Source organism: Rhinolophus ferrumequinum, chromosome 24 (genome assembly GCF_004115265.2).
Source record: "Rhinolophus ferrumequinum isolate MPI-CBG mRhiFer1 chromosome 24, mRhiFer1_v1.p, whole genome shotgun sequence".
Lineage (NCBI taxonomy): Eukaryota > Metazoa > Chordata > Mammalia > Chiroptera > Rhinolophidae > Rhinolophus > Rhinolophus ferrumequinum.
Window position 1 is genome coordinate 3443401 of NC_046307.1, and position 136453 is coordinate 3579853.

The 136453-nt window shown below is 43.0% G+C and overlaps 3 protein-coding genes, 1 long non-coding RNA gene and 1 pseudogene across 8 annotated transcripts; 3 read left to right on the top strand and 2 right to left on the bottom strand.

Moving 5' to 3' along the window:
- The first annotated feature begins 5880 nt into the window (after nucleotides 1-5880).
- On the top strand, nucleotides 5881-6753 carry LOC117017028 (40S ribosomal protein S6-like). Its single transcript, XM_033096924.1, has one exon. It carries the CDS (start codon nucleotides 5881-5883, stop codon nucleotides 6712-6714), a length of 834 nt encoding a protein of 277 aa, XP_032952815.1. The 3' UTR covers nucleotides 6715-6753.
- A 35456-nt stretch (nucleotides 6754-42209) lies between these two features.
- On the top strand, nucleotides 42210-43373 carry LOC117016838 (heterogeneous nuclear ribonucleoprotein A3-like; annotated as a pseudogene).
- Nucleotides 43374-54648: 11275 nt separating this feature from the next.
- Nucleotides 54649-58322, bottom strand: LOC117016875 (uncharacterized). Its single transcript, XR_004421983.1, has 4 exons — nucleotides 57660-58322; nucleotides 56761-56921; nucleotides 55303-55492; nucleotides 54649-54859 (listed from the first exon to the last, which is right to left on the bottom strand). It is a non-coding gene; the product is annotated as an uncharacterized LOC117016875 (long non-coding RNA).
- A 461-nt stretch (nucleotides 58323-58783) lies between these two features.
- Nucleotides 58784-113380, top strand: CNOT6 (CCR4-NOT transcription complex subunit 6). 5 transcript variants are annotated; one of them, XM_033096224.1, is made up of 13 exons: nucleotides 58784-58948; nucleotides 59854-59963; nucleotides 77304-77417; nucleotides 88907-89093; nucleotides 91149-91234; nucleotides 101242-101331; nucleotides 101428-101496; nucleotides 102493-102650; nucleotides 103452-103606; nucleotides 104207-104361; nucleotides 105284-105514; nucleotides 107204-107406; nucleotides 109426-113380. In XM_033096224.1, exons 2-13 carry the CDS (start codon nucleotides 59957-59959, stop codon nucleotides 109636-109638), a joined length of 1668 nt encoding a protein of 555 aa, XP_032952115.1. In that variant the 5' UTR covers nucleotides 58784-58948; nucleotides 59854-59956; the 3' UTR covers nucleotides 109639-113380. The 5 variants fall into 5 exon arrangements, with proteins under 5 accessions (XP_032952115.1, XP_032952116.1, XP_032952112.1 ...); XM_033096221.1 differs by having other exon boundaries at nucleotides 58787-58948; nucleotides 101242-101346; XM_033096223.1 differs by having other exon boundaries at nucleotides 58788-58948; nucleotides 59854-59959; nucleotides 101242-101346.
- Nucleotides 113381-125710: 12330 nt separating this feature from the next.
- SCGB3A1 (secretoglobin family 3A member 1) lies at nucleotides 125711-127240 on the bottom strand. The gene is made up of 3 exons (XM_033096479.1): nucleotides 127087-127240; nucleotides 126233-126531; nucleotides 125711-125837 (listed from the first exon to the last, which is right to left on the bottom strand). Exons 1-3 carry the CDS (start codon nucleotides 127139-127141, stop codon nucleotides 125814-125816), a joined length of 378 nt encoding a protein of 125 aa, XP_032952370.1. The 5' UTR covers nucleotides 127142-127240; the 3' UTR covers nucleotides 125711-125813.
- Between the last annotated feature and the right edge of the window lie 9213 nt (nucleotides 127241-136453).

Below are 136453 nucleotides of genomic sequence, written 5' to 3' on the forward strand. Positions count from 1 at the left end.
TGCCTCTGGATCCCTGCATTCTGCCTTCCAGTAGGACCCCAGGAGCCACACAGATTCAGTGCAGCTGAGCCCTCCTGGCTTCCTGCCCCTTAATCCCGAGAGCAAGGAGGACACGTGGGGATGACAGGAGACTACCCTCCGTCCCAGGCAGGCCTCTGAGGCCCAACGGTCCTGACAGTTAGAAAGTCCTGCCTACCCCAGCGTCCCCATCTGTGTGAGCTCTGGCATAGACCACCCAGACCCCCAAAGCCACAGAGCTCCTGCAGCTAGCCATGTCCCACATCTACGATTTCCAAGTGCTTTTACCTTGGCTAAGCCCTGGCCAGGTGGCAGGCACCCAACATCTTTCAGTCGCCTGGGGTCAGGTCCTGATGTGACTTCAGCTTCCCCACCTGAGTGTGAAGGAGAGAGGTGAGTGCCTGGCAGTGGCCCCCACTCTGTGCCTCTGCCGTCACCTCACTCCAATCATCCCGCTCATGTCCACAGCTGGTTGCCCAGGAGAATGACTCCCCCATGCAGGACTGGGCACAACACCTGCTCGGAGCCACAGCTGGGACCCAGAGGAGCTGAGGCTGGAGGCCTTGGTCTGGCTGGGCCTGCATGGCACTCTCGGGGAGCATTGCCCCACGTCTTGTGCTGTGAAGTCAGCAGGTCCAAACACAGCTGCCTGCCAGAGGGGCAAGTAGCTGGGCCTATGGCCGGCCGGGGAGGGCACGGAGCGAGCTAGGGAGGCTGTTGTGTGAAGGGGTGGCTACCGCCCGGCTCCAGCCACTTGTGTCTTTTTGGAGCTGCAGGTCACATGTGGCCAAAGGGTAGCTGCCTCCCATCTCTAAAGAGAAGCTAGAAATTCAGATTTTAGGCAAACATCTTCTGATGTTAAATGGCTGGCAACCAGTTTGAAATGTTCAGATGCTCTGTGAAGACCAGATAACACAAATGTGTGGGCCGGCATGGCCCCCAGTGGCCATCACACCCTCTGAATCATGAGGCCTTTCACTAAAACGTTGCACCCAATTTACAAAGGAGGCTACTGAAGCCCAGAGACCTGCAGTGACTGCCCACAGGAGCCAAGCCAGGCGGGGGTCGGTGCGTTCTCCACCTTCTGGCCCCACCCCCGGCTGGCTGCCTCCCTGAAGGTTGGATGGTGGCCGTGACCATGATGGTCAACACTGCTGCTGCCCCTCCTTGGTTCATGGTGCAGAGGACCTCACCAGAGACATGTGGGAGGGGCTTCCACAGCCCAAGCCTGGGCCTCAGAACAGTCTACAGGTCTGGGGACTGACTCCTGCACAGAGAACACACTGCCAGGGGCCGGGCCTCCCTGGGTGCAGACACCACACATGTACAGGCTGAGCCCCAGAGACACATCAGAGGCTGGCATGCCACCCACAGGACCCACAGCTGGGAACTGTCTCTAGGAAGCTGCCACAAATGCCTTTCCAGGACCTTCCCATCTGCTGCTCCCAACACCGTGGAGAGGGTCCTAGGGGCTTGAAGGCAAGCGTGGCACAAGCTGAGCGACGGCAGTCCCCTTAGAATGAAGGTACGCCTCTTGTCACTCCCCCCAGAGCGATTTCTGTGCTACTGTTGGACCCAGGCGAGCCGTTCCACCTCCTCCTCATCACATCGTCACCGAAATCCCCAGAGCCCATATTTACGCACCATTCATGGCGCCATGAACCGCGCTAAGCACCGCCGCCGTGCTACTTCACGCATTCTTAGCAACAGTTTTCTGAGAGAGATATTATTTTTATTTTTGTTAACAGATTGGGCTGAAATTGCTTGTGGCGATACTGGCGAAACCAACACTGGGACCCAGATCTGTCGAGCCTCAGAGTCCTTGCTTTCAATTATTATGCGCCTTCCCTCCCCCCAGTCCTGGGTTCAAGTCCCTGCCCCACTGTCACTTTGTATCCCTGAGCCTTGGTTTCCTTTTCTGTCAATATGCTAGCAACCCCATGTGCACACTTTTTATGAGGCTGTGAGGAAAGAATTAACATAGTAGGTCTGGTTACTCAATCTTTGTGTCTCTAGAGGAGCCTGGAACCAAGATTGACCCTTTGCCCATCCCTGCGAACGCGGCCCTCTGAATCTGCTTTTCGCTACTGATGGATGATGTTGTTGTGTTCGTCCGGATCAATGGGACATTGCTGAGAAGTACCACCCAGGACCGTTTTGTGCAGACATCAGGATTGCTGATGTATCTTCTTTCCCCTTTGGGATCCTGAGTTTCGGTTGCCACAATGGGATGTGCCCATGTGACCAGCCCTCTAGGAAAGCCTGGGATCCTGAGACTTGTGTGGGCTCCCCCGGACAGAGACATTTCACACGTGTCCCAGTAGTTCTCTGCTACAGAGAACAGTATGTCTTGTGTGACCTCAATGAGGAAAGGACTTGGAGGCCTGTGCCCAACCTTCCTGGACCTCACCCAATGTATATGTTTTTCTTGTTGCTTTTACTTTGTCTTCTTTTCTTAGCCACAGACATAACCTGGTATTGAGTCTTGTGAGTTCTGGCGAATCATCAAATTCAAGGGTCTCAAGACCCTCAAAACCAAACTTAAAGGGAAGTGGTGTAAAGCATCTGCCTGTGGCTGGCACATGGTGAGGACCTCAGCAGTAATGGCCAGAATGTCCGCCTCTAAGACATCAGCCTGTTCCTGGTTTTCTCCACTGACCTCATCCTCTCCTCTGACCAGTGGTGGGATTTGACATTGACCCTGGGTTCTGCTCTTTGCTTCCCTACCAGGATTTATCACTCATTTCCCCCCTGGCTTCTTCAGAGCTGACGTTCTGCCAGAGCATCCCCAGCTGAGGACACAAACCAAAGAGGCGGTTCCACGACCTGAGGTGAATCCCAGCCCCTCTGAGAGGTGATTAGCTATGTTTCCCAGGCAGGAGAGCAGACCTGCCGGGAAGGGAAGGGATCAGAAGGCTGCCAGGTTTGCGAGGAGCCCCTCCCCTCGGCGGCGCTGAGGCCATGTCGTCACATGGTCTTCTCTGACCAATGCTAAGATGGTGCTTCCCTGTAACTGGTCAGAGTGCTGCAAACGGAGTCAGGCCCTTGGAGGCTGGGGCAGGTCTGAAACCTCGGGGAGAAGAGAAGGAACGTAGGGGCTGACAGTAAATATTGTTGAACGATGAATGAGTGAATAGTGCCAAAGCCCAACAACCAAAGGCCACAAGGAACATACAGTCAAAATAGGTCTGTAGCAAGGGAGGCCGCACATTCCAGGACTGTGGGAGTTGGGTGGGGCTTGTGCTGGGTGGTGCCAACGAGCATTTGGGGGGCACCGTTCAGTCCTGGAATGGGTGCTGTCAGGAAGCAGGAGCAATTTAGCGATCCTTGATAATGTTTACCCAGGAGCTGGGAGGGACGGAGGGGGTCAGAGTTTTCACTGGTGAAGAAGCAGTAGTCACTCGGGACCCCAGCACAGGGGCTGCTTAGTATTTGTGTGCTTGTGTGCTATCTTTGTCTAGTTCCAGCGTGCTCAGGGGTGGCCTTGCCTGGTGATTGTTGTATTTGGCGGAAGTTGTTCACGTTCAGCTAGGCACATTATAGCTGCTGTGGCCATAGGCCATTTTTCATGTTCTTGATGTGTAATCCAAGTGGTTCCATGTTTTCCAGTCTCGGGGGTCACCTTTCCCCACCTCCTTTAATTTCTAAGTGAAATACCCAGGATGGCCCTTGCTGCCATATTTCTGAGAACTCTTGGGTATGGACATGACTTGAAAGGTTGGTGGCCCCCTGTGAATCACACCTCTCCAGCATGCATACCCTGGGCAGTCCCTTCCCTCCGCGTGTGAGCTGAGCCTGTGGCTTATTTTAACCAATAGAATGAGTCAGCAGTGACCCTGGGCCAGTTACAGTCTTGAGCCTAGGAAGGCCTGGCAGTTTCTGAGTTTGTACTCTTGAGAGTTGTCATGGAGAAGTTCGGCTTTCCTGCTGGAGAGACTGTTTGGAGAGACCATATGGAGAGAGAAAGGCCCTGAGATGAGAAGGAGGAAGCAAGGAACTGACCCAACAGTGAGAATGGAGGCTCCAGAAGTCTGACTGCAGCCGATCCAGACCAGTCAGTCCGTGGCAGTCAGAGCTATCCTAACTGAGCACCATCAGATGAAGGAGGAAGCCACCCTGGATATCCAGCCTCAGCAGACATCACGTGGAGCACATATGAGATATGCACTGTGCTCTGTCTCAACTCCTGACCCTCTTGGCCTTTCCTTTCCTTTCATGAAGATGTAGGAACGATATTTTGCTGTATCTTTCCATTCTCTTAAGTTTATCTTATTCTACCACAAGAAATGGTGGAAACACAGCGATAAATTACAGCCAAGAGTTGGCCTCAGAAATGGGGACAGTAAGGAGTATGACATAGAGGATGCAGTCTACGACAAACAGGCGAACACATGGCCCCACTCAGCACAGTGCTGCTTGGCCTCAGCTCCCAGTTGCCAGGTGGGAATGAGCACTCAGGCTGCCCAGCTCCCCATTTTCTCAGAGAGGTCAGTGAGCTCAGTGTGTCTGTGAAATCTCCCAAGTCTTAAATGCTGACTCAAAATGTTTTTTAAACTCTGTGTAGATAGCCCCCTCCAAAGGAAAAATAAAGACAACCCTATCTGCAATCTGATTTTTGGCTTGCGGTTTATCATTTTGTAACCTCTGATCTAGAGCAGTGGTTTGCATCACTTTTACTATGAGAAAGTATTCTCATTAAAAAAAAAAAAAACAGGATGGCCACGGGGTTTGAAAATTAATCTGGGGAACGTAATTTGGTGGTTACCAGAGCGTAAGGGTGTTGGGGGGTGGGGGATGAGGGTGAGGGGGATCAAATGTATGGTGATGGAAGGGGAGCTGACTCTGGGTGGTGAACACACAGTGTGATTTATGGATGATGTGATACAGAATTGCACAACTGAAATCTATGTAATTCTACTAACAATTGTCACCCCAATAAATTAAAAAAAAAAAATCAAGCATTTCATACTCTTCTTAGTTGCTATGTAAAAAGTGAGCTCAAAGCTTAGTGGCTTAAAAATCGCACACACGTCTTATCTCACAGTTACTGTGGGTCAGGAATCAGGTGTGGCTTAGTAGGTGTCTCTGGCTCAGGGTTACCTACAAAAATGCAAGGTATCTGAAAGCCTGACTGGGGAAGGAGGCACTTCCAAGCTCACAAACATGGTTGTGGGCAGAATGTGTGGACTGTTGGGCTGAGGGCCTTGGTTCCTCACTGGCACTTGGCCTGAGACTACCCTCAAGTCCTTACCACATCAGCCTCTGCACAGGGCACCTCACTACATGGCAGCTTTCTTCACCAAAGTGATCAGGCGAGAATGTGCCAGCCGGAGTGTGCGGGCAAGATGGAGTCCTGTCTTTTGCAGCCACCTCAGAAGTGACATCCATCACTTCTGTTTTGATTTGTTCTTTTAGGAGCAAATCACTATGCCCAGCCCTCCCATGGGGTGAGCTGCAGGGCTGTGCTCACACCCCGATTCACCAGGAAGACACAAGAATCAAAGGTGGCAGCAACCAGTAGCCACTACATGTCCAGGGAAGGGAGGCTGGGCTAGAGCTGGTTCCCACAGCAGCATAGCGGGGTAGAGGCTGATGCGGTGCCAAAACACCCTGCCGCCTGGGGGCTGGTCTGCCATCTAGACACAATGTCTACTTGGGATGTCAACGGTATCAAGCCAAAGTCTCTTCTGGCAAGACAGAAGCAAGGGGCAATCACCACACAATGACTCTAGTGGGGTGGGGACACACTCACGCATTGCCAGAGGAGGTCACATTAACATGACATTTTGAGACCACATATCGAGAGGCTTAAACACGATCATACCCATTGTCCTGTTAATTCCCCCTCTATGAGTCTCAAGCATGAGGACACATCAGAAAAATCACACACAAGCGGAAGTCGGGCCTCTTTTTCGTGGCGCCTCGGAGGCCGTCGGCTGCTTCAGGAGGAAGCTGAACATCTCTTTCCCAGCCACTGGCTGCCAGAAACTCATTGAAGTGGACGATGAACGCAAACTTCGTACGTTTTATGAGAAGCGTATGGCCACAGAAGTTGCTGCTGATGCTCTGGGCGAAGAATGGAAGGGTTATGTGGTTCGAATCAGTGGTGGGAACGACAAACAAGGTTTCCCCATGAAGCAGGGTGTCTTGACCCATGGCCGTGTCCGCCTGCTCCTGAGTAAGGGGCATTCCTGTTATAGACCAAGGAGGACTGGAGAAAGAAAGCGCAAATCGGTTCGGGATTGCATTGTGGATGCCAATCTGAGTGTTCTCAACTTGGTCATTGTAAAAGAAGGAGAGAAAGATATTCCTGGTCTCACTGATACTACTGTGCCTCGTCGCCTGGGGCCCAAAAGAGCTAGCAGAATTCGCAAACTTTTCAATCTCTCTAAAGAAGATGATGTCCGCCAGTATGTTGTGAGAAAGCCCCTAAACAAAGAAGGTAAGAAACCTAGAACCAAAGCACCCAAGATTCAGTGTCTTGTTACTCCACGAGTCCTGCAACACAAACGTCGGCGTATTGCTCTGAAGAAACAGCGTACTAAGAAAAATAAGGAAGAGGCTGCAGAATATGCTAAACTTTTGGCCAAGAGAATGAAGGAGGCCAAAGAAAAACGCCAGGAACAGATTGCCAAGAGACGCAGGCTGTCTTCTCTGAGAGCTTCTACCTCTAAGTCTGAGTCCAGTCAAAAATGAGATTTTCTAAGAGTAACAAATAAATAAGATCAGACATCAAAAAAAAAAAAAAGAAAGAAAAATCACACAATATACATTTTTAAATGATCCCACTTTTGTTTATAAGTAAATGTATATATTTAAATATATCCGTACGATTATCTCTAGGAGGTAGAATTACAGGCAAATTTAATTTTTTCCTTATCTGCATATTCCATGATGAAAATGAGTTACTTTTGTATTAAGAATTTATTTTACAAACACATATGTAGATCAGAGCAGTTATTATTTAAAAACCACAAATTAGAAGCATTTAAAATGCTCAAGACTTTGGTTAAGTGAATATAATATAGCCATACAATAAAGCATTATGTGGTCATTGAAATTATGCTTGTAAAGTTTTTAGCAAAACAGAAAAATCCTTATAAAATAAGTTTAAAATAAAAATTGGATATCACTTAGAAAAAACGTACACTTATATATAAAGTCAGATGTTGGACTCAATTTACATAATCAGATCAACACAATTACATCAACAAAACCAATATCTGGCGTATAGTAGGCACTCCACCAGTGTCATGCCAATTACTCTGTTTCACCAGCCAAATCAATTAATGGGTCTGAATAATTGGGATTGGCCGGAGGAGACTGACTGGATCATCTGACTGGGGTTTGACATGTCACTTGGTTTGATTACCTGGATTTGATTGCCTTCGTTTGAGTATTTTGCGTGACTCTTGCCAATTGTGATTAGACAAAAATGTTAGCTTCTACATCCCTGGAAATGCACTGAAAGGGATCCACTGAGAGGGTAACGGTGGTGACCTCAGGATGATGGCTTGGTGATAATTATATTGAATTTGCTATACTTGTCGTAGATGCTATTTTGTTTTGACTTTTTTTGCTTTCCCCTTTCCTGTGAGAGGTCCTCACGCAGTGCTGTGACCCTGCAGTGGCCCCTCTGGGAAGAGCATACTACCCTGTCCCACTGACTTTGGACCTGACCATTGACTTTCTCAGCCAATGGAACGTGAGCAGAGTGACCTGTACGATGTTGGAGCAGAAGCTGTAAAAGCTGTTGTGTGGCTCGGCCGGTTCTGTTTTTCTTGCTATGAGAACAGCCCATCCCGATGGGACTGAACCTTCAGCCTGCGTCCTGGAGTGAGATACATGAAGCAGGGCCTGGCTGACTACTGCCAACATAAAACACGGGTGGGAGATAAGCCTTTGTTGCCGTAAGCCTCAGAGACGGGGGACAGCATTTGTTACTGTAGCATGTCTCAATGCAAGCTAACACTTTCCTGTATTTTCCAAGTTTTCTACAAATAATATAAAAGAGTTTCATAATTAGCATCTAAAGGTTATTAAAATACATAATGCTATATACATATTTAACATGTTACCCCAAATATTTTTATCTGTCCAGGGTCTGTGTTATAAAAACAAGCTTGGAATATTCTCATTGAATTAGATTTTGATGGACCACAGGGGTCTGAAAGTTAGTTGAGCATAATTTAAATACAGTCGAGTTGTTCTGGGCCTTTTGCCAGCATGACCCTGCTGGCCCTGTGTGGGGCTGTGTGGGGCTGAGGAGGGTCCAGAAGCAACACCATGGAGAGGAGGTCGGTGTTCCTTCTGCTGGCCCAATGCCTGCCCCACTTCTGGTCATGGCGTGCTGGTTTCTTGCAGCCCTCCTCCACAGCCAGCCCAGGAGGTTTGATGGGCTGACCCATTCCCCGACTTCACGGGTGAGCGTGGAACCCAGGGCTGGCCAGTCAGAGCAGTGAGACCTCCTAGCCTCCATTATTGGCTCAGGGGGTCAGATGGCTGCAGTAAACTATGATACTACGGGTTTACAAACCATTTCATCCTCCTCCTGCACCAGCTCTGGCCATTGGAATACAGGCAGAGTGATGAATGCCACTTTCAAGCCCACCCCTTAACGCGTCCCCCACGTGAGGCATTCTCTCTTGTGGTCACATCATAATCTTGAAGCTTTGCATTGAAGATGGTAGGGACTTAAACTGGGAGGAGCCTGGACACCTTAGTGACTACTTAGTTCAAAACCCTCGTCCCTCAAACATATTGGACTGTGATGTGAGTAAGTAGTAAGAGATTTTACGATCTACATGTTACCATGGCAAATACATATTACCATGGCAAAGTCTAGTCTACTCTGACAAATATATGACCCAAACCCACGCCAGACTAATTAGAGTCAGCCCTGAGGACTTTGGTTTGGAAAGAGTTACTCTCGTTTTCTTGGAATTGCTAAGTTGATAGGATGTAAACCTGGAGTGCTGAGCCCATCATTCATTCATTCATTCATTCACTCCACAAGCATTTATTTACTTATTTATATTATATTTAAATTTTATTGGAGAATACTGGGGAACAGTGTGTTTCTCCAGGGCCCATCAGCACTGGGTTGTTGTCCTTCAATCTAGTTGTGGAGGGCGCAACTCAGCTCCAAGTCCAGTCACCGTTTTCAATCTTAGTTGCAGAGGGCACAGCCCTCCATCCCATGCCGGAATTGAACTGGCAACCTTGTGTTGAGAGCTTGCACTCTAACCAGCTGAGCCATCTGGCCGCCCTCCACAAGTATTTATTGGACCCCTGATACACTTTTGGCACCGGCCTAAGGTTACAGGCCAGGGCTGCACAGTAGGGAAGAGCCAGTCTGAGAAGGAGGCTAACCAAGAGGAATGTGAAGCTGAGAAGCAGAGCATGGGTTTAGAGCTGGATCCAAACATACCTGAAACATTGCACTCCTTCTTGTAAACCATTCTGACACTTGCACACAAGCCATAACTGATTCAAAGTCAAGACTGAAATGAAAGCAAGTGCACAGGTCTGAGTTGTCATCTAGATGGACTGATTAGAGGCAGGGTGTGGATACCAGCCTAGAGAGAGCTTGCCAGGGTGGAGCAAATGCGCACAAATGATATAGTGTGAAGGACCGGGCATGCCCTGGGTCACTGGAACACAGCCCCAAGGACAGGGGAGGGAAGAGCAGCGCTGGTACTGAACCGAGCCCTGAGGTTTGCTCCGACACCCAGCCTGTGTTTTGACTGCTCAGGCAGGCCTGTCCTGGGCTATGCCTGGCTGTAGGCTTGGATTTGTCAAAAGGCTGTAAGTCAAAAGTAGAAGGGACAAAAATGAAAACCAATTCAACTGCACCCAGCACATGTTTATAGTGCTCTTATCATGGTTCATTTTCAGTGATGGTTTGGAAAAACCAGTCCTGAACACTTTCTACATGCCAGGAACTTTATCCTCCCTCCCTCCCTCGCTCCCTCCCTTCCTTCCTTTAAAGTTTCCCAGGGTTGCTGTAATAAATTGCCACAAACTTGGCGTTTAAAACAGTAGAAATTTATTCTCTCTCAGTTCTGGAGGCCAGAAGTCCAAGATCAAGGAATCAGCAGGGCCACACTCCCCCTTGAGTTCTAGAGGAGAATCCATTCTTTGCCTCTTCTAATTTATGGTGGTTGCTGTTGGAAATGACCAAAAAGTGAATAAGTAACCTCCCCAAGTTCTACCACTCAGAAATAACTGGTAAGATTTTGTTAAATATCCTCTTGGTATTTTCTGCAACCATATATTAATTGCATTTTATTGCAAAAAACACACTGAGGACATAGGTTCTGGTGAAGATGGAATGATCACACTACCATATCTTTCCCACTAAATGCCATCCAAACTCTTGGGCAGAATGTGTGAGGCAGCTATCTGAGGACTCTGAAAAATAAATGAGACATCCAGTTTCCAGTCTGGCAAGTAAGGAGCTTGCAAGTCATGACTCCATCCTAACAACAAGTTAAAAGATGAACAAACTGAAAAATCAACAACTCTTAGCTCTGTCAGGGAAGTGAGGTCATAGGTCATAGGACAAAATACTGTCCTCGAAATTGGACAGAGAAGTGGATACAAACGATCACAACTTCCCCAACTAGAAGCTCTACAGCAGAAACCAGAGCAGGAACATCTGATACAACTGATGAATTGAAAGCTCAGTGTAGACAAGTCTGAGAGTTAAAACTCCAGAGGGACCCAGTCTTAGGGGGGTGCCCACGTTTTTGTAAGTTTTACATGCAGAGCTCTACCAGGTTCTCCCAGTGAATATCAGGAAAATCCCCTTGTGCTTCCTGCAGGGAGAAGAAAAAGTCACCACTCTGAAATATGCCAGAGCACCCAGTACTTCTTTTTTTTAAAAGATTTTATTTTGGAATTAGAGTTCAATTTGTTTGGTTTGGGGTTCAGATATACAATAGGTAGTACCCTTTATTAGTGAATTTCTCTATTTTTTTAAATTTTATTGGGGATTATTGGGGCATAGTGTGTTTCTCCAGAGCCCATCAGCTCCTAGTAGTTGTCCTTCAATCTAGTTGTGGAGGGCACAGCTCACTGGCCCACGTGGGAATCAAACTGACAACCCTGTTGTTCAGAGCTCGCACTCTAACCAACTGAGCCATGCAGCCGCCCCACACCCAGTTCTTCTTAACAAAAGCCTGTCCTCAAGAAGAATTGTTTTACCAGAACTAAACCTTTACCATTTTAGCAGAGTCTGACTGACCTGGGGGAAGGAGAATACCTATTACCAGCTCCCACTAGCCTTCTACGTGGGGGAAAGAAATACCCAAACACAGCCCTTCTATCCATCCTGTCCCACCTAAGGGGATAAAAAATGAGAAGCACTTATGAAATTCACAGTTGAGGGCCACAGGGTTGCTAAAAGACTAGGACCTAATCTTAGGGCTACAGAGTGCTTCTCCTCCCCTCACACCTTACCACAAAATCACCAAAGACCTATTTACTGGAGGTCCTTTTACATAATGCATGTCTGCTTTCAACAAAAAATTACATGGCATACAAAAAGGCAAAAAGAACACAATGTGGAAAGACAGAGCAAGCATCAGACCCAGACTTAGATATGGCAGGGATCCTGGAATTTTCAAATTGGGAATTCAAAACAACCATGATTAGTATGCTAAGGGCTCTAGTGGAAAAAGTACACAACATGCAAGAACAGATGGGCAATGTAAGCAGAGAGAGGGAAATTCTAAGAAAGAATTTAAAAAATTGCTACAGGTGAAAATCACTGTAACATAGATGAAGAACACCTTTGATGGGCTCCTTAGTAGACTGGACTGGACTGAGGAAAGAATCTCTAAGCTCGAGGCTATGTCAATAGAAACTTCCAAAAGAGAAAAGCCATGAGAAAAAAGACTGAAGAAAAGTAACATAAAATCCAAGAACTGTGAGACAACTACAAAAGGTATAACTTATGTGAAATGATAATACCAGAAAAAGAAGAAAGAGTGAAAAAAAAGCAGAAGAAATATTTGAAGCAATACTGACTCATAATATCCCCAAATTAATGTTGGAACCAACCACAGATCCAGGAAGTTCAGAAACACCAAGCAGGATAAATGCCAAACAAAAAAAAAAACTATACCTAGGCATATAATATTCAAAGTGCAGAAAATGAAAAATGGAGAAAAAACCTTGACACAAATTGGAAAATCTGGAAGAAGTGGATGAATTCCTAGAAATATACAATCTTCCAAGACTGAATCAAGAAGAAATAGAAAATCTGAGCAGACTGATTACTACTAACAAAATCAAATCAGTAATAATAATAATAATAATAATAATAATAATAATGAAAACTCCCAACAAACAAAAGTTCTGGACCAGATGGCTTCTTAGGTAAATTTTACCAAACATTTAAAAAAAAAGTTAACACCTATCCTTCTCAACCTATTCCAAAAAATTCAAGAAGATGAAAGGTTCCCAACTTCATTTTACAAGGCCACCATTACCGATTCCAAAGCCAGACAAAGACGTTACAATTAATTAATTAATTAATTAATTAATTAATTAATTAATTATAGGCTGATATCCCTGATGAACATAGATGCAAAAATCTTCAATAAAATATTAGCAAACAAATTCAGCAATACGTTAAAAAGATCATACACCACAATCAAATGGGATTTATTCCTGGGATGCAAGGTTGGTTCAATATCTCAAATCAATTAACATGATACACCACATAAACAAAATGAAGGATAAAAATTATATAATGATATCAATAGATGCAGAAAAAGTATTTGACAAAATCCAGCATCCATTTATAATAAAAACTCTCAACACAGTGAGAATGGGGGAACACACCTTAACATAATAAAAAGGCTATATATGACAAACCCACAGCTAATATCACACTCAACAATGAAAAGCTAAAAGCATATAAGTGGAAGCATATACCACGCTCATGAGTAGGAAATATTAATACTATTAAAATGTCCATACTACCCAAAGTAATGTATAGATTCAATGCAACCCCTATCAAAATACCAACAGCATTTTTCACAGAACCAGAACAAATAATCCTAAAATCTATATGGAACCACAAAAAGCCACAACTAACCATAGCGATCTCAAGAAAGAGGAACTAAGTTGGAGGTACCATGATACCTGATATTGAACTATCTTACAAGGCTATAGTAATCAAAACAGTATGGCATAAAAATGGACATGTAGATTAATGGAATAGAATAGAGAGACTAGAAACAAACCCACGCCTATATGGTCATTTAATCTATGAAAAAGGAGGCAAGAATATATAATACAATGGGGTAAAGACTGTCTATTCAATAAATGGTGTTGGGAAAACTGGACAAATACATTAAAAAAAAACTAGACCACCTTCTTATACCATATATAAGAATAAACTCAAAATGAATTAAAGACTTAAATGTAAGACCCAAAACCATAAAACTTCTAGAAGAAAATATAGGCAGTAAACTCTCTGACATTATTCTTAGTAATATTTTTTTCCGATATATCTCCTCAGGCAAGGGGAACAAAGGAAAAATAAGCAAGTGGGATTACATCAAATTAAAAAGTTTTTGCACAGCAAAGGAAACCATTAAAGAAAATGAAAAGACAACCTACTGAATGGGAGAACATGTTCACTAATAATATATCCAATAAGGGGTTAATATCCAAAATTCATAAAGAACTTATGCAACTCAACAACCAAAAAACTAACGATCCAATTGAAAAATGGGCAGAGGACCTGAACAGACATTTCTCCAAGGAGGACACACAGATGGTCACTAGACATATGAAAAGATGTTCAACATCACTAATCACTAGAGAAATGCAAATTAAAACTGTGATGAGATATCACCTCACACCTGTCAGAATGGCCATCATCAATAAATTAACAAACAAGTGTTGGCAAGAATGGGGAAAAAAGGGAATCCTTATGCACTATTGGTGGGATTGCAAACTGGTGCAGCCACTATAGAAAACAGTATGGAGAGTTCTCAAAAAATGAAAAATAGAACTACATTATGACCCAGCAATTCCACTTCTGGGAAGAAATCCAAAACATTAATCTGAAAAGATTTATGTACCCCTGTCATGCAGGGTGTCATGCGGAGTCTCTAGTCCTGCTCCCTGCATTAGGATGCAGGATATGGCGAGGCCAAAAAGTAGCACCAACGGAACCATAGATAGGGGAGTCATACCACTGTAGTCTCGCTGGCGGCTGGGTTAGAGACACAGGAAGCAGGAGCCACAAGATCTGCAACCCGTCGTCCACTTGTCTCTGCCAACCAACCTCACTTGCTACTGCAATCAGCCTCTCTGCAATCCGCAATCCACACTACGCCATGCCACACCATGCCACGCCATGCCACATCATGTGTCATCAGGGAATTGCAAATTAAAACAATGAGATACCACTACACACCTATTAGAAAGGCTCAAAATCCAGAACACTGACCAGAATGCTGGAGAGCATGTGGAGCAAGAGGAACTCTCACTCAATGCTGGTGGGAACAAAAAATGGTGCAGCCACTTTGGAAGACAGTTTGACAATTTCTTACAAAACTAAATAAAGTCTTACCATATAATCCAGTAATCATGCTCCTTGGTATTTACCCAAAAGAGTTGAAAATGTATGTTCACATGAAAACTTGCACATGGATATTTATATCAGCTTTTTTCATAATTTACAAATTTGGTAGCAACCAAGATGTCCTTTAGTAAGTGAATGGCTAATGAACTGTGGTACTACCAGACAATGGAATATTATTTAGTGCTAAAAAGAAATGGACTGTTAAGTCATGCAAAGACATGGAAAAACCTTAAATTCGTATTACTAAATGAAAAATGCCAACCTGAAAAGACTAAATATTATATGATTCCAACTATGTGACATCCTGGAAAAGGCAAAACTAAGGAGACGATATAAAGATCTGTGGTTGTCAGGAGTTTGGTGGGTGGGGATGAGGAAGGTGGATCACGGCAGATTTTTAGGGCAGTGAGCGATACTGTGATGGTGGATACATGTCATTACACATTTGTCTAAACCCCTAGAATGCACAACACCAAGAGTGAATTCTAATGTAAACTACAGACTCTGGGTGATAATGAAATGTCAGTGTAGTTTCGTTGATTGTAACAAATGTACCACTCTGGTGTGAGCTGTTAAGAATGGGGAGGCTGTGCATTTGGGTGGGGGAGTAAATGGAAACTCTCTGTACTTTCCCCTCAATTTTGCTGTGATCCTAAATCTGCTCTAAAAAGTAAAGTGCAGCTTTTTTTAAAAGACAGCATATGGATTGGGAAGGAAAACAGATCTCTAAATACTACTGAACCACCAATTGTTCTCCATTTTTATTTCCTTTGAAACCTATGTAACTTTACTAATAGTTGTCACCCCAATAAACTTTAATTAAAAAAAAAAAAACAAGACTCAGAGTCCTATAATGTAATATTCAAAATGTCCAGGAGACAAAACAAAATTGCTTGGCATACGAAGTACTAGGAAAATACTGACATCAACTACAAGGGAAAAGACAATTACCAGATGCCAACCCAGAGGTGACACAGATGCTGTTCTAAGAAGACTATAAAGCAACTATTATGTATATTCCACGCTCTAGGAAATAAGGGCAAACAACTTTTGAAATGGATAGAAAGATAGAAAGTCTCAGTGGTTAAATAGTAGATACTGAAAAAATACTGAGTGGAAATTTTAGATATGGAAAATACAATAAGCAAAATAAAGAAATTTTCTGACTAAAAAAGGAGTCTCTGAACCTAATGACAGATTAATAGAATTTATCGAAAATGAACAACAGAGAGAAAGAAATGTAGAATAAAAATGAACAGAGCTTCTGGAACTTGTGGGGCAATACCAAAAGGTCTAATAGTCATGTTATCAGAGTCCTAAAAGGAGAGGAGAAAGAATATAAACAATTTTGAAAAATAATGGCTGAAAAGTCAAGTTTGGCAAAAACAAATAAACAAGCAAACAAACAACCCAAATCTACAACTTCAAGAAGCTAAACGAATTCCAAATACAATAAACTCAAAGATATCTACACCCAGACACATCATAATCACACTGGTGAAAACTAAAGATAAAGAAATATGTCTTAAAGACAGCCAGATAAAAATGACACAGTGTATGTAGGGAAATAGCAATTCAAATGACTGCAGAGATTACATCAGAAACCATGGAACCCAGAAGATCAGGGAAGAATATTTTTGAACTGTTGAAAGAACTGTCAACACAGAATTTCAGATCCAGCAAAAATATTCTTTAGGAATAAGTTGAAATAAAGACATTCTTAGAGAAAGGAAAACTAAGATAATTTGTTGCCAGCACTAAAATAATTGCTAAAAGAATTTCTTCAGACAGAGGGAAACAATATGAAAAGGAAGTTTGGAAAATCAGGAATAAAGGAAGAGCAACAGAAATTGTAAATATCTGGGTAAATATAAAAAGCTATTCTCCTCTTAGTTTCTTTAAAACATGTTTGATATTAAAGTAGAAACTATTGCAGTGTCTGATGGGTTTTCTAACATATGTATATGTAATACATAAGACAACTACAATGTAAAGAGAGAGGGTATGGTAAAGGTTTCTATATTTTACTTGAAGTTAAAATATTGATTCTGAGTAGACTGTGAAAAACTAATTATGCATATTATAATTCCTACAGTGACCACCAAAAATCTATACAAAGACATATAGATAAATTAGATAAATAAATTGAAATGGAATAGTAAAAAAAATTTCACGTAGTCCAAAAATGGCATCTTTGGGCCAACATCACATTATCGTAGCTTTAGAATAAATCCTGAAGTCAGGTAGGGTTAGCCTTTCAACTTTCTTCTTTTCCAAAGTTGTTTTGACTATTGTAGGTGCTTTGCATTCCCTATGAATTTTAGAGTCTGCTTGTCAATTTCCACAAAAAAATCTCCTAGAATTGTGACTGAAATTGCACTGAATCTTCAGACCAACATTAGAACTGACATGTTAACAATATGGAGTTTTCTAACCCATGAACAAAGTATAACTCTCCATTAGCTTTATGTAGTTATTCTTCAATTTCTCAGGAATGTTTTGTAGTGTCAGTATATGGGCTTTTTACATCTTTTTTCAGATGTCATGTTTTAATGCTATTTTAAATGCTATTTGTTCTTAATTTCAATATCTGATTTTTTGATCCTAATACCATGTGTATCAATATAATTGATGTTTGTATGTTGACTTTAAATTCTTCAACCTTGCGAAACTCAAAAGTTCTAGTAGCTGTTTTATAGATTTCATGAAGTTTTCTCCATAGGGCATCATGTCATCTGTGAATAAAATCAGCTTTCTTCTTCTTTCTCAATTTGGATGGCTTTTATTTCATTTCACTAGAACCTCCAGTAGAATCTTGAATGAAAGTGAGAGTGAACATCCTTGTCCTGTTCCTGACTGGGGGGTGGGGGCAGTGTTCAATCTTTCACTGTTAGTATATTAGCTGGGGGTTTTCCATCACACTTTTTGTGGGGTTGAGGAAATTCCCTTCTATTCCTAGATTGCTGAGATAGTTCTTATTGGGAATGAACGTTGGATTTTGTCAAATACTTTTTCTCCATTTATTGAGATGATCATATGGGTTTTGTTTCGTTTTTCAGTTTCTTAATATGGTTCACTTTTTTTCCTAGGGTTTCTGTAACAAATTACCACAAACTTGGTGGCTTAAAAACACAGAAATGTATTCTCTCACAGTTATGGAGTTTAGAAGTCTGAAATCAGGGTATTGGCAGGGCCATGTTCCCTCTGCTCTAGGGAAGAATCCTACCTTGCTCTTCCAGCTTCTGGTGGACCCAGACATTCCCTGAGTAGTTGCTAGATCTCTCCAATCTCTGCCTACTCCACCTTCACATAGCCTCATCTCCACGTGTGTCCCTGTGATCTCTCCTCTCCTCTCCTTATAAGGACACCAGTCATTGGATTTATGGCTTACCCTGAAAGCAGGATGACTTTATCCACCTCTCACCCCCACCCCGCCGCTGCCCAAGCACTCTGGCTGGCTGCCCACACACATCCCTAGAGGCCTCGCTCAGGCCCAGAGCCCTTGCTGCCCTCTGGCCTGCAGTGCTAGACCGGGCCTTCTTGGAGGACTCCCAGGGCCCAGGCTCACCTGGGAAGCAAGGCCAGGTGCCCTCTGTTCTGTGCCCTTTGAGCCCCGCTGGGTTCTGGTTCTGCTTCCTGGGAGGTAGGGGGAGTTGAAAGCAGGGTCCTTTCTAAGAGCCTCATACCAGCTGGTGTCAGCGATACTTGCCTGCAGCCCCACGGAGGCTCTATACCTGCACGGGGGGCCTGGCTCTCTCAGCATCATGCCAAACAAAGGTTCACACTCTCTGCTTTGAAAGGCAACATATTTTGCACCCAAAGGCCTTGCTCTAAGAGCCATGGATAATCCAAGCCATGGATTTTAAGTCCCCTAGTAAACACCTGGCTGAGCCCTGTGCCTCCCTCTAGGGCATTTCCCCAAGAGCTGTGCTCCTCAGAGGGCCCTGAGGGTAGACAGCTGCCAACACTGCCTAAACAAGAAATAGGCTGGGAGCAGGAAATACAGAGAAAATAATCCCCGTTATTCTGCCAAAGTGACTGGAGATAATCAGAGATGGGTTTGCAAAATACCTTACCTACTTCCTGACTGTGAGACCCCAGCAATTTCCTAACCCTAAGCCACAGTTCCCCCAGCCATGGACTGAGAATGTAGGCTGCTGAGAGGAATCAGGGATAATGTGAGTGACAGACTAGCACAGGAGTGACAGAGCAGGGGTGTAGTCACAGTGGCAATCATGGTGGCCCCTCAATGGGGGGCACACAGCAGGGGTCTCAGACAGTCAGCAAACACCAGGGAAGTGGGGCCCATCACCAGTTCCCACCCAAGCAGTGATCCTGAGCCCAGTCCTGAGTGGGCCTGTTTCCTGTTCTAACCCAGGAGCAGACAGCGTGGCCGGAATCCTAGCTGCCACCACCACCACTGGTGGAGAGCATGGCTTTTCCCTCTGAAGCTGGCAGAGGTGGTCAGAGCTGGACACTGCCAGGGCACCTGCACCTGCGTCCTCTTGCCCAAACCCACTTCTCCTGTCTTGTGATCTTAGAAAGCCAGCATATTAACAGCTGGATACCATCCGAGCCAGTCTGCAGTGAAAAGCAATGTCTTGTGATCATGTGGCATCCAGGTCACAGCAGAGAAGGACTGCCCAGGTCTACACACCATGGAGTCAGTCTCTGCCGTAAAGCCACATGACTTTGGAAAAGGCCCCATTCCTCGTGTGAGCCCCGACTTCCTAATCTGTGATTCAGAAAAACACTACACACTACACAGCTCCCAGGGCCACCGGACAGATCGGAACAGATGAGCTGAGCAGAGCACGCCTGGCAGCATCCTCGGCATCCTCCCCCCTGCCCTGGTCATGCGGCGTTGATGGCAATGACGATGACGGCGATGATGACGATGACGACGATGATGTGATGACGGCAATAGCGATGACGACGGTGGCAATGACGACAATGATGATGATGTGATCACAATGGTGAAGGCGACGCAATGATCGTGAAGACGTGAGGATGACAACAGTGACTACGGCGAAGATGATGACAATGATGATGGGACGATGATGATGGTGAAGATGACAATTTTGATGATGATGATGATGCCGCTGACCACGACAACAATGGTGAAGGTGACAGTGATGGTGACGATCACCAAAAGGGTCTGATGGGCCAGGGGAGGGGGCTGCTGAAACCTAAGACGCTGAGCAGTGAGGCCTAGCCTGTCCCGAGTGAGGCCCCGAGCACAGCCTTGGGGGTCTCTGGGGAAAGGAGGTAAATGGTCCCCACTGGTTCTTGGAACTGAGATGTGTGACTGGCTATGGTCCCACGACCAGGGTGCCCTGGGCTCCCCACTTGGGTCTGTCTGGAATGTGATCAGTGCTGCGTCTGCCCAGTGGGCACAGCCTGGCTGAGCCCTGCTGTAGGGAGGAGGACCCAGGCAGGTCTCAGGGGCCAGTGGGAGGACTTCTAACTCTGGACGGAGCAGTCTGGATCAGACCCCCAATGTGCCAGGGAACTACTGCAAGTACTTTTGTATGATGTGTTTTTTATGCATTAGAGAAAAATTCTATACAGTAGTTCTAACTACCCACTTGTAGGTATAAACAGATAGAATGGACACACATGTGTCCTGGATCTGTCTGGATACCTCCTCCCTCACCTGTCCAGCCCAGGAGGGGACCTGAAGCAGCTCCTCACCTTAGCCCACGGGGCCCTTAGCATGTGACAGGACCCCCTGCACAGTTCTGGGGACTTGCTGAGCTATCAGCATCCTGCTAAGGACTTGTTCCGGATGCCCTTTCTTCCCTCTCCTGCCTCCCTCCACCAGCAGTTTCCGTTTCTAACCACATGATGTATATATAATCTTCCATGCCTTTCTCTCCACATTCATATATCAGACACACACCCAGGGGGGTTTGCGGTTTATTTTTGTTTTGTTCACTTTACAAAAATGGGATGTTGCATTTAGTTCTCTGCATCCTGCTTTTCTCACTGAACAGTTGACTGTAGAAATCCCTCCAAGTGAATTGAATTTAATTAATGTTTCTAGGCTGCTTAAACTTCCACGAAATAGTTATGCCACAAATTATCTCTTCCCTATTGACAGGCAGTCTCTTCTTGAGAGCTTCTTTGGAGGTTCCAGCAGAGGAGCGCAGCTACTCGTATACCCTTGACCGAAGAACGGCCTCCTCTCTCAGGGAAGGTCTTCCTCCTCAACCCAGCGGACCCAGCACACAGCTTGGGGAGGGACACACATGGAGCGATGATCGAGAAAGGGGACACCTGCCTCGCCAGCCAGTTCAGCCAAATCAACTCTGGCAATCAATGGGGTGACAGATGTCGCAGCCAGATCATCCTCACATCCAAGACAGTCTCTTCATCCACTGCTTGTGTTGCACTAATTGGCGGATGATGAGAGGGCCCCTCATGATGGTGGAAGATGCTAGAGACAGAAGGTAGAGTCAGTGGAGACGGAGCAGTTGATAGTGACCATGTTTCTGTGTGCCAAGCACTGGTCAGTGGTACATCTGGTGAGTCATCTAGAATGAGCCCAAACTCTGATATGGCTGCCAGCCAAATTGCTGGCCAATGGCTTCGTGTACTTACTTGCATGGGTTGCTGTCTTATTTGCCTTTTTCATACTTGCTAGGATTGCAGAGGCTTGGAGTGGGAGCAGGCAGAGATGAAGGCAGTGGAGGATGCAGGGTGTCCCACTGAGGATTGGTTTCTGCGCCCCTGTGGGGAGAGGCAGAGGCCCAGTCTTCAAGAGGCATTTTGTGAGAACTAAAGTGTATGCTTTTCAGGCTACAGGTGCCCCAGCAGGCAGGACAGGAATTGAAATAGGGGGTCACAAACACCGCAGTGACAGAAGACAGAGTCCCACAGTACCGGTGGGGACTGCTAGCCAGAGCTTGAGAGGGAGTCGCTCAGAAGGCAGAGTCCAGCTCAGGCATGGAAGATGCTCCATCAGACGCCTCAGGGTTGACTCCATACCTGGAGCCTGGCTCGCTTGGAGAGGTGACGGGAAGGCGAAGGGCCAGCCTACAGAGTTGTTGGCGGACCAAACATGTAGTGTTTTGTGTAAGGTGTCTAATGACCAGCAGCCTCTCTATTTGTCTATTGTATAAGAATATTTTCACAAGCAATTTTTATTTCTAAAACTAGAAGAATAAAGCTATATGCAAAATTTCTGAAAAGTCAATGACAAGAATCAAATCCTAGTAGCACTGTAGTGAAATCAGAACATTCATTTATTGATAGTGAGAGTATACACTCACTGGGAACATAATTTGGCGATTAGCAGCAAGAACCACAAAATGTTCTTATTCTCTAGCCCAAGAAACTCACTGCTGGGAATTTACTCTGATGAAATAATCCAAAAGGTGGCGGGGGACCTCCGGCTGCAAGGGCGCGGCTCTTTGACTTATATACTTTGGCGCTGGGAAGCAAAGTGCTGAGAGCTGTGTCGCAACTTGGAGGCCTGAGCAGCACACTGGGAAGTGCAGTGATTACAGCGACGGGAAGGCATGTGTGACTGGGCCTGGGCCAACAGAGGGCCTGGAGAGGTGAGCAGCCACCAAAGCTGGGGGAGGCACAGCTCCAGGAGCAGGAAGGGCATTTCAACCCCAGCATGGTATCCCATTCAAGCTGGTACCATGCTGTCTTGGCTGTAAGTACAACTTCCTTGGAAATGAATTGTGAGCCTGGAGTGGCCTGTGATCATTCACTTGGTGAGAACCCACGACAGTGGCTTCCCACAGGTCAAAGCTGGGCTTTCAGGGGGTCCTGGGAAGGCCCTAACCTCACACTGTTTCTCCCATATGAATGAAAAAGGGGCTGCATAGCAAACCTGACAAGCTCAAGGCGCTACATGGCATGTCTGACAAGATCAGTGACCAAAAGTAACTACACGGAGTTGTCTGATCACAAATTCCTAACTGAGCAGGATGTGGCCAGTGGTCACGCCCCAGGCCTATAGCTTCCTTAGCAAAGGTCTACAGCTCACTCTACCTGGAGTGAGCCTTGTCCGTTGTTCTTGTGCATCTAAGATAACATACCCTTGAAATGTGAGAGTGATTTTCTTTTCTAGAGGCACAACCACTGACACCAGATCAGGAGACTACCAAACTTCTCATTGTTACCTGTTCCCCGAATACCATCTCTATGTACTGTAAATGTCACGTGTTAATGTCGTGCAGGGTGTGATACGGGGTCTCTGGTCCCGCTCCCCACACAAGAACACAGGATATGGTGAGGCCCAAAAGGAACACCCACGGAGCCATAGGTAGGGGAGTCGTACCACTATAGTCTCACTGGAGGCTGCGTTCACACGACGTGTGACCTGCTGTCTGCTTTTCTGCCAACCGACCAACTCCCCATTTGCTAGTTGCAATCCACCTCTCTGCAATCCGCAATCCACACTCTGCCACTTGCTAGCTCCAACACCATCTTCTTGCTAGCCCCCGTTTTCTGCTAGCGTAGTCACAGCAGTTATATTAGTGGCCAATGGCTCACTGGTTACAGCTGACGGCCAACTAGTCACAGCTAATGGCCATTTACTACCTGAGCCAGCACCTTTCCACGTGAGGCCGAGAGCCTGGAGACTGCACTGCTGGCTCTGTCCCCACAGTTAACTATCCTATAACAACGTTGGTGCTGTACCAATGTAAAAAAAAAAAAATATGTACCTCTCCATTTTACTTTTTATCCAATTCTAGAGATTTACCCGCTTTGCTTTCTCTTACCTCCTTAATATACCAGCAATGGATTTTATGTAACCTTCCTTATATTCTCTCCTTTGATTCCAAATGCTTAAAAAGAACTGCAAAACTATGATTCTCTGGAGCATTTTCTCAATTTGTTGAGATCTTGTTTCCAGGCATGTCCTCAGATTTGGCTTAAATAAACTCATATAAAAATTTTCTAAACATCTGGATGTTCCTTTGTCAACACCCAAGAGCCCCTCTCAGCCAGCCTTGAGACTCTGTTCACACACAGACAGGCTTTTGACATACGGGCGGGACTGTCAGACCCTTTCCTAAAACCTTAGGGGGAGAAGGGGTGACATCCTGAAGGCAGAGCGTCCAGGAAGGAGTGTGGCCTGACGAGAGGAGAGGGAACAGAGTGAAGAAGCCTTGCCTGTCCCGGTCCTTCGCGCACATTACCTCGCTGCCTCGAGGCCTTTTCAGAATGAAGCGCAGTGTAAGTATCTCTTCCTGGTTTCTTTACCATAGTCTGTGGAAGATATTTTTATCCCCATTTCACAGGTGAGGAATCTGAGGCCATGGGACTAGTGATTTCAATAAGGTTACTGGCTTCAGGTGTAAAGCGGAGACACTAACCCAGACCTGTGTCTCTGGGGTCCGGCTCTCAGGAGCAGGCACTGAAGATAAACAGGTGTGAAGATCCAGCCCTCGCCCTGTTGTCTCTCTATGTATGTCCCCTGTGACTTCTCTGGCAGGAGATCAAGGAGGCCAAGCATGGTCACAGGATCTGATTTCAAACCCTGTCCCCTGGGGGCTGCACCCTCATGCCTGTCAGCTTGCCATTCCCACCGGACCCCTCTGAGGGCCTCAGAGAGGAGACTCAGAGAAGGGAAGTGGCAGCGTCTCCCACCGGAAAGTGGAGGAACCAGGATTTGAAGCCAGATTGTTGAGTGTGGAATGCCTGCATTTACAATGTTGTTTGCCCATCACCACTATCTAGTTCCAGAACTTTTTCATCATCTTAATGGGAACCCCATACCCATTAGTTGTCCCTCCCCATTTCTCCTTGTCCCCAGCCCCTGGCAACCACTAATCTCTGCCAATTTTTGCCAAATTGTTTTCAGTGTTTCGGAGGAGGGATGGGCCTGAGAGTTCCCTACTCCATTATTTTCAGTGACATCACCCATATTTTACTTTTTAAGGAACCACTATTGTTTTGCAAAATTATTGTGCCATTTTACATTCCTACCAACGTTAGGAGTTCCAGTGTCTACATATCTCCACCAACACTTGGTATGGTCAGTCTTTTTAATTCTAGCCATTGGTTCTGATTGCCTTCTATTCACTCTATTGGTGAGGGAGGGATCCCCATGCTAAGTAGTATGAGATGTCTGAACACATGACTCCTGACACTGGACAAGTGAGATAGACAGCAGTGTATTAGTCACATACACTCACAGTCCAGGGGAAGGGGACACCATATGCCCAGCAGGGCCGCGTGGGGGTTGTACTAAGGAGCAGAGTGAACCAGCAGGCGCTTTGGGAGGCAGGCTTTGCAGTGACAAGAGGATGGAATGAGCCTTGGTTCCTGTGGGAGGATGTGATTAGCTTGTTTGAATAATTCTGTGGGCTATCAAGATGAAATCCATTAGATTGAGGACTGGGTGGGCTGTACCTGGCCCAGTGGATAGGGGCGCTCGCTGGGTGGTGGCCTTTCCCTCTGGATGGGGGCACATTTGGCAAGAGCAGGGGAACGGATGGCTAGGTCTTTGGGGCCCTGTGAGGGCAGCACATGGAATCTAAGTCCTTACAATACACCATTCTAATACGTGAGTAGTGCCATCTCATCGTGCTTATAATTTGCATTTCCCTAATAACTAACGATGTTGAGTTCACATGCTTATTTCACACATTTATTTTCTTTGGTTTAATGACTGATTGAATAGATGAAGTTGGGGAAAATTGACACCTTAACAATACAGAATCTTCCTGCCTGTGAACAAGGTGTATCTCTCCGTTTAGTCAGGCATCTCCATTCAGCTTAGTTTCCCAGTCATTGATCTCTGATCGGCCTCACAGACTCTCACCCTGAGCGTCCCAGCTTAGTATTTGGCCAAAGACTCGAGGGAACCACTGTGAAGCTTTCTAGGTTTCCTCCTCTACACAGCTGCCTCGCCTCTGTGTCTGCCCACAAATTCTAGCTGCTGCAACAGTTTTAAACTCCAGTCTCCATTTCCTCCACCCAATACAGCCTGTCCCCTACTTTACCAATACTGGTTTGGAAAGCACCCCAGGCAGGAACCTGGGGTAAATGTTTCCTTCTCCCAAAGACCACATTGCTACAGAGCGCTTCATATATTTTCACAGTTTAGTAATTGTCTGAGGGAGGAAGGTAAGTCTAACAACTGTTTCTCCGTCATGGCTGGAACTGAAAATCCTCCATTTTCCCTGTTTTTAAATATGAATGGAGAGTCAAGGATGGCCAAACATATGAAGAAAGCTTCTTATATCAACTCAAGAGACCAAAATGGACAAGCAAACAACTGGAAAAAGGTAGAAGCCATGCATGGAAGGAAAAATTTTTTTTGAAAAATTTTAAAAAGAAACCTATTATTAATATCCCCAGAAAGATACTGCATCCGTGATCCAAGGACAGAATTTTATATTTTAAAATGGTGGGAAGCCATTCAGAGAACAAAATGCGTTTGGTACATAAAAATATGATCCAGAAATGTAAAGCTCAACAAAGAGATGGAAAATATAAGAAAACAATTTAATTTATAATCCAGCCCAAGAAGTCTAACTTAGTCTGAATAATAGGAATGTCAGGAAGAGCAAACAGCAGATTAGAGACCAAACAAATAATTCAAAACACCTCCCAGAAACACAAGTCTCCAGAGAAAGAACAGCCCCCTCAACAAGTGCTCTGCGCAGCTGATGACAATACTCAAACCAGAGTTCATCACTGACATTTTAGCACACTGAATAAAAGTACCTATTTTATAAGCTCCCAGATAGAAAGAAAAAATAGACAGATTCCATTAAAACAAGATGATTAATGACAACGCTTCATATATCTCAAAAGCAGCTCTGGAAGGAAGCAGACACCTTCAGAACGGAGGTGGGTGGAGGTAGTACTTCTCCAAGTTAGAGATCTGTGTCAACAAAGCCACCACTCACGTGTAAGAGTAAATCAAAGACATTTTCAGACATGCAAGGCCTCAAAATAATTACCTCCTATGATCCTGATTTCTAGAAGCTGTTATAGAATATGCTTATACTACAAGGAAAAAAATCAGGAAAGAGGAAGACATAGGATCCAAGAAAGAGCGTTTCCAACCCAGGAGCAAGGAGAAGGAGAGCCCCAGGATAGGGGTGAAGGGAGGTCCCTGGATGAAAGCCATGCGCCAGGCACAGGACCACCTGTCCCGGCTGGAGTGGCCAGGAGGCTCTGGGAGAGAGTTCCTCAAGAAGTTTAAGCTCCAAAGCCATCTGACGTATTTTTACACAATCAGAAGGAGATGCGCGTAACTGGAGAGAAGTTTGGGAATAACGTTAGTGACATAGAGGAACAGGTAACAGTCATTACCTCTAGTGCAAACAAAAAGCTGTTCTAGGAAAGGAAAAGTAATTGGTGTACTGCATTGTTCAGCTGTAGGTTGCATTTACATGGAGATAATGATATGTCTAGAATAGCAATCGACCAAAGTGGCAATAAAACTGCCTAGAGTGGGAAGATGAGGGATTAAAAGAGGGTGTGGGGACTAGATTCAGAGAGGGAAGGAAAGAGCTAAATTTCCACCTTGCATTATCGAAACACAGTAAATGAAGTTTGAAATGAAACAATCAAGAAGCAGCAATACAAGCATGGTCTTTAGAGATATAAAGTTAATGCTTAAAGAATCCACTAGAAGAACTGGATGGGAAGTAAAGGGACTGCTATTCTTGGTGTAATTCTTGCACATTTCTGCTGTTTTTGTATCGTATGCACGTAGAAATTTGATGACCAATAGTAAATCCAAAACAGATCACACTGTGATGAGCACTGCCAGGCAGAAATTTTTTTTAATTTTTATTTTTTAAGGATTACCTCCTAGAAATGAAAGTGTTGGGGCAATGGTGTACCCTTCTCACAGTGTTTGCCACAGTTGACATAGTCTTCTCTAAAGGGTTGTGTCAGCTCCATTCCGTGAGCCAGCTGGTGGGACTTGCATGGAGCTCCTTCCATGTTGCTCCAGAATCCAGCTGACTCCAGGCGTGGAGCTTCTCTGCCCCAAAGGCTTGAAGTTTGACTACTTGGCTGCCGGTTGCAGGACCCCAGCGGATAGGGGGAGCCCTCTCAGACACCAGTGGGGAAGCCTTCTTGGAGAAGCTGACATTTACGCTGGATCTTAATGAGTAAGGAAGCGTTTGACATGTGGGGAAGGGCTTCCGGTAGGAAGTGAGAGAAAGCTGTTTTGTGTCCATTTGTGTGATGGTCACTCAGGTGGGTGACCTGAGTCAGGGACTCAGGAAAACAAAGTTTATTATTCTCACAGGTCCTAGAGACAGAAGGCAAGGCCACACGGGAAAGACACCAGAGTGGTCAGGAGGCAGAGACGGGGCAGGAGGAAAGTCCGGAGCGAGAGTCCGGAGCGAGAGTCCGGAGACAAGGCAGGAGAGCCCGGAGCACCAGGGGGGCAGACCACGAAGGGGCTGGAGGGCAGGTGGGACCAAACGTACACGCATGATGTTGCTCCCAGCCTCTGTCCTATTGAGTCCTGGCAGGGAGGTGGCTCTTATCCCTGCTGCTCCCATGCAGCTCCCTTCCAACAGACCCACCCCTGGAAGGCTAGCTCCATGGGGCCAGAGACTCATCTCTTCTGGCATGGGATGGGCCCTTCATCCATATTTGTGGGCCCAGGGGGAGTGTTTACCACTCGCTAAGCAACCAACATAAAGGGAGAGCTGAGTCTCCTGTGGGGTGTCCCCAAGGTCATAATGTGGCCAAGTTTCGTCTTCACAGGAGGCCATGTAGAAGCAGCAGGCTGCCGGGGAGTGGAAAGGGCCTCCTCTCTCCATGCTGACCCCGAGGGCGGCTCAGGTCCCACTGGGCTCCTGTACTCACTGCCTCCCAGGGATGGCTTGGGCCTGAGTGTTTGGAACAAGCAGTCCTCAGACCTAGGAAAGCTGCTGTATTCAGGAGCGCACCAGGGCCATGTCCCGGTCTCATTCCCCAGTCTGCCTCTGCTCCTGCAGCCCCTTCTGCCACCTCCAGCCACAGATCTGGGCACCAGCATGTGGTGGAGACCCCGGAGCTCTGACTCGGTGAGGACTCCCTGGACCCCCAAACACCCTCCGTAGTGTTCCGGGTCCCATCAGCAACTCTCCTTATTTCTTGGCTCTGGCCCTTGGCGTCCCCTGCCCTCCACATGCTCGAACCCCACCCCCACCCCTGTACACACACTCTGAGGCCACCTTTCTGCCACCAGACCTCACCTGGAACCTCTCCTGTGGGTTCCCACAGCCATGCTCCATGTACTTGTCAGGGCATCCAAGCTCTGGCCTCAGCCCTCTGGGCTCAGAGCCTTACTGGGCTCCTCTAGGCAGGGGTGAAAATCCAGTGCAGACTGGATCCAAGGACACGCTTGGCTTGAGTTAGCTGAAATCCCGTGGGTGAAATGCAGGCATCGAGGGCCAGGGGCTGGCCCCATGCCCAGGCCTATGCATCTCCCACCACCCACTTTCTGCTGGCTTCACTCTCAAACAGGCCCCAACAAATCAGACTTCATGTGTCCAGCTTTACAAACCCACAGGAAACAGTCCCTACCGAAGTCCCCGAAAGGTGTCCTCTCATCCTGGGTTGAACTCCTGCCTTCCCCAGAAGCAATAACTTTGGCAGGGGATGGAATTCTCTGAGTCAGCCTGTGGGCATCGGTCCCATGCCCACAGTGAAGGTGCTATGACAGGTGATCTCGCTGGAGCCCCATCTCCTGAGAGGGTAGCAGGGGCATCCTCCAAGGGAAACCCACTAAGACAGTGGATGCTGGATGGGCAGAAAGGGCAGATGCTGCACCAAAAGATGCCACATCTGCTGTGTGCTCTTGTGGCAGCCCTGTCGGGCACTCCCCATGTCCCCACTGCCAACAGGATGCCCAGACCTGGGGATGGAATTGTGCCCGGCCACTGGGTGCCATTTGGGCTGCAGGGCCTCACTGTGCCTGCCAGCGCCTGCTCCAGCCGCAGCCCTTTGTAGAAGCCAGACTGAGCCAGTCAAGCCCTACCATAGGACCTTCCTCACCGTCCCCAGATGAAAGGCATTGAGGGGCAGCAGGACGGGGAGACATGTCTGCCATTTAACACCCTAGAGAATTGTCTCCCACTCTCTGATCTCAAAACAGGGAGGGAGTAATTTCTGCTTACCAGCTTGAGCAAGGTGAGGATAGCTTTGCAAGCTAAAGGCACTGTCAGATGTGAGCTGGCCATCAGGTCTCCCGGGAAGTCCCCTAAACTGGCACTGAGTGTGGAGAATGTGCCTTGGACCAGGCTGTGATCCCCAGATCAGCAGCTCCAAACTGCATTGGTCCACGCAAACCAGATACATGTTGGTCCACTAAAGGTCACTGGCAAAGGGCTCGCTGGAGCCTTGCCTCCTGCCCCTGGTAGAGCTGGGAGGGGCAGTGTTTGCTTTGGGTGCCTAAGCTGACCAACACCCCGTTCAAGCTTCAACATTTTAAATTTCAGGCCTAGTCCCCTCCCAGGAAAACAGGACTGGAGGGTCGAGAGTTCCCCAACGGTCCCCTCAGCCACATAGGCCAGCCTGTGCTTCTGCCTGTTACTGATTCTATCCCAACAGCAGAAGGGCCTGGAGCCCGCTCAGAGCACAAGGCTTCATGGAGGGTGCGGGGGAAGAAGGGCTCTTGGCAGTCCCCAAGCACCAAGCACTTGGCCAGGCACCAAAGGGAGACCCTGTACCCCACAGAGCATAAGGCCCGATGTTTTCCACTTCAAGTGCTGTCTTAAGTGGCACAGGTAACTAGAGCGCAGTCCTCAGAGGGGGAGGGGGCACTGGTGCTTGGAGTCATCAGGGAGGCTCCCCCCAATCCCTCAGGAGGAAGCTGGGCCTGGGCAGAGGGGATGGGGAGCAGCAGAGGGTGCTTGTGGGTAAGGCTGCGGCAAGACTGGGGAGGCAGGGCGTGGTGGCTCTGGCTGGGGCCAGTGATGATCTTGGAATTCCCCCAGGTTTCCCAGAAGCCAGAGAGCCAGGGTGGAGTGGATTGTCCCTCCTGTCTTGTTCTTCCTCCATTGGCCACAGCTGGGAAGCCCTGGGCGGTGCCCATGGGCAGCTGATATTCTACGCTTTTGGCAGAGATTGGAGGTGGGCTGGAAAGACTAACGGGAGGGAGGAGAGGCCCTGCCCTGCACTCAAGATAAGAACGGGGAAAGCTAAGGGGAGAGGTGACCAGGCCCCTATCCAGTCCAGCCATGCACGGGAAGAAAAATGAATTTCAGGGCCAGTGGGGTCTGTTTTCTGGTCCTGGGGCAGCCCCAGCAGGTTCCCAACCCACTGGCCCAGAAGATCTGAAGTGGGGAAGACAGAGGGAGCATTTCACACTCACTGACAGAAAGGAGATGTCCTTACCCCAGTTTACAAACAAGAAAACTGGGGCTCAGTGAGAGGACAGCACACACGCAGGGCCGGGCAGGCGGGAGCAGCCTGGGAAGGGCCCAGGGTTGCTGACGGCTGACTTCAACTGGGCAGGGGAGGGTTCAGTGGGCCTGGGGTAGGAAAGGGCAAACCTGGGGCAGGTGTCATCACTGACCTGGAGGATGAAAGGTCTGAGAGTCAGGAAGGCAGACAGGCGTCAGGGCAGAGAAGCTGAGGAGGGGAGGTCAGGCGTGGGGGGTGTGCAGGCTGGCAGGCAGAGCCAGGCTGCGGACTGGCCCAGAGGGCGGGGTCAGGTTGGGAAGCGGGGCATTAGGGCTGGAGCAGGGCCCCTGCCCCACCCCACAGAGGTCTCTGGAGCTTCCTAGGCCTGGCCTAGTTGCCCTGGTGTTTGAAGCCCTGTGTTCAGATTCCTGAGCCCCGTCCCGTCCCCACTGTCCCCCGTTAGACTGGCCAGTGTCTTCCCTGTCCATAAGCACATTTTAGTCTCATCTCCCAGCTGACTCCTCCTGAGTTGACATTTATAAACTAGAGCTTACAGAAACCCTGAGCTCCTGTCCCTCCCTCCAGCTCCACCTCAGGAAGGCCCTCCAGGATGCACTTCCCGGGCCCTCCAGCACAGGGACCTGGAATTTCTCTAGATCCTGGGACATGTTGGCCAGTCACTCAACCCGGCAGAAATACACGTGTGTCTGGTCACCCACAGTCCTTGCCTCGCAGAGCTGACAGTCGTGGGAGAGACAGACGAACCCCAGGGGCAGGTGCAAACACAGTGTGGTGACCTGGGCATCTGTGATGAAGGGGGAGCTCAGTGTACTGAGGATGCAGACGAGGGCCAGGCCTCTGAGCGGCGAGGCAGGAAGGAGCCACTAGGAGACCTGTGGGCACCCCCAAGCAGGTCTGGGAGGCAGAAGGAAGGGGGAGGCTGGCGCAGGGATGCTCAGGCGCTGAGGACCAGCTGGAGACGCTTACGTGGAAGTGCGTAGCAACCAGTTTGCGTCTGCAACGCTTCCACTGCTGCTGTGGGCAGAGTGGGTTGTGGAGGACAAGCCTGGATCCTGGGCCACCACTCTGAGGCCATGGCAGTCGTCCGGTTTAAGGTGATGGACCAGGGTGACGGTGATGGGAATAAGTAGATGGACTTGGGGAGCAGAATCAACAAGACTTGGGTGGTGAGGAAGGGGAAGAAGGCCCAGATGTAGCCTGCACCCACTGAGGGGAAGCTCAGGCAGCAGCAGACTCGGGGGCAGTAGGGAGCATGCCGTCAGCTCTGTCGGGGACCGCAGGTGTGACATGCCAGTCAAGAAATGGGTGGAGATGGCAGGTGTGCAGTTATCACAAGGGTCTGCAACTCCGAGGAGGGGTTCCAGGCAGATGACACAAACCTGAGAATCCTTATGGCACTGAGAGTTCTTGTCTGAACCACAGGCACATCCTGGCTCTCATCACAGAATCAGAATAGCTGAATTAAAGTCCACTCCACCACATAGCAGCCGGGGGCCACCAGGATACCGTCACTGCCACCCACCCACGCAGAGGGATTTTATCTGCACTCAAGACTTCAGCCACCACAGGTGTGCTCCCAGCCCCCACACCTGCACCTCCCGCCAGCCAGCCAGATCCCACCCGCCGCGCTCCCCGCCCCTCCAGCTCCACGCACATGCCTAGCTCCTTCTAGACACTGCACCTGGGTGTCCTCAGGATTCCCCAAATCCTGCCACCTGAATGGAACTCACGTATTCTCCCCCACTCCTTCCTTGCCCGCTCCTGCTCCTCCTCCTGCGTCCTTTATCAGGGGTGACGTCACAACAGCCAGAAACCTAGTTGGCATCTAGAACAGGGCTTTTCAGACTTGAAGGCACACAAAAATCACCTGGGGTCTTGCCAAAACATAGATTCTGATCCAGCAGTCTGGGAGGCCCGAGACTCCGCCTGTCCGACAAGCCGCTAGGTGCTGTGCTGGTCCTTGGAGCACAGCCGGAGGAGCGTGGCTTTTCTAGACCCTTCTCTCTCTCTCACCTCCCCCTCCACAGCCTGAACACTTCCTGAATCTGCCCTACTACCCTCCTCCCACCAGGTTCCAATGTCTCTAACCTGAATTGTTGCAGCCACCTCCTCACCCATCCTTCCCCTGGTTCATGTTGCAGAGTGGTATTCCCGCGAGACATGGAATGATTCGTGATACGTATTACGTACTTCTCCAGTCAGCTTCCAACACGGGAAGGGAGGTCCAGGCTTCCACCCTAGGGCCAAGGGCACGCCTCAGGGTCCAAGATGCTCCTCAGCACAGACCCTGTACATGGGACTGGGGGGTGGGGTGCGGGGACAGGCACAGAGCCTCCCCCTGGACGGAGTATGAAGATCAAAGTTGGGAAATGGGGTCATCCCATCAACCCAGGGGGCTTGTCCCACAGTGGGCTTACAGGTCCTGGACCAAAGCAATGGAGAGCCAAGGCTCGTGAGGCCCCATTCCCGAAATGAGGGAGGGAAGTTTAGACCCTGCATCGGGTGCTGTAAACCAGTGGGTCTCAAATTGTCATAGTGTGGACTAAAATCACTTGTTAAAATACAGACTCCCTAGCCCCAACCCCAGAGACTCTGATTCTGTCTCCCTGGGGAGCCATTGGTTTAAAACAAAAACCTCCGGAGATGCAGATGCCCACGTAGTTTGAATGAGGCGGCTCGTGGTCACGCCAATGGCTCCATCTAGCGGCCTTCCGGGGAGTTACATGCACGCCCTTCCTGGACATGGGACAGGCTCTCTCAGCACAGTATCTAATTTTCCCAGCAAGCCCTCGCAGGCGAGATCCTCATCCTCATTTCACTGATCAGGAAATTGAGACTCAGAGAGTGGAGGCGTGTCTCCAAAATCACAGATCCGGGAATCGGAGGCGTCAGGATCAGGCTCCTGATGTATCTGAACCCCAGCCCTGCCATCAGTGCTGATGGTTTGTAAATATGTCTGGTAATCAGTCACCCAGGGAGCCTCTTCAACCTAGAGATGAGGCTTCAGGATCAGCTTCATGCGTGTGGTTCCTTGCCCTCCCAAGTAAGAATGACACTCAGGATACTGAAAGGCAGGAAGACCGTGGCCACCCAGGGCAGAGGCTGGCCTGGAGCAGGGGGCGTCTGGAAGCTCCTCTCTGCTAAACCACCTCTTACCCCATGAGTTGCTGAATTGGGGGTTGCTGGAGGTCTCAGGGAAGGAACTATGGGAGACACTTGGGGACTCAGGGTAGTGTCTATTTACCAACCAAAGCGGAAATATTTCAGCATTTTAACAACTAATATATACAACAGCAATACAATTTTGGAAGCTGGAAAGCAGACCCTTGAGTGGCTACTGACCTAGCCGCGTGCAATGGCTCGGTGTTTTCCCAAGAACCTGTTAAAATGAGAGCAAAGGAATAAAAGCCCTATAAGCCCCTCACACAAAGAAAACGGGATATCCATCAATAGATAAATGGATAAAGAAAATGTAATACACACACACACACACACACACACACAGAAGGTGCCAAAAACATGTATACACATTTAAAGAAAGGGAAAAAATGTATTAAAATTGTAATACTTATTATATACCAATAACAAAAATGAATACAAGTCATGTGTATACATTATTTTGGTACCCCCGGATATATATATACATACACACACATATATATATATATAATTCAGCCACAAAAAAAAGGAAATCTTGCCACTTGCAACAATATGGATGGACACTGAAGGTATTCTAAGTGAAATAAGTTGGACAGAGAAAAATACTGTATGATCTCACATATATGTGGAATCTAAAAAACAAACAAACAAACTTGAACTCATAGATACAGAAGACAGATTAGTGGTTGCCAGAGGACTGGATGGAAGTAGGCAAAATGGGTGAAGGGAGGTCAAAAGGTACAAACTTCTAGTTATAAAATAAATAAGTCCAGCGGGTGTAATGTACAAAATGATGACTATAGTTAGTAATACTGTATTGCATATTTGAAAGTTGCTAAGAGAATAGGTCTTAAAAGTCCTTATCAAAAGAAAAAAAAACGTGACTGTATATGGTGACAGATGTTAACTATACATACTGTGGTGATCATTTCATAATATATACAAATATCAAATCATGTTGTATACCTGAAACCAATGTCAATGACACCTCAATAAAAAGGGGGTGTTGACACAGTTAAAGGTTTCCACAGAGGAATAGAGAGGGTATGAATTGCGCTGGGGCAGCACCTCAAGGCCACTCAACCCAGCAGATGTTTGGATGCTCTTCCCAGCTGTCTGGTGGGGCCTGATGGTGCCAGGCTGGCCAAGGCCAGGTACATCTCCTTCTGCAACCTTGGTCTTGAGGGACAAAGTCAGGCCTGTGGTGATGGCTGCCAGCCAGCAAGGCCTGTCCTCAGTATCCCAGTGGTTTCTTCCCTACACATTTGAACAGAAAATCAAGAGCCACCAGACACTTAGGAAAGCCAGCTTCCTGAGGGACCTGAACCGGGACTCCCACAGACACAGGGACAATTCTAGGACTGGGAAAGGAATCTCAAAGGAACACTCTAATTAGACTCCTCAGAGAGGTTACAGACAATATTGCATATTTTATCCTCACCTAAAAGATGTCTGCAGCTTGCTCTATTCTCTCAGTGTTGCTACTGAGATTTATTCATCATAAATAAATCAAGAGGTTAATTTTTTTCAAAATTCCTTTCTATGCATTTCTTTCTTTTTGCAATTACAAATAACATGCTGCGACTTTGGGAAGCTACTTTGAACTTCTCTGGGCTTCTGTTTACAGACACTTATTTGATTTACAAATACTTATCTGTAAAATGGGTAACAGTAGACCCTACCACAAAGGTTTCTTATGAAGATTAAATGAATTCCTAAATGTACAACAGCAGTGGGTCTCACTCAAGGGCAATTTTGTACCCAGAGGACATTTTGCAATATCTGAAGACATTTTGGGTTGTCACAACTTGGGGAAGGAGGTCGCAACTGTTATTGGTATCTAGTGGGTAGAGGCCAAAGGATGCCGCTAAACATTCTACAATGCTCAGGACAGCCCCCCCTGTCCCCCCCACCACACACAAGGAATTACCCCGTCCAAAATGCCAGTAGTGCCAAAGTTGAGAAACCCTAGAATAGTGCATAGCACAAAATAATCACTCATTAAGTATTAGTTATTTTTAAGAGCTGCAAAGAAAATTCTTTTTCTTGTCTTCTATATATAACCATGAGACTCTCACGGAAATTATCACTGCCTTCAAATACTCATGGAACAGTCACCAAAATTGTTTTACTCAGCCACAAAGGATATCTCAGTAAATTCTAAAATGTAGAAATTGTACAGAGTATTTTCTTACCATGAAGCAATAATTGAGAAATTACTATCAACCAATGGTCATTGGCGTCAATTCAATAGGAATCCCCAATCTGGGGTGTGGTGAAGAAGGAAACTTTATTCAGTGCAAACAGCTCAATTGTGATACAGCAGTTGTGAAAGCAGCACAGCTGTGAGAACAGCTCAATAGTGTTACAGCTCAATTAAGAGATAGCACGATAGGACCTCAATTAAGAGGTCCAAGATGGCGGATTAGGTAAATGCTATGCCTTCTGCATCCCAGGACCACACCAAAATTACAGATAAATTATAGAACAATCAACCTCAGGAGTCATCCTGAAACTGGAGGCCAGCTGAATCCAGCAACAGACCGACACAGGAGTTGAGTCACAGAATATGCATTTTCAGTGGTCTGAGAAGGCAGCGGGTTAACACCTCCAAAAAGTGCCTTAACATTCTCAGACCAGCATGGGGTATTTAAGGGAAAATCTGGGCGTTCCTCCAGAGGTTACGTGATGGTTCCAGGGGTCTGCATGGAACCTTCCCTCTGGCAACGTGGTTCTCTGGTGGAGTCTGCAACCCAGGAACAATGATGGGGGTAGCCTGGAAAGAATGCTAGACCACAGAGATTGTGATCAATAAGCCTAAGGGTACTAATCATAAATTTCAGGGTAATTTTCTAAAGCAGGGAACTAGGTGGGATAGGGGACATTTCAAGCTCAAGCTGCAAGGGAATGATCTATTGTTAAGCTATAGGTCAAGGAAAGGTGAGGCTGGAGCTGTTGCAAGGCCTCCATTATGGGGGTCCCAACTGTGCCCTGCTTTAATTTGAACACTAGCTGAATAGAACCCCTATAACTAAGGATATAAGGAGACCACATGGACTGGTAGGAGCAGCAGAGACATGAAATGGGCTTTCCCCAAACCCACAGATAGAGGTTGAATGCCAAAAGGGACACCTCGGGGGCAGAAGTCTCCCCCTGAAGAGGGAACGGACCCCATCCCCATGCCAGGCTCCCCAGCCCAGGGGTCCTGTGCCGGGTAAAGGAGTTATCACAGCACCTGGCAGTGAAAATCAGCGAGGACTCTGTCTGCCCTTCCTGGTGGGGCAGAAGGTCGCTGGAAACCCAAACTCCCTCTTGTGGAGCCGGCAGATGGACTCACTCATTGGCGGGCACTCGCCTGGTGTCTGGCAGAGTGGCGGCAGCTTGGGAGTCCCAGAGATGTGCAGGGACAGACTGAATTGAGTGTCTTCAGTGAGGGAGCTGAAGGGACAGGAGCCATTGTTGTCCCTGTGTGGAGCCGGCACACGTGTGGCTTACAGGAGGGCGCCATCTTTTCAGTGTTAAGCCCTCCTGCAAAGGGCCAGTCTGGGCCTGCACTGGCCTGGTGGTGAAGCCTCCTCTAAGGGCTCAGCCCCAACACAGCAGCTCATACACTGTGGGTGTAGCCAATCCCTCATAGCTAGTCAGCTTGGCAGTCAATCCCCACTGATGTGCCAAAAGTAATCAGAGCTCAACTACAACAGAAGAACACACACAACACCCAAGGGACATTCCTGGAAAACACACACTGGAGATTAGGGAGACTGTAATTGGACTACATAGGCACCTTCCACATAAGGCCACCCAGCAAAGAATGAGGACATAGGAGATCTACCTAATACCTAGAAGCAAACACAGAGCAGCAGCCAGAATGAGGAAACAAAGAAACATGTCCCAAATAAAATAACAGAAGAAGCCTCCAGAAATGGAACTAAATGAAGTGGAGGCAATCATCCTACCAGAGACAGAGTTTAAAACACTGATTACAAGAATCCTTAAGGAACTTAGCAAGAATTTCAACAGAGAGATAGCAAGCATAAAGAAGGATATAGAAACCTTTAAAAACAACCAGTCAGAAATAAAAAATACAATAACTGAAATGATGAATACACTAGAAGAAATCACCAGCAGATTAGATGAAGCAGAGGATCGAATCAGCAATTTAGAAGACAAGGTAGCAGAATACATCTAATCGAAACAAGAAGAAAAAAGAATTAAAAACAATAAAGATAGTTAAGGGACCTGTGGGACAACATCAAGTGTAACAACGTTCGCATCATAGGAGTACCAGAAGGAGAAAAGAGGGAGCAAGGGATTGAGAAATTATTTGAAGAAATAATGACCAAAAACCTCCCCAACTTGGTGAAGGAAACAGACATACAAGCCCAGGAAGCGCTGAGAGTCCCAGACAAGATAAATCCAAACAGGCCCACACCAAGACACATCCTAATTAAAATGCCAAAGGTTAAAGACAAAGAGAGAATCCTAAAAGCAGCAAGTGAAAGACAACTAGTTACTCACAAGGGAGCTCCTATATCAGCTGACTTTTCTACAGAAATGTTGCAGGCCAGAAGGGAGCGGCAGGAAACATTCAGTGATGAAAAGCAAGGATCTACAACCAAGATTGCTCTACCCAGCAAAGCTATCACTTAAAATTGAAGGACAGATAAAGAGCTTCCCAGATAAGAAAAAGCTAAAGGAATTCATTACCACCAAGCATGTATTACAAGAAATGCTAAGAGGACTTTAAGCAGAAGAAAGGAGAAAACAAACTAACTAATGAAGATCAAAAATATGAATAATAAAATGGCAATAACTATGTACCTATCAATAATCACTTTAAATGTAAATGAATTAAATGCTCCAATCAAAAGACATAGGGTGGCTGAGTGGCTAAGAAAACAAGATCCATATATATGCTGTCTACAAGAGACCCACGTCAGATCGAAAGATACACACAGACTAGAAGTAAAGGGATGGAAAAAGATTTCACGCAAATGGAAAGAAGAAAAAAGCTGGGTAGCAATACTTATATGGAACAAAGTAGACTTTAAAACAAAGACTGTAATAAAATACAAAGAAGGACGTTACATAATAATAAAGCGGTCAATCCAACAAGAGGACATAACCCTAGTAAACATCTATGCACCCAACATAGGAGCACCTAAATATATAAAACAGATATTGACTGACATAAAGACCGAGATCAACAGTAAGTAACACAATCATAGTAGGGGACTTCAATTCCCCAATGACACCAATGGGCAGATCCTCCAGACAGAAAACAGTGGCCTTAAATGACACACTAGACCAGGTAAATTTAATTGATATTTTTAGAGCATTTCACCCCAAAATTGCAGAATATTCATTCTATCAACTGCACATGGAATATTTTCCAAGACAGACCACGTGTTAGGCCACAAAACAAGTCTCAATAAATTTAAGAATGACTACAGTGCTATGAAACTAGAAATCAATTATAAGGAAAAAAACTGGAAAACACACAAACACATGGTGACTAAATAACATGCTACTAAATAATTAATGGGTCAACAATGAAATCAAGGAAGAAATCAAAAGATACCTTGAGACAAACAAAAATGGAAACACAATGACCCAAAATCTATGGGACACAGCAAAAACAGTCCTAAGAGGGAAATTCATAGCAATACAGGCCTACCTAAAGAAACAAGAAAAATCTCAAATCAACAGTCTATCTTTAAACCTAAAGGAACTGGAAAGGAACAGCAAAAGAAGCCCAAAAGGAGTACAAGGAAGGAAATAATAAAGATCAGAGCAGAAGCAAATGAAATAGAGACAAAAAAAAAAAAAAATCTATGAAACCAAGAGCTGATTTTTTGAAAAGATAAATAAAATTGACAAACCTTTAACTAGACACAAAAAAAAAAAAAAAAAGAGAGAGGACTCAAATAAATAAAATCAGAAATGAAAGAGGAGAAGTGACAACCAACATGGCAGAAATAAAAAAATTAAGAAAATACCACAAGCAACTACACACCAAAAAATGTGACAATTTGGAAGAAATGGATAAATTCCTAGAAGCATACAATCTTCCAAGGCTGAATCAAGAAGAAAAAGAAAATCTGAACAGATCAATCACTACAAACGAAATTGAATCAGTAATCAACAAGCTCCCAACAAATAAAAGTCCTGGGCCAGATGGCTTCAGAGGTGAATTTTACCATTCAAAAAAGAATTAACACCTATTCTCAAACTATTCCAAAACTCTAGGAGGAGGACAGGATACCAAGCTCATTTAATGAGGCCACCATTACCCTAATCCCAAAACCAGACAATGACATTACAAAAAAAGAAAACTATAGGCCAATATTCCTAATAAACATAGGGGCAAAATCCTCAACAAAATATTAGCAAACCCAATTCAGCAATACATTAAAAAGATCATACACCACAATCAAGTTGGATTCATTCCTGGTATATAAGGTTGGTTCAATATCTGCAAATCAGTTAACATGACACACCACATAAACAAAGTGAAAAATAAAAATTATATGGTCACATGAATAGATACAGAAAAAGCATTTGACAAAATCCAGCATCCATTTACGATAAAAACTCTCAGCAAAGTTGGAATAGAGGGAACATATCTCAACAAAATAAAGGCCATATATGACAAACCCACAGCTAACATCATACTCAATAGGGAAAAGCTAAAAGCATTCCCCTTAAGGAACACAACAAGGATGCCCACTTTCACCTCTTTTATTCAACATAGTACTGGAAGTCCTAGCCACAGTAATCAGATAAGAAAAAGAAGTAAAAGGCATCCAAATTGGAAAGCTGGAAGTAAAATTGTCATTATTTGCAGATGACATGGTATTATATAGAGAACCCCAAAGATTTCACCAAAATACTATTAGAACTGATAAATGAGTTTAGTAAAGTAGCAGGATACAAAATTAATATTCAGAAATCAGTTGCATTTGTATACCCCAATAACAAACTATCAGAAGGAGAAATTAAGAAAACAATCCCACTTACAATTGCTTCAAAAACAATAAAATACTTAGGAATACTTTAAGGAAATAAAAGACTTGTACTCAGAAAATTATAAGACATTGAAGAGAGAAACTAAGGAAGATACAAATAAATGGAAACATATACCATATTCATGGATAGAAAGAATTAAAATAATTAAAATGTCCATACTACCCAAAGCAATATATAGATTCAATGCAATCCCTACCAAAATACCAATGACATTTTTCACACAACTAGAACAAATCCTAACATTTATATAGAACCATAAAAGACCCCAAATAGCCATGGCAGTCCTGAGAAATAAGAACAAAGTGGGAGGTATCATGATACGTGATATCAAATTATACTACAAGACTATAGGAATCAAAACAGGACCGTATTGGCATAAAAACAGACACATAGATCAATGGAACAGAATAGACACCTCAGAAATAAGTCCATGCCAATATGGTCATTTACTCTATGACAGACGAAGCAAGCATTTACATTGGGGTAAAGAAAGTCTATTTAATAAATGGTGCTGGGAAAACTGGAGAGATACGTGCAAAAAAATGAAAATGGATTACCTTCTAATGCCATATATAAAAATAAACTCAAAAAGGATCAAAGACTTCAATGTAAGACCTGAAACCATAAAACTCCTAGAAGAAAATATAGGAAGTAAACTCTCAGACATTACCCTCAGTATAATAATATTTTTTCTGATATATCTTCTCAGGCAAGGGAAACAAAATAAAAAATAAACAAATGGGACTACATCATACTAAAAAGTTTTTTTTCACACAAAGGAAACCATCAACAAAACAAAAAGACATCCTACTGAATGGGAGAAAATAATTGCCAATGATACATCTGATAAGAGGTTAATATCCAAAATTTATTTTAAAAACTCATACAACTCAATACCAAAATACAAATAATCCAATTAAAAAATGGGCTGAGGACATGAAGAGACATTTCTCCAAAGAGGACATGTGGATGGCCAATATGAAAAGATGCTCAATGTCACTAATCATTAAAGAAAAACAAATAAAAACCACAATGAATTGAACTCGAGTTGGAAGAGGCGAGTCCGGTCTCAAAATGGAGGGCCATGATCCAAAGGAACCAGAGCAGTTGAGAAAACTGTTAATGGTGGTCTGAGCTTTGAAACTACACATGATAGTTTAAGAGAACGTTTTGAGAAATGGGGCACACTCACAGATTGTGTGGTGATGAGAGATCCTCAAACAAAACGTTCCAGGGGCTTCGGTTTTGTTACTCTTGTGTTGAAGAGGTGGATGCAGCGATGTGTGCTCGACCACACAAGGTTGATGGGCGTGTAGTGGAACCAAAGAGAGCTGTTTCTAGAGAGGATTCTGTAAAGCCTGGTGCCCATCTAACAGTGAAGAAAATTTTTGTTGGTGGTATGAAGGAAGATACAGAAGAATATAATTTGAGAGACTACTTTGAAAAGTATGGCAAGATTGAAACCATAGAAGTTATGGAAGACAGGCAGAGTGGGGAAAAAAAGAGCATTTGCTTTTGTAACTTTTGATGATCATGATACAGTTGATAAAATTGTTGTTCAGAAATACCACATTATTAATAGGCATAATTGTGAAGTGAAAAAGGCCCTATCTAAACAAGAAATGCAGTCTGCTGGATCACAAAGAGGTCGTGGAGGTGGATCTGGCAACTTTATGGGTCGCGGAGGAAACTTTGGAGGTGGTGGGGGTAACTTTGGCCAGTGGAAACTTTGGTGGAAGAGGAGGCTATGGTGGTGGAGGTGGCAGCAGAGGTAGTTATGGAGGAGGTGATGGTGGATATAATGGATGTGGAGGTGATGGTGGCAACTATGGTGGTGGTCCTGGCTATAGCAGTAGAGGAGGCTATGGTGGTGGTGGAGGGCCAGGATATGGAAACCAAGGAGGCCTCGGTGGATATGGCAGCGGTGGTGGTGGAGGAGGATATGATGGTTACAATGAAGGGAATTTTGGCGGTAACTATTGTGGAGGTGGGAACTACAATGATTTTGGAAATTACAGTGGACAACAACAATCAAATTATGGACCCATGAAGGGGGGCAGTTTTGGTGGAAGAAGCTCGGGCAGTCCCTGTGGTGGTGGTTATGGATCTGGTGGTGGAAGTGGTGGACATGGTAGCAGAAGGTTCTAAAAACTCAGCAGAAAAGGGCTACAGTTCTTAGCAGGAGAGAGAGCGAGGAGTTGTCAGGAACGCTGCAGGTTACTTTGAGAATGTCGTCGCAAATGCATTAGAGGAACTGTCAAAATCTGCCACAGAAGGAACGATGATCCATAGTCAGAAAAGTTACTGCAGCTTAAACAGGAAACCCTTCTTCTTCAGGGCTGTCATAGCCACAGTTTGCAAAAAGTGCAGCTATTGATTAATGCAATGTAGTGTTAATTAGATGTACATTCCTGAGGTCTTTTATCTGTTGTAGCTTTGTCTTTTTCTTTTCCTTTTCATTACATCAGGTATATTGCCCTGTAAATTGTGGTAGTGGTACCAGGAATAAAAAATTAAGGAATTTTTAACTTTTCAAAAAAAAAAAAACCACAATGAGATACTACCTCACTCCTGTCAGAATAGCTATCAACTATAAATCAACAAACGACAAGTGTTGGCGAGGATGTGGAGAAAAGGGAATCCTTGTGCATTGTTGGAGTGCAAATTGGTGCAGCCACCAATTTGGAGGTTCCTCAAAATATTAAAACTAGAACTACTTTATGGCCCAGCAATTTCACTCCTGGGTATTTATCCAAAGAAATCCAAAACATTAATTATAAAAAATATATACACCCCTATGTTTACTGCAGTTCTATTCACAATAGCTAAGATATGGAAAGAACAGAAATGCCCATCAGTAGATGATTGAATAAAGAAATTGTGGTACATTTATACAATGAGTGTTGCTCTGCCATAAAGATGATGAAATCTTATCATTTGGAACAACATGGGTGGACCTAGAGAATATTATGCTAAGTGAAAGCAGACTGAGAAAGACAAATGCCATATGATCTGACTTACAAGTGGAATCTAAAAAACAGAATAAACTAGCAAACAAAACAGAAATAGACTGATACAGAGAAAAAAATTGATGGTGGCTAGATGGGAGGGGGGTTGGGGAGAATGTGAAGGGATTAGGAAGTACAAATTGGGAGTCACAAAATAGTCACAGGGATGTGAAATACAGTGTGGGGAATATAGTCAGTAATATTGTAAAGACTATGTAGTGTGTCAGATGGGGACTAGACTTACGGGGGGATCACTTCATAGATTATATAAATGCCTAACTACTGCACTTTATACCTGAAACTAATATAATATTGAATGTCTAGTTATATGTATATACATAATCTCCACAGGATGTGAAGTACAGCATAGGGAATATAGTCAATGGTACCGTAATAGCTATATATGATGTCAGAGGGGGAGGAGACTTGGGGGGGATTATCACTTTGTGAGGGGTGTAAATGTCTAATTATTATGTTATTTTGTACATCTGAAACTAATAAAAAATTATTCAAGAAAAACCTGAATTTTAAATAAAAGTAACATAATTTCACTTACCAAAAAACAAAAAAGAGAGCAAAAGACAGCACAGTTGTGGGACAGACAGCTGTGAGATGGCCCTGAGGTGAAGGTACTCTTCAGCTAGACAGCTCTGCTCTGACTGCTCTGAGTCATCCAGTCTGCTTCACTTCACCCTGCTCTGCTCCGCCTGCTCTGCTCTGCTCTGGTCCAGCAAGACGTCTTCACTGTTTTGTCTTCAGTGTTTCAACTCCAGCTAGGAAACTCAAGTCTTCATTCTTTGGTGAAAAGGGAAGGTGCACTCTCCAAGCCAAAGTGGAGCTGACTTATATAGACAGATGTCCTCATCCCTGGTCCCTGATTGGTCCATCCTTGTGCCAATGAGGACTCCAAATCCTTGAAGTTTGATTGGTCCAAAAAGCACTGTCCTGATTTGCCAAAATGGAGCTGCTCTGATTGGTCAATGAAGATGCTGATGAGGACAAAGCTGTGCAGCTTGGACTGGACAGGGAAAGCCTCAGTCCCGTTGGTTGAAATACAATTCCAGGAACTGCTTTAGAAGGGCTGGCTCAGATGGCAGGCACACAGCGCAGGCAGTTCAGTGCAGGCTTCTCTCTGAAGTGCAGCTTGCATGAGAGACTCCTGTGCAGAAATGGCTGCTAGGCTCTGTCTTGTTGTTGTTTTAATTTGATGCCAGTTAGCCACTAATCCATTTCATTGACATTTGAAAAACAGTTATTTATTAGGGTTACTTTTGTTTCTTATTTCATTGACTTATTTTTTTATTTTTATGAATTTCCTCCTCCTAGTCTCTTGGTATTTAGAGACTTCTCTATGGTTATCTTCTTTCTCAGGGTCCACACTACAAATGGAGAGCCTTCTTCTTGCCCCACATGTACCCTCCCACACCTACCAGGATTCCAGGGCCATCCAGAATTTTTAAAATTTCACAAGTAACTATTTTTGAAGAAGAAACATAAAGTAAAATATTAATTTATAAAGTAATATCAGTGATAATATTATATATTAAAAGCCACTGAATATAGCCAAAGGAGAACTCAGGGAAAAAACCAGTCTTGTGAAAGTTTAGAAAATAAAGAAAATTTTTAAAAATGAGGTAAGCATTCACTTCTAGAAAGAACATGAATAATAAAATAAATACCAAGAGCCTAGGAGGAGGAAATTTATAAAAATAAAAAAATAAGTCAATGAAATAAGAAACAAAAGTAACCCTAATAAATAACTGCTTTTCAAATGTCAGTGAAATGGTCTCTGACAAGGATGTCTTTTGGCAGAGGAAGCCGGAAACAGAAATAAGCTATATTAGGAATGAGGATCAAAATATAGGAGATTAAAATTGTAAGAATTTTGTTTAAGATAGAGTACTGACTACACCCATCTGATTACATTTTCATGAAACCCCATGAGAATTACAATAAAGGGATGAGGAGAGGTAAATAGCCCACAAAACAAAAATGGGGAGAACAGAGAAGGGGGGAGGAGCAATAAAGCTTGGAAACTGGAAAGCAGGTGTTTGAGTCATAACTGACTTAAACTCCAGACATCAGAAACTAAATCAGGAGTGGGGAAAGCTGAGAAACTGGATTAAAGCCTCAAAATCTAGCCCCTGTACCACAACATGGGCCATATGATCCACCAGCAGTAGAGCAGCGAAGTCCCCAAACACCCCAGCTCCCAATGCACAACCCAGGCACTATCGATGACACTATTTGCCCGCAGCAGCAGCAGTGAAGTATTGGAGTGTCCCGGACCCCACTCTAAAACCAGACAAAGGACTAGCAAAACAGCAATGTCTTTATGACCTCCGCCCAGTGGCATAAGGAGACTCAAGCCCAGTGGCTTCTCCTCACCCACACCCTTGCAAACAGGTCACCCCAAAAGAGCCGTGAAACCCAGGAAATGCCTCCTGTCCCCAAAGATGGTACCATGCAGCCCTGAGCAGGAGTCCTGCAGCACCAGGAGAAAAAAGCTGACCAGAAGAGCACAGCAAGGACTCAGAAAACTCAACTGTGGTCAGGACTAAAGTCCACAAAAGCAGACAGAACCTACATGCTAACTGAGTGACTGCCTGACATAGATGATTTCAGTGGGATTAAGAGTCCCTTCACATAATAACCGAAATGGAAGGGTGCTATAGTAAATCACTTGTAGTACCAAGAACCAGGGAAACCACAATCTGAATGAGAGAAGACAATCAATTGAGATGAATCAGATATCGGAATTGTTGGAATTATCTGACAAGGATTTTAAACCAGCTGTATAAAAATGCTTCGACAATCAATTACAAATTCTCTAGAAACAAATAATAGAAAATCTCAGCCAAGAAAAAGAAGTTATAAAAAAGAATCAAATGAAAATTATAGCACTGAAAAATACAATATCCAAAATTTAACAACTCACTGGATAGACTCAATAGCAGACTGGGAATGACAGAGGATAAAATGAGTGTACTTGAAGACAGATGAATAGACTTTACTCAATCTGAACATTAGAGAAAAAATAGACTGAATAAAGAGTGTACGGAGACTCAGGGACCTGTGGGTCTATCATAAAGGATTTGTATCACTGGAGTCCCAGGGGGAGGGAAAGGAGAAAGAGTGTGGGACTGAAAAATGTATTCACAGAAATAATGGCTGAAAATTTAGCAAATTTGATGAAAGACATAAACCTACATATTCACAAATTGGAGAGAAACCCAAAGAAATCCACACCAAGATATATCATAATTAAACTTTTGAAAACTTAAAACAAAGAAAAAAATCTTAAAAACAGCTAAAGAGAAAAAAATGCACTTTCTACAAATGAACAAGTCAGATTACAATGGATATGTCACTTGAAACCCATGGAGGGGGCAGATAGAAGTGGCACGTTTTCCCAAGTGCTAAAAGAAAAACTGTCAACTCTAAAGCCTAAATCTGGTGAAATTGCCCTTTAGAAATGAAGAGGAAATAAAGACATTCTCAGATAGGAATAACTAAAACAATGTGTTGCTAGCGACGACCCCTAAAGAACAGCTAAAGGAAGCTCTCCAGGAGGAAAGAAAATAACAGAAGGAGACTGGGGCCCTCAGAAATGTAAACACAATAGATTATCCTTTACCTCATGAGTTTCCTTAATCATATTTTAAGGTTGAAGCAAAAGTTATAGCACCATGTGATGTGGTGCTCAAAGCATATAGAACAAATACTTAAGACAAGTATATTTTTAAAGGGGGAGGGTAAAAGAACCTAAATGTAGGTAAGTTTTCTATACTTTATTCAAAATAGTGAAACGTCCACACCAGTAGGCTATGACTAAGTTACTTACATAAGATGATAATACCTAGAGCAAAGAAATAAGAATACTATTAAAAGTGATACATTCCAAAACTTTATCAATGAAAATGAAACTCAAAAAAAATGTTCACATAAATGGCAGAAAAGGCAAGAAATGAGAGGAAACAAGTAGAAAACAAATAATAAAGTGACAGACTTAGCCCCAATATGTCAATAATTGCTTTAAATACAAATAGTCTATACACACCAACTGAAAGACAGATTTGGAAGAGTGGATTAAAAAATAATAACCCAACTATATATTGTCTACAAGAAATTCACTTCAAACATAATGACATCAGTAGATTCAAAGTAAAAGAATGGAAAAAATAGTATCTCCAAGCCCAGACAATTTCACTGGAGTATTTTACCCAACATTCAAAGAATTAACACCAATTTCTACTTCAGAAAATAGGAGAGGAAGGAGACATCCCAACTCACATCATTAGCCAGTGTCACTCTGATATTGAAACCAGACAGACAGCACAATGAAGAAATCTACAGACCAATATTCCTCATGAACTTCGATGCAAAAATCCTCAAGAAAATATTAGCAAATCAAATCCAAGAATGCGTAAAAAGAATAATAAACCACGACCACATGGGATTGATTCCAGGTACGTAAAGTTGGTTCAATATTTTAAAAGCAAGAAAGGTTATATGATTATATCAATTTATGGAGGAAAAGTATTTGACTAAATTTAACAACCAAACCATTCATGATAAAATTTCTCAGTACACCTGGAATAAAGAGGAACTTCCTTGCCCTCATAAAGACCATCCACAAAGCCTACAGCTAACATATTTAATGGTGAAGACTGGATGCTTTCCTTCTAAGACTGAGAACAAGGCAAGGATGTCTGTTCTCACCACTCTTACTCAACATACGACTGGAAATTCTAACCACTGTGAAAAGGCAGGAAAAAAAAAAAGCATGTAGATTGGAAAGGAAGAAATAAATCTACTTGCAGATGACATGATTGTCTACATAAGAAATTCCAAGGAATGTACACAAAAAATCATCTAGAACTAATAAGTGAGTTCAGGAAGGTGGCAGGATACACAATTACCATGCAAAAATTAATTGTATTTCTATATACAAGTGGAAATCAAAATCAAACTTGCCATTTAAAATTGCTTCAAAGAAATGAAATACTTAGGTAAAAATCTAACAAAACATGCATGAAATTTATATGATGAAGTTTATAAAATGGTGATGAAAGGAATCCGTAAAGACCTAAATAATTGGAGAGACATACCATGTTCAAGATTTAAAAGACTCAACATAGTAAAGATGTTAATTCTCCCCAAACAGATCTACAACACGATTCCTATAAAAATCTCAGCAAGGTTTATTTTATAGATATAGCTCATTCAAAAATGTAGATGGAAAAAGAAAGACCCTACAATAGCCAACACAATTTTTAAATAGAAAAAAAAAGAAGGTGTAATCACTCTTTCAGATGTTAAGGTATTACTATTAGCTACAGGAATCAAGAGTGTGATATCAGCAAAGGAAAAGTCACATAGATCAATGAAACAGATAAAGAATGAAGAAACTATTTCTACACAAATATGCTTAATTAATTTTTGATGAAGGAACAAAGCAATTCAATGAGGGAGGGGTAGCCTTTTCATTAAATGATGCTGGAATAATTAGGTACCTATAGCAAAAACAAAAACCAAAAAACTGTGAAGTAAACCTCCAATTTCTACAAATTTTAACTCAAAGTGGACCATGAACATAAATGTAAAACTATAAAACTTCTAGAGGAAGGTAGGAGAGAATCTTCAGAAGCTAAGATTAGGCAAAGAGTTCTCAAAAAAACCAAAAGCACGATTCATAAAAGAAAATATCAATTAATTGGACTTCATCAAATTTAAAAATGTTTACTCAACAATAGATCCTGTTAAGAATATAAAAGCGCAAATTACAGACTGGCAGAGAATACTTGAAAATCACACATCTAACAAAGGACCTGTACCTGTATCGTATAAAGAACCCTCAAAACCCAACACTTAAAAAGAAAACAAATAATCCAATTAGAAAATGGCCAAAAGACATGCACAAACATTTCATCAAAGAAGATATACAAATTGCAAATAAACACATGAAAAGATGTTCAACATCATTAGCCTTTAGAAAAAGGCCAATTAAAACCACAGAGACATCACTACATGCCTATCAGAATGACCAAAACAAAAACTGGTGATAACACAAATGCTGGTGAGGATGTGGAGAAACTGGATCGTTCATACATCACTGGTGGGAATGTAAAATAATACCGTGGTATAATTTTTTTAATGCTGTCTTGACCCAGTTTTGAAGCCCTGCTTAGAAGCTGGTCAGTTCCCCTTCTTGAGCAGCCAATTAAACCCACACCCCCAACCACCTTTCTTATTGGGCTCTCACACTCCTGACTACTGTACACCTGCACTCATCACCTCAAGACCAAGTACCACAAACAAAGATAGTCCCTATACGCCAGAGTCCACTGAAATTATTCAAATCAGCCATTCCTACACTGCTAACCCTGCCTTGCCTTCCTTCCTGTGAAAACTACAATAACGATGCTTGTCCCCAGTTCCACCTCCCTCTGCCTCCTGACCAACGCTGGTGCTTCCCTGTGTCACCCTGCGTGGAGTGCTGTGTTCTCCCCATTGAACTTTGAGTAACAAAACTATAAAACTCTTTCCAGTTTTTCTCTCTTGACCTGCGTCTGGACTCGCCACACCTCACACAAGGTACGTATGGTTAAAACCACAGCCACTCTGGAAAATAGTTTGGCAGTCCCTTTCCAAACTAAAAATGGCGTTACCATATGAACCAGCAAATATAGTCTTGGGTCTTTGTCACAGAGAAAACTTATTTTCACACCCAAACTTGTACATGAATGTTCTAGCAGCTTTATTCATAGTAACCCCAAACTAGGAATGACCCAGACTTATGAAGGATTAAATAGTGTTTTGCCCATACTATGAAATACTACTCAGCGATAAAAAGGATGGAACTAAAAAGGATGATACATGCAACAGCTCAGATGAACCCAAGGAAATTATGCCGAACCAATTTCAAAAAGATACATACTGCATAATTCCATTTATATAACATTTGTAAGAGAACATAATTATAGAGGTGAAATTAGTAGTTAACCAGGGGAGGCTGTGGCTGTAAAGGGGAGCACAAGGGAGTCTTGAGGTGGTGGTACAGTTAAGTGTCTTGATTGTGGTGGTGGTTCCATGAAGCTACACATGACAAAACTAGAGCTACACACACACACACACACACACACACACACACACACACACACACACACACGAGTGCACGTATGACTGATGAAATCTGAATAAGCTCAATGTTTTGTACCTAATGTCAAGTTTCTGGTTCTGATATTGCACCGAGCTTATGCAGGATGTTAATATCGGGGGTGGTGGGGTGAAGGGTCCCTGCACATTTCTTTGCAACTTCTTGTGACTGTAATTATTTCAAAATGAAAAAGGGTTTTTTCTTTTTTAAAGGGGAAAGGGACTCCTGAGAAGGAAAACAAATGAAACAAAACAAAATCCTCAAAAGTCTCAGAAATTGGCGTCAGCTACATCTGCAACTGAAAGTGACATTTTTTTTGGAAGTGTGGGGAGGCTAAAACCAAGGACAGGAGAACACACTCTGAGAAGAAATGAGACCCCAGCTCCCCTGCCCCACTCAGCTCAGACAGATGTCTACCCCTCCTCCACCCTGGGGGTTTGTTCTCTGTTGAGAGTACAGCAGAGAGTTTCTAGATATTTCTTCCTACTCAGCTGTAAGGATGTTAGCAAATAAAGGGGAGTTGGTAAATTTCATCTTTATTCTGGAAGAAGAGTTATCCTGCCATCCTGGTATAATTTCCTCCTTCGGCCTCCTATATGAAAACTTGGACAATTAAATTCACAAACTTTCCACCGTGCACTTACACAGTGGAAGATTTGCGAATTTAATTGTCCGGCCTTTCGTTTCCATGTGCAGCCCTCTTGCTTCACAGAGAGAGAGAGCTCTCCCATCCCTCCCCACGGGGCCCTCGCAGCTCCGAGTAGCCAGCAGTCTCCAGTATGGCATCCTGTGGCCCAGTAACCTAGGAACTAAAAGGCATCTACCTCCAACACACAGAATATATAAATTAGCAGTACGAATAAGACAATTGCAGCAAACCAACCAACCACCTAATTCAGAAAGTGGGGGAGGTAGATATACCTGTCTTGGGTTTATCTTATTTGGTTTTCCAGGAACACAGCAGTCTCCCTTCTCTGGAGGCAGAGTAAGATACTGATCAGCCCACCTGAGAGTCCTTTGTCCACTGGCCTCTATGGCTTTGTCCCTGCCTTCTGGAAGGCATTGTCCCTTTCACGGTCACATAGACTTGGGAATTAGATCTTCCTGCTGATACAGGTTTGGGAGATTGGGTGTTGCTTTGGGGATTAAATATTTACGAAATTGTGGTCCACATTGGTGGTTTCTTTGACATTTCACTCCAAAAACTAGTAGGCTTCCAGACTTTTCTCATCCTACTTAGTTCCAGGCGGATACTAAGATCTTGCCTGGATATAATTTTTAAATTTTAATACTTGGGTCATTTGCCTTGTGGTCGGCTCACCACCCAATTTCACAACTTAATGAATCTGAGGCTATTTTTGAAATAATCAACTTAGTTTGGAAGGCAACACCATCAATCTACTTTCTGCCAGCAAGGTTTTCATTTCTGCATGGTAGAGCATCGATCTTATGTCCTGCCAAATACATACCTTGATTCTGGAGGTGTGTCTCTGCTCCATCAAATGCTCAGAAACCAGGTTTCATCCAGCTCTTTCTTATTCTGATATCGTGGGCCTTGTTCTCATGGTCAAAAATGGCAGCAGGGTGGAGGGCCAGGGGAAAGAGGCAGAGAAGGGTGGGGGGGACAGGAAGAGCAGGTGTCACTTATTGGAAGAAGTGTACATAAGAATATTGGGTAGTTGGGGAGGTGGACCGTGGCAGAGATGGTTATCTGTTCAACAAAATTACTGCTGTCCTTCCATTGGATAGATTTGCTGCTGAGAAGCAGCTGCTCAGACAGAATTGAGGAAGTTATTTCCAAGCTTGTGGAACTCTTTCCCAAGTCTTCTTTGCAATTGGAAGGGATAGGTGACTAGTTCTCACCAAAGGAGTGTGAGAAGAATCAATAAGGGTGACTTCAGGCTGAGCTGGTTAAGATGCACTTGTACTTTCCGCTCCATCTCCACCCTCTTCACCAGTGGGTACTGAGGGCTCCAAAGCCTAACGCAGGGGTTCTTGACACTTTTTACTCCATGAGCCCTCTTGGCAGTCTGGTAAAGCTTATAGAGCCCTGCTCAGAATAACATTGTTTAAAAGCATAACATAAAAATACATAGGATTACAAAGGAAACTAGCTATATTGAAATCCAGTTGCCCAAATATTTAAGTGTTACAACATAACAGTATTTATACACTTAAATAGCTTATCAAATAACAAAATCTACTGGTGGGTCTAATGTCTTTGTTTTCAAAGAAGTAAATGAATGAACGTGATATTTCAAGATATCCCCAACATTTTCTGTTAGGCTGATGAAAATGCCACGGAGGCACAGGAGTTGCCCAGGGGGCCATCAGTCCAGGGGCAGTGACCACGTCAGTGTCCTCGCAATGAACACTGTTCCTCAATTTGCTGACTGTGGTTTCCCAGGGGCCTGGAAGACCCACGGACAACATCCATTTTAGAAACTGTACAGGCCTCACTCATGTTACTGTGTCAAAAAAGGGTCAACTTTCCCTAAACTTTTTTTAGGCCAATCTCTTTAAGAAACATCTTTCAGATTCCCCTCCTAGTTCAGCCTCCTGCCATCATTCTAACACCCCATATCCTATAAAAGTAGCAAGGCAATAAAATGGTTTTCACCCAGGGCAGCAGCAGTGATGAATCTGCCGGTAGGGCTTAAATCAAACACCCCTAATGGCTGCCCTACATGTGGACTTTCAGGCATCGGAGTCCTAAGTAGCCTTATCCACTATGCATGTTTGAGGGTGTACGGTTTATTTGTTTTGTTATTTAGAGCCAAAGCATCATAATCAATTCAAATCTCTGGCGACTGTGGCTGGGGTGGGTCCAGGGATGACATAGCCACTTTCTTCTTCATGCCTTTCTGCTGTTTGGTCTTAATTTGTTTTCAAACCATGACCACAAATTATTTTTTTAACACTGAAAAAGATGGTTCAATCTTAGAGAAAAAATGACATATACTTAAAAACAGAAATGGATTTGCTGCCTTTTCCCATTCCCGTTAACTTCTCTAAGGTGTCTTTGGGGAGAGCGTCTGAGCTCTGAAAGGGGAATACCTCCTCTGTCTCCCACGTGCTGAGGCACTGAGGCACCTTCTCCCCACAGCACACTTTGGCAGTGAAGCCACGACCAGACAGGTGCCTGGAGAAGCAGCTGGCAGGGGCTGTGTGTGTGTGCCAGTGGGGGCTTAACAGAGAGTGGACCTTGGACCTTTGCTTTTCTCTGCATCTATTTTTCTTTCTTCCAGCAACAATATCCCCAGTTCTTCTCTGGACCCCCCCACCCCCACCCCGCCAGCTCTTTCCATATGTGCTTTGAGTGAAGTTAAAGATGATCCAGCTCCAGGAGAGGGCACGTGATTTCCTCCTGGCCAGGGTAGGATATCACCCTAAACGTGGTGTTTGGTTCAGGGATGGAAATGAGTCAGTCCCAGGACATTTGCTCAGCTGCTGAGGGAAGCTCTCTCTTTCCTTCTGGGCTTGAATCTTGTAGGAGCTGGCATCCATTCTGCTTCCATACTGCCCCTGATGATAAAATCAACATGGAGAGGAGCAGAGTGCATTAGCCTCTAGATTAGCCCCTGAAGCTGATAGACTCTTTCTGGCCTTTTACAGTGATTAGACCCAACTAACTCCTTTCTTTTCTTAAAGCTGTTTGAGATGGTTTTTCAATCAATTGCAGGCTAATATAGTGGGCCCAGAGACAAAGGACACTCTGGGGAGATCTGACTGGGACCTGCAAGTTCATCTGTTAGACTGGGTCCTCTCTGAGAAAAACTGGAGGCCTCACCAGTGCTGGCCCTGGTCAGCAAGTCTCCACCCTGAAAGGAGGCGTCAGACTGTCAGAGCTGAGTGGCTCCACAGGGCCCACAGTTCAGGCTCACCAAGCACCCTCTGGCAAGACCGGTTTGCCATGTGCTTTCCCACTGGGAGACGTGGATCTTCCACTGTAAGCATTCGGGTCTCACCGTGGTTGGGTTTATCTTGCAAATAAACCTTGGAGCCTGCATCAGTTCGCCATCTCCTGTGCATTTTAGTTACTGCAGCCACTCTGAGCAATGCTCCCCATCTCCGGGGACCTTGGCAAGTCCAATTGCTGGACCCACAAAGTTATGGTCCACATCCTACACCGACCTTGAGTTTGAATTCCAGACACGCCTGCAAAATAGACACCACAGCCACATCAACAGGCATGGCCACCTCTTGGTTGTCCATCTTCGTTATTTATCCTCCTATCCACTAGCCAATACATTTACTAAGCATCAAATGAGAAGTATTTTGATTGCAAGTGACAGAAGCCTAACCTTAACTTAAGCAAAAAATGAACTTATTGGCTCATGTACCTGGACTAGATCATAGGATAAAAGGGAAAACTATCAAAATCAGGATTTTGGCACCTGGTACCAAGGCTCTGTCACCAAGACGATCTCTCTTCATCTCTCTCTCATCTCTCCATGTGTTGGGAAGATGCACTGGCTGCCACCAACTCATACTGTCCCAGTTTAGGACCCCAGTGGTATGAGAACTCTTCCCACATCCACATAGCAAATCCCAGGTTGGTTACATGCCCACCACTGGGCCTGAGGGTCAAGGTGTTCAGAACAGAGGAAGGAACTGCGAAAGCCTGTGAGTGGAAAAGACTCAAAAGCAGCCCCAGTTGGCGGCATGGGGGCAACATGATTTAGATTGGAGTGGCTCACAGCCTGGCAGGGAGAATGCTATCTTTGCTGAGTGCCCTGATGGCAGGAAAGGGGCCCGGAGCCTGAGGAGACAGGAACCAACTCTGCTGGGAAGCCTTCCCTGAGAAGGCCTGAGGTGGAATCTGCTCCCCTCCTTCTGGCCACCCCAATTCCCCAAGGGATGGTCCTTCCCTGCTCTCAATACATCTACTTCATGCAGGGCTGACCTCACACCTGGCTGCAGGGAGTAAGACCAGAGCTCTGGTCAGGCCAGTGAGAGCTGCCCTGGGTTCTTGCTAAAACGATGAGGAAAGAAATTCTCAAGAGGAGAAGCTGGTAGAATCTACGCCTGCCTGTCGTAGTGGCCATCTCTCCTGCCTGGCTACACAACCTGTGTGAAGAAGCCAGTGGGGAGGAGAGCAGAGTGAAAGGTGGAGGGGTGAGATTGTTCTGGATGGCATCTTATTATGCCTGAACTTTTCAGTTATGTGACACCTGAATATGCAAATGATCTCTTTCTGCAAAAAGTCTACTTGAGTTGGGGTTTTATAACAATGCAATGGGAAGTCTTGGCTCACATGAAAGGCACGATTTGGATCTGCAAAGGTGAGAGGCTTTTCTAGGGTTTTCTTCAGATATTCAGAAAGAACAGGACGTGCACAGGCAGGGCCACCACTGGTACCCTCCCTGTGGGTTCCCCCAATCTATCAGATGGCCCCCCAAAACTCTGTCCCTCCCTGTACATACATGCAGCTCCTGTGTTGCTTATGTCCTCTCCTCTTGAATCTGGACTGGGCTTTGATGCTATGACTAACAGACTCCTGAAGTGACATCCTTCAGAAGGCCTGGCAGCTTCCACTTGCTCCCTCGTGGAGCCCTGGGTTGCCATTCAACAAGTCCAAGATCTCCTGCCGGAGAGAGAAACCACAAAGAAAAGCTGAGGATGAGATACAACACAGAAAAAGACCTCACTGGGGGCACCAAGGTGCCAGACATCCAACCCCCAGCCACCATCTCACTAGAGGCATGAGAGCCCAAGTGAGACCAACAGAATTGTCTAGCTGGGCACAGTTATGTCTATCATGAGCTATAATAAACTAGTTTACACCACTGAGTTTTTTGTTATGCGGCTGGACGTCCCCTCCACCATACATATTGCGCCAACCACAAAAAGTAGCTCCCTCTGGGCAGCTGAATTATAAAAAAGGGACCCCTCTGTCCAGGCTGGAGCACAGGTTGCCAGGGCACAGCACTCACATGGAGGCAGAGGACCAGCTGGATGTACAGCAGATTGCTTAACCCTAGACTCAGTAGCCTGGGTTTGGAGGATACAGAGGGATGCCCACAGGCCAGTCTGCACTTGCTCTTTTCAACCCCTAACCCCTGCTGCCCTGTTCTTGTCCAGTGTCCTATGGCACTAGAGGACTGGGCTGTCATGTTGATTTCTTGGAAAATGGCAGGCAGGAACCATCCCCAGGCCATGCTGGGGAGAGACAAGCACAGAACCTCGGCAGCCTCTGTCCCTCAATCTTTTCCTTGCTCTTCCAGCTCTACCTTTGCCCCAACAGCAGCCACCCGTTTCCATATACTCTAGCCCAAGACAGCCTTTGGTGGGGGTGTCTTACTTTACCGCTATTGCTACTTACCAGAACCCATTTCACTTGTATTTCTTCAGGGTTGATATCTCAGGGGGGAGCCCATCCTAGTTTGCCATGTAGATGAGAGGATGGCTACTCCTTTTCCCCTCATGCCATGCCTGTCTGCCTCTCTACTGGATTTTAAGTCTGTTGGCTGTTTCTCTTGCCTCCAGACTATGAGCTTGCTCGGGGCAGAGTGGGGCCTGCTTCATCTCTCTGCCCTGGCCCCAGCACAAAGCCTGGCCATATAAGTTAAGGTGTCCACCCCATCGTCAGCCAGTCCAGTCTTTCCTCTGCTCGCCTTCAGTCACCACCTGAATAGAACGCCTCCATGTCTGAACGCAGATGCTGACGATTACTCCAGCTAGAATCCCACCACACGAACCGTCCCTCAATTACTGGACTGAATGACCATTGATGGAGCGCAACGGGCCATTAAGTAATTTTTTCAGCATATTTGAGGGAAGAAAACTCATATGACTGTTCACGATTGAATGTCTCATCTTTAGGCAAATCAAGATACTGGCTAAGGTCAAAAGTCTGAGAGCTAGTCCATGTTTCCATGTGATTGACAGGCAAAACGGAGGGGAGGAAGATCAAAGAAAAAGAGGGAAGAGAGGAGACAAAAGTGAACAGCCCGAGACAAATAAAAGAGAGCTGGATGAAAACCAGAGCAGCCGTTAAAAAGAGGAAAAAAGAGAAGTGACGGGAACGACGGGAATGAGGAGAGCGGGAAGAGGAGCGGGAGGGAGGGCCGGGAGCGCGCCGGGCCGGACCACCGTCCCCAAGGGCGGGGGTGGAGGGGCGGGGCCTGGGGCAGCGCGTGCAGGAAGAAACCCCTCCCGGCGCCGAATGGTTGCGCCCGGTGGCGGCGGCCAATGGGCGGCCGGGATGTTGGAGAGGCGGCGGCGGTCGGGGCGCTCGCTGGCTGGGAGACGGCGGCCGCCGCCATGATGCTTGTTTGCTTTCAATGAAAGCGAGGGGGGCGCGGAGGAGGAGGCGGCGGCGTCGGTGGCGGCGGCGTCGGCGGCGCGGAGGCGAAGGCGGCGGCGGGCACAGCGAGGAGGGCGAGGCCGGGGCCCGAGAGGGCAGGAGGGCATAGTGGCGGCCGGTCGGGGCAGCTGAGACGGGCGGCTGAGGCGGTGGCGCTCGGAGGGGGAACAAAGAGCGGCGGCCGAGGCGGCGGCGGCGGCGCTGCGGCAGCGGGCGGGACTGGTATGGTGGTTCCACAGGTCAGACCCCGCTGCACTCACAGGGAGGAGGCGGCAGCGGCGGCGGAGGTCGGCGCACCCCGAGAGGTGAGCGAGATGGCCCAAGCCCGCCGGGCAGCTCCCGCACTGGCTGTTCACGGGCCCCGCTCGGTCGTGCCCCCGGGGCACGCGGGGAGCGGGCAACTTGAGCTTGGCGAGCGGCGGGCCCGTAGCTGGGCTGAGTTGGCGGCTGTTGAGGCCCCCAAGATACGTTGCGATCGCGCAGCGCCGGGAGTCGCTCCCCCACGCCCAAACCGGGGGTGGGGGGCGTTGATTGACGGCGGGCGCGGCGGCGCGCAGGGGCGGGGCGGGGGCGCGCTGGCCCTCGGACCCCGGCGCGGGTCCCCGGGAGGAGGCGAGTCGGTGTCCGAGACTCGCGGCCGGGATGGGTGGCAACTTTGGAGGAGTGGCTGTGGGATTGCGCGCTGCAGAGTGTGGAACCTCGCAAAGCGGGAAACCGACTGTTTACCCCCTCCCCCAAAAGTGTTTACAATTCAGTTTAACGCAGATTTTGGGGGAGTGGGTGGGAATGACATGGTTAAAGAATCGCTTAGCACCGAATGAAAAGATTTATGGTATTGCTAAGGTAAGGACTCGGAGTAGTTCTAGTGACTTGAAGCAGTTTTCTCCAGTAACCGGAGTTCGTTCTCTCCCCCTCTCCCCCTCTCCCCCTCCCCCCTCCTCCCCCCTGCCCCCCTCCTCCCCCCTCCCCCCCTCCCCCTCTCCTCCTCACACTCCCCACAATACGGAAACTTTTTTCTTTGACTCTTCCTCCACCTTCCCCAAAGAGCCTGCTAACTAACGCCGGTAACCTTTTTATTTAACTGTTACTGCAAATGACAACATTGTGAATGGTCATCTTGCTGGACCTTCCTGGATTTGTTATTGTGTTAAGCTGACATTGTTTCAATAATCTGCTTGAATTTGAGTTCCCATATTTACCTGTTTTCCAGGTGGATTGTCCTATTAGTGCTACTGCGGAATCTTCTTGCTTCCTTGTTTCTGGGAATTTAATTTTGAAGAGAAGAGAATTTTGGAGAGGAAGTGAAAAATAAAATGGCATGTAATAACACTTTGTGTTTTTCACAATACACTGACTGGGATTTACCATTCCAAACCAGTTTTGTAGGTTGTAGGAGCTGATACAGCCGTTGGTCAAGGTTTTGAAGACTTTTTTTGGTAATTGCTGTCAGCAGTTGTCACTGTCTTTAGAATGTCATGACTTTTAGAATAAAAATTGCTTAATATTTTTAGACGAGTGATCTAGTCCAGTCGACTTGCTTTAAACAAAATATTTGAGTAAGTGCTGATGAGGAAAGACCTAGAAGGTTAAAGTGACTGGCCCAAACATATTACAGTTAAGAGGGACCAGGTTGTGTATGAATATGAGAGCAAATGAGAATGTAATTGCTGGAGAGTATAGTTCTTTGGGGAGGGCAGAGGGTGTTTTAATGGATTGAAGTTATTTGAGGTAGTTGAGTCTGGTCAGTTCTCAGGTGAACATGACAGTGAAATGGTCAAAAACGAAGATGTGACAAAAGTGTCTCGATCAGTGGTAATGTAAATGAAGAAGCCCTTTTAAATGTCTGTTTGATTTTGTAGGTATCTTCAGGTATCTTAAATCTTGGGGGCAGAGTACTGTTACTGGGAAATTTCAGACTAGTTTCTTTTAAAGAGATGAGGGTGGTTATAGAACTCGATCCTGACAACAAATAAAGGTGTTGTAGGAATCTACCTCCTCTACCTGTAGTTTATAAATATGTGCTTTGGTTAATACTTAGGCATCGTGCTATACCCATATGAGCCTTATTATATTCTTTAAAGCATACACCGTTTTCATATGCAACGTTTTCATATGTAACGCAAACAGGAATAAAGGCCCAAGGACTGCTCACAGCTGAGGGTGGGGGCGCCGACATCTTCAGCACACTTGTACTTTTTCCATGTGCAAGGCACACTAGGGAAAGCTCTGCTTTTAAAGTGTTTATCACTTTGGAAAAGTCTAAATAGGCTCAGCTAAGAACATACTCTAATGGAGAAAAGAAAGACGTGGATTTGTGGGTATGTAATGCTATTAATTACACTTTTGTTGTGGTTGGAACTTAATGTTACTGTCTTGGGAAAGTTCCAATTTTAATTTTCAAATCCTTAGCTTCCACAAAATCTTTTATCCATGTACTTTTTTCTTTCATCTTAACTGCTGCTCATTTTAGGAAGGTAGCCATTTTAGGACAGTGTGATTAACAAAACACTATGTATGTGAAATTAAGAAATGCTGAATAAACTGTAAAACTTACTGTATGCATAGCCTGTGTTCATTAGAGTACAATGAAATGCACTATATTTTGGTATTTGAAGTAGTAATTAAAGAGGAGAAGGTCGTTTGCCTCTAAGATGGGGCCTCATTTAGGCTGCCTTAATCTTACTCCCTCATCCCTTTATATTTTCTTGATAGCTTAAGTTACATATCGAGGAATAGTTATGCTGGACCCTGAGAATGCAAAACTGAATACTCAAGTTTCTGCCTGGGTGTAGTTTAATAGGCTTAGTAGGTGTACCAAGTTCTGTGGGAGAATAGAAGAGAAAATGGTTGTATTTGTGGAAGGTGTGGAAGCAGTTTACAGAAAATAACAGAGAAAAGGTGTTTGTCCAACTGGGGATAAGGGGTCATTTCAAACAGAAGGAACCATGGGTGCACTGAGGTGCCAAGTGTTGGGGTGAGGTCAATGGTGAGATGTTACCGGAATAGGGAGACTGACTAGAGATGAACCTGCAAAAAAGTATGTCTGGCCTAGATTTTGAAAGACCCTGCTTGCTAAGCTAAAAGTGAGGTTTATATCTTTATCCTATAGAAAAGGAGGGAGCCAAAATATTTTTAGTGGGGGCATAAGGTGATTTAAAGATCACTGTCATCAGTGTGGAGGATTGAGCCAAGGCCCTACATGTAAAAGTCACATTTGAGATAGTGTGGAGTGAGTGGTTCTGAATCTATTTTTAACTTGGGTATATAGTGTCTTGTGTCTGGTCCCTTTTCTGTTGGGCTTGAGGGCTCTGCCCAATTGCTCTGTAATACGGGGTAATTTAAAATAAAAATGCCAGGATGTTTTGGAAGAAGTTAAAGGAGTCAAAACAATGAAACCCATAAAATCGTACATGTGAAAGTTTCTTCTGAGTTAGGCTCAGGCAGACTGTGGAACTTAAAGTGGAAAAATCAACCCTCTGCTCACCGGAAGCGAGAGCCACCAAGCTGAAAGGTTATGATGACCCTGATGGTCTGTTGAGATACGGGTTATAAACATTTCATGAACTTTGGGGGGAAAGCAGTTTTCTCTCCAGTAGCGTACTGGTTAGAATACTGAAATTTTCTTAAAGGCTAAGCACTCGGTAGTCAGTTCTGCTGTAAGGGCATGTGGGTTCCTACAAATCATGGTATGTAAAATTGCAGTAAAAAGTCAGTGACTTATTTGTAAAAAAGGAACCTGATAAAAATGACAGCACAGTTTTACACGTTAAATGGTTAAACAATATATAAATGCTCCAATGTGTAGAATTTTCCTTGAAAAAGACCTGGTTTGCTTGTGGAAATGGGCATAAGAGGGGTTGCTGCTTGTGAGTTATTATGAAGTGGTGGAAGATTTAGCTGAACTCAGAGGGAATGTTATAACACCACCAGATGTGGGTGAATGTGTCTCATAACACGCAGAACTGATGTAGTTGGTAGGTGTTTGAGGGGTGTGTGTGTGTGTGTGTGTGTGTGTGTGTGTTGTATCCACACAGCTCCATTCATTGGGGTACAGTGTTTTACCTTCATCCAGTGTTTTTCACAGATAATTACACGTAAGCAATTGGGAATTTTGAGTTATGCTCAAATTCCCTAATTTATCAATCACATTGGAACAAATCCACATTTTCAGCACAACTGATCAAGCAGACCTGATTGTATTTGAATACAGCACTTTGAAATAGTGCTGTAAACCTCACTTCCAAAAGTCCTTGCACACCCATGTGTCAGGCACCATATATAGATTTGCTGTCCTTATGGGGCTCGTGGTCTTTGTCCCATGTGGGTTTAGAGTGGTGTAGAGCGAGTCCAATGAACCAGTAAAGCCCTCATCAGGTTATGTAATGATGAGGACTATACAGAGCGTTTGGGGCATGCTAAGGAAAGGGCAGCTAACTTCTGCTTGGGAAACTTGAGGGAGTCGTCTCAGAGGTCCTTGAGCTGATGTGAAGGGTGAGCAGGTTGTCAGGCTGAGTAGGGCATTACGAGGAGGAGGAACAGCATGTGCAAAGTCATGTCACGTACAACTTGGATGTGAGGAACTGAGGGGTGGCCAGAAACAGTTTGTGAATAGTCTTAGGCTTGTTCTTAAAATGTTGGGACTTCCATCTATATATAATGGGGATCCATTGAGTGTTGAGGTTGAGGAGACACGCAGGGGTCAGGAAACGGGTCAGAATTCACTCGAGTCCTTGTGAGAGGTCAAAGACATCAGCGTAGGTGCTGGAAAAGCATAGGATAAATATGAAAGATACCACCAGCTCTAAAAAGAGGAAGGAGCTGAGTATGATTCAGAAGTTCTTTAGCTTGGGGAACTATTGGTATGATTTAACTTGGGTAAAAGAGGACCAAGAGCAAATTTGGACAAGGAAAGTGGAAAAGTATGATTTTGATTCTAAGTTTGATGTATCTGTCGGATATTTGGGTGGGTATGTCTGATGAGTGTCTGGACCAGGGAGTGGTTGTGGGGGGGGGGTTATACATTTGGTCATTAAGTAGTTGGCTTTGGATTTAGGAGATCACTCAGGAAGAGTGTGTGAACAAATGCTTTTCACCATTTTGGGGGAGATGGATCCCCACTTGAGAATCACTTGAGAATTCTGGATCCAGTTGAAGAGAAGTATGCACACAAGTGTGAAACTTACTCATGGACCACAGGTTAATTTAAGAAGAGGAGAGGACTGAGGGGGCACCCGTAGGAACAGCCAGCTTTTAGTTTCAGACAGGATGGCAGTAAAGAGGTGGGAGCAGGGGAGAGAGCAACGTGGCGAAGGTGCTAAGGGAGGGAGGTAAGAGCGCTCAGAAGGAGGGAGTTTTCAGTGGAGACAGACGGTGCTCAGGTTTAGGGGAGGATGAGCTGGGAGAATGGATTGAGAGGGCAGTTAGGTGAATATGAGCAGAGCAAATTTTTCTGGGACCAGAGTAGTTGTCAGATTGTAGTTTGGGCTGGGAGCAATGGGGAGGTTAAAATGAAAAAGGTGGTAGACTGCTGTTTGGAAATGTTTAAAGGGGAAGAGAAGGAAAAGGGGTAATAGTTTAAAGAGGAGACAGGGTCCAGAGAAGGTTGGCACCTACTATGTTAGTTGTCAGCCTTTCTGTTTGCTTTAAATCCAAAATTTAGGAATAAATTCCTAATATATATTGTATGTAGACTTTATATTTTTCCCTGATATGTTGGTTGAAATGATTCACTTTTTATTTGGTCACGTAAAATTATTTGTGGAATTTCATGTGACTTCAAAAACAGTAAATTCTTCCTTGCTGGAGGTAGAGATTATCTGATGTAAAATCACCTTGTTATAACTTTGCCTTTAGTTACTAGAAGACTAAAATCGACTTTTTCATGTTCCCTGTACTAGGTTTTACTTGCATTGTGCTCAACAGCTCAAAGTTCAGTTAAATATTTGATACAGTTTAAATGTAGAATATAGTAGCAAAGACCGGAATGTCAGGCATAGTGATTTCCAGAGTATTTGCTACAAATATATACTCAAAAAGTAAACGTGGTGATGTAGCAAAACAAAAATTAAGCAATGGTCTTTGTATCCAAAAAGAGTATTACGGTGAGTCTCTAGATACATCAAGAGGCTACGTATAGATTTTTTTAAACTAGGCAGATTTTGAGTGAGGGGTGTGGGGAGACAGACTAAAAGAAGATATTAAGAATCCCTGCTAATTAAAGACGAAACAGAAATGAAGACTTATTAAAATTAAGTCAGAATATTTGCACTCAGCTCTTTGGGGGACAAAATCTTTTCTTCCCTAAAGATTGTGTATAGTTGTATGTAAACATTGCAGGATCATAAGGCAGTATCTGATGAAGCTCACTGCCATGTTTTAGACTAATAGCTTCCTTTACACATTTGCACCTAAAATTGTTGAAAGTGAAACTAGTGTTTGGGGGACATCTAAAGAATTGTCATTTGGTTTCTAATTTTAGGGAAACTTACAGAAACTCAGACTTAGTCACAGATAGATAGTCACAGAAAGAAAAAATAACCGTTGAATGCTAATGATGTGATAGGCACTACGTTACATGCGTTATTTCGTTTAATCCTCACCCCAGAATTGTAAGGTAGGTATCATTTATAACTGTGGAAACTTTAGCCTCTTTTTGACTCTGGTTTGTGTTCTTAATGACACACTGTACTCCCCACTCTTCCCTCCTGACACACACACATCGTGCTGTGGCTTGGAATGGACCTTTGATAGAGATTTGATAATACAGGGAGACCCAGTTGTTGCCACACATTTATAACCACTTGCAATAGTGGCTGACCATGTCGACATAATAGAGGTAGAATCTTAATACTTGTGATTCTCTTTTTGGTTATGGATCAAAAGCCATGAGTCCATGTAGGAATACTGTTCTTGCTGGTCCAAAATCCAGTGTTAAAGCATCTCACTATTTTAGGAAAAGGCAGTCACTTGCACATCTGGCGTCAGAAAGCCATGCAAAGCAGAACTCTTGAACACATTTGCTGTCGATTTCTTTCCATGAAACCTCACTCAGTAGCTTTCAAGCAGTATTCTATTGTTTTTAAAGGCCTCTCGATCATTTGTAAGCTCAGCATTTCATGAATTTTCTTTCTTGGTTTTAGGGGGAAAAGGGACTAATGCGTCAAAACTAGTATGTACGGATCTCCCAAGTGATTGCATATATGAATTAGCAACGAGAATAAATGTTGAATCCCTCAAAAGGCCAAAATTCCCACTAGATAGTGGTAGCTAGAATATGATTCATTGTGAGATGGAGAATCTGGCCAAACAAAAAGAAATGAAAAGATTTCTGTTGGCCATCATTTGGTGCTGAAGCTGCAAATAAGGTGGTTGTTGCTTGTCTCAGGCGAAGGAGCAGATTTAGGATCCACGGCCTCCCTAACCATTCCGATCTTGGTGAGGTTTCACCACACAAATCATGGTTTTGACTTAATATCCTGCATGTTAGTGGGCACTCAACTTTGCTGATTCGATCACAAATCTTGTTTGTGTGTGTGTGTGTTTCTCTCTATGCTTTATATTTGACCTAACATATAGAAATTAAAATTTCTAAGCTAATATTTGTATTTATTTTGAGGTGGAATTTGTGGATGACCTATACTTGGTGTACCTTCATGGTGGTTTTGAGTTACTGGGTTGAATGAAATTTGAGCATTTTGGAACTTCAGAATTGTGGTTGTTGCAGTATACCGTGTGCTTTCTTCCGACTGTGTTTTATATTCACTCATGTCATTGGGTGCAGACACATGGTAGGAACTGCACTGAATAACAGTCTAATAATAAACAGTTAGGGGCTGTCCGTTATGGGCTGGGAATGGTGGGTGCCGATGGGTGTGCCAGTCTTTCCTTTTTAGAGCTTGTGTCGACTGCTATGGCTGCTGTTTAGCTCTGTTTGGAGGAATATTTTACTATAATCTAAAAATCTGTTTTTGCAGAGGTCTTATTGATTGGAAATTTTAGTTAAACCAATTTGGACTGAAATTTATTTTTGTACTACTTGAAAAAAGGATTTAAGGAAATTGTGTATGAGATTTTTGGGGGAGGGGCAAATGGCTACCTTAAGAAACCTTAAGTTCTTAGAAATATTACTAAGACGTTATGTGCCTTTTTCATTCTTATTCTCTTATGAGTGTATAGTAGTTTTCCAGAGGCTAACAATGTGTAATATCTGATCAGAATGAATTCAGAGCAGATATGCAAATACAGTTGTCTTCTAGTCTGTCAGACATTAGAGATTTGCAAAAATATAAGACTGTGTCACTGCTCACGAAATTTTACTTTGTTTTTCAAAATAGTTACTTTTCATAAAAATGTTTAAAATGCGATAGATTTATTTAATGGGTTAACAAATATTTTTAAATTTCTTATTTCTAATTTCTACTATGATATCGATAGACATACCCCCAGAAGTGAAAGCTCTTTGAGGTGCTCGTTAATTTTTGAGTGTACAAGGGCCCTGAGATGATAGTTTGAAGTCTGGCTGTCTTAGAATATTAGGCAGAGTTGGGGAGAGTACAGGTGGAGAATAGCTTGGAAAAGATGATACATCTCAGGAGGAGACAAGGGCTCGTGGCCTCAGCCCCTTAATTTTGGGAGCATGAATATGAAATCTTGGTTTTAGCAATAAGAGGATCCTAGAGGGTTGTGGGAGGCAGTGGTGTAGTAGACAACAGCTTTGCAGCAAGGTTGTCCCACATTCAAATCCCAGCTCTAATATTTGCTAGGTCTCAGTTTCCCCTCCTGAAATAAAATGAGGATAGCATCTACCTCATGGCTTGCTATGAGAATTAAATTGAGCTAATCAGGTAAATTATTGCGTAGTGGTTGAAAGCACAGACTTTTGGATCAGACTTGGATTCAAATCACAGTTCTGGCGCTAGTATCTCTGTGACCTCGAGCAAGTTACTCATTACTCAATCTCTGGACCTCCCTTTCTTTCTATAAGGAGAATCATAGCATTTACTTGCGGGAGTCCTGTGGGTTCAAATGAGGTTGAGGCCTGTACAGGACCCGATAGGCCTGCCAGGTGGCAGGTGCTGCCCTGTCACAGGCTAGGCAGGGACATAGCCTGGCGGTTCCCTCATGTCTTTGAGGGTTGTCACTACGATGGCGTTTATACAGTTTAACCTTTAAGTTTGTCCCTTGTTTTGTATCCCAGGCTATACTAGGACACGTATTCTCAGTCTTCCGTCACTAAGGTCCTTTCTGTCTGGTTTCTCTAGATCAGGGGTGTCCAAACTTTTTTCAACGTTTTTCACCAAGGGCCATATGTGGTAAAATACACAAACAGCCGGGCCACTCACTCGAGGTGAAGTACGTATTGCCTCACCTGGTTTATTTAAGTAAACGAAACATATTTTTGGAGTTTGCTGCGGGCCAATTAAAAATGGATTGCGAGCCTCAGTTGGCCTGCGGGCCGCAGTTTGGACACCCCTGCTCTAGATTTTGCCTTCAAGATTAGACGCCTAGTTATTAGTTTTTATTCCTGGTATGACCGGCACTGCTTTTGTTAGTACCGTGTTTCCCTGAGAATAAGACTGGGTCTTATATTAATTTTTGCTCCAAAAGGAACGAAGGCAGAGTGGGGGAGAGAGAGATCTGGGAGATCCCAGAGTCTGCCCTGGGAAACAGAGTGGAGATCATAGGAGAGGCAGGTTTGAAGACCAAGATGAGTTTCACTTTTTAGTAAGATCTTTCTAACACCCTGATACGCATTAGGGCATATTTTCAGGGGATGTCTTAGGTTTTCATGGACAACAGTCTACATTTATTCAAATACAGTCATGTCGTCTTCTTCTGGAACATCGTCATCACGTACTAAATGCATCCTGGCTGATGATCTTAACTGGGGCTTATTTTCAGGGTAGGTCCTATTTTGGGGGAAACATGGTACACTTGTTTCTTACAAAATGTTTACTTTTTTTTTACTATCACAGCTTCTCCCCTTGAGTTGGTATAACTATTCACCGAATACCAAGGTCTGAAGATATAAAAATATGTAAAATAGAAGTGCAAGGCGCCTATATTAGAGTAGGTGAGATACGTATAAAAAATTAAGGTGGGGTTAAAAAATGTAACAGTAGAAATTATCTTCAAGGTTCAGAATAACTCAAAGCAGGGAAAGATAAACAAATTATCAACAAATACCCAATCCTTTGTTGGGTGGGATAGGGAAGCAAAGACCTTTTTGATTAAGTTGGATATTTGAGTTGGCATTTGAAGTATTACCGGAGTCCCTAAGGTTTGGGGGGAGGACGAGGTCGGACATTTCAGGCAGAAGCCGTGGCTGAGGGTGAGTGGGAACCTAGGAGAGCAGATGTGAGGCCTGGAAAGGCACCAAGGGCAGGTTATAAATACACCTCATTTGTTTTGTAAAAGAGCCCAGGTTTCCTCTCTTCAGTTAGTTCCCATGTCCGAGCTGCTTTTGTATCAGCTGTAGTGTTAGATTTCAGGGGTACACAGGTGAAGGGGATGTGGGGTTTTTAGTTCCATGAGGTAAGGAGCTGTGTTTTTAGGAGATAACAGTGGACAGAATCTGGGATGCTTCAGAGTGGGGGAGAGTAGAAGAGAGAACATGGGTCTGAGGCTGTGGGAGTGGGTCAGGTGAGAGCTCAGGGAACGAAGGCAGAGTGGGGGAGAGAGAGATCTGGGAGGTAAAGTGGCAGAGTCTGCCCTGGGAAACAGAGTGGAGATCATAGGAGAGGCAGGTTTGAAGACCAAGATGAGTTTCACTTTTTAGTAAGACCTTGTTTCTTTTACTTTACTAGCTTTTTATTCTATCCCTCCTGAGCAGTTCACATACCTTGCTTTGAGAGATTGTAATGAGTTGTAGGATATCTGCCATTGTATCATTATCTATTGTAATAGTAGCCCTGAAATCCCGAAATCCGCAGTTAGGATTCAAGTTTACAGAGGTTTTTATTCTTGTTTGTTTTGCCACAAGGGCACTAGTGATAGACATTTTGCCACTAAGGACAGCTCCTAAATGACGTTTATCATCCGTGTAAACTTTTTAACTGGCCAATTGTGGGGATAGAAAGAAAACAAATGTGATGACATTGAGAGTCAGGATGATTTGAGTTTTAAGTGAGATGTAGAAGTATCTTAACTGCATTGAGGCTATAAAAAATACCTAGGCAAGCGAGCCAAGGAAGCATGTTTCAGATGTATTGAATTGCTTTACGATTTTTCTTGCTTTTTCTTCTGGATCATAAAGGAAAAGAGTGTTTAGACCCGTTCATTACTGTAATGTGCTAGGACCAACACAAGACACTGGGAGATACAGACTGGGGGTGGGGGGTGGGGGGGCGGGTAGGTGCTGTAGTAAGTCTCTGATGTGCGGGGAGGGGGGTGTTGTGAGCTTGTGGCTTTGGAGGGCTGCAGAGGCTCTCAGGGACCTGAGTTAACTTGAAGGGCCAGGAGGAATTTAGGGTGCCGGTTGTCTTTGGTGAAGGAAGGCATTAGCACGTATTGAAAGACTGTGTCTTAGCAGTAGGTTTGCACTAATTAATTTAGGACTTTATAGGGTGGCTGGAGCCATCTTAGGTTTTTAAGCAGGAGAGTGACACGAGCAGGCATTGATCAGGAAGATGGATGTAGAGGAAATCATTTAATAGTTGAACCTGGAAATGAGGAGGGTCTAAATTAATTTAAGTCACTTTGAAAATGGCGAAGACGGGTTAGAAATCCTGAAGATGTAAAAAATCAGTCAGATTTAGTGAAAAGTTGGATAAGACCTAGTGAAAAATTGGATTTGGGAGAAGTAAATTGGCACCAAGGTTAGTGTCACTGCGTTTTCATACATGCCCTGACTTGCCACTCTGAGAGGAGCCTGGCCAGTCCAATGAAAGCATCTTTCTGCACACAGCTTTATGTCCCTCCCTCCCTCCTTCCTTTCTTCCCTCTGCCCCACTTCTTTTTGTTTCTTTAATGTTTGCGAAAGAAGTAAAGCACAAAGAATGGAGGAGAAAATGTGAAAAGCATGTCAAGGAAGAGAGATGTTTAATTTAGCATTTTATCTTGTCAGTTGAGATTGGCTGTGACTCATCCTTATTTCCCTTGAAAAAAATCTGGCCAATAGAATTAAAATAAATTATGTAGCTTCAGAGTGCCTTTTAACAAGAAATATTTTTGTACATGACCAAAATAGCATGATTGCATAATTATTCATTAATATTGTAAATATGAGCTAAATATGAAATGTTTCTCAAGCTGTCCACAAAATGTCCTTTATTGCTGATTTGTGGATCCTGTATAGGGACCATTCGTTGCTCTGATTATATCTCTTAATTCTCTTCCAATGTAGAATAGTCCTGACACTAGCTTGTTGAAGGCAGACCAATTTCCTGCAGAGTCCCGCATTCTCATTAGGTCTGATTGCTTCTTTGTTGTCATCAGGCCCGTTCCTCTAGTTCTTAATTAAAGTTACGTTGTTCATGGGTACTTCATACTCCCTCACATCAGGAGACCCACTACCTGGACCTGTCCCAGGTAGCAGTTGGAAAGATTGATGAAGAAGGGAACAATTTATTTCTCCCTTAAACACTTTCCACCTTATGGTCAGAAAACCATCTGGGTGGTGGTGGTACCTTAGCATTAGCCAGTGCCAGTGATTCATCTAATGGTCGGAACCCAGTTTGTAATCCTTACTTAAAAGGGAGTCAGTGGGAATTACAAAATGCTGTTACTTTTGTTGTTTTTAATTCTATCATTCTTCATTTATTAGCTGTCACTCCTTTGTAAGGCAGGACTTTTCCTTCAGCTGGGGCTGTTTGATTGCTCTGAAATACAGTGCCTGCTGAAAGGATAAACCCTTACAGCTTTCTCTTTAGTTACCAGTTTCCTTAGTTTAATAGCTACCACAATTGTGGCTGATTTGTGCCCATGGCCTTCCCCTCCCCTCTTTTCCCTCCCTCCCCCTCAGCTCTCCCTTTCCCCACTCTTGCTTTCTTCTTCCCTTGATTATTGCGATCTTTTCCTCTGCTGCCAATCCATCTTTTAGATCACTGCCAGCTCTGTTTTCTGCAGCACTAGATAACGATCACGTGATCCATAAATTTTTACTGATTCAATGTATTTCATTTCCATTATAATTGATGCTTTTTGTTGAAATTGTCACAACTTTGGCCAGTGAGGACCCCTTCTTAGTTGGCTCCTGTATTGTGTTGCATCATGATGACCCCATTAGACTTAGCTTTTTGTCATTAAAGGATGTCCCAGGATCATTTTATACAATTCCTGCCCCAGACTTGTAATTGGCCACTTTGCAAACAACTTTATCCAAGTCAAGGATTAGGAGGTACTATTCCAGAGGTAACATTGCTTCTAGAACACTTCAGTGGCTACTTAGAAACAAAAATCTTGAGTTTATATTGATATTCTCAAGTCAGTTCTACTGTTGGTGTTTTCATTTAATTTCCTTGATTTAGAAATGTTCTCTTACCCTGAAAATCTTGGTTCCTAACATCAACATAAGTATTTATTTGCTTAATTCTGCAATGTGAAGTAATTCAGTATAGTACCAAGTAGTTTATTTAACATTCTTTTCACAACTGCATGATTTTCCATAGTATGGCTGTACAGTAACTGATGTAACGCTATGTTCCTATTGATGGTTGTTTAGGTTGTTTGTATTTTTGGTCATAAATAATGCTAAATGAGTAATTATATAGAAAAAGTACATGGGTCGTATGTTTCCTTAGTAATTGCTTGTCTGAAAATGCCCTTTTGTTAGTCTTCACACTTGACCAGGTGTTTGAATATAGAACATTTTTTAGTTGAGGTAAAATTTACATAAAATAGAATGTATGGACCCTAAATGTACAGTTTGAGTTTTGGTGACTATATATCACTATAAACCACACCCCATTTAAGATATCAGATATGTTCATCACTCCCCATAAGGTGAATTACCGCTATAGATCATATAAATGGAATCTCTTTGGGATCTTTTTCATTCAGGATAATTTGAGATTCATGTATATATGTGTATATGTATCAATAGTTCATTCATATTGCTAAGCAGTAGTCAGTTATGTGGTTATATCATAGCTTGATTATCCTTTCACTGTTGATGGACATTTATTTTATATAAATGCCTTGTTGTGGACATACATTGTTATTTCTCTTGGGTAAATACCGAATGGTAGATTTGCTGAGATACAGGTTAGGTAATTACTGGCTTAGATATTATGCTAGTTATTTCTTTTCTTTTTTCTTTCCATAAAAACATGTTTGTTTAATTTTGCCTATTTCTGCCTTTTGTGTTAGTAGGAATAACGTGTATACATTCTTCTGTGACTTGCCTTTTCTGCCTCAACCTTGTTTTAGAGATTCTAATTTCAAATAGTTATTTTCTTCCTATTACGTCTACACTCTACCTTTTTATCTCAGTTTGTCTTGTCCCATACTTATTTATTTGTAGTTTTTATGAGTTTCATTTTAACTTCTTTAAGCATGAGAAGCCTTTTTGTGTAATTCTTTTCTTTTTTGTATAGTCGTTCTGTGTGTGTGTGTTGTGTTCGACATTGGGTGCTCTTTGTTGACTTGCTTTTTGTTCAGTTACGGTTTGGATGAGTTCTTAAGCAGCTCTGGGTTTCCTCACAGAGACATTTTAAAGGTTAAGTACAGATGGGCTGGGGAAGAAGCAGGCATACCTGTTGGCTGTGGCAATTATGGTTGGTAATTTCAACACTGGTGTTTGAGATTACATATCCTTTTCCCATGGAGTGGATTCAGATATTTGTCCCCAATTTTGATTGAGCATAAATTTTATTTCCTGACAGAAAAAACTGACCTGAGGCTGTCATCCCCTTTCCTTATGCTCCTGTCTCCAGCAGCTGTTTCTTTCTACTTGTAGCCAGAGGATGGTTAAAATAGATTTAATTTAAGGTCTGTAACTAGGGAACTGTTAATCTATTTGGGGTTATGGGAGCGGGGAGGGGGGGTAACTTTTTTCACTGGGCCTTTGTGGATGTCTTCATTCCAGTCTGCTTCCTTAGTTGTTCTTGTCTTCTTTTTTCTTTACTGTAGATTCTGATAAATCCCTGTGAATCCTGTCACTGTCCTTTCACTGTGTTATATCCATGTGTGTATACACACACACACACACACACACACACACACACACACACAGCGGTTCTGAAATTGTGGGATACAGACTATGGATTCCTACAGTTTTTCCCTGATCTAGACAGCAGTTTTTCGAAGTTTATGGTATGTAGTTAGGTCACCCTTATTTTAAATGTTCCAGGATAGTCTTTTTATTCCTTGTGTTATGGTTTGTAATTCTACTTTGCAACACTAACTTTCTCAGGATAATCATAGTTCCATATTTTTAAACCATTTCATAGAATGTTTAATTATAAAAGCATATCTCTCTATGCTGGTAAGTAATGTCCTGTGTTTCTTTAAGGTAAGTAATTCTAAAGTAATGAAAACGGTTTCTCTGACATGTACGTAGAACAAGGATGGAGTTTATGCTGCCAGCACCAGTAGTGATGTGTGGCACTGGAGTGGAGGAGCGGGAGATGGACTAGATAGATACCTGCTGACTCTGGCCTAGCTATTTTTAAAAAGTTTCTTGTAATTCTCCTTGACAGTTTTCAAGTCTGTTTTGGGAAACTTTTATTCCTTTTTTGATAATCTGCAGTAACAAACTGTATTTTTTTAGAGAGCAAGATCTGCTTTGTTGATTTCAAAGCTTTGGGGGAATCCTAAATTGAATGTATTCTTACATCCTTTTCTCTACCTACTCTCCAATGCTATGTTTTGTCGGACTTCCGGAAAAATGGGTTGGGTTGTGCTTCTCTTGCTGTTCCTCGAAAGAGCTTGACTGTCCAGTTTGTTATCATTTCTTTTATTCTGTCATGCCCCACCCTCCCACACTGCCTAATCCTCAGGGATTTGGGAAATAGAGATCTCACTGCTTTCGAGGTTAGAGCAGTGACCCATCTCTTAAATTTTAAGACAGCCCATCTCATGTTCTGAAAAACAAAGAAAGGGAGTGGTTGGCTTCCAGGGCAGAAATCCTGACCCTTAGATGGAATGAACCCAGGTCCAGGACCTGGTTTTCAGATTTCTTAGTTCCGTAACACCGTTAATGATTCTCTGAGGTGTGATCAAACTCTGGATATTGATTCAGCCTAACTAAGCTCATGTGAGATTGGTAAATCAGACTTCTGAACTTTCACTAAGAAGTCAAACTGATTAATAATTAATAGGACTGGAATACTAATCTCGGCTGGACAGAGCGATTTCTTACCATTGTTAAATCCTGTTTGGAAAAGCCAGTGAAGATCTGGTGGTTTTCTTAATAGAACCTGGTCAGAATTATGGCATTTGGGTGATCTTAAGGGATGTTATCGAAGTCTGGTACCCTTATGCAGCATTTTATATTCTCTCGGTTGTCACTGGTGTGTTCATATCGTTCCAAATGGACACGTGCTTCACCGATTGTCTTCTAGACAGAACAGGAACAGTGCTTGACTGTCTAGCTCTCTGTTAGGGATTTTGTATCAGTCTATAAACTTCAGTCATATTTCTGTTCTGAAGAAATTGGCATAAGAGGGCAGTTTTTTTAATCAATATTTAACAAAACAAGAAATAGATGTGCTATTTCTTGTGCAGATGATTCTCACCATTTCTAGTCCTTTTTCAAGCAGCTTTTTAGGATGACTTACCTCCTGTGTTTTGACTACATGGTCAAAGCCCATGTCTGTGTTTGAAAAATAACTCGACTTCCATCAGTTGGGAGGCAGCATAACATAAAGAAAGTAACTTTAATATTTTTCCAGTTTTTTTGTTGTTGTGGGAAAGATATACATAACATAAAACTTCCCATCTTAACCATCTTTAAGTGTAGTGCTCCGTGTTACTAAGTCCATTCACAGTGTTGTGCAGTCAGCACCACCATCCACCGCTGTAATTTTCCTTGTAGAACCGAAACTCTAACCCAGGGGTGTCCACACTGCGGCCCGCGGGCCAACTGCGGCCCATGATCCATTGTTAATTGGCCCGCAGCAAATTCCAAAAATATATTTAGTTTATTTAAATAAACCAGCTGAGGCAATACGTGCTTCACCTCGAGTGAGTGGCCCGGCTGTTTGTGTATTTTACCGCATATGGCCTTTGGTGAAAAATGTTGAAAAAAGTCTGGACACCCCTCTCTAACCCATTCAACACTAACTCTCCATGTCCCTCCCCCAGCCCCTGGCAACCTCCATGCTGCCTTCTGGCTCTGCTTGTCACTATTCCCAGTACCTCATATAAGTGGAATGATACAGTTTTTATCTTCGTGATTGGCTTATTTCACTTAAAAAGTAGTTTTAACTTTTCATTAGACACATTCAAAGCCTGATTCTGCTACTCTCAGCTTTGTAACACTGGTTAAATCTTTTTGGGCTTCAGGTTTCTCTTAGTAAAATGGAGTGAATTCCAACTCTGCGGGAAGAACTAGCAAAAGACTAAATCTAGAGAGAGATTAAGAGGAAACCCAAGAGAAAAGGTATCCTGGAAGCCAAGTGAAATAAGTACAGTATGTCTAGGAGGGAGTGGTCATCTGCGTCAAATATTGACCATAGGACACGTAAAAGGATGTCTGAGCAGTGACCTCGGATATAACAACATGAAGTCACTGGTTTTTTTCTTGACAGGTTTTGGTGGAATGTTAAAAACATATACTGATTTGAATGGGTTTAACTGGGAAAAGAGGACTAGGAGACAGTAGACAAGTTCTTCTGAGTTTTTCTTGCTTGTGAAGAGAATGAGAGAATATAGCGTGGTAGATGGAGGGGGAAATGGGATCGAGACTTTTTTAATAGAGGAAATAATGTATACTGAAGGCAAAGGTCCAGTGTGGAGGGAAATGTTGATGTTGGAGAGATTTGCCAAATAATGTCTTTGAATAGGCAATGTCACGGGTTGAATTAAGTGCCGAGAGGGCAGGCATTTTTGTCCCTAGTAAGAGTATAGATGGGCGTAGGTCAGAGTTCATAGAAAGGCCTCTTGTGGTTTCTGTTTTCACGAAAAAATAGAAGAGAGGGAAGATAGAGGAGTGGGTGTTCGAGATTTGAAGAGAGAAGTCATGTAGGAGAAGGGACTAGGAGAATTTCGAGTATAATTTCTGGTGAGTGAAAAGAGTCCATCTGAGGTAAGTGGTTGCTAATGGCCCACTTAAAATTCACATGGTGGTAGGTTTTTCTCCAGCTGTGTTTAATTTAGCTGTGTGGATATTCAGAATAGGTGGAGAGTTGGTTAAAGTGGGTTATGGTTCATGCAAACCAATAAGGTGAAGTGAGACCAGTGCAAGAAGTTTGGGGAAATATGCAAGATAGAGAAGTTTCATTCCACCTAAATATTTCAGAATGTGTTTATAAGGATTTTAAAAAACCACAAGAAAAATGAACAAAACAGTCCTGTATTTTTCAAATTTGTCTGATTCTCAGAAATGGTTTTTAACAATTAATTTGTTCAATCCTCCATTTCTCCAAGGAGCTCTTAGCTCTTTTTAGTGGGATATAGTATTTAGAAATCATAATATAGGTGTCTACTTTTTAAAAAGATGTTGTTTTCGGTTATTTGATTCTTCATAATACTGATTGGTGTCTTTTCTTATTTCAATAGGCATGCCCAAAGAAAAATACGAGCCCCCTGACCCTCGGAGGATGTACACAATTATGTCTTCTGAGGAAGCAGCGAATGGAAAGAAATCACATTGGGCAGAGCTTGAAATAAGTGGTAAGACATGCAAGCATGAATTTATGGTATAGACATTAAGATAAGGTAGAAAATTACGTTTTCTAATGCCAGCTCATAAAAGAAGCAATGTTGTGTTTTACCAATGCTAATTTATCTTAGAAGCAGGAAGGTCCAGTGGAAAGAATATGATTTGACTCAAAGTTCAAAACCCATTCATTATTTATGCTCTCAGTATCAGTGTCCTTTTATAAAATGGGGATAATACTGTCAAGGATGAAATGGAAATAACGTGAAGTGCCTAGAGTGCAAAGGTTTGTTCTGGTCCTTAATTCTCTGATAAAGTAGGATTGAGCTTTTGCATTATCAAATTATAGATTTCCGGTGGGATGGGACATGCTCGTTCTGTCGTGTTTCCCCGAAAATAAGACCGCGTCTTATATTAAGGTTTGCTCCAAAAGATGCATTAGGGCTTATGTTCAGGGGATGTCCTCCTGAAAAATCATGCTAGGGCTTATTTTCATGTTAAGTTTTATTTTGGGGGAAACACGGTAGTACAAGTTCTGGGATAGATTTGTTTCTCCTTCATTAGCTTTTTTCCGTCTGAATTTCTGAGGACAGCCTTATTCAGAAACACAAAATCTTATGAGTTTGAAGCAGTTCTCAAAGTTCCCTCCTACCTTTAATGCAGTCTAGCATTTTTCAAGGTATATATGACCCCCAGATCCACGGAGAATAGCCCCAACATTGCTGCCAGTGGGAATGCAGCCTTTTTTTTAATGCTTCAAAGGTGAAGGGACACTATTACTTCTGAAGGCAGCCAGTGCTAAAGACATTTTATGTTTTGTCGGCCTAATATACCTTTGCATGCCTTCCTGAAATAATACAGAGCAAGTTTTCTCTTCCTTCTGCCCTTGATTGATTTTTAATGTAATGGAGCAAACATACGGAGCATGTGCTATGCGTAAAACATTTTGCCAGCTGTTGTGGCAGGCGTATGGAAGATGTACAAGTGAAAAGGCACAGCCCCGTCATTCTGGAGCTGACAGCCTATTCGGGAGCGAGAAGAAGGGAGTGTACTAGTATAAATAACTAGTAGACAAAATATAACTGCCAGGTTAGGTAGAAAAGGGCTGTACAGGAAGCAGAAAGGAAGTAATGACAATAATATTCCTGCCTTGTCAGCTCAAACTTTCTGGTTAACCTAATGAGCAAGTAAACCTACACTCCCCTGCAGCCTTACTAGAGGTTGCTTCCCACATGGGCCTCCCGTTTTCCCTCTCCGGAGTTTTAGAGTGCTGGCCTTAATTAAGTGAGTTCAGTTTCATAAAGTAGGTTTGGTAGGGAGTGAAATTTCTCTTCTCTTTCCCTTCTGTTAATTTGACTTTCCGGGTCAGGGGAGCCCAAAGAGAAATCTGCTCTCATTTACCAGTTACCTTCAAAGCACAGGCAGTCCTTCCCACCTTGCCCTTTTAATTTCTGCGAAACTGGTATTTAACTATATTTTCTCTTTTCCAGCAGTTTTTGAATTGCAAATTCTTTGCTTGTAGAGAAGTTTCCTCTTTTTTGCAACATCAGGATAAGTTCTAAAATACTTACGCCAGTGAGATTTTTAAGTCGCTGTTTCTTCCCTGCTTGCTCTGAACTTTGGGAACCAATCTGTATACAAGATGGGAAGGAAGAGGGGAGGTTCCTCTAGATCAGGGGTGTCCAAACTTTTTTCAACATTTTTCACCAAGGGCCATATGCGATAAAATACACAAACAGCCAGGCCACTCACTCGAGGTGAAGTACGTATTGCCTCACCTGGTTTATTTAAATAAACTAAATATATTTTTGGAATTTGCTGTGGGCCAATTAACAATGGATTGTGGGCTGCAGTTTTGACACCCCTGCTCTAGAGCAACGATCTTAACAAATAGTCTGATCTCTACCAGACGTAAAGGAGGAGAGACTGTGGCTGACCGGTCTCTGCACCAGGATGTTGCAGTTAACAAAGCCACTATTGGGAACCGTCCCTTCATTGTCTCAGTCGGTCCTTAATCCATAAGCTCCTATGTGTAGAGATTGTCAAGGCCGAATCATTTCATACTGAGACCATTATTTCCTGTATATGCTGTGGCATCGGTTTCTTAAGACCCTTTGATACAAAGTTGAGGGGGTCTGAGGTCTTTGATCCTGGACCCGCAGTTACCTCCTGTGCTCCCTGGTCCAAGGGGGTGGATGCTCAGTTCCTTGTGCCATCTGCAGGTAAACAGATAAACCAAGCGGCTTAATCGTGTTACTTTTAAGAAAGCCTTTTTTATTGTAAAATGAAAAATAAAGAAAACCATGCAGACAAATATGCTAATGAGTTATTATAAGGCCAAAAGCCTTGTAACCACTACCCAGGTCAAAAATTAAAAGCTTTGCACCTACCTCAGAATCCCCTCCATATGCCACAGACAGTCCCAACTTGGAGGAGTCCCTGCTCCTCCAAGTAACCATTATTCTGACTTTCATAGTAGTCACTTCCTTTATTTACTTAGAGTTTTAACACCAGATTATGTATACCAAGCATTATAATTTAACCCCCCCCCCACCTTTTTATTTGGTTTGTCTTAATTTACAGGTTCCCCTCTATCCTTTTTTTTTTTTTTTTTTTTTTTTTTTTGCGATGTATCTTTTGAACCTGGAAGTTTCCATGTCGGTTCCCTGCTGGCTGTCCTTTGCTAACTGATGATGCTCTTGCAGTTCAGCATGTTTCTCCCCCTCAGCATTTCCTGCACGTGCAGAGCCGTGCAGAGGCTGGGTCAGACTCAGGTTTAAAGTCTTTGGTAGAACTGAAGGTGGTGCTGTGTAGGAGATATTGTGCTTTAGCTTCAGGAGACACATACGTCTGTGAATGCCTTGTTTTCTATTGATATTCACTGCCCAGAGCCATTAGTTCTTTGAGGGTTGCAAAATAGTGAGAGTCTAATTCTCTCCTTTCTTTTCCATTAGGTGAGCTGCATCTGTAAAGATACACTTCCCTCATTTACTAATCAATTACCCAATCTACTATTTACATAGGAAAGGCAGAAAAGAATGCTTGTTTCTTTTCTTTTATTTGCTAGTTTCCAGGATAAACAATTGTCCTTTGAGGGTGGCCAGTTGGGTTTTTTAAAGTACATTATTAACTAGTATTTTAAAACACTTGTGTTTCAAACATATGTCATGAATTGTAATTATTACTCTTGATGCTTAAATTGTCCTGTTGTTGGCTAATGGGAGAGCTGCTTAAAATGATTTCTGAGTTCTCTGACAGAACCCTAGTTGTCTTTAGTAGTTTCCTTGCTATCTGGTACGGCAAGTATTTCTTGGCTCATCTTGTTTATTTCCTGCTTTCAAAATTGGAATATGTCAGTTTTTCCAAGAAATCTTTTTTTTTTTTTTTTAGTTGGAAACACTATTTCAAAACCATATCAGTTGCTAGGGATACTCATTGCTACTGGGTTGGTCATTTTTTCTAGGTCTTCACTGGACAGAGCTGGGAAATATGTATGTGGTCATACATTTATGATGAAAAGATGTGGTATACTTACAAATAATGTATGCATATTTATATGATAAAGATATAAAAATGTTTGTATTGTTAAAGTTAAAAATTTTATGAAAATATACTGATGTTTTCTATTCAAATACAGAAAAACAGGGATTTTAGTTAAGCTTTTTTTATAGTTACGTATGTATTTCCTTTAATAATGAGAGTCCTAGTTCTCAGAGACGTGGGATGATGGAATTAGAATATCCCATAATTACTTATTTGCTATATCCCACACTATACACATGACTGTCTTCAGAATGACAATACTGAAAATACTACCAATTTGAGTACTGAGAGGTCAAACTGTATACCACCCCCCTCCCCAGCATCAAATAGTTGTACTCTATCTGTATCATCAGAGTATGTATCCATTACCTACTATCAACTTTCCCATTTAACCTGCATAAACCCCCATTTAGACATAGTTTTGCAAGTAACTATATATTCAGTGTCTCCCACAGTTTGTCTGCCTGACCATTTTGGTTTTCTGGAAGCTTGTTCTCTAGCTGTTTCCTAAGAATGGGCTCATGGGAACAATATTCTCTGAGTTTCTTCCATGTTGCCAACTGTTTGTGCCCTTTATATTTGAAAGTCAGTTTGGTTAAATGTAAAACCCTTGGGTCCCGTTCTTCCCTTAAGTATCTTGAGTATGTTACTCCAGTTTTGCTATAGGCTTGATGACAGTCTAATTCTCTTTCCTTTGTTGGTTATCTGCTATCTGCCTAGATGGTCAAAAGGAGTTTTTTCCCTGTAAAAAGCAGTAATTTTACTAGAATATATATTGGTGTTCATTTTTCTACCTTGATAGTCTCAGGGATAGTATGTTCTTTCAATGGGTAGTTTGATTTTTTTTCCTTTTAATTTCAGGAAAGTTTCCTTGGATTATAATTTTTAGTATTTGTTCAGATCCCTTGCTTCCCCACACCCCCTGACTAGAGAGATTTGTTCTCTGTATTTGCATATTCATCTGTTGAATACTTTTTAAAATCTTTTTAAAAATAAGGTATAACATAATAAAATAAATAAAATGCAGTAAAACTCACTTTTGTTGTATACAGTTCTTTTACAAATACATACAGTTATGTAATTACTACCCCGATTACAACATGGAGCTGTTTCATCACCCCAAAAATTTCCTTTGCTCCTTTGTAGGCAGTCATTCCCCCCACTTCCAGTCCCTGGCAACCACTAATATTTTGATTTTTTTTAATAGACAATTTTTGTAGAGCAGTTTTAGAGTCACAGCAAATTTGACAGAAAGTGCAGTGTGTGACCCTCCAGTGTAAACACCCCCACCAGAGTGCTGCGTTTGTTACAACTGATGAACCCGTATTTATGCGTCGTAGTCACCCAGGGTCCACAGTTTATCTTAGGGCTCACTCTTGGTGTTGTACATGCTGTGGGTTTAGACTGTATGATTCTGTAAATGGTGGATGACACGTATCCACCATTTACAGAATCATACAGAATTTTCACTGCCCTAAAAATCCTCTGTGCTCAAGTCCACTTATTCCTCCTTCCCTCCCTCTGCACCCTGATCTTCTACTGTCTCCATAGTTTTGCCTTTCCCAGAATGCCATATAGTTGGAATCATACAGTATGTGGTCTTTTCAGATTGGCTTCTTTTACTTAGTACTATGCTTAGTAGTAGTATTTAAGTTGCTCCGTGTCTTTTCATGACTTGACAGTCCATTTCTTGTTAGTGCTAAAAGATATTCCATTGTCTGGGTGTAGCACAGTTTATCCATTCACCTCCTGAAGGGCATCTTGGGCGATCCCAAGTTTTGGCAATCATGGGTAAAGCAGCTGTAAATGTCCATATGCAGATTTCGTGTGGACGTAAGTTTTTAGTTCCTTTGGGTAAATGCCAGGGAGCATGATCGCTGGATGCTGTGCTGAGAGTATGTTTAGTTTTGCAAGAAACCACCAAACCTCTTCCAAAGTGGTTGTACCGTTTTGCGTCTCCACAGCAATGAGTGAGAGTTGCTTCTGCCCCACATCCTCTGCAGCCTGTGGTGGTGTCAGGGTTCTGGATTTGGGCCTTTCTAATAGGTGTGCATATGGTGGTGTCTCTGTTATTTTAATTTGCATTTCCCTGATGACATATGATTAAGGACTTCTTTTCAGATTCTTACTTGCTACCTCACCTTTTTTGGTGAGGTGTCTGTTCAGGTTTTTTGCCTGTTTTTCAAATTGGGTTATTCATTTTCTTGTCGTTTTTTAAGAATTCTATGTATATTTTGGACAGTAGTCCCTTATCAGATATGTCTTTGCAAATGTTTTCTACTAGTCTGTGGCTTGTCTTCTCATTCTCTTGGCAGTGTTTTCATAGAGCAGAAATTACTAATTTTAATAAAGACCAGCTTATTAACTATTTCTTTCATGGATTGTGCTTTTTTGGTGTTTCATCTAAAAAGTCATTGCAAACCCTAATCATATAGCTTTTTCTCCTGTTGTCTTCTAGGAGTCCTATGGTTTTGTGTTTTCCATTTAGGTCTATGATCCATTTTGAATTAATTTTCATGAAGAATATAAGGTATCTAGACTTTTTTTTTTTTTTTTTGCTTGTGGTTGTCCATTCCAGCATTATTTGTTTAAAAGACTCTTGTTCATTGTAGTGCCTTTGTTTCTCTGTCAAAGATGATTAACTGTTTTTATGTGAGTCTATTTCTGAATTCTGTGTTCGTTCCAATGATCTATTTGTCTGTTTCACTTTTACTGAGTTTTTCTAAATCTTATTTATGTTCTTTTAGTGCTTTTATCATTTTCTTAATACCTTTTAGCTTATTTTGAAATTGTATGTAATAATTTTTTGGGCGTGTTTGTGGTATTGTTTCATTGTCTGTAGGGAGTTGTTCTGATCCTTACACTATTTTTTATTATAGTAATTTAAAATGTATAACTTTTGTGTGTTGTGTTTTTTTTGTTTTGTTTTGTTTTTTAATTTCATTTTTTTAACTTTTAAAAGGTGTGATCAGGAAAGTTTTTCTAACTTCAGAGCTCTCTCTTCTGATTTTTGCAGAGTACGAGACTGGTTCTATTCACTTCCCTCGTTTGTTTGGTTTTTTTTTTAAACTTTTATTTAAGTGTGGTTTCCCAGGACCCATCAGCTCCAAGTCAAGTAGTTGTTTCAGTCTAGTTGTGGAGGGCGCAGTCCACAGTGGCCCATGCAGGGATCTAACTGGCAACCTTGTTAAGAGCACCGCGCTCTAACCAATAGAGCTATCCGGCCGCCCTCCTCATTTTTATCTGCACCTTTTTTTTTTTTTTAAATCTTTCTTCTGCCTCTCCCCCATACTCCGATTCAAGCTGTTGTTTTCAGTCTAGTTGTGTAGGACACAGCTCCCTGGCCCATGCTGGTGTTATGAGCCTTGTGCTCCCTCTGGCTGAGGCAGTCCGCTCGCTGCCTGGTGCAGCACTCAGCAGCCCACCGCAACCCAGCCCCTGGGAGAGCTGTTGTTCACAGTCTTAGCTGTAGAGGGCGCAGCTCACTGGCCCATGTGGGAATCAAACCAGCAACCTCCGCGTTAGGATCATAGTGCTCCAACCACCTGAGCCAGGGGGCCGGCCCTCTTTAATTTCTTTTAGCATTGTTTTGTAGTTTTTAATGCACGAGTCCTGTACATATTTTGTCATATTTACCCCTAAATATTTCATAATTTTGATCGTATTGTAAATGTTGCCATTTTAAAATTTCTGGTGGTTTATTGCTAGTGTATAGAAATACAGTAGCTATTTTTGTATATTGATCTAGCCCTACGACTTTTCTATAATATAAACTCACTTATTAGTAGCATCTTTATAGATTTCTCAGGGTTTTTATATGGGTGATGATGCCATTTGCAAATAAAGTTAGCTTTACTTCTGCCTTTCCGGTTTTTAACTTTTCTGTCTTACTGCACTGGCTAGAGCCTCCTTCCAGTGTACCCTCCAGTATAATGCTGAATGGGAGTGGTGAGAGAGCACGTTCTTGCCTTGTTTCTGATCTTAGGGAGAAAGCAGTCATTCTTTCCCACTAGGTTTTTGTAGATACTGTTTATCAAGATTGAGGAAGTTCTCCTATTTTTAGCTTATTGAGAGTTTTTTCTTTAATCAGGAATGAGTGTTGACTTTGTCAAATGCTTTTTCTACTTTTACTAGATGCTTTTTTTCCTAAAAATTTTTGAATGTTTTGTGTTTTTGTTTTTTGTTTTTGAATGTACAACAAACTTTGAATTTCCTGGCACAAATCTTACTTGGTAGTTATCTCCTTAGTATATTATTGGATTTGATTTATTAAGATTTTGTTAAATTTCACGTATGTTCATGAGGGATGTTGAGTTGTAGTTTTCTTGTACTGGTGTTTCCTGGTTTGGGTATTGGGGTGATGTGGCCTCATAAAAGGAGTTGGAAAGGATCCTCTTGTCATCAGCTTTCTGGATACATTTTTGTAGAATTGATACTAGTTCTTCCTTAAATGTTTGGAAGTATTCATCAGTGAACCCATTTGGTTCTAGAATTTTCTTCGTGGGAAGGTTTTTATCAAATACATTCATAATGTTGTGCAACCATCACTACCATCCACCTCCACAGCTTTTCATCTTGTAACTTGCCTTTATTTTTGAAAGATATTTTTGCTGGTTTGCTAAGTTGACAGTATGCTAACAATTTTTTTTTCAGTAAATTAAAGATTTTGCTCTGCTGTCTTTTATATTATTTACAACTACAAATCTGCAGGCATTTTATCTTTGTTTCTCTGTGTGAAATGTAATTATTTTTCCTCTGATCACTCTTAAGATTTTATCATTTGTTTTAAGTCATTTGATTAAGATGTGCCTTCATGTGTTTTCCTTTTTGTTCTTCATGGAGTTTTCATGTGCTGGGGGTTCATTGAGCTTTTTGTGTCTGGGTTTGTAGTTTTTGTCAAGTGTGGAAAATTTTCTGCCTATCTCTTTTTCTTGCAACAGCTTTACCCTGTAAAATGCACAGTTTTTTTTGTATATTCACAGAGTTGTGTACACATTAGCAGTCATTTTCCATTTCCTCTCAGCCAGCCAGCCCTTGGTAACTGTTAATCTTGACTGGATTTGTGACCCTTTGGACATTTCATATAAATGCAGTCATATACTGTACAGTCACATCCAAGTTGTAGAGTGTATCGGTACTTAATGTAAGACTCTGTGGTGTGAATATACCATATTTGATTCATCAATCAGTTGCTGGACATTTGGATTGTTTCCATTTCTTGACTCTCAGAATAATTCTGCTATGAACGTTCACATACAACTTTTTTTGTGGACATAGTGTTTTCGTTGTGGACATAATGTTTTCGTTACATACCTAGGAATGAATTGCTGGCTCATGTGGTATTTAATTTTACATTTAACCTTTTTGAGGAAGTGCCACACTATTTTCCACACTGGCTGCATCACTTTACATTTCCAGCTGTAGCATGTGAGGGTTCCCGTTTCTCCACTCCTTGCCAGTACTTGTTATTGTCTGTCTTTTTGATGGTAGTCACCCTAGTGGAGGTGAAGAAGTATCTCGCTGTGGTTTCCCAGGCGGCTGATGATAGGAAGCATCTTTCCATGTGCTTGTTGGCCATTTGTCTATTGTCTTTGGAGAAATAGTTATTCAGTCTTTGTCCGTGTTTAAAGTGGATTATTTGTCTTTTTCCTACTGAGTTGTAAGTCTTCTTTATATATTCCAGATACAGATATCTTATCAGATTTACGATTTTCGGATATTTTCTTTTTTGGGGGGTGTTGTCTTTTTGCTTGATTACTGGTATCCCTTGAGGCACAAAAGGTTTTAATTTTGATGAAGTATAGTTTATCTAATACTTCTTTTTGTTGCTTGTGCTATTAGTGACATCTAACAATGCATTACCTAATTCTAGGTCACGAAAATTTATGTCTGTGTTTTCTTCCAAGAGTTTTTCAGTTAATTTCTGTATATGGTGTGAGATAAGTGTCCACCTTCATTCTTTTGCTTGTGGATATCCAGTTGTCTCTTGCCTTTATTTCTTAAGAGATTTTTTTGTCTCCACACCATCCCTATGTTGCAGTTTCTAATTACATATATGTTTGGTTGTTTAAAGTTGTTCAGGAGTTCACTGATGCAATTTTTTTCAGTATGTTTTCCCTCTTTGTTTTATCTTGGATAGTTTCTATTGCTATGTCTTCATTTTAGACATGGTGTTCAACTTCAGAGTTCAGTTTGGGTGTCTGTGCTGTCTTGTATCTCTGCCTAACCTTTTTAATGTTCTAGCTTCCAACCACACGGAATACAGTTATAGTAACTTTTAATGTCTGTCTACTAATTTTATCATCATTATCTCTTGTGGACTAGTTATGATTGATTTTTCTCTTCATTATGGATGTTACTGTGTACCAGATATTGTGAATTTTATCTTCGTGAGGTGATGCACATTTTTGTATTTCTGTAACTGGTACAGTTACTTGGAAACAGTTTGAGTCTTTTGAGGTTTGCTCTTAAACTTTCTACACTTGATCTCAGCCAAAAGGCTGAGAAGCGATTCTCTTAAACTTTCTTAGGGGAGAAGAGAGCAGCCTTTAGCCTAGGGCTGATTTTCCACTGCTAAATGCCTTGTGAGTGCCGAGGTTTTCCCTCTGGCAGCTGGAAACACCAGTAGCATCAGTTGAATGTAAATCTGGGGATTGTTGTTCTACTCCTTTGGGTGTTTCTTCCTTCTGGCTCAGCCAGTTTCTCACATGCATACACTGATCAGTACTCAGTTGAAAACTTGAGGAGACCTTTTTTGTATCTTCAGACCTCTGTCTGCTTATCTCTCTCCTCTCTAGTACTCTCCCTTTGTAAACTCTAGTCATCTTGGCTTCCCTAAACCTTTGTTCTGTCTCCTGAACTGGGAGGATGGGTGGTGGTGGGGGAGGGTGGTCATGTTTCCTCTGGGACGCCTTCCTTGTGCTGCTGTCCAGGAAGTCAGCTGAGACAAAACAGTTGTAGGGCCCATAGTGTTTGCTTCCCATTCTGCAGGGATCACTCTCCTGCAGTGGTCGACGTCTGATCTTTGAAATTTTTTGATTCATGTGTATTGTCTGATTTTGTAGTTCTTCAGGTGGGATGGTAAATTTGGTCCTGTTACTCCATCTTGATTAGAAATAAAAGTCTCAAGATTGCTTTTCAGCTAATAGAAAATCACTCCTCAAAGATTGGTTTATTTACATGACACCTGTTTGTTTCATTTTCTCTGTGACTAGATCCTGGACCAGTAAAGAGATTATGGGGAAGTTCTTAGATGGATTGTACAAATGATTGGCATCTTACATTGAAGCGCCAAAGTACAGATTTAATACTGCATTGATAGAAATTACTCTGTTCTTAGTCATTGAGTCCTGTGTCTATTGCTGTTTGGTTATATGCATAATTATGACTTAATATCTGAAATGTGTCTGGGCAAGTATTTTTATTTGTAACTATACAGTACAGCTTTTGTTCAGTTACATGATTCTTGATGGAACCATTACTTAGATAACGTCTTAAAACCGCTAAGCTTTGCAGGCATAATTATTGTTTTCTGGAGTGAGGTATGAACAACCTCTGAGATGCTGGATTTGTTTTTTCTTTTTCTTTTGGCATAAGTCCAAATCAGCCATGTTGAAATAGTGGATTTATCATTAGTATAAATTATTCGTACTTTTTTTTCATGTCATAGCTGAGGCCACTTTAAGGGATAGTCTTAACTATTGTGCTCTTAAAAATAGTAATACAACCTAAATATTGATATATTGCCTTGAATGGGTTTAGTCTGCTAATAAGTGTAGAGTTTATAACTTGATCATCCCGGCGAATTGTCCTAGAATAAGTATGGTTTTTCCTGTTAATCACTTTCTCACAATTTTTGGTATGATAAATTATTACTCATCAAAATATCTAAATGTTCTTTAATCTAGGGACCAACCTGTAGAAAACACTAATCTTTGCCCTATTTTTTCTTATCTTACAGGAAGAGTAAGAAGCTTAAGCTCATCTTTGTGGTCACTAACTCACCTGACAGCTTTGCATCTGAGTGACAATTTCCTGTCCCGCATTCCTTCAGACATTGCCAAGCTTCACAATCTAGTGTATCTGGACCTGTCCTCGAACCAGATCCAGAGTTTACCGGCAGAACTCGGAAACATGGTATCACTCAGGTATGCAGGTTCAGCTTAGTGCATAACTATACATACCCTAAAAGAGAAGAGAACGTTCATTTTGTTGGGAAACAACACTGTCAATTTGACAGTATCTAACCAAAAGTAAACATAACTATATCTTTTATATGAAGCTTTCTTGGAAAATTGAATGTCAATAGTAATTAAATGTCTAATAAGTAATAAACAAGTAGATCCATTGCCTAAAATTTGTTTTATTGCTATGTTTTGTGTAATATACTTTATTCTTGAACCAAAATTTCTGGACAAATGGGGGGGTAAACAAATAGAAGGCACTCATGTTATCCCACATACGCACCTACCTGTGACAGACACTTGTACTTCCCCCCACTAAATTCTGGGCCCCATACCATCTCTTCAACCCAGGGCCCAGGAAAACATTGCCAGTTACTGAAACCTTTTTGGTCCTTCCAGGGCTTGTATGCATGATAGTAATAAAGCCTGGACTGAAAGAAGCTAGAATTAGTCATCGAATTGGGGGCCTGTAGTGGGTGTACAGGATGTGGATAGGCTGTGGCATCACACACAGTTCAGGCTGGATCCCGACTTGGCAACCGGTGTGATTTGGGGCGAGCTCCTTAACCCCACGGAGAGTTTCCTCATCTGAGAAGTTGCTATAATTCCTACCCCACCAAGGATGAGGTTAGAGATATTCAAGATAATAACTCAAAAACTAGCACCCTGCCTGGCACATATTGTATTTAATAACAAATTACTATTTTTTTATTACCTCTGTTTTATAAAGTAGACGAGATCCATCCAAGTAGAATATAAAGCTAATTTCCAGCTGTTATATTAATCTCAATGGAAAACCTTGCCCGTTTGTACTACCTGCCTTCTGTCTGTGGTTCCACTGGCTTTTCTGCTGCCTTCTACCATTTGCCGCTTACATAGTAAAAAGGAGTAAGGTCCTCATAAGAGTTTCTTTACGTCCGTTGCTCCTAGTCCAGCCTTTTGACATTTTTTTAGGCTTAGTTATTGAGTATGTTACTAGGACCATTTTTAATCCCTTGAACCAAGTTTACTTAAAGGACCTCCTTTCCCATGTGATATATTTGGAAATAAACAGGAACCCATGACTCAGAATGTGTTTTTGTTCACTATATGGCCTCATAACCTCTGGTTTACTCAGTAGTAACCAAGGTTCGTTTAAATTCTAAGAAACAAGGATTATAGAAATAGTTCTCATTCACATGTAAAAGTTGATAAATAAAACATCTTGTAGGAAATTGCCAGTATTATTCAAGGTTGGGTCTTTGTTTTTGTTTTTTTGGTTTTTTTCATACTGAAGAATCCTTTTATGTTTATATTATGGTTATCTATACAAAGCAAATCATTAAATAATCGTTAGTAGTTAATGTAGTTGCTAGTATTTCTAAAATGAAACTTCAGTACATTTGGAGAAATGTTAGTCATAAAATTAATTGTGTAGCTATCAAGCAATTTTGAGTTGGTACTACATGGTCATTTTCATTTTAACAATTCATATATTAGGCTATTTTATCATTTTTTTTAGTGTTGAAGGCTTTTATTTTGCTTTTTTGTTTATTTTTAAATTTATTGGGGTGACAGTGGTTAGTAAAATTACATAGGTTTCAAGTGTGCATTTCTACAATCCATCGTTCCCACTTAACCGTGTAGTAGACCCTACGTAAGTTAGACCAGTGCCACTCTCAGGGTGGTCTGTGGACCAGCCTGCAGTGAGATACACAGCATGTGAGAGTGATTTTGTGTCTATTGAATCGAATACTCTTACAGAACTGGGGCTTGTGTTTTCTTGGTCTTTTTTTCTCATTTTATTTTTCTAATAATTCATTGTTTTCCTGTATTTTACAAATGTATCGGTGTGTGGAAGTTTGGGGTTTTAGTTGTGTTTTGTTTTTTACCACGTATGATTTTAGAAGCACTGTACTAGACATTGGACTATAATATAAAATTTTGTTATTCTTAGGAGCTTATATTCCTAGAAATTGTTGATTTTAGCTGTGAAAGGTTAATATATCTTCTGACTTCCTGGAATTTTTACATCAACAGGGAACTCCATTTAAATAACAACCAGTTACGAGTTCTACCTTTTGAGCTGGGAAAACTGTTTCAGTTGCAGACTTTAGGCCTGAAAGGTATGACTTCCCCTATTTGTACTTCTTTCGGTTTGTATGTATGTCTGTGAATCTAAAGAAGCCATCTGAGGGAATCTTTTTGTCAGGGGATTTGCAGGCTCACTCAGTTTCTTAGGTACATCCAAGCAGTTTTCTCTTTTGTCCACCTGTAAACTGTCTACTAGTTTTTGTATTTTCTTACTCCTAGCTAGCCTTTGTTTCATTTGCCTCTATGTTCTGGTGATACATTCCTGAGGTTATACTTTACTTACATCATCATGATATAAACAGCTCTTTTCCTTATGTTCAAATTTCAAAAAAATGGAGTCTAATAAGTGCAGAAAACAGAGAATTTGGACATGCTAATGAAGTTACATATTTGATCATTTTTTAAAAATATTTGATTTATGAGGACTTCCTGAATATATTAGAATTGGGGGGCGTAATTGATCCATTAAAAACCATTGGAAAATATTTTTTTTAGATCAGCAAGATTATAAGTCACATTTTAATAATATGTCAATACCTATAAATGTTTTGTCTTCACCAGTCTTGTAACGTACTTTATAATTGATTCATAAAAAAGTCACATAACGAAAGTCTTCATGAATTGCACTTTTATTTCTTTAAAATACAGTTATAAAATGAGGTTTTATTCCTGTAAATCTGTTTCATATCACAAAAACAAATTAAGTGGAAAAACAAAAATAACACATTTACAAATGTATGTAAAACCATATTGAACAAACAGCTTTAAAAATGGTTCTTTGAAAAGTTTTTTTCTATGTGGGCTGGATTTGCTGGATGAAAGTAGAGATCAGGGAAATGTGAGCTGCAGATACCTTATTCTGTTACATTTCCCTAGGATAAACCTAGTTTATTTTATGTTTTTAAATTTGATGAAAATATAAAATGTAGCAAAGTATATCCATGTACTGACCACCAGAATCAACAATTAAAATTTTATTACTTTTTTAATGTATACGCTTTTTTTTTTAATTTGTGTTTTTTGTTTGTTTGTTTTTTTAACTGGGGAATATTGGGGAACAGTATGTTTTTCCAGGACCCATCCAAGTCAAGTTGTTGTTTATTCACTCTATTTGTGGAGGGCACATCTCACTGGCCCATGTGGGAATTGAACCAGCCACATGGGTGTTATGAGATGAGCACTGCAGCACTGCACTCTAACCAACTGAGCCAGCCGCCCCAAAATTTTGTTACTTCTGTATCAGCTTTTTAATGCAAAAGAAATAGAACATTATGGAATTAAGACCCTCTTTGTTCCTTCTTCCTGTAGTCCCTTTCTCATCCCAGAGGTAGCTACTGTTGTTGTGTTTTATTGGTTCAAGGTTTTGTCATTTTACAATATATATTTTACAAACCTTCATCTGTATTCATTTCTCCAAGGATTTACAAACGTAATTTGAAGTTAGGGTCATCAGTCATAGATTTTCACACTGATTTAATGTGCCTCTGAAAGTAAATGCTTGGGAGATGTAGGGCAGTCTCTGTGTCACCTTCATTTTTGATGATCCTTTGTTCTTTCATTTCAGAAAGATCCTCTACTGTTTGACATCTAGGTTTTTGTATTTCTTTCTTGGAAGTATAGTTTCACAGAGATATTTATCTCAGATATCCTGTTAGACATTGTTACCCATCTGTAACAACTGTCTTTTCACTGATTTCACCTTTTTTGGACAAATCCTATGTTTTTCTGAGCTTTGCAAGTTACGCTTTAACTCTAAAGTGCCAGCTACTTCTTAAAGCAGTTACATCATCCTTGCTCTCTGAAAACTTCTGTCATTGATTTCTCATGGCACCTATTATCTGGAAGAGAGAAAATGTATCACTTAAGTTCAAAAATCATGTCTGTTTCGTACATCATCCATTTATACAGAGCCAGGATATTTCTGCCTCATGCATCAGTTCATATCATCCTTTCTTTAAAGTTGATCGCATAGGGCTAGCATGCTTCATTTACTTTTTTTCACATTTTCCTTGTTCTTCAAAATTGTTCGACAGCGAAAGGTAGGATTATTACTTTAAATTCACATTCACTTCTTTTATTTTTTATTTTGCAATCCTTAGAGATTCACATGAACCTGTAAGAAATACTGCCGAACGGTGCATGGGCCCTTTGCCCAGTTTCCCCCATAGTGACATCTTCCAAGACTGTACTACAGTATCACAGCCAGGACACTGACATCCATGAGTCAAGATAGAGAAGAGCTCCGTCCCAGGAAGATCCCTCACTGAGCCCGTCCTAGCCACACCCATTGCTTGTCTCAGCTCACTCCCTTGACCTCTGACAACCATCTCTGTAATATTATTATTTTAAATATATCATTAATAGAGTCATGCTGTATGTAACCTTTTAAGATCGATCTTTTTCACTCGGGTTAATTCTTTGCAGATGCACCCAGGTTGTTGCATGTTTGCACCTTTCTGTTGATGTTGCATGGTGCAGAAGTACCACAATTTGTTTAGCAGCTCACCCGGTGAAGGACATCTGGGTCGTTCCTAGTATAGTAGTACCTCGGTTTTCGAACATCTCCGTGACGAACATTTTGGTTTATGAACACGCCTGGAAGTCAAACGAGTGCGAGTGCAAGATCCTGAGGCCCAGCTGTCGGCTGTTTTTGAACGTTTCAGAACTCGAACGGTCTTCCGGAATGGATTACGTTCGAAAACCGAGGTACCACTGTATTTGGTTATTACTGATGAAGCTGCTGTGAACATTCTGTTTACAGGTTACTGTGTGAACATAAGTTTCATTGTTCTAGGATAAATGTCCAGGAGTGCAATTAGTGGGTCATATGTTAGTTTTGTGTTTAGTTTTTAAAGAAACTGCCAAATGGTTTTTCCAGAGTGGCTGTGCTATTTTACGTTTTCGCCACTAATAAGTAATCCAGTTTTTTGGGGGTTTTTTTTGCATCCTCACCAATATTTGGTATTGTTACTACTTTTATTTTAGCCTTTCTGATAAATGTGTAGTGATATCTTGTGTGGTTTTACTTTACTTTTCCCTGGTAGCTAAAGATACTGAGATCTTTGCGTGTGCTTATTTACCACCTGCATATCATCTGTAAAACATCTCTTCATATCTTTGCCCATGTTCTATCTAATTGGATTGTCTGCATTTTTACTATTGAGTTTTGGGAGTCCTATATGTAGTCTAGCTACTGGACCTTTGTCAAATACTTGATTTGCAAATACTTTCTCCCAATATGTAACTTGTTTTTCTACCTATATAACGGAGTGAAAGGATTCCAACATGTGTGGGGTAGGGGTTTCCCCTCCACACCAGCAAGTAATTCTAGGACACCAACTGGGTGTCTACCATTCATCTCAGTTCTGACATTACCTACCTGGGGATGATAGCATCAGATTCCCCAGGTAAAGGGCTCAGTCCTACAAGACTGCCCTGCCCCATCCCTCCAACTTCAGATGCCAGTTGCAAGCCCAGGTTGTCTGTCACCTGTGCTTCTGATGGACTGCCTGCAGATTGGAGTTTTCTACATTCCCCTTTTTGGGTACAATTAATTTGCTAGCGTGGTTCACAGAATTCAGGAAACCTGTTTACTCACTAGTTTACTGGTTTATTATAAACCAGGAACTTAGGAACAGCCAGATGGAAGAGATGCATCGGGTGAGGTATGGGGAAGGGGCCCTTAGCTTCCGTGCCCTGTCCGGGCGTGCCACTCTGTCTCTCACTGAATCTCTACATGTTCACCAACCTGGGGGTTCTTTGAACCCTGTCCTTTGGGGTTTTTATGGAGGATTCTTTGCATGGGTATGATTGATTAAATTAACATCGGTGATCGATTTCAACCCCCAACCCTTGTCTCCTGAGGGCGGGACTGAAATTTCTAACCCTCTGGTAATCCTGGCAGCCTGCCCCCATCCCTAGGTAGGGTCCCAGTCACCTCATTAACATAACAAGAGGCACTTGAATTGCTCACACCACTTAGGAAATTCCAAGGGTTTTAGGAGCTCCTTGCCAGGAGCATTGCCGGAAGACCAAAGGTATATTTCTTACAAATTACAGTGTACCAGAGTGTCTTTTACGTAGCAAAAGTTTTTAATTTTGATCAAGTCCAGTTTATCAGTTTTTCCTTTTATGGATCCTGCTTTGGGTGTTAAGTCTGAGAACTCTGAATACCTCTAGATCCCAAAGATTTTTTCCTGTGTTTTACACTAAAAGTTTTATGTTTTTGTTTTACATTTAAGTCTGTGATCCATTTTGAGTTAAAAGAAGTGAGGGTTTAGTTTAAGGGTTTTGCTTGTTTGCGTGTTTGTTTTGTTTTTTTTGCCCGTAAATGGATGTCCAGTTGTTCCAGCTCCGTTTGTTGAAAAGTCTGCCCTCCATTGAATTGCTTTTGCTTTGGTACCTTCTTCAAAAATCAGTTGGACGTGACTATTTCTGGAATCTCTATTCTGTTACATTGATCTACGGTATGTGTCTGTTCCTTTGCCAGTACCACATAATTACTTGGGTAGTAAGTCCTGCAATAATGTTGTGAAATACGATAGACGTTTTTCTCCACTACAGTAATACACCACATAACAACTTTTTGGTAGATCGTGGAGCACTTCCACAGCGGTGGTAACCATATGGTCTGGGTTTATGTATATGCACTCTGTGATGTCCACACAATGACAAAATCTCCTAAGAACACTTTTCTTGAAACGTCCCCATCGTTACTGTGATATTAGCTTTATGAAATGATTTTGCAAGTGTTCCTTTGTCTTTTTTCTGGAAGATATTCCGTAGAATTGGATTTAATTCTTTTAATAGGTGTAAGGTTATTCAAATTATCTACTGGGTGAGTTATGACACTTTGTGTTTTTCAGGGAAGTGGCTTATTTCCTCTATGTTGTTAAATTTTTGTATGTAGCGTTGTTCATAGTTTTCCTTATCTCTTTGATTTCTGTAGGGCCCATAGTGATATCCCCTTTTATTTTTGATATTGTTAAATTTTGTCTTCTCTTTTGTTTGTCAGTCTTGGTAGAGATTTGCCAATTATTTTGATCTTTTCAAAGAAATGGCTTAAACATTTTTTTCTGTTTTCAATATCATTGATTTCTGCTCTTCAGTATTCCTGTCCTTTTTGCTTTGTATTTATTTTGCTCTATTTCTTTAGGTTCTTAGGATGGGAGCTTGGATTATTGACTTAAGACTTTTTCTCTTCTGATGTATACGTTTAGTGCTATTAATTTCCCTCTTGGCACTGATTTAGCTGTGTCCAGCCACAAATTTTGATATGTTGTTATTTCATTTTCACTAGCTCAGTGCCTTTTAAATTTTCCTGTGAGACTTTCTCTTTGCATGAATTATTTAGAATTTTCCCAGTGTTTGCAGATTCTGCTATTGTCTTTCAGTTATTGATTTTTAGTGTGATTCTGTTGTGGTTAAAGAATACATTCTGTATGGTTTCCGATCTTTTAAATTGGTTGAGGTTTGGTTTATGGCCCAGGATATTGTCTATCCTAGTGTTTGTCCCTTGGGCACTGGACAAGAATATGTATTCATCTCTTATTGGATAGAATGTTCTATAAATCTTGATGAGATCCTATATATTAATATAGTGTCTATTAGATTGATGGTGTTGTGGACATTTTTGTCTAGTTCTGTCAATTGTTGAGAGAGGGGTAGTGAAATCTCCAACTATAATTGTAGATTTCTCTATTGTCCTTTCAGTTCTGTCAGTTTTTGCATAAAATATTTTACAGTTTTGTTGGTGGATACACTTTAAGAATTGCTATGTCTTCTTGGGGGATTGACCTTTTAACATTACATAATGGCACTGTCTGTCTTTGGTAATTTTACTTCCTCTGAAATTCATGTTATCTGCTATTAATGTAGTCATTTCTGCTTTCTTTTGATTAATGTTTGTATGATTTGTATCTTTTTCTTTTCAGCCTGCTTATATTGTTATTTGAAATAAGTGTCTTATGGATAGCATATAGTTGGATCGTATTTTCAGATAAACTCTGCCAGTCTCTTTTAATTGGTGTATTTAGACCATTTACACATAGTGTAATTATTGATATGTTAGGGCTTATGTCTGCATTTTATGTATTGTTTTCTATTTGTGCTTTTTTATTTCCTTGTTTTCTTTTTCCTGCCTTTCTATGGGTTACCTAAACATCTTTTTACATTGTCTGTAGTGTGTTTGAATTATTTATTTGTATATCTTTTTTAGTGGTTGCTCTAGGTATTACTTTATATCTACACAACTTATCACAGAGTTATACTAGAGTTATTTTATCAGTCTGAGTGGAGTATAGAAACCTTAACTCTCTTTATGATCTTTTATTTCCCCCCTATTTATGATACAATTGTCTTAAATATGTTCTCTACATACATTTAGAAACAAAACAGTGTTACAAAAAGAAAAAATTAACTACCAAAGATGATTTAGAAAATTGAAAAGAAGGAAAGCCTATTAAATTCCTCCCTCCCCCCAACCATATTCTTTCCTTCTTCCTAATAGTCCAGGGTTCCTTCTCATATTACTTCGTTTCTATTTAGAGAACCTCTTTTAGTGGTTCTTTTAGGGTACGTCTGCTGGCAACAGATTCTCTTAATTTTCTGTCATCTGGGAACGTCTTTATTTTTCCTTCATTCCTAAAGGATTTTTTTTCACCTGGTATATTCTGGGTTGACACTTTTTTGTTTACAGCACTTGAAAAAAATAATGCCACTTTTTTCTGGCCATGTGATTTGTGATGAGAAATCAGCTGTTATTCAGATTGTTTTCCCCCTGCAGGTAAGGTGTCTTTTTCTCTGGCTCTCTTCAAGATTTCTTCTGTCTTTAGTTTTTAGAAGATTAATTATGATGTGGCTTGGTATGGATTCCTTTGGGTTTGTCCTGTTTTGGTGTTACCAGCTTCTTAAACCTGGAGGTTTCTGTTTCTTGCCAAATTGGGGGAGTTTTCAGCCATTATTTCTTTGAGTACCTTTTCAGCCCTGTGCTCTTTGTCCTCTGCTTCCATGACTCCTAGGACATGCACATTAAATTATTTGTTCCACAGGCCCCCGAGGCTCTGTTCTTTATTTTTTCAATCTGTTTCCTTTCTGTGGTTCAGATTGGGTGATTCCCATTAATCTGTATTCCAGTTCACCAGTTCTTTCATTTTACCTTGTATTCTCCTGTTGAACCTATCCACTGAGCTTTTTATTTCAATTATTCTATTTTTGTTTTACTATTTCCATTTGTTTTTATGTTTGTCAAAATTTTCTTTGCTGAGTGTATTTTTTAATGTATTTCAAGCATGTTTATAATTTCTCATTCAAGCATTTTTATCATGCTTGCTCTATTTTGATCAGATTCTTATCTTACTGTCATCTCAGTGTTGGATACTTTTATATATATCTTTTTTCATTCAATTTGAAATATTCCTGGTTCTTGGTAAAATGAGTGATTTTTCACTTGAAAGTGGACATATTTGTATTGTGTTATAAAACTCGATCTTATTTAAATCTTCTGTTTTTGCTGGTATTTTCTAACACTGCACTGGCAGGGAAAGTTGGGAGTTGGGGGGTGGCACCATCTCCTTCCTAAGGAGGCAGGAGTTCAGATTGCCCTTAGCCTCTGTCGACACCTAAGGGTCACTGGATGAAAGTGGCAGTTTGGGCTTTTTGTGTGGTTTCCACAGTTACTGCATTGAGGCGACCTCATTATCGCTGGGAGATGGTAAAAGTCTTGACTCTCTTTGGCCTCCTCTGCCATCATTCCCAGAAGGGCTGTGGAGGGCACCTCATCACTGTGGGTTGAGGGGGAAGTCACAGCTCCTTTCACGGTCTGTGCTGACACCGGGACACCACAGGATGGAGACGGAGGAGGTCCGACTGCCTGGAGGGGACCAAAGTCCCACCTCCCCACCTGGCCTTCTGACAGTACCCCACTCCAGCTGTGGGGACACCCACCTCCTTACTTCCTCCCAAGGGTGGAAGTCTAGGTTTCCTGTTTATTAGCCTTTGCTGACATGGATGGATGAGGTACCATATATGTTTCTTTGGTGTTTAGCTGGAGAAGAGCTGTTATTACCTAAAGGTTTTGTCTTAGTCTGCCCTTTCCTGGGCCTCTGGCTTTTGTTGTGAGTTTTCTTTCTGCGCCCATTTCCATGTTGCTGGCTTCCTCAGCTCCGAGTCCCGGATGTCTGAGGCAGATACTAAACCCAAGGAATTCTCTACTGTTGCCCTTCAAGTCCCGAGGGCCTTGGCCATTCTGCTTCTCACCATATTTCAGAGTCTTATGTTTGTTCACACAGAAGCTTACAGGGGTTTTAGTTGTACTTATTAGCAGGAGGAAGAGGGAAAAGTATGTTGGCTCCATCCTTCCAGAAGCAACTGCTCTTACGTTTGTTCCTTCTAATAACTCGATATCATGTTTTAATTCCAGAATTGCGTTAACTTTACCCTATTTGGGTACAGTATATTATTTTTCCAGGCAATGAAGAGCAGATTAAATTTAAAGGAATTCCAAAAAGCAAGCAGACATTGGGGGAACTACACCATTTGGCTTCAGCTGCATTTATTAGTCATGAGTAGATGTTTGGGGATAGTTTTTAATTTATAAAGAAGGATCTCAGAAAAGAGGATCACATAGTTATAAGTAGTCAGTGGTCGCCTCTAAATATTTTTGCACTAGGAAGTAGTAAAAAGATAGCATTAGTGGAGTGTAGTTAGAACGTGCTCCTTAACTGATACTGAGAAGTTTTTAGTTGACTTCATTTTCTCAAGCTGCCTTTAACAACGGGTTCTGGTAACTTTTAGGTTATGACTATACCCGTCTCATGGGATTGACTAAATAAAAATTTCAGGGCTTTGGTAGCTATCAATAACTGTACACATATGAGGGGATGATACTATTGTATCAACTTGTCTTCCTGCAAAGACATACTTTACACTTAGAGGAGCACATTTTTACCTTATAATTCCTAGAATCCTAAAATTAATAGATCTTAAAGGTTAGTAACATAGCTCTTCTTCCCATCCATGTAATTCAGCTGTTAATGAAGGATACTCTACTACCTCACAGGGCAGGGCATTTCGTCTTCAATAGTAATGATGTTTACCAGCCTCTTCTATTCTGAACTGGCTTTCCTCTTAGATGCTGTCCCTTAGTCCTCGTTCTGCCATTTGAGTCTAGGCTTTCACAAGAGAATAGGAAAAAACCACATATTTGTCTGGGCTGTGATCATTCTTCTATTCCATATCCTTTCCCTTTTTTTATTTGTCATGGTTAAGATTGTTCATCATTTTCACCGCTGCCTTCACTCCGTAGAATTTATCTCTTTTACAGTGGTGCTGTGGCTTCCAGAACAACGCATACCACTTGTGTGGCGTGGACTGGAGCTGTTTAGAACATTTCGATGGACTGTTTTTTCTCACATGTGCGTCAGAAGTCCTTCTGAGAGCACAAGGCTCTTACAGATATGTGTAAATCGTTGCTTTAGCTTTCATTGTGGGCACCTATCAAACAGTTACTGAATTTACAGATGGTCACAGCTCTGGGGTTTTCTGCCTTCCTTAGTGACTTAATCTTAAACCAAGCCTGCCCCGTCTTGTTACTTCATTCAGCAGAATTTATAAAAATCTTAGTGCTTGACTACGCTTGTCGTTGGGAAGTTTTCTTGTTAGCTTTGTCGTATTCTTCAATCTTGATTCTCTGATGTATAGTATTGGCTGTTATCCTTCCTTTGTCTAGTCCTTCCTCCCACTCTTCCCCAGTCCAGTTTCATTCACTTTGGATCATTATGAAAGTGTTGATGAGCCAGGGCACTTATCGTCTATGTCGACAGCAATCCATTAATCATCATTTTTGGATCCCTCTATAGAACATAGTATAAATCATTTTTACTCTTCACTCAAAAACTGAAAAAAATACTTTCGTGAGTTTGGTATGTTACTAGTAACTACACTGTTATAGATGATCTGGTAATTTTGATATATTTTTCAATTTTGAAATATTATAGTACTTGTCTTGGTTCCATTTTACCTATTTTAAAAATATTTCCAGGAAATCCACTTACCCAGGATATATTGAACCTCTATCAGGAACCAGATGGAACAAGAAGGCTACTGAACTATTTGCTTGATAATTTGGCAGGTACTGCAAAAAGAAGTAAGTGGTCATTTGTTTAAACCATTGTTTTAGGAAGCCATGTAAAAACATTGCTTAATTTTGTGTTTTATATTCAATTAGTTTCAACAGAACAGCCACCTCCAAGATCTTGGATTATGTTACAAGAACCAGACAGAACAAGGCCAACTGGTTGGTAGCCTTATTTTTTTTAACTCTTACTTTTACTTGCTCTTCCTAAACCTACCTGTACTGTTGGCGTGGTTTAGATTATGGGCCGTGTTACAGTAGAATGCTTGTGCTTGAGTTGGTTTGGGACCTACTGATGAAGACCAACTGCTTGCTCACCTGGCCTCTGTGCTGTGCGATAGAAAGCACGCTGTAAAGCAGTGCTGCTCACCCAGGTGATTTTTATCCCCCAAGGGACGTGTGGCAATATCTGGAGACATTTGTTGATTGTCATAGCTGGGGGAGTGCTACTGGCGTCTCAGGGCGAGAGATCAGTGATGCTGCTAAGCCCACATAGCAGAGAATCGACCCACCCACATCTCAGTGGTGTCGCTGCTATAAAGTATTGATCAAATTCAGCTGTAATGAATATACAAAAATCTTTCTTATTGGAAGTTTCTAAACCCTCGTATGTTCCAAGTGTATTTGATGCTACAAAATTGTGAGATAGCTAAAACACTTACATGAGAGAGAAATTGAACAAATGACCTCTAATTTCCTTTTAACTCAAATTGTATGAAAATAGGGAACTTCTATGATATGTGTAACAGGATTTGGTCTGTGATAGCCTTTCCTTTCATGTGAATCATTGCTCTGTAGAAGGAGACCTGTCAGTTTTCCACATTCTACATGAACAATTGGTGAAATGGTGGAAGGAGCACAGAAAGGAGGAGCCCTGGTCTTAGAGGCTGAGGGCTCAAGATCTTAGCCTTGGAGCTTTGAACCTTTCGTGCGCACTTCTGTAGCAGGTAGCACATTGTTTCATAAGTTGCTCATGTATCTGTCCTCCTCCTTTTTTTGACTTTATTTATGTCCACCATGTCTGGCCTGTTGTAGCTTTTCAATGAACATGTATTGAATGAATAAAGTCAAACTTAACATTTAAGTGAAGACTATTGAAATTAATTGTGGTTTTTTTCCTGCCACGTGTGTGAATAAGTAAAGTTATCTTTCCTACAGCCTTGTTTTCTGTCATGTGCTATAATGTTCTTTGTGATAAATATGCGACCCGGCAGTTGTACGGCTACTGTCCATCATGGGCGCTAAATTGGGACTACAGGAAAAAGGCCATCATTCAAGAAATCTTGAGCTGCAATGCTGATATCATAAGTCTTCAGGTAAGTCACCGGGCGAGTGTTTGTTTAAATTGCACAAATGCCCCAGTGTTGATGAAGCAAGGAGCAACCTGGGAATGCATCTCACTGACGCGTTGGAAGTCCACCTTTAGCAGTTCTTAAAATACTGGCTTTTCTGTTTTCGTGACCCTGGGAGCATTTCCTTCCTACCTGCTGTGTTTTGCAGCACTGTGCTGCCTAATTAAGCAAATGGGTTAAACTGGGTTTTAAGCATTTGCTATGAGCTAAATACTCACCTTTCCCTCCCTAATGCCCCTGCACACTGTTTTTCATTTGGGTGGCATGTTACTGAAATTGTGGCATTGTCAAGGTGTGATTTGGCTTTACCAGCTGTGGTAATAGAATAATTAGGGCATAGTGGAAAGAGCGTTGAACCTGGGTGCACAGTAACTGCGGGTTCTCAGTCCATCTCTCATAACATACATGACCTTGGGCAAGCCACTTTCTCCCCCGCAGCCTGAAATTATCTGTGAAGTTCCTTCTCCCTCTCTGATTCTTATTCCACATGAGTTCTAAAATGTGAGGAAATACACATGCTGAGAGGTGTGTGTCGTTTCCAGCCTTTACTCCTAAACAACAAAGAATTGACCTTGTCACCTGGTATCTGTCAAATAACAACTAGGTGTTCTGATTGGTTTCAGATAAATGACACTGAAAAGATATTCTTTATTTTGCAGATCAGCCTTTTGAAGTCATTTTAAGCTCTCAAACTATGTATATAAAGTTAATGCGTAGGACTGATTTTTGTCTTATGAAATAACTTGGCTGTTTACAATTTTTCAGGAGGTTGAAACAGAACAGTATTACAGTTTTTTTCTGGTAGAACTGAAAGAACGTGGCTATAATGGATTCTTTAGTCCTAAATCTAGAGCTAGGACAATGTCAGAGCAAGAAAGAAAACATGTTGATGGCTGTGCAATATTCTTCAAGACAGAGAAGTAAGTTACCTTTTTTTTTAAAAAAGTAAATTATCTCTGTTTGCAGGGTTGGGACCAGGGGTATGGAAGTCAGTTGGCTTATAAGAGAATGAGGCATTGTATTATTACTCAAGAAAATAATGCTTTTGATTTGGAGGTTTTGTTTTGACTCATCAGAAATAATTTTGCTTTGGGGACATGTTGAAAGGGCTGCTGCTATTTGTTGGGTGTTCAGTGGGATTTAACTCCAATTGTTAATTGAAACATCTTGTAATTGACGTTCCTTCCAGGATGGTAGAGGGATTCGTAAACCCATACTTTGGGAAAGAATTACTTAAAAATTACAAGATGGAATATTCCAACACAAAACCTGAGCAGAAGATGACTATATTATCTTCAGTTGTAAAAGTATTTCAAGATGTTATTTGTATCACTAACAGACTAAGAACAACTTTAAATGGGTGTGGGAAGCTTGGTGTTAAGTGTGGAGGATTTTCCATAGTGTGATTTACATGCCATCATGTCTGTTAAGGAAGTTTGGAAAAACTGCATTTCCCACAAAGCTAATATCCTTGTATTCCCAGTGTTATGTTTGCGTGTGTGTTTTTGTTTTCGTTTTAGATTTACTTTGGTTCAGAAACACACTGTTGAATTTAATCAGCTAGCAATGGCAAATTCAGAAGGATCTGAAGCTATGCTGAACAGAGTCATGACAAAAGATAACATTGGAGTTGCAGTCCTGCTGGAACTTCGAAAGGAATTGATTGAAATGTCATGTGAGTGACCTTTTCACTTCCTGTGAAATTGACCCCCCAAAATTTACTAGAAAACAGAAAATTCGTGTGTAATAATAGTCTTGTCTAACACCTGAAGAAACTCAGTGAGAATTTAAATCTTTTCTAAAATACCAAATCCCATTTTCTCTGTCACAAAGCCTAAGATGAGAAAGCATTGCCAAGAAAAACATTTCAAACACTGAAAGGCATAAAGCCAAAGAAGAAAACAGTTTTTTGCTCCTGAGAATGTTTCACATAAAAGAAAGGTTAAAGTAAATATTCAAATAGCTGCTTAGAGAGAAGAACTCCATGATTTTCTGTAATTTCTTGGCAGCAGGGATATTCTGTAAGCTAACTTCTCTTCCTGACCTACTTGTACGGTAATGATTATTTTAGAGGTCTCGAATTTGGGAGAAATTGACCGCTTATTTCAAATTAAAAAATATATTCAGAGTGACCATCATGCCAAGAAATTAAATTTCTGTCACTTGAGGAACAGTTAGAACTGGGGATATTTAACCTGATAATATGAAGGATAGGAAATATGAAAGATGGAACTTAGTGACTGTTAAATATATCTAAGGAAAAGAGTGTAGATTTAATTTTGTGAGGCCCGACTTAGTACATCTGAACTAAGAGCAGAAGTTTCAAGGAGACAGAACTGTTTAAACACCAATCTGTCCCAAATAGAACAGGCTGTTTTGATCAAGTAATGAAGACCCTATGCTGGAAATACACAACCTGAGGTTTAGATGTCTGTTTCTCAGGTTTGTTGCAGGGTAGATTAAGTCATCAGGTGGGAGGTTGTTAGGGTCTTTTTGTATTCCCAAGACTCTGAGATAATAACTTACTTTCAGACTCTAAAAATCTGTGGGCTGATTGGGCAGGTTTTGTCTGTCTGTGTTCTTTTTATCTAATGTAGCTGGAAAGCCACATCTTGGAACAGAAAAACAACTTATTCTCGTGGCTAATGCTCATATGCATTGGGACCCTGAGTACTCTGATGTGAAGTTGGTTCAGACGATGATGTTTCTCTCAGAAGTGAAGAACATTATTGATAAAGCCTCGCGGAGTCTCCAGTCCAGTGTATTGGGAGAATGTGGAAATATTCCACTGGTGTTGTGTGCAGATCTTAATTCTTTGCCAGACTCTGGTAAGAAAAGAATGTTGTTAGTTTACGTAGTATGCTTTCTGACTTAAAATGTTTTCGTTTTTTGTTTGTTATGTTTGTTTCTTTTTAGTGAAAAAGCAGCTTATTTGAAGAAAAAGTACACTCCAAAGGGTTTGGAGCAGACCCTGAGCAAAAACAAGGCTCAAAAAAGGCTAAAATGTTTTTGTAATGTATTGTTTCTGATAATTCCAAATTTAGTGAACAAATACAGTTTGTATAAAAAAATTTTGTGTGGAGTAGGGGGACTGTTTTGAAACTGAAATGGTATGAAAACCTCAGGAGGAAGGAAGGGCATTAATTAATAAATACATAGATGATAACGTGAAATAACTCGTTAAAGATAAACATACTTCATTATCCCCAGGTTACGTATAGTGCAGACTCTGAAAGGGTTTTAAGACAGCTTCTCTGAGATTGCACCATGTGGTAATACAATTCAGTTTAAATTTGACCATAATATTTGCAGGATCTCAAATTTTGGTGGGCTTGATTAGAAAATATATTTCTCATTTTGGAAATTGAAATCCTTCATTTACACAGATCATGCAAGTGATTTTAACAAAAAAGAACAAGGATTTTAATTTTTATCACAAAGTAGACTGTAGAAAGCCTTATTCTTGAATACTTTTCCACTGATGGTATAGTGAATAAACCATAGCTCTTGTAATATTGAAACTAAGTACAGTGGTACCTTGGTTTTCGAACGTCTCCATTGAGGAACATTTTGGTTTACGAACGCTATAAATTTTATGGATCTATGGTATCATTAGATAGTAAAATTTCATGCTAAATTTGCAGTTTTTAGGGTTGATTTTAAAGGTCTGGAACAGATTAATCCATTTTGCATTACTTTCTATGGGGAAACCGAGATACTTTCTTTTCTTGAATTTCAGCTCCTTGTTTATGCTCTTCCAAGTACTTGCATGCATGCGTGCATTTTCCTTGAACTTGCATGCATGCATGAGCACGTGCTCGCACACTCTGTTGCGATGGTTAAATTCAGTAGCACATCAGCACGTCACTGCCATCACAATGGAGGGAAGCGATTAATAAGATAGAAACTATGTTAAAATTTGTTTTCAGGGAAAATAAAGATATCTAAGATCCAAAGCTCTTTAGTCCATCTCATCAAGCTGTCTGGGGATTACTGCTACTGAAGCAGTTGAGGATTATTCTCTGGCAATTTCTCTACATGCTTTCTGCCCTCTATTTAGCTACAAAGTATCTGAGGGACAGAGACTGTCAAATCATACAGATCTTAACACCTATTTCCATGTTGAACAACACAGTGTTTTAATAGCAAACAAGGAAAAGTGTCCAACCTTGCTGACTTAATGAAAATTAAAATAAGTATTTGCAGAGTCCAAATCATGCTTAGGAAGCTGGGGAAATTGTGTCCGGGCTGGTGGACTTCCTCTGTAACTAGGTGGTGGCATTCTCTGCCAGAGCTGCCAGTATTTAGAATGGGACGATGAGCCCTAATCTTGGTGTTTTATACCAAGTAAATCATTTAGCATAAGTAGAAACCTTCATACTAAGATGTTGATTGTGGTTAATTCTTTTCAAAAAGTGGCAACAGCTTGAATTTAAAAAGATAAAACTAGTTTAACAAATATATACCAGACTGTTATATTATGCAACCATTAAAAAGTCCATTTATTTTCATTCTAGGTGTTGTAGAATATTTGAGCACTGGTGGAGTAGAAACAAATCATAAAGACTTTAAGGAACTGAGATACAATGAAAGTCTCACAAACTTCAGCTGTAATGGTAAAAATGGGACAACCAATGGAAGGATCACCCATGGTTTCAAGTTAAAGAGTGCCTACGAGAGCGGCCTGATGCCTTATACAAACTACACATTTGATTTCAAGGTGAGTGTGAAATTGAGAAACTTTTAAAACTTCCATTTTTTAAAGAAAGAGTCTTGTTACTTTGTCATGTCTTTAGAATTTGCAAACGTATTCAGAATGGAATTAGGCGTCTTGAATTAGTTGGCAGCAGTTTTCTTCTATCTCTCTTCTGCAGAATCCATGTGAGTGGTGTTCCATCCTTACTGAGAGACACCTGTTAGAATCATTTTCAGGGTGAAAAATCCGATGAAATAATAATAGTAAACCCTGGGTTAACTGTTGCTTTTGGGAGGCCATTATGTTTCTTATAGGCTCATTCCTAAATACAGCAGGTCCTCAAATAATTATTTCTTTTAACATTATTTCATTACAATGTTGATGAGATGCCATAGGAATTTACCTCTTTATCAACTAGCCTGTGGTAAAACTGGTTTCATTAGACATCGTTTTGCTTAAAGTCGCAGAACCTATGGACAGCGTTAAGTGAGGACTTACTGTATCTAATTTGGGGTGAGGTGTTCCATGTTTCATGAAAATTTAACTGAAACTGTACTCCTTGAGTGCCAAAATGTGGTTTACTATTGACCATTTTTAAATTGCTAAAATATATTTGTGCGCCTTCTTACACAGTTAGCTTACAATGATCTTTTCCTTAGTGCGTCTCCTCATTTTTCAATATCGGTGGTTGTTTAGGGCTTTTGTTCAGCTGTCCCTTTTGCATTTATGCTCTTAAATCCTGGTTTTCTTTTTCTAATCTGCTGAAAGAATAATCATTCAGGTTAGATTGTCCACTAGAGTGCAAATACTAGTGTTCACTGGTTCTTAATTTTAGAGGGGAGGGCTTTCTAGACTTAACAGAAACTGTTAGAACTATGACAGTTTTTTATTTGGCTTTGGGGGATCCCCAGTGCTGTCGATAATGATTTAATCCTGGGAACAGAGGAGTGTGTCGAGTTAAAGAGAGTCTGGAATAGACTGAGAAGACTGACATGTAAGTAGAATAACCAGAGAGGAAGCAAACCAGGACAGTGTAGGAGCTTAACCGCCAAGGAAAGAAGGCCTTTCTGGAGAAGGAGTGAGCGTCAGGAAGATGCTGGTGAGAGGTGTGTCGCTGAAGAGCTGAGCAGAGCCTAGAATGGGGAGCTGAAGAGTAACTGAGCGAGGAGGTAGTAAGAGCCACCTTTGAGATTCTTCCTTCAAGCACATGGACTGAAGAAGAGGTGAGGGTGGTAACCAAAGGTGGGAGAGATGAAGGGGTTTTTCTCTTGTTCCTGTTGCTGATACAGAAATGGGAAGAAGACACTTGAATGTGCTTAAATACTTTGGCCAAGAGCGTGTGAAGGATCACCTGAAGTTATAGGCAGGACAGCGCAAACCAAGAGATACGAGCTGGGCCTGGGTGGGTGCTGCTGGGGGCCCTCCTGGAGCTCACAGTGGGGGACGGGTCTCGACCACATGAAGGAGTGTGTCGTGGGGTGCACACCAGCAAGAGAAGAAAAGCGGAGATGGGAGGAGGTATTAGTGGGTGATGGAGGTCTTGGGAAGGTGATTGAACTGGACACTTGAAGGTTGGGAAGGAGTTAATCAGATGACAAGTACAGGAATGTTCTAGGCGGGGATCCGGCATGTGTGGAAGCCCTGGGGTAGGATAGAGACTGGCACACAGAAACAGTGCACCCCAGTTCATCCACCTCCAAAGGGCTAGTATGCCGAGGGGGTGCTGAGCAAGGGAAAGCGGCAGAGACGGAGAGAGGGAAGAGAAGCAGAGGCCATGTCATGAAGGGTCCTGTAAGTCGCATTAAAAAGCCTCCAAAGATCCAGACAGCAAGAATTAATGGTTACTACCACCCCTAAAGTTTTCTCATTCTGCGAGATTGGACATTTGGGGGACCCTTTGGTTTACATAGGCTTGCCTCTTCCGACACGCTATTAAGTACCTTTCTTTTCCAAACCTGACTGCGAGGGTACGTCTTGAAAGCTGCCAGTATTTTAATGTTATCTTATGTGGGGCCTTGTCTTTTTTCCCCTTGTGTTCTTCAGGGTATAATTGACTACATCTTCTACTCTAAGCCGCAGCTGAACACGTTAGGCATCCTGGGCCCTCTGGACCACCACTGGCTAGTGGAGAACAACATCAGCGGCTGCCCACACCCTCTCATCCCCTCCGACCACTTCTCACTTTTTGCACAACTGGAGCTCCTCCTGCCTTTCCTGCCCCAAGTTAATGGCATTCACCTTCCTGGCAGGAGGTAGTCAAGTACCTTCAGAGGACGACCTCAATTTCACTTGTAAACTCATTTTAAAAATCTGCATATAGGGGAGTGAGGTATGGCCACTAGGGGTTTTTTTCCTTAATGATGATTTTTCAGTCTGATTATTTGATAAGGATATGGTATGAAAGCCAGGTGCTAGCAACAGACAAATTCTGAGCCCAATATGCTTTATATACTATTAGACAGGGATCGGTGTGTTTGCACCTATCTTTAATTTGTTACAAGTAATTTTCCTGTTTCTTCTATCCAATATATTTTCATGCCTTGAAATAGGAAAATGAACAGCATATTCTCTTTGCACAGAAATCTGTAGCACTACTTTTTTGAGGCCAGTAATAACATCCAGAGACCATTCTTCCATACTTTACTTCCTCCTTTTTCAGACGTGTTTGTAAAATAGAATTTGAATTTAGCCTTTATGATTGTATAGATCCACAGAACACCTGATTTATGAAATTTTGTACTAAAATAAAATCAGATTTGGAAATGATTGTATTGTAAAATAAGGCTAAGTTTTTTTTACCTGTTCCATGTGTTAGAAAGGCCAAGCTTGTAAAAGAAGTTGCAACAGACTTTCTCTGCTGATGGTTTGCACTGTTCGGGGTTTTGTTGGCCCTTTTGTACTACTTTATTTTTAAATTGAGAACATTGCTTTTTAAATCTGTTTAAAGCTTAGGACATGTTTTTGGACCAGAGGCAACTTATCCCTGAATTCCTGGGTTTTCACGAAAACCATCTACCTACCGGGACAGATGAGCTGAGCAGTGAATGATCTGTAGGCATTTATGGAGTGAATGTAATGGTTGATACATGTACATTCTGAAATTTTTAAATCTTTAACTTTTTTAAGTTAAAAAATGACAGCTGCTTAGGTACAGCTTTTTAACTCCTTTTTGAGACCCCTCCTGTCCAATCTCCACTGTGCCTGCCTGAAGTCGTTCTCACCAAGCACTGCCTGTGCATGCAGAGAAAATCTGTGCGTCCTCTTTTATGGTTTTGAAATACCGTCTAACATTTGTGAGAATATTACGAAGATGCTTTTGGAAAAAGCTGTGGCTTTTTTCCATTGTGAAGCATGGGCTGTCACCTTTAGGAATTGTTGGGAGGGTGGCCCCTGGGTCTTTGCTCACCAGACCCAAGCACTGCCGCTCGGTGTCACTGCACCGTGCTGTCACCCAGAATACTACTATCATGTGAACGCCTTCTGTTTTCCAGGTGTTCCTTAGTCTCCATGTCTCTTTTAAAATCATTCCTTTGAAAAAAAAATTTTCCATTTGTGAAGCAGTATAAATGAGATGTATTTTCAAAACAGGTCCCTAAGACATTCTTCAGATCATTTTTAAAGTGACTAAGTCATTTTAATGTGTCGACCAAGATAAAAGTTATGTTGTACCCTGTGTATTTTGCCCATAGTGCCATTAGTAGAGTAGAAATTAAAGTCAGTGTTAACTTTGCAAAGTTAATTCATATATATTCTGGTCTCATTCATTCATTCTTATCTCAAAAATCAAATGAATTCAGAGGGAACTTGGTCTGACTGCTTTTGTTTTGACTGCAGGCAGGGGAGCAGAACCCCATGTGAGCATTAAGACAATTGCTGTTGGGTGTTAATTAACAATTTTTATACAGAGAATGAGTCATTTTGGATGATGACTTAAAATTTTATGACAAATGTTTAGCACTTATATGTGCTTATTCTGTTTTTAAGAGAGAATAAAATTTACATACTGTTTAAATAAATGATTTTTTTTTTCTTTTTAAAAAAAAATTCTCAAAAGATTTTGATCTTGACTCTTTGTCTGGGACCTGCTTTCTCCTTTGAGGTTTTTTTTTTTTTTAAAGAATTTACTGTGATGGATTTTTATTTTTTGCTTTTTGTTTAAGTTGTGCTGACACCAAACACGTCCAGTTTATAATCAGTACATTGGAAAGCTGGCAGCATTGATGTAGGACCAATGCATAACTTTTTATGGGGTTTTTGTTTTACTTTATTTTTTGGTAAAGTGTGAATAAAAGGTGTGTTGACTCATTTTTCCTAAACACTGTGTTGGTGATGTGCATCATGACAATTTCCAGTGAAAGCGAGCTGGAGCTGGTTGGACTGATGAGACAAGGGAGCTGCTTTTCCTCTGATCTGCATTGTGTGCTAAGAACAGGTCCAGGGAGCTTCATGGAGTGGGGGAAACAGCACTTACTCGTTTGTGTTTGTTCATGGACGATGTATTCTCATAGATGCTGGAACTAGAATGCACTTGTTAGATGCTAAAGGTTTGAGCTTTACAGAAAATGTTTTCATCTGTACTTGTTACTGTCTGTAAGATCTTTGAACTGGGAGACAGGATATGTTATGTCTTGAAAATATTTTGTTTTTGCCTCTTCTCGGAATACTGCCTTCTGTGGGTCAGTTTGAATAGCTTCTCCACCTTACTGAGATAGTGATAAGTTGAACCCAGAGTGCAGCTTGACAACTAAAACCTTCAAAAGAGAAAGAAATCATTTGGATCTATAGGGAATAAATGGTCACACCAAAATAGACTGTGATACTTTTGTTGAGCAAGATTTGGGTTTTAAATATTTCTGTGTCCTGAATAATTTCCAATAATCCATACATGCAATAAAAACTAGTGTGTGTTCACATAGGTTTTTTTTGCAAAAATTTGTAATAAATACATTTAATGTGGAGTTGCCATAATGTAATTTCAGTGTTCTTGCTGGGTAAATCCATCTTACGAATATTTTACAGAAAATGTGGTGTATGTTTTCTATTTTAATGATCAGAAATTTGGAGGCACTCGATTCCTTGTAAATCTCTTGAAGTACAGTTTACTCGTACTAGTGGTAATTATTTATGCTTTAAGAATTTAAATTATGTTCATCAAAATTAATTTATGGCATAATTTAAACTAAAGTTGTAGATATAAAACATTGATCGCAACTTTAATCGTCCTAGAAGATAGGCAGGGAACACCTCCAAGGCATGCGTTATTTTTACCTGCTTTGGTGACAGCCAGAAAAACTTATTTGGAGTTAGCACTTTGAAAGCTGAGGATATTGTTAAACTAGTGGAATGCACTTCTAAATGTTGACATTGAAATTTCACAGCCCTTCTAAATTCAGGTTTCCAATAATACATTCCACTTTTAGTATTCCAGTTTTTACTGTTTAAACTCATGGGATTTGTCTCCATAGTGACTTTTAAGGTTTTGGGGTCATGTCGTTTTAGGGCAAAGCCAACCTAGGCAGTACAATTCCAGCCGTTCTTTTGATGAACAATCAGAATACCCGGTACAAATGCTGCAGATAATTCAAAGACACCCTTAGCAAGTGTTTCTCCCCCCCCATTCCAAACAGTATTTCAAGATGTTCACTTTGTTCTTTTTGGTTCCGTCAATTTTAATAACCGGTTTGTTGAAGTTGTATCTAAAATAGAGCATTTTATTTTTCTTCACAGTACATTATGTTGTGTAATGCACTGGACTAACTTTTGTTTGCCATTCATGTAACAAAACCCAGCGCATGATCTGCACTAAGCTCAGAGAATGTCGCATTTGCCTAGGCAGCTCTTTGATAAGGGTTAACGGGAAACTGAACATGTACCTATGGACTGGAGGTGACAAGGGCTTTTACTGTTCTTTTCAGTGGAACCTTCTCGGTCAAATTGTAACTAGCTAGTATTATATTTATATACAGGGTCTCTTTTCTTTACCGATGTATTTTCCTACTCATAGCCAACCAATAAATTCAATATCTGTTTCAAATATTTTAAAAGTGTAATTTGTATAGCTGTAGTACTGAGGCTTGAGAAAAAGAAGTGTTACTCAGCAGACCACATATGTAAAATCCTGCGTCGTCCAGGCCTGACTCACCCTTGGAACGGGGGAGGGGGTCAGTGAGGGGACATGGCGTGCTGTTGTAGAGATGGTGTAAACGTAGGGTTTCCTTGGTGGCTGTGCTGTTCTCTGTAACACTCGTACCTTTGCCAAAGTTCAGTTTTATATTTAGGCAACTGAAGGTCCTTTCACCTTCAGGATCGCTGTTGTTACCACAGACCTCATGATGAGCTCATGTGTCTTCCGTCTTGGAGGAGGCTGACATGTTTTAAATAAATGCTTTTAAATACAGTAGCAAACATTGTGTTGGTGGGGTTATACTAACTCATTAAATGTTTTACTTGTTACATGTATATTTTATTACATATAATAAACACACATACACATACATACTTTAAAAATGCGTGACTTCCCAGCTCTCCTTCCCATTTGCTTTTTAGGAACTACTATAATAAATGTAAAATTTTATGTAGATGCCGGAAAAATCATTTAAAATCAGAAAACAATTTAGATAAAATAAATGTTTGCTGAGATGTTTTTTAAAGAAGGCATATTCTACCTATGCCTTAATTTGTAATTTTATCTCTCTAGCATAAGTCTTGTTCTTCTTTATTGTCAAAAAATACATGTAAAAAAGTTAATGAAGTTGCCTGTATTACTGTACAAATTCTCATTAATGTTCTTTAGAGGAACAAGTACCTAAGGAAACATGAACTGGAATATATTTAGAATAGTTTTTAGGTTTCAGGTAACAATGTTATATATACTGAGAATTCCCCTTTTGGCTTTGGAGTATTATTTAGGCGTTCAAGTTTAAATTGATTTTAAAACTAAGCTTTTGCAAATACTGTAAAGATAATTTTAGTATAAGGTTATATATTAGAAGACTCTGAGAGAAGATAGTTTTTACTAGAATTTTACAAGAATTTGAGAAATATTTCTAAGTTAATTTCCTCCCATAATAAAATACAAAGTGTTCTAAGTAGATTTGTTCTTCAAATGAGTCTAACCAACAAGTCTAAAGCTAGGAATTGGGAGACTGCTGGATTACACGCCTGAAGACTGGTTTCTACAGTTTCCTTATCAGCATTAACATTTTTAATTCAAATGAATGAGATGTTAGTTTTCTCATTTTCTTTGAACTGCAAACTTCAAATCCCTCTAATCTACCCAAAAGCATATTAATTATTTGGGGCCTGTCATGGGAAACTCTGCTCACTACACCAGTTTGACCTTAATGCCAGAACCTTCCAGCCTTCCTAGCACAGTGAGTCTGAGCCATGGTCCTGGAGATCCTACCAGCCTGGCGGCCTCGTCAGTTAGCAACCTCTCACTGCCAGCCCTGCAGCCCTGCTGAGTTCAGCATCTCTCCTTCATGGCACTCCTGCTAGTGCCAGTCTTTTCCCAGCTTGATGAAATTCTTAAACCCGGTCCGGGAGAAACATTGAAAAGGGGACCATGGTGTCCCCATCGTCCAGGTAGAAAAAATCTGCAAAATGCAGGGCTTGCTTTCCTTTGAATATTCACACGATGCAGGTGGCCGACTGTCAGGTGGTCGTGCAGGAATGGGGTGTGGATGCCGCATCCTGAGCGTTAGTGGGGAGTCAGGACGTGTGCATGCCGGAGGACTTCCGGCCCGGAGAGCACTGGAGTGGCTGGAATCCCAAGGGTGGTGCCTTCTGAACCTTGAACCATATGCTCAAGTTGGAACTCCATCCTATAGGTGGCGGTAAAGAGCCACACAGGGTTTTAAATGGGAGCAGCATTACCAGGTTAGTGCTAGCAACACTGGAGGATGGATTAAAAGAGTAAGACTAGTTAGCTGGGTTCTGGCGTGGTCCAGTTGACAGATGATAAGCTGAGGACAGCTCGCAGGGCAGTAAGAATAGAAAGGAAGGGGAATTTGAAGTTTTTGGGAAATAGAATCATTAAGAATGTTGATTCCTACCTCACTTGTGGGAGAAGAGACAGGTAAGTGTCTTTTGTTCAGTCACTCACTGTTTCCTGACTCGACATCTCATGTCTTTACCAGCAAGACCCTAATTTTTCTTCTACTGACCTGACAAGAACATTTGGTCAAAGAATTTTGTTTCTCAAGGTGCATTTTAACTTCATTTCCCATTATTGTTCATTCAGATTTCAGTTTGGAAAGGAGATCCAGTGTGCCCCTACTAAATAGTTGAATAAATCCAGAAAATAATAAAAGATAGCATTTGATGCTAACTTAATTCTTTCAGCTAATTTCCTTTGGACTTTTTCATATTCTTGAAAATGGTGTAAGTGTAAACAGGCTGCCCATCAGGGATTACTAGGTAAAACTAAGCATTAGAAGGTACTTTAATAGAGCAACACACTACAAATGGAGAAGATCCAAGAATTCTAAATCCAGTTAAGTTTTCCCTCACATAACGGATTAAACGGTTCAATATGGTAGCCTTTAGCCACATGTGGATTTTGAATACTTAAAATATGATTGTGACTGGAACTGTTTTTCTGTTAAACGAAACATTATTTTGATGGGACCATATTTCCCCTGATCTCTCACATTGTATAAGATACGGAACCAGTGTATTGCTTGTTTATATTGCACATGTCACCAGTTGATGTCAAAGAATTCCATTCTAATAATGTTTTACTAACCCAAGTAACATAATGTGTTAGTTGAATATTTTATGCAAACAGCATGAGTTAACTGTACCTATGTAAGTCATAATTAGTAATTAAATTGAGATAACGTTTTAATATATTTAAATTATTTTTCTAGTTTAAAAAATAAGGATGGGCAAATTACTAAATTCAAAATCAGTTCTGATACAGAACTGAGCTAGTACCACAACTGGAAAAGCCTGGAAGGCATATTATGAATTTCATGATGAATGATAATTGCAATTTGCTGCACCAGAGCAAAAGGAAAAATGTGGGGGAAAACATAGTAAAGTGAACAATATTAAGGTACATTTTCTTCAAATGCATATTGAATCTAATGTTTCCTCTCAGTGATTTAAAAAGAATTGATGAAATTAATCGCCTGAAATGTCCAACAAAGTTTTTAAACAGTTTATAAGAGGATAAGAACTTGTATATTTAGGCAGTTATAAAAGAGCTTGTATTCCTGCATAGAAAAACAAAATTTTAATGACAATATGGTTTTTTTTAAATATGGGGAAATTTTGTTAGAAAATTATGAGGGAAAGAAAATGTTTTACAAAAATGAAATTTCTTTAATTAAGCTAACAGTTAACCTATAGACAACGAGACCTAATACTGAAGATCAATTGATTCAGAATTTGAAAAATTGGAAGTACTTACTTGTTAGCTTTAGATGAGTTGTGTGATATAAAAGACGCTGCCCAGTTAGTACTTTGCGTACACTTTGTCTTAAAGGACTTCCACGTTTACAAAGAAATGTGAATTCTCACCCTAAAATAAACAGGTATTTTTGCATCTTTTACACCGGCCAAAGAATTTCTGTCGGATATGGGGGGTGGGCAGGGTAAGAGTTTCTATCACTACAAATAGTGCTCCAGTTATGTTAGGTCAAAAATCGGGATTTACTGGAATTTTTAAAGGTGCCTGTGTTTCCCTTATGTTGTTTTACCTTATGATGCTTATTGAAAATAGTTGCACTCATTTCTCTGAAACAGACTGAAAAGTGTCACAGTTGTTAAAATTATTCAGTATATATAGATTCAAATCAAGGAACCATCACCAGTTTACGAAAACTGCTCAGAGGAATAGAAATAGAAGACAATTTAATGATAATTGTCTTTTTTACTAATGCTCATTGGTTGAATTATGAAGGAATTTTTAACAATGGCTTACTGTTCTGTTAGTTCTGTTGATGTAAGAAATGCCTAACCTGTAGAAAATTTTTATGAGTTTATTTGAGCCAACTGACAATTGCTAGGAAGCAAAATCTCTGTGGATTGAGAAAATGCTCCAGAGAATAGTAGTTTGACAGCCTATTTTATACGGTAGAATCAAAGGAGGAGACGTGAGGGGGGATTACATGAAATCCATTGGTGGTAGATTAAGGGGGTGGGAGAAAGCAAACGGGGGGATCTCAAGGATTGGATAAAAAATTAAAACAGAGAGACACATACTTTTACATTGGTAGGTATAGGGTAGTTAACATTTAAAGCATATAGAAATGGTATTCAGGAAACAAGATAACAATGAGGGCCTCTGGTGGTCTCATGCTCTGGTGGTGGTTATTCCCTGACGGATCTGGAAAAGGAGATTACTCTGACATTTCAAAGGTATGTTATCTTAGATGCAAAAAGACAATAGACAGGCTCACTTTAAGAGTGACCTTTGTCAAGCTACACGCCTGAATGTGACTACCCGCCATGACTCACTTTTAGTTAGGGATTTTTATGTTTAAACCATCCTGTGTGATTAATTTCAGTCTCTGAGTTTGTAAGGCCCACCGTGCTGGCCTGAGTTTGTCAAGTTTAGCATGTGGCTCCTTTTTTCTCCACAATTCCAATTTAAGATCTTGCAACAAAAAGGAATGATTGGCAAATATTCCATAATCAAAAGTAAAACTTGTCAGTGTGATACACATTTTTTCATTGATCACACTGCATATGAATGAGCTAAAATTGAATTTATGTTGAAACTTCATAATACAAATCATGAATACTGATTTTTGCCCATTTTCAACATTTACAAATTTTAATACATTTTGTAAATTGCTGCAAAAACTACAAAAAAAATTTGAACACTTGATAAGATTAGAGTTGCTTTTCAAATTATGCAAATACCTCTTTGAATTTGATGTTAATCTAAAGTTGACACAGAAATTAGTACTTGGATAAAAAAGTTCTTAACCTGGAGATAATTTGATAAATTTTTACTATAAATTTACATAGATTCATCTGAAAAAAAATTTTCTTGTTGTGGATCCAAAAAAATTTTTAATGATTTTTGAGGATTTGATTCAGTTATGGGAAAACAGGTATATTTGGAACAATTTGGATACATAAATCTACTTTTTCAATTCTATTTTATGAAATTGAGTGCAAAATCATTAAAATGTTACTAGAAAATATTAATGCAAAAAAAGTAGTAAAGGAAGAATAGAGGGATAAAAAAGACAACATTGAAAAAATGACAGTCATAAATATAACATTAAATGTGAATGGATTAACAATCCAATAAAAGACAGACTAGACTGGATAAAAAGCATACGCTGTCTATGGGGGAGACACACTAGATTCAAAGACACAAATAGGTTGAAAGTCAAAGGATGGAAAAAAGTTTCAAGCAAACTTATAAAGTTTGACTATACTAATAGCAAACTAAACTTGAAAACAACAACTTACGAGAAAGAGGGTCATTTCATAATGATGATGAACACTAAACAATGATAAGCAACTCCAAACTAGAAACTGACAGAATGGAAGGAAATAGACAATTCAACAGTAATAATTGGACCCTTCAATATCCCACTGTCAGTGGATAAAGCAACTAGGCAAAAAGGAAGTAGACTTGAACAACACTAAACCAGCTAGACCTAACAGACGTATGGAAAACACTACCTTAATAACAGCAGAATACGCATTCTTCTCAAGTGCATATATGGACATGCTCCAGTAGATGATGGGCTATGCCATAAAACAAGCTTTGATAAGTTTAAAAGAATTGAAATTGTGTAAAGCATATTTTCCAATTATAAGGAAGTGAAAATAGAAGGGAAGTTGGAAATTTGGAAATATGTGGAAATTATACACTCCTAAATAACCAATGAATCAAAGAAAAATATCACAAGAGAAATTAGAAAAACTTGGAAGTAAATGAAGACACAACATACCAACACTTAGGAGATGAAATGAAAGCAGTGCTTAAAAGGATGTTTATAGCTATAAATACCTGCTTTAAAAAGATCTCAAATCAATAACTTAACCTTCCACTTTAAGACACTGGAAAACAAAGAGCAAGGTAAACCCAAGCAGAAGGTAAACACTAAGGATCAGAGCATAAAATAATGAAATAAAAAATAGAAAAATAATAGAAAAGTCAATAAAACCAAATCTTTGGAAAGATCAGCAAAATAGATGAGCCTTTAACTATACGGAACAAAGAAAATAGAACAGATTACTAAAAGAGGAATGAAAAAGGGACATTGTTACCAACCTTACAAAATAAAAAGGATTACTATGAAATTCTATGGACAATTGTATACTAATGAATTAGGTTACATACGTGAAGTCGACAAATTCCTGGAAAGACACAAACTGCCAAAACTGACTTTCTTGAAAATTGAAAACCTGAATAAATTTATAATGAGTTGCATTCGGAATGAAAAAAACTACGGAAGTACCTTGGTTTTTGAATGTCTTCGTTGACAAACATTTCGATTTACGAATACCGTAAATTTTATGGATCTATAGTATCATTAGTAAAATTCATGCTTAGAAAATTCCCATGCTTAGAAAAGCCCAGGCCTAGATGGATTCACTTGTGAGTTCTATCAAATACTTAAGAAGCATAAATATGAATTCTTCACAAACTCTTCCAAAAATTAGAAGAGGGAACACTTAACTCTATGAGGCCAATACTACCCTGATATCTAAACCAGACAAAGATATCACAAGGAGAGAAAACTACACACTAATATTGTCTGTGAATGTAGATGCAAAAATCCTCGATAAAATACTAGCAAAACTGAATCCAGCAATATGTAAAAAGAGATTATCCACCATGACAAGTGAAATGTATCCCAGGATGCAAGGTTGGCTTAGTACCCCACTTAATGTCACATACTATAGCAATAGGATAAAGGACAAAGTTGACAGGATCATCTCATTAGACACAGGAAAGGTGTTTGACAAAATCCTACAATCCTTCATTTAAAACTAACAAAAACACCAAACTAGGAATGAAGGAGGACTTCAACCTGATAAAGGGCATTTACCAAGAACCCGCAGCTAATACCCTACTAAATGGTGAAAACCTGTAGGCTTTTTCCTAAGATCAGAAAACAGACAAGATGTCCACTCTTGCCACTTCTATTCAACATTGTACTGGAAGTTCTAGTCAGGGAAATTAAGCAAGAAAATGAAATAAAAGGTATCCAGATCGGAAAGAAACAAAGTAAAACTATTTGCAGATGATGTTCTTGATAAAAAATTGTAAGTAATCCACACACCACAAAACCCTGTTAGCACAAATGAGTTCAGCAAGGTTTGAGGATACAAGATCAATATACAAAAATCAGATGTATTTCTGTTCACTAGCAATGAATAAACCAAAAACAAAATTAAGAAAACAATTTTATTTACAATAACATTAAACAGAATAAAATACTTAGGACTAAATTTAATGAAAGAAATACAAGACTTGTACACTGAAAGATATAAAACATTGAAAGAAGACGTAAATAAATGAAGACATTTCATGTTCCTGGATTGAAACACTTAATGCTTCTAAGAAGGTGATGATACTCCCCGAATTGATCTACAGATTGGATGCAATCGGTGTCAGAGTTCCAGCTGGCTTTTTGTTTGTTGAAGAAATTGACAAGCTGATCTTAAAATGCATATGGAACCCCAAATAATCTTGAAACAAAAAAGTTGGAGGACTCAAACTTCCTGGTTTCAAAACTTACAAAGGTACAGCATTATAAGACTGTGGTAGTGGCATGAGGATGGCAGATCAATGGCATTGAAATTAGCACCCAGAAATAAACCCTTACATTTACGGTCACGTGATTTGTGAGGAAGGTACCAAGACATCTCAATAGCAGAAAGAATAGTGTCTGCAACAAATGGTGCTGGGACAACTGAATGTCCACAAGCAAAAGAATGAAGTTGGATCCCTACCTCTCACCATGTATAAAAATTAACTCAAAATGAATCAAAAATCTAAATGTCGAGAGCTAAAACTGTTTTTTAAAAACCTTAGAAAAATACATAGGTATAAATCTTCATGACCTTGCTTTAGGCAATACTTTCTTAATAAGACATCTTAAAGCATAAACAAAGAAAAAAGTAGATTAATTAGGCTTTATCAAAATTAAAAACCTTCTGTGTTTCAAAGGAAAAAAAGTAAAATGACCCATAGAATGGGAGAAAATATTAGATTTCCAAATCATATATCTGACGAGTCTAGTCTCCAGAATGTATAAAGAACGCTTACCACCCAACAATGAAAAGACAAATAACCCAGTTTAAAAAAATGGGTTAAATATTCAAATAGGGGAGCGGGGAGCAGGGCTCTAGAAGAGGGTAAACGAGATCTAATATATGGTGATGGAAAGAGAACTGACTCTGGGTGGTGAACACACAATGTGAGATATAGATGATGTATTACAGAATTGTACACCTGAAATTTATGTAACTTTACTAACAATTGTCGCCCAATAAACTTTAAAGGAAAAAAAAAAGATTTGAATAGACATTCTCCAAAGAAGAGTGACTTCTAGTGGGTATGGAATTTCTCTTTGGGGTGATAAAATGTTCTGAAATTAAATAGTTACAATGGTTATACAACGCTGAATGGTCTAAAACCTCTGAACTCACTTTGAAGGGGTGAATTTTAATGTTATATGAATTATCAAAAAACATACAGAATTTTGTAGGAAGTCATCTGGGTTATTTGGTCAATATGTTCTTGAGATTCATTCATGTAAATGCATGCAGTTGTAAAAGCTGTAGCGAATTCGTTTTCACTCTAGTGTTGTATGAATATTGGCAGCATTGTATGAATATTCCAAAATAGCCATTCGTCTCTGCAAGAATCTTTGTTTCTAGTTTTCTTCCTCTCTGCTACCCTTACAAACCATTCTGTTCAGAACATTCTGGTTGGTGCCAGAGTGTGCGAGCTTCTCTGGAGTCTGAGCTCGAGGCCGTACTTGCTGGGTGGTGGGCGTGCTTGTGTGTGCTGAGATGTGCTTCTCCCTGTCCACAGCGTGTCTTCCCACTGACTCCCACCAGCAGTTCATGAGATTTTTTTCATAGTTCCACAACTTTGCCAGTACTTGTTTTTGTCCAACTTTTAATTTTCGGCAATCTGGTGGGTATAATGGTATTTCATTGTGGTTTCAATTTATATTCCCCTTATTAATAAGAGGCAGGTTTTATTTTTGGCTATTTCAGGTTCCCCTTATGATGTTATGCCTAATGAGGATTTTTGCCCTCTTCCAACTGACTCATAATTCTTTACATTCTCAGAATACTTATTCTTTATCAGTTTTGTGTGTTGCATATATTCTCTGAGTTTCTTTTTTTTCTTTTTAAAGATTTTATTGGGGAAGGGGAACAGGACTTTATTGGGGAACAGTGTGTACTTCCAGGACTTTTTTCCAAGTCAAGTTGTTGTCCTTTCAATCTTAGTTGTGGAGGGCGCAGCTCAGCTCTAGGTCCAGTTGCTGTTGCTAGTTGCAGGGGGCGCAGCCCACCATCCCTTGCGGGAGTCGAACCGGCAACTTTGTGGTTGAGAGTTCACACTCCAACCAACTGAGCCATCCGGGAGCTCAGCGGCAGCTCAGCTCAAGGTGCCGTGTTCAATCTTAGTTGCAGGGGGCGGAGGCCACCATCCCTTGCGGGATTCGATTAATCGAACTGGCAAACTTGTGGTTGAGAGCCCACTGGCCCATGTGGGAATCGAACCAGCAGCCTTCGGAGTTAGGAGCACGGAGCTCTAACCGCCTGAGCCACCGGGCCGGCCTGAGTTTCCTTTTAATCTTTCTTTTTTAAACTTTATATTTAGAAGTGTTTCTGACATACACTAAAGTGCAGAGAACAGTTGAATGGATTCGATTTACCCATCACCAAGCTTCAGTTATCAGTTTTGACTCAACTAGTCCACCTATTATGCACACACTGGGTTATTTTGAAGCCAAGTCCAGACATCATATCATTTCAGCTCTAAATATTTCAATATATGTTTCAAAGTGATAAGCAGTCTTTAAAAAAAAAAAATTTATCAGTTTTCAAAGTCATGGGTTCATTCCCTTGTGTCCTCAAAAGATAATCATACAGAAGATTTTCCCCTGTATCAAAAACATGGGTTTAACTGAATTTGATGACTTTCATCCCTTGCACTCATATTACTATTACTGATGTTCGAATTGCCCCATCTTTGGCCAGTGGGAGCTTTATTCAAACTGGTCCCTGTGTCTTTTCGGCACTCTCCTCATAGCCTTTGGCCACTTCCTCTTTCCTGGTATGAAACAGTATTCCAGGTTCATCTTTTACATTTGCTGCTCCAGACCTGGAACTGGCCATTGCTCCTAAGATTCCTGGTTCCTTTAGTGGGAAATGGTATCTAGAGGCCCCCGGATGCAAGGATTCTCATTGCCACAGGATCGGTCAGCATCTAGGTCCTTTTCACAAGACAGATAAGAGATTTTTTTCTCTAGATATAAAATATATCAGGCAATTATAATTATACTTCCAAGTCGATTGAGCTATAGGTTTTTATTTAACCTTAATGATCTTATATCAACATCTCCTTTCAATTTTGTCAGAAATCTCGTTTCAATGACACTAACATAATGACTCATTTGACATCACAGAATATGCAGAGAATGGCCTGGTAGAGCAGTGCCACCAACAAGAGAAGGTTGTTTTTACTGTTCTTATTGTTCTGTGCTGTACCTGCCCCATCCCCGCCCCCAGGAAGTAGAGTTAAAGGACTATAGTTCCATATTACTTGGAACTGTGCCTATTGGGTGAGCACCATCACTGGAAACAAAGTTACGTTTATTTTTTTATTTTTTATAACTTCAATGCTTTTAAGGTTGCTTTAAAATTTTTTAATTTGGTCTTGTATCATGTAAAATCTTTACATGGTTACAAAGTCAAGTTGGCAAAAAAGAAAATTTAAAGAAATCTAGCTTTTTCTCTACCATATTCTCTCTTCTCTCAGGATTATGGTCTCTTTTCTCAGGAACCGGCAGGAGGGGGTAAGCGAGCCATTTCAGTTAGCCTTGGGCCTTCAAATGGTCTTCCTGCTTTTGTAAGCACTGTGATTTCCCCTCCAGGATTTTCCTGGGAAGGCTCCCCAGGTGACAGGTAGCAGGGCCATCGCAGGATAGGGAACTTGCTCTAGCCCCCGAGCCCGCCATCACTTCCAACCAAGTCCTGTGGCATACAAAGTTCTCCCAGTGATTCCATTCACTATTTTCACTCAGTGCATTAACCAAGCAACTATTACCAGACACCTTCCAAGGAGCCTGGATGTGTAATGTTGGGAGCAATTGGCCAGATCAAGTCATGTCCCCACTGCCTTCTTCAGGAGAGATACATAATGATTCATCGCATACTGCTTCATTTTTGTCCAGACACAGCTTTACACAAAGATTCAGAATCCTTGAGAATCTTGGGAGCAATGTGTCACAATGAGATTTAAATTAATCCGGATCCAGGTAATCCTCTTCCTTGTTCTAGTTTGACTATAAATGTGTCGAAACGGCCAAAAAAATTAATTCCCTGAATATCCTTATCAAAATAGGAACAGAAAAAGGCCAGAGCCATGTTTTAATAGAAAATAGATGAAAATGGATTCTGTTTGTCTAATGTGTTGATAGTGAAGGCAGGGAGCCCCCTTCCAGGAGACAGAAGCAGAGGAATGCTTCTAGGGTTGTAATTTATCAATAACCAAGAAGTTTGCTGGGCTGCTCTGGAGATGGACGTCAGCTTTGACGTTCCGGGCCCCACCCACCAACCCTGGGGATCAGACCTCTGGTGGCATAGAAGGAATCACAGCCATGATGTTATTTCAGTGAAACCACAGGGAAAGCAAGCACATCAGAAGACTCCCTGTGGCCCTCAACTCTGCCCCAACCAGGGCAGAAATCTAGATTAAGGGGGGAAAACAAACACTTTCAAATATCAGCAACAAATGGCTTTGTTTGTTTGGAGAGTTCTCGCCAATCTTCAATAGTTAGATAATTCCCATAGTTCATAAACAATTACAGACCATAACAGGGAAAAATTCCCAGTTGAGTTTTCAAATCTAACTCAATACTTGCCTGATCCCTGTCACCTTTACTTGCTGGCTATACGCCACCTGCCAAATGTCAGTAGTCTCTCTCTCCTCTCTCTCTCTTTTCCTCTCTCTTGCTTCTCACACACAATTGGGGCACGTGGCCCTTCTGAGGTGCACATACCATGCCAGCCCTCCCCAGAACCCCCTTCCTTCAGCACTGTGGGTCAGAGCAAGGGGAGGAACCCGACTGGCAATGAGGCAAGAAGACGTCAGTCAGCCCAAAGCTGCTTTTAACCATGTTTATTGAGAGGGGGGCAAGGGGTGACGCAGGTCTCCATCCTGTAGGTGGCAGCATCTTGTCCCCAGTCAGGGATACTCTGGCCTCTGCTCAGCCAAAGAATGTCAGGGCCCCCTGGAGAGGAGAAGCCAGGCTTGAGTGTGTCCCCCTGAGAGCAGTGAGGGACCTTGGGGGAAGGCACAGTTTTCTCTCTGGCCAGGATCCTGTGCAGGTCATGACACCTGCTCTGCTGGAATACGCATGGGTGGAATCCCCTTGACAGGTGCATCCCTACCTTACCACTCGGGCCCTCTGCAACCCCATGCCGGTCAGATATGGTCCACCCAGTTCACCCAAGGCCACTGTGGTTCTCCCGGGGTCAGGAAATGGCCCCTGTCATGGGGCTGGGACCCCTGGGTAGGGTTTAGAAGAGTGGATGGGGTGCTTCCATACTGGGGAGGCTGGCTAGGAGGGCAGCACGCACAGGGGACAGGGGTGGGGAACGGGGTGGTGTCAGGTGTCCCCTTTACCAGCAAAGACTTCACGGCCCCCACGGCCTCAGGGCCCAGCTCAGTCACGCACTTCCTGGAACCTTCCACCAGATGCTCCACTGGGATGCCCAGGCTGGCCAGTATGAACGTCAGGGGGTTGAAGCCCCTGAAAAAGGGGTGTGCCACGGCCCCAACCCCGGCCTCCAGGGCCCCAGCTCCGGCCTCCAGGGCCCCAGCCCCCGCCTCCAGGGCCCCAGCCCCGACCCCCAGGTCAGGGGTGAGGACAGCTGCAACCGGGGCCACAGGTTTGGCCATCAAGTCCATAAAGAAGGCCACAGCTGCAAACACAGTAGAGAAGAGTTACCCACCTATGCCCAGGCCCCCAAGGAGAACTGCTGAGGACCCGTCTCCCCCAGGTGGTGCCCAGGGCCTTGACAACCTGCCAGCCCCCCTGCTTATTCACTCCCTCCCTAGCTGACCAGAGAGCTGTGGCCCAGCAAGGAGCTGGCTGGACAGAGGGTCTTAGGAGGTGGCCTGAGGGTGGAGGGAGGAGAGTCGAGCTCTGTGTGGGGTCCCAGGCAGGCTTCCCAGAGGAAGGGACACCTGGGTTGTGTCTTGGAGGAGGATGCAGGAAGTCGATGGATGTTCCCAGACCAGGCCAGCGTTCACACTAGCCTGAGGCTGGGAGGTCCTGGAGTTGGTGGGTGAAGAAGAGAACTGGAGCAGGCAGGGGCCTGAGAGAAGGCCTGCAGGCTGGGGGTCAGGGAGTGGGGCCCCAGAGGACCGGCTTGCTCCCTTAGGGGCACTGGATGGACGACCATTTAGTAGCCTGGTGACTCAAGGACAAAGGCAGCAGGATCAGGACAGCTGGAGTGGGGCCCGAGGGCACTCACCGGAGTGGCTGAGCAGGGCCACGCTGAGGACCAGGAAAGCGGCGGTGAGCTTCATGCCGGGCAGCAGCTCAGTGGATGCTCGTGGAACCAAAGACACCCTTTCTAGAGCTCGATCCTGAGGCCTTCATATACCCCATCCTCACCCCTCCCCAGGGCTGGGCCTCACCCACTCTGTCCTCCTGAGAAAGTCGCTGTTTGCTCAGCTAATAGGCAGAGCCCTGGCCAACTTCCTGCTCAGGCCGGTGGGCCCTGGGAAGCCCATGCCCCCAACCCTGCCCGGGTCTCGGCACTTCCTCTTGGCAGGGCCCTCCATGAGTGCAGGAATGAGGCTGCGCTTTGTCTGCACCAGGCCCACCCAGGCCTCTGCCCTTCCCGAGAGCTTTCTGGCCTGTCCCCCCTGACCTCCTGCAGTGCTGTGGGTGAGGAAGGGGCAGGGCTGTGACCCCAGGCCTTCCCCTGTTCCCAGCACCTAGAAATGTCATGCAGTGGAGTCCCCCTGGCTCCTTCTGGTCCTGGAGAGACCAGGGGGGTTGAGTGCTCAGGTCCCCCTCTATGGCGATCTCCCTGGTCGGGCCACGGGCAGCTACCAACGCCCACAGAAGGCCTTGCACATTTTTCCATCTTTGAAACCAGTCTTGACACGGGAGATTCACATATCTGTCATCTATAGAGCATGACATGGAGAACAAGCAAAACAGCCTATGACACAGTCTTAGCAGGGGAAGACCTGACTTTTCAGGGGGAGTCTGGAATACCCCACCTGGGTGACAAGCAGGTCTTGACCTTTGCAGCCTGGCAGCTCTTCAGGTCTCCTGAGCCCCTGAGACCACATTCACCTCTGCAGGGGCTTCCTGCTCTCCCACACGCAGACAGCGTGTGGCTTGTGTAGCCATGATCACACGTGTGCACATGTATGCGGTCTCCATTCATTTCTTAGATTTTTTTCCTTGACTGGTTTGGGAGGTTTGCATTATAAATGTATGTTTTGTCGGCCATTGTGGAAGTAATTTCAATAGGACATCCATTTTCAGCTTGTGAAAATTCACCTTCTAAGGAATTCTCTAGAAGGAAGCCTGCTCACAAGGCAGGGCCAAGACGTCTGCATCACTGTGGGTGCAGCAGGGTGGCAGAAGCAGCTGCCCTGTGGCCACACCAGTAGTGCCCAAGCCTTGTCCTCTCAAGGGCACACTTGCTGAAGGACGCTGCCCTGGCCAGCCCCCTCCTGAGAAGCCTGGGCGAGCTGGGGGTGTTGCCTCCTCCCATCAGTCAGGTAAGGCTGCCTCCCCGATGGGCAGAGGGTGCTGGAGCTGGAGTAAGACCTGAGGGCTCCCCAAAGTGGACACTGCTTCCGGGGTGAAGAGGACAACAGCACAGGGCTGTCTTCTTGTCCCTTTGAGACTTGGGGACAGCAGTCTTGCAAGAACAGGCGGGGGGATGGGGAGAAGCACTGGCAGCTCCTAGGGCTGCAGGACCACTGAGGTCCAGCTGCAGCCACAGGACCCCAGACCCGCTGGGGCCTGTGCTGGCCATGGGGCCCCCAGCAGGGCTGAGGTCACATTGCCATTTGCTGTGGGGACTCAAGTCACACTTTCATCAATGAGAATTTGGTTGTGGGAATTGTGGGCGGGACCACTCTCCTGCTGATCCCACACTGGCTGGTCAGGGGCCCTCCCAAGCTGGGTCACTGACCCAAGTGCTCAGCGGAGGCAGATCTTGGGCGCCGCCCTGGGGCACTTTCCACCATGCAGACAGGACCAGAGTGCTCACTGCAGGGACAGACCAGAATGGAGCCGGAGGCCAGAAGGAAGTGGAGGCTGCCATCTGTGTGTTCCCTGCAGCACTGCTTCCTGGGCGCAGGCGTTCCAGAGGTCACCCTGCATTCCCTTCCTGGTGCTCTTTATCCTTAAAATCCGCCAAACCCCCTCCTGGCCAAGGTGGCTGGAAGGACCTGTCCCTGGCTTCCTGTGAGCCTGCACAGTGACTGTAGGCCTCCTCATGGGCACCCCAAGATTTCCAACCTCAAAAGTATATCCCCACAGCTACCCAGCAAAATGTGTGTCATTGTGTCCCCGTTCTCCACTGAGGAGGCCAAAGGACTTGCTTCAGGTCCCCAAGTCGTAATGTTCAAGGCCAGCCCGACCCTTCACCCGACACTGGGTCTCAGTGCTGCCCTGTCTGAGAGGGCAGTGGGGTGGGTGACGGTCTGGCCTGAGCCCAGGCGGCCAGCGTGGTGGGCCAGGGGACACTTCTGTATTAATTTTCTGGCATGACTAATAAGTCACCACATACTTGGTGACTGAAAACAATTTATTCACTCACGGTTCTGGAGGCCAAAGGTCCCTTATCACTGGACCGAAATCGAGGTGTTGTCAGGGTTGGGCTCCCTCCAGGGGCTCTGTGGCCTCTCCCAGCTTCTGCTGGCTGCTGGCATTCCTTGACTTGTGGCCGCATCACTCCAGTTGCCTCCGTGGTCACATGGCCTCTTCTGTCTGAAATCTCTCAGCCTCCCTCTCACATTACATGTGATTGTGTTCAGAGCTCACTGGGTAATGCAGGACATAATCTCCTATTAGATAATTAGCTGCATCATATCTGCCAAGATTCTTTTTCCGCATAAGGTAACATTTGAAGGTTCAGGATGTAGGACATGGATAGCTGTGGGGTTCTAAGCCCACCAAACCCCCAAGTTCTGCATGGCCTCCTTCCATGACAGACCAGCTGAGCTGCCCAGGATGCTGTCAGAGCCCAGCTGGCACAGGGAGAGGATACAGGGATGGGCAGTGGCCATCAGCATCCACCTGGGCTTCCCTGAGCCACTCCTGTAGACCCACTTCCTGCTGGGAAAGAGCTGGGGTGACACTGAGGTGCCCCTCCTGTAGATGACACGGTCAGCCTGTCCTGGGCAATGTTTGCAGGACGTCCTTTGGGCCAAAGCAAACATTGGCACCTGGCCTGCTCTTTCGGGAATAAAGTGCTGAATGTAGACAAGAACTTTGGTGGCCGCAGGGCATGGGCCAAATTCCGAATCTGAGCTGTGCAAGGACCACGAAGCTCACCAGGCCCGGCAGCCAGGCGCTCAGGTGGGGTGCTGTGGCCAGGAGCCAAGGGGCACCTGGCAGCGGCCTCTGCCTGGGCCTCCCTCATGGCTCTGACTCCAACAAACACCTGTAGAGGGTGTCTGGCAGTTGTCTCCCGCAGTGACACAAGGAGCAAGGCCAGCAGCCCCTCCGTGTCTGGCTGGAGCCGCCACACATGGCACCCCACCCCTGAGGTTTGGGGGGCTCCCTTAGCCTCTCTTTCCTTTTGGCCAGACCAGCGCCTGTGCTTCTGAGTCCTGTCTGAAATCCCACTAAGTAGCCTGCAGCAGACTGTGGGCCTCAGTGAGGGCGGGGCCTCTCGGGGCTCCTTGTGGACAGCAGGAGCCCCCGTTCTGGGCTGTTGTCTTGGTTACTGAGCATCATCAGTGTTCTCTTGGGGGATTCTCAGTGCCCATCTTTTGCTAGCTTTCTGTCGTGTAGTCTCCCGTGGTTACTAAAGTTTGGGGGCTGGTTTGGCCAGCCCTGGGCAGCATGACAATCTTATGCTTTAGGATGTGTCTGTGGTGTTGCTCAAGTATAAACTGCTCCTATTCCAATCTCTGCAGCTGGTGCACTCGCAGGCCTGGTGCCGTGGAGGTAGGCACAGGTGGGCAGCCCTGAGGGAGTCCCCAGTTTCCTGGGGCCCCTAATAGCCTGGTCTGAGACACCCCCTGGCCAGCACAGCCGCTGTCACAGTGGAGTCCTTCTAGGCCAGGACCACACACCAGCCAGGAGAAGACCCCTCCCTCTCCTGCCATGAGTGGTCACCAGGAGAACAGGTGGGCACGTCTAGGACTCTTCTGGGAGCTGAGATGAGGCCATCCCAGTGGAGCCCTAAAGTGGCTTGAGGAAGAGCAGGCCAGGGCCAGGGCCAGAGCAGAAGGGTGACTGGACTCACCTGCCAGGTGCAGAGCCAGTGTCCTGCCCAGGGGTCACACCATGATCTCTGCCAGCACCCACCCCAGATCCTTCCTCTTCCTCATAACTCAGTTCCCTAGGCCCTGGGGCTCTGGGCAGCGGCACCAGCGTGTCCTGTTCCTGCCTCTGTGGGTACCTTCACTTGGGTCAATATTGATCTGGCCCCACTGAGCACTTCCTTTTATCCCTTTCCTGTCCCTGGGAGGTTGGGCGGGTGGGCAGGGTCAGCTGCCATCCACATGGTTTTTGCTGTGTGGGCTCTGGGTAAAAGTGGTGGGAAAGCTGGACTGCACACCTTAAATTAAGCAAAGATGGAAATTCTGTTGTTGTTGCTGTGGTTGTTTTGTTGTTTCAGAGAGGAGACTTCCCTGGGGTTATAAGCTGGCAGCCAGCAAACCTCAGACACTGATTCTGGCTCAGGGAGCCAAGCTGCTGTCCTCAGGGGCCTCCCACGTGTTTTCACAGGGTCCCACTGCTCTGAGTGGCTGTGCTGACCACAGCAGCAGTGGCCAAGTCATGTCCTATATAATTAGGTCCAGTTTCCGGGTGTCAGCTGGCAGGTGAGTCCAGTCACCCTTCTGCTCTGGCCCTGGCCCTTGGCCTGCTCTTCCTCAAACCACTTTGGGGCTAGAGTGGGGCCCCACCACCCATGGACTGACCGTGAGGCCAGCGGTGTTTCCCTAAATGGAATGGGATTGGGGGCATGGACAGTGTCACTTTCTCAGCCAGAAGAAACATAGCTCGGAGAGCAGCAGTGACCTACTAACGTCCCCTGGCCCGTTCTAGGTGGGTTTACATGCTTCCCTGGGCCTCTTCCCAGGCCTGGTGCCCCTCAGGCCTGGAAGACCCCTCACTGGCTGGCACCCTGTGCTGCCTCTGTGCACCAGGGCTCAGCCACCTGTCAGGGAAGGGAAGGGGGTTGGATGACACCCCAGGCGATGTCCCAGCCCAGACTCCAGAACAGGGCCCCACAGCCAGAGACGTACTCACTGCCACCCCAAAGTGAGGCCTCCTCAAAGCTGATTGAACACTTAAAACCCAAGGGTTTAATAGCAATCCCTTCTGTTACTCCTGTTTCTCAGAGGCCATGGATGACCATGACACCTGGCTGTGACCAAGGGGGCCAGGCCCTCTGTTCTACGGAGGGGGAGCTGCGTCTTAACAGAGGGACCTGCCTAGCTGCTCAGCTGCACAAAACCCAGCTCAGATGGACTCTGGCAGCGTCTCAGAGCAATGCAGAGACGTCACCCTGGGAGCTTCAGCCATCTGGCCAAGTGGACCTTCATGATGCTGCCCCATGGTTTTCTGAGTCCCTCACTGCTCCCCGGCCTTGCTGCATTTCTCCCTTGGCCCCTGTCATCACCCCTTTAGTATATCTAGTCCCCACGTCTGCTTTATGGCAAACTTTGCCACTTCTGGCTCTAGTTAGAAAGTACAGGGGTGTCTGTCTCCCCCTGCAATGCTGGCTCTGAAGGGACAAGCGGTGAGCACTGAAGTCCAGGACAGGAACTCACTCGCCCTGCAGAGATGGCTGCAGACAGTTGCTCCTACACTAATGAAGAGGGTACTCCTGACTTCCAGAACTCCCATACGAGGGATATCTCATACAGGAAATTTGTTTTTCCCTGCTCACATCATTCTAAAAACAGGCTTCCCACCTTCCCTGCCTGTTGTCCTCACTGAAAGCCCCACATTAGCTGAGAATACTTCTGTTGCCATTCTCAATGGCTGCAGCCCCAAAAGACCTCTCTGTGATCCCCGACAGGGGTGTCTGTGGATAGAGAAATGGATGGATGGATGGATGGATGGATGGATGGATGGATGGATGGATGGATGACGGATGGATGAGGTGATGGGTATCTGGGAGATGGTAGCCGGGTGAGTCAATGCCGCGGAGGGGTCGGGGTTGGATGCCACTGCAGACAGTGTCTTTCCCAGTTGACTTTTAATGTTGCTTTTGAAGGACATGACTTGATGGGGGCAGGGCTGCCTCCTCAGTGTGGTCATTCTTAGGAGCATTTCAACTGTTATCTCATCACCAAAGCTCTGCAAGTTGGCAAGTCACAGATGGGAAAATGAGGCCTGAGGGGCAGTGCCTGTCCCAGGGTCACCCAGCGTCAGGTGCCACATCCTCCACTCTTAGCCCTGAGCAGCCCCCAGAGCCCAGGCTGGCTCAGGCTCAGTCGTCCCCAGGGCAGACGTCCCTCTCGGCGAGGCTGCGGTCCTCTCTCTGCACCTACATGTGGACACCTGGTGGGGCGGGCCCCTGTGGGCGCCGCCAGCACCTTGGACACTCTGTGCCCGATTGCTGGCTGAGCGAGCAGTAGGCCTCAAGAGTCGGCCTGGTTTGCTGGGGAGGAGTGGCCTGGGGGGCGGAGGAGGCCAGTGCTTGTGCAGGAGGATTGCTCTTGTGGGACTGTTAGGAAAAGGGTTTTTTCTGTGTAACCAACATGGATAAAGACCAGCTAACACCAACTCCTCGTCCTCTTCCGTGTCTCCTCTGCCCTCCTCTGGTCTCGGCCGCTCCCCTCCCCACCTGGGCCTCAGCCGACACCCCTCTGCTCCTTCACGATGCTTCTCAGAGCACAGATGTAAGTTGCAGTACATCACCCCTTCCCCAAACTTCCCTCTGACCTTAAAGTAAAAATCCAACTCCTCCTTTTGGGCTTCCAGGCCCTACAGGAGGGGCCCCCACCGACCTCTCCTCATGTCCCGGCCCTTCTTTCAGCTCCCTCCTTCCTCCTGAGCAGGGACTTTGCCCCGATCTTCCTCCTGTGCAGAGGTCTGCCCATGTGCCCTCCTTCCAGCAGGGACTCTGGCCTGAGAGCTCTGTGGGGATGGTGACTGCCGGGTCCCAGAACATAATGTGTGGCTCAGAGCAGGGTCCAGGTGCTCCACCTCCTGGGTTTGGGTTCCTCAGCCTGCAGTGCCTGAGGATGAGGGGACAGTCAGTGCAAAGCCAGGATGGAATCAATGGCATCAAGGGGACACTCAAGCATGCCTTTGGCTCTCCTAAAGGAGGTGATTCACGGCTCTCTGGCAGAAATAAGTAAGAGTGTCGGGCTGGGGAGAAGGGAAGGGTACGTGGGCACCATGGCAGGCTGGGGACTGGGGAAAGGGGAGGGGAGGAGAAGGTTCCTGGGAAGAGGGAGGGGCCGAGGGACCTTGAGGTGGGAACGCACTGTTGCCTGGTGGCATGTCCTTCATGGCCCCTTCTCTGGCTGTGTGAGTTCTCGTTCACACCTGGAGTTCCTGGTCCTCTGCAGACACTGAGTACAGCCCAGGCAGGACCAGAGATGCCCAGAAGTGTGAACACAGCCCCACCTGGAACCAGGCGCACGGAGATGCCGTTTCCCACCACACACGTGTGCTTGGGCTGGCATCCTGTGGCCAACACCTGGGTTGAGGCATTCATCCAGGGAAAGTGGCTAAATTCAACCAATAATATTGTAAAGTTAAAATGTCCAAACTCAACGGGGGGGGGGGTGTCTTTTCTTTCACATTTAGATTTATTATAGAAGTAACAACAACAACAAACCCATCATTACCAACTGCCTTTGTCGGGAGGGGCTCTTCCCACTTGAGTTGAAAACGAGGCTCAAACAGCCAAGAGGTGGTGGGGTGCAGGCACCCAGCAGACTCGAGGCCCTGAAGGAGTGGGAGAGGCCTGGATGCGGCAGGTACAGGGCCTGGCCCAAAGGGTGGCCCCTGGCTCCTGAGCTCCGCTTGGCTCTGTCTGCTCCCCTGGGCGATGTGCCCATAGGCCTGTGCTGACAGTCCTGTCTGGCCTCCACATGCCTGATCCAGGGGTCATCTCTAGCTTTCCCTCCTGAGCCTTTGGGGATGCTGCTGAGGCAGCCCTTCCTGAGAAGCCTGCTAAGGCTGCACCCAGACAGCCAGTGTCACACCCCAATCTACAGCTACCACTGCACCGACTGCTTGCTTGTGAAGGGATGTCACACAGACATTACTGAGCAGGGCTGTGGAGGGCCCTGCCACACTCTGCTGGCTGGAGCTCATCTCCCTGGGGTCCCAGCTCAGACCCCCACCTCGGAGTCCAGGCGCATGCTCCACCAGTGAGATGACCCCGGGCATGCACTGCACCCCTCTGGGCAGCCCGAGTGATCACAGGCACCTGCTTCATGAAAGGAGATGTGGGGAGCTGGCAGCAGGGACCCAGCCTGGGCTGTGCTCCCAGGCCTATGGGCCACCGATGCTGAGAGCCTGGGGCCGCAATTGGCTTTAGTAGGAGGTGACAAAGTACCATGTCACTTTAGACATAAACATTAGGGGAGCACCACACAGAGCTGGGCACTTCCTGGTGTCCTGGTGCTTCCGCAGCGTCCAGCGTCCTCTGCTGGTGGCTTTGGGGGGAGGGAGTCCAGGCTCAGCAGCCTCTCACACCCTTTTTTTGGTAGGTTGCCCAGTGGCCTCGTGGGGCTGATGATGGGCAGGAGGAAGGTGAAATCAAATCTTTGCAGAGAGCTGGGACTTAAGAGAGAACCCATTCATTGTAACTCAAAGACTGGCATCAAATTTATTATTATCCTGTTAAATATTTTAGATCTTTTCGGGGCACATGTTTACAAGGACTTTCTTTATGTTTCCTTCCCAGTACATTTCTGTGTGTGCAGTTGTGGCAGAACGGGAGGTGACAGACAACTGGTGCACACCTGGGGAGAGGCCTGGGGGCCAGGCCCGGTACCTCCGTCACACGCGTGCCTCCTCTAACAGCCTCTGGACCCCTCCACCAGTAAGCCTGAAACCCAAGTCTCACAGTCAGGTGACTCCAAAGGAGCAGGTCCTGGGGACAGCGAGGATCAGTCACAGGGGTACTGGACATAAATTCAAGGACAATACACAACGGGGGGGTGTCTGTGGGCAAGCCCCTGCTCGCTGCACGGCCGCCTGTCCTGCAAGCGTCTCGTGGGGTGGGGATGGGGTGTGTCAATCTCTGTGCTGCTAACCGGGAAGAGGGTCTTTCTCCTGCCGGGGCGGGGGGGCTGGGCAGTGTGAGCTGGGATGGGGGTGCTGAGCAGACTGGCTTCAATCTCCAGAGCGTCCTGGGCTGCTCTCCTGTGAGGGCAGAGGCTTGAAATGCCAGGTCACCGATCTCACGCCAGGGGGCAGAAGATGGGTCCCCCTGAGGCCACAAGAACGGCCTTTGCCTCACGGCATGGAGCAATGCTGGGTGGGTCTTCTGGGCCCCCCTGAAGCCTTCCTGGGTGGAATCCATGGTGTTCACCCCTCATAAGGACGTTCACAGTGTGGGATGTGCCTTCGGTGGCAGAGCCAAGCCCCAGAGGGAAGAACCAGGAGTCTCTCAAGTGGGGTTGTTCTGGGCCATCGGCTGCTCCTCACGATGCTGATGC

Coding starts and splice junctions, on each gene's coding strand:
- SCGB3A1 (XM_033096479.1), bottom strand. CDS start 127,141: ATGAAGCTCACCGCCGCTTTCCTGGTCCTCAGCGTGGCCCTGCTCAGC. Junction 126,532..127,086: donor GGCCCTGCTCAGCCACTCCG/GTGAGTGCCCTC, acceptor CTGTGTTTGCAG/CTGTGGCCTTCTTTATGGAC. Junction 125,838..126,232: donor GGGCCGTGAAGTCTTTGCTG/GTAAAGGGGACA, acceptor TCTCCTCTCCAG/GGGGCCCTGACATTCTTTGG.
- LOC117017028 (XM_033096924.1), top strand. CDS start 5,881: ATGAGGACACATCAGAAAAATCACACACAAGCGGAAGTCGGGCCTCTT.
- CNOT6 (XM_033096221.1), top strand. Junction 101,347..101,427: donor GGCAGGTACTGCAAAAAGAA/GTAAGTGGTCAT, acceptor ATATTCAATTAG/TTTCAACAGAACAGCCACCT. Junction 107,407..109,425: donor ACTACACATTTGATTTCAAG/GTGAGTGTGAAA, acceptor TGTGTTCTTCAG/GGTATAATTGACTACATCTT.